We start from the raw sequence: 144,179 nt of genomic DNA, 5'->3' as shown, positions 1-144,179 counted from the left end.
AACAAGACAAACAGGTCATTGCCCTCAAGAGTGTTATAGTCTGGTTCAGTGTTCTCAAATGTTAATGTTCTTGAGAATAACCTGGAGAAGACATTAAAATGCAGGTGTTCAGTTCCTTCTATTGCTTCAGACACTGCAGATCTGGATGCAGATGATTCAGTAGATCTATAGAATCTTTCTCCATTCTAAGCAACTTCCTACAAAATTCTAATGTGGGTGGTCCAGGAACATCACTTCGAGAAATCCTGGAATGTGACAGAAAGATTATGATTTTGTCAGGCTGCATGTTTTCCAAAGAGTCTGGTCTTATGGAGATTGTTCATCCATCAAAAGTATATTGAGCCAATCAGTTTCTTTGCAGGTACAGGAAGTTCCAGACTTACAAACATTTGTGTTATGAAGTTTCACAGGTGTGCTGTGTAAGATTTACAGATGTACTGTATAAGATTCACTTTGTCGGATTATGAATGAATCTGACTTATAAACATTTTCCCAGAACGGGACTCAATCATAAGTCAGGGACTTACTGTATGCCCAACTTTACCTTATACATTGAGTTATGCTACCCACAGTGTTCAGAGAGATATACAGTTAATTAATCTTACCCTTTTTATTAACTTATTTGACTAAAAGTGAGTACCTAATGTGAAGTCAACCAGGACAGCAAATTTGTCTCTTAATAATCTGAACGAAGAGACATAAACTTGTGGTCACTTGATGGTAGATTGGACTAATGAGTCACGAACAGTTAATATGAGATGTGAAAGAATAATCTAGAAAAAAAGCAGAAACCAGGCCACATATGAAAAAACAACAGTAAAGCCACAACAGAGACACAAATATGAAAGAGAACATGTGATCCCTGAGAAATCAGAAGAATAAACACAGTTCCTAGCTCCTCATATTCCAACTCCATTTCCCTCAGTCCAACTCTTAGACTTCTGATTAGTGTTTAGAGGCTTCATTGTAATCTCAATAGAAACCTCATTTTCCAAGACAGATAGAGTGAATTCTGTCTTTTTAACCAATAAGATAAGTAGAGGCTAGATCCTGAAAGAAAATACACTCACACTTTTATATGTAGGGTTCAGTACAGATTTGACTTGCAAGCCAGTATAACAAACTCAAAGATAATTTAACCACTGGAAGCCTATTTAGATTAAAAGACTGGTTCTGCAGTAGACAATAACCAAACTGACACAAATTGATTTGGAAGCTGAAAGTAAAGTCACTGTCAGAATTAGAATGTGTAGTTTGCTCATGACCTCTGTAAAAATGATGTCCAACTATCACTTCCATTCATACCACATTCTCTCAAAATTAAAAATCTCCATCAAAGTGTGTAACTGGCCAAATTTATAACACATATATATGGTAATGGAAGGGAAGGATTTTTCTCTTTCTAGTGGAAAAGTACCCACACAGATCTTCTCTTCTGAAAGTCATATATAATGGAAAAAATATAATTTCCTATAAGGAAATTCCATATTTTGAGAGAAGGAATAGATACCTTTGAAACAGAGATAAGTATTAGAGGTCAAATGTTTACCCTCAGGCAGAAAAAATTACAGAAAGATGATGTATTCAAGTAAAAACTATTTTCTGATGATAGAAGATGCAGACTAGCCATGTTAGTAAAGAAATTAATGTCATTCTAACTACTCTGAGTAACGAGCAGTGAGTGATATTGAAGGGATTTCTAAATTGGATAAGAAATGGCCTAGACAATTTATCCAGCTATTTACAGTTCTTAATACTATAAAAAGAAAAACACATTTAAAGTTATATAACTGTTTAGTATCTTAGAGTAATGAGAATCATGTATCTACTAATTTTTTTTATTTTAAAGACAAAAAAGAATCAAAATGATGATACAGAATCTCAAAACAAAATAATAAATTGACACTGATCAGTATATTGCCTATTGTTATCTTCAAAGTAGTTGTTCAGATTACAAGATATAGGCATGAAAACTGATCAAACAAACAATGAAAGTACAAACTGTTCTTTTTGATGAACTAACAGATTAGTAGTATAGTTATCTATCTTGCACACATATATATACATTGGTGAATATACATATATATATACACATACATACATATAATCCTTTCTTTTCTCATAAGTTGGATACAAAATGTACAATAGATATTGTGGAAGGTAAAGGGAAAGAGACTGATATACTAGATACTTTATCAAGCAGCTTTGATTATTTGTCTCCAAATAATTTTTTTAAATTTTAAACTGCCTGTCTTGGTTACTTTTCTCTCTCATTGAGACAAAATACCCAATGCCCAAAATTAAGGAAGGGAAGATTTATTTCTTACAGCTTGGAGGTTTCAGGCCATATTCAGCTGGCTCCAAGTGATAGGATAGCATGGTGGTCTGCTGCAAACAGCAAGCATGAACTGGCAAGAGAGAAAGACACGCCTTCTTCCACCCTTACACTGTATATTGGCTCTACTCCTGGGCAGATACAGCACTCACATTGCTAATGCCAGCATTAGAGAATGAACCAATCACAAATGGTAGATTCAGTCACCTCCATGACTGAATGAGGCTTTGGGGGGACATTTAAACAAACCACAACTCTGCCCTTCTTTATTTCCCTCTCTGCATCCCTGTCATTGTTGAGATACCTTCACCTTAAGGGAAAAGTATAAGCTTGCCATGTGCTTTAGGACCCAATTTGTTCTTAGATAAAGGAAACAAGGGTAGCCTCAAGACCCCCAGGGTAGAAGCTTCAGCCTCAAAACACAGGTGTGTTGCAGCTCACCTGTGCTGAAGTTATGTCTTGGTGCCCTGATAACTAGGATATACTGTATTTTCTCATGATGGAGATGCTGGAACACCTATTTTCCCAAAGACTCCATTTCTTGTGCCTAAACTATTTATTGATATCTCTGCTGATTATCGACTATGGGAATCTGTTGAATGATTATCCTAACCATTTGTATTAGTCAGGATTCAATGCTGGAAAGAAATATCATCTCAAGTATTTTAAATATCTGAATTATATTAAGCAACTTTAGTATGCAGGGTAGTCCAGGCCTACAATTTCAGCACTACATGAAGCTAAGACAGGAAGAACAAAGATTTGAGCCCTTGTTGGGCAACTTGACAACTCAACAAGAGCCTATCTCAAAAAAATTAAAATAAGTAAATAATAAAGGGCCAGGACTCTGGTTCATAGAGAAGGCCCTGAGTTCAGTCTTTACCACTGCAAAACAACAATAACAATAATGAAAACAAATTTAATGCAGATAATTGGATCATTATAAAATCATTATAACAGTCAGAAGATTTGAGTATAAACTGCACAGGTTCCAGGGAGAGAGAAGCCACACCTCCTGAGATTTGGCCATGCTAGTGAAAGGGTTTTGGCCCAGGCTGGACACTGTAGCTGGTAAAGCCTCAGCCAGAACCAAGGAGCTCCATCTCCCCCACCCCTAGGAATTTACCTATGGCACCAAACAAAGACCAATGGGCTACCTGTACATCCCTAATGCCCCCTTAGGTTCCATGTTCCATGGAGAGATCTCCGACCCTGGGGTGGAGATGCCACGCCCCGGGGGGTCGGGGGTGTCTCTCACCACATTCTCAAAATAAAGGTCATTTATATTTCACACTTCTTATCTTTTCAGCCACCGTCGGTCCCCCACAGTTCTATCAGCTAGGACTCGGAGGAGCCACCAAGAAATCAATGAGCCAGCCTTTCTGGTAAGCCACACAAGCTGTGTGGATTCTAGGGAGGGAAAAGTCAGATAATGCCTGGGCTCCAGGGAGGGAAAAGTCAAGACAGTGCCTCCCCTGAGTCTACCTGACTGTAGCCTGAAAATCAAACTGTGTCTCCCACCCCACCCCTAAGCAACTGGCTGGTACAGAGGGCAGGATGAGTTGATAGCAACTAAGGTACATAAAGCAACTAAATGCTTGTATTGTTTGGTTGATTCTTTAGGCCTGGGGCTGGAGGTCTCAGCATCTCTTGGGAGGATGACAGCATGCAATATAGCAAATATGGGGGATTTCCTTCTGTCTTCTCTTTTAAGTCCAATATTGTTTTCACTATTTTGCTTTGTCTTAATTGTTTTGCTTTATTAAATATTCTGTTTTGCTTGGTTTTATTCTGTTTTGTTATTGACTTGATTTTGCTATATTTGATGAAACGGACAACTATTGTGAAGATAACAAGATATACTATGGTAGTTATTGTTTTCCTAGTATCCTGCTTTGAAGTTCACTACCAATTTTGCTGCATTGTTCTGACTCGCTTTGTTGTGTTTTGTTTTGTTGGAGTTTACTATCTTTAAAAAAAAAAGAAAGAAAGAAAATGAGATTGAGACTGCAAATGACCCTTAGAACATCATGAATTTGACTTCTTAGGGAATAACCTCCTTTGCCTTGATTAAAAAGGTAGGGAATCAAATATCTGTCACTAGATCTATGAAAGTTGAAATTGAAACAAACAAATAAGCAAGCAAAACATTGTAGCTATCATCCAGAGGACAGGAAGCAGCTGCTGCTGCTATTGCACTTGCCCCTCAGTGACCGTGAAACTGGTAGACTGCAGAAATCTGACTTCTCTATAGTGGTTATTTCCCATCAGCAAACAGCCGCACGAGCTGAGAGTCTCTAGTCTAGCGCCACTTTTCCCAGTGCATGGAGATGCAACTAAATGGTACAATCTAATCTGACATAGGACCCTGGTAGCAAAGAAATCTTGGAAACTAGGTAGTTTTCATCTACTTCAGTACCAAAAGTCACATTAGAGAGAAGTGAAAATTAATACGAAATGTCATGTCTAACAAATCAGATTCTCCATGTGCTGGAAATCCTAGCCAGTATTTTAATAATAGGATAAATAAACACAAGCCATAAAAATCCAAAAGGAAGAACTAAAATGATTTTGTGCATGGCAAATCATTAAGAACGTACAAAAGAGGAAAACTATTGCAAGTATTAAATAAATATAGCAAGGGGCTCTTGATCTGGGGACAGAACTGTCAGTACTGGGGTGTAAAAATGCAGAAAATTCAGAGAAATAGAATCTCTAAGTTGGAGATGAAGAACCACATCACCACCAGCAGCAATAGCAGCAACAGCCACCATCACCAATACCTGCAAATAGGCGACAGGCTAGCAGCCAGAATGAAGATTAGACTACTGACCTGAAGAATTTTAAGAATCCAGGAGAGAAGGCACTTATCCAGCTTAACCATCTTTGTCATCAGTCTTCTTCCAGACATTACTGAGGAAATGAGGAAACTATCTGAGAAATATGGAAAAGCAGTTTTCATTCTTAAAGACTTTAGCTTTAGCTATGGGAAACTTGAACAAACTCTTGCTGAGATTGCCAAAGTAGAGCTGGATCATATACCACTCTGTGAAAAAAAATGGCATGTGCTCTTTGCTTGCCATACTGCACCCCTTACAATCCTAAACCCTCCAACGAACTGCTGAAAGATATCTTTTCTGTGTTTGACGAGATAGAGAGAGCTATAATCACTGTGGATGATCAAGGAAAGCCCTCAGAAAAAGGCCTTGTTGAGTTCTCAGAGAAGACAGCCTTGTAGAAAGCTCTGACAGATGCAGTGAAGGGTCTTCCTTCTATCCATATTTCTTTGGCCTGTGACTGTGGAGTACATGGATTAGGTAGATGATAACGAAGGAATTCCAGAGAAACTGGTTATAGAGAACCAGCACTTTCACAAAGAGCAAGAGCAGCCACCTAGATTTGCACAGCCATACGCTGGAGAGCAAGCACTGAGACAGAAAGTAGCAGAAGGTCAAGTGGAAAACAACATCAAGGAAACTAGTGAGCCCTAGAGACGGACATGAGGCTACTCATCATGAGTATCAGGTCGTGCTGGTGGGGCGGGATTTGATGAGTTGCCAAGAACTTCTATCCCTACTATCGATAATGCATGGGTGCCTAGTTACTTTATTATTCTCAGTCCTGGTTTCTTCTTCAGCAAGGGTTTTTATAAGGATTAAATAAAATATATAGTATTTAATGCATTGTGTACTATATGGTATCTAAATGATAGCTACTAGCGTGAGTAAAAGTGGCAGTCATATTCATGAACTTTTATAAAATTTTCTTGGACTTTAGTCCAGTTCTGCAAGTTTTAAATATCCAAAGAGGGTAACAAACAGATTAATAATTAGAGCTGAGTGTTAGCTCCTAAATCTTTCATCGTTTTATATTAAGAGAGAAATTGGATGTCATTAAAATTAAAAACTTCTACTCTTTGAAAATCACCTTTAGTAAAACAAAAAGGTAACTATATGGGCTGGGAGAAAATATTTATGATATGTATACCTGACAAAGAATCTTAGCCAGGCACAGTGGTACATTCCTGTAATCTCAGCTACTTAGGAGGCTGAGGCAGAAAGATAACAATTTTGAAGTCCATATAGGCTTCTTACAGTTCACTAATTATAAGGCAAACAACTTAATTAAAAAATGAACAGCAAGTGTGACAACACTTCAGCGGAATGAGGCAGGAGGAGTGCCATGATTTCACGGCTGGCTTGAGCTAAATGGTGAATTCAAAGCTAGCCTGAACTGCATAGTGAAATTCTGTCTCAAAAAACAAGTTAATCAGAGGCTGAAGATTAGCTCAGCGGTGTAAGTGCCTGCCTGGCAAGTGCAAGGTTGTGAGTTTGATCCCCACTACCACAAAAAACAAAACAAAACCAAAAAACACAAGCCAATCAAACAAAAAACCCAAAAAGAAAAATGAAGCAAACAAAAAAAAGAGCAAAATTTTTGGACACTGCTCACAAGGTAACAGTCAAATGGTCAATAATTATAGATATGCTCAACATTAATCATAAGAGTAATTTAAGTTAAAACACAATGAAATATCACTACACATCTGCAAAGAGGGCTAAAAATTTTTTAAATTCACCGCATGAAGTGTTAGCAAGCATATGAGACAGTATAAAATGGTACACTCACTTGAGATACATTCTGGAAGTTTTTTTAAAATAAAGTTATCACATAACCTAGCAATTCTGCTCTTGGGTATTTGTTTAAGAGAAATAAAAACATATTCATATGAAGACATAACTGAATGTAAGCAAAATTTTCTTCATGATAGGCAAAACCACACTGGGCAAAACTGTTGCCCAACTCCAAAATATTTTTTAAATTAAAGAAACTAAACACAAAGAAGCACATATTATATGATTCTATGTGGAATTCTTAAACAATAAAAATTAATCTACAGGTACAGAAAGCAGAATTATGCTTGCTTTTGGTGAGAAGGGAGTGGGATTGACAGCAAAGAGACATGCTTGGGGTTGATGAAAATTTTATTCATTTGGGATAGCGGTTACAAGGAAGGTTCATATGACTTTTTGTCAAACTTCAAATAACAGCACTTTAATGAGTGCATCTTATTATATGTAATTTATACACTAATAAAATTGATTTAACAAAAACACCCAAAACTATAAATTATATATGCTCTGGTTAGAAAACTAATTCCCAATTTATGTAATCCCAGGAGCATGTAATCAAATCACTTTCTTCTACACTGACAACATTGGAGATGATCAATCCTTAAAATAGTTATCTTATTTGCTATGCAAGAGAGGTATTTAATAGACTTGTATTGCCCAGATATTAATGAATTATCTGAAAGTACCGACTTTTAGATGGATAAACAAAGGAGAAGAAACTGATATAGAAGACTGAGAACGAAGACAGCCATGGTGGCACATATCTGTAATCCCAGCACTCAGGAGGCTAAGACCTAAAAACCACAGGTTTAAGGCCACCAGGCTGCATAGTGAGTCCAAGGCCAGTCTGAACTACATAGTGAGACCCTGTCTCAAAACAAAACAAAACAAAACAGCAGAAAAATAACTAAACTAAAAACAAAGACTGAGAAGGAGAAATGAGAGTTGTAAGAGGAAAACCTGTTTGCCTAGAAGTAAAGAGAATCATGTTTTAAATTCCTCCCTTTCCCCCCCTCCATAATATTTCCATCCTTCTCCTTACTTTGCCTCAAAACTTTAGCAACTATTGCAGGTTTCTCCTTTACCCAGTCATCATATCATCATAATTATTTACAGGTCAGTTGCAAAGTCCTTCATAATAGTTCTTGCTCCAGCATCATTTCCCTCTTTATTTACTTCTCTCATTCCAGCTCTTTTGACTTTTTTTTACTCTGTTATAAGAAGATCAAATGGGTCCCTGCTTCTGGGTTCTCTTCCAAAGCCATTTCCTGCATGCTATATGCTTAATTTCCCTGAAACACGTCTGTGTTGGTACTTACAGGATCAAAAACAAAGAAGAAATAACAGTGACAAAATTTCTGCTTACTGAATAAAATTCCAAAGTTGAGGATGATGGTGAATGCCTGTAATCCCTGACTTGGGAGTCTGAGGCAGGAAGATTGCTGAGAGTTTGAGGCCAACCTAGGTGACAGAGTGAGCTATGTCAAAAACAACGACAGCAACAATAACACACACACACACACACACACACACACACACACACACACACACTTTTACATAAATAAATGAGATTCCAATGCCAATATTCAATGTATTACAAATTTGGAATGCAATTTGCATTTCTGGACTTACATTCCATTTTTTAAAATTTCTATTGACACTACATGATATAGTGTTTTAAAGCTACTATTAGCTCTGCATTAGCAGAAGCAACACAGAGTCAAGTATTTCTAAAGAACTCTAGGCAATGGGCGACCTCTGGCACTTCATCCAGTACTCAGAAAGACTTGTATTCATATGCAACAGCTGTTTCTGTGGTCTGTTTTCCTTTAAAGTACATGTTTTTCTCAGGCCTACCACCATAAAAATAGTCTATGCCTTCTCTTGTGTTATCCAGGGATATATTTAACTAGTCCGTACTCTTAAGCAGAAGTTCATATATAGAAAACAGCCCTTTTGTACTTCATCAAGCCTTTATTTTATACAGTCTGCTTCAGAAATATTAGTTATGTTTTCAATAGTCATTTTTCAGCTTTACTGAGATATCACCAGCAAGTAAAAATTATATATTTTTAATTGTATGACTTGATGTTTTGTTATATATGTTGTGAAATGATCATTATAATCAAGTAAATTAATACATCCTTTGCCTCCCAGTTATCTGCTTTCTTTTTCTTTGTGCTTGCCTTTCCTGTCTCTCCTTCCCTCCTTCCCCTTCTCCCTCCCTTTTCCCTTCTTCTTTTCCTTCCTTGCTTCCTTCCTTACCTCCCTTTTCTTTTGTGCTGAGAATGCTGACAGTCCACCATCCTAGCAAGTTTCAAGTATACAGTCAATATTATGCTGCTAGCTATAGTTACACTCTTGTGCATTAGATCTCCAGAATTCATTCATCTTGAATAACTTAAACTTTGAAGTTTTTTACCAACCACTCCCCATTTCCTCTACCTGCATCACTGATAATAATCATTTAATTCATTGCTTCTATGATTTTGACGTTTTAGATTCCACATGAGGCAGATCATGCACTATTTATCTTTCTGTGTCTAACTTAGTCTTCTTAGCACATTATCTTCCAGTCTAAAATGGCAGAATAGCTGCCTTTCTTAGGTTGAATAATATTCCTTTAAATATATACAGTATTTTCTTTACCCTTTGATCTATCAATGAACATTTAGGTTATTTTCATATCTTGGCTATAATGAATGATGCTGCAATGAATATGGGAGTGAGTGGATATATTTTTTGAGCTATTAACTTCATTTCCTTTGGACATACACTCCAAAAAATCCAGTGGAATTGATGGATCATATAATAGTTCTATTTTTAATGTTTTAAGGAACTTCTATAATGTTTCCATAGCAGTTACACCATTTTATGTCCCCACCAACAGTATATAAGTGTTGCCTTTTCTCTGTATCTTCCCTAACACTTACTGTCTTTGATCTTTTTATAATAGTAATTCCAGCAGGTATAATCTTATATGTCACTATGGTTTTGATTTGATTTCCCTAATGATTAGATACATTAAAAACCTTTTCAAATATTTATCAGCCATTTGTATGTTTTCTTTTGAAAAATTCCCGTATATATCTTTTGCCTATTTTTAAACTGGATTTAGCTATTGAGTTGAGTTCCTTACATATTTTGGATATTAGCCCTTTATCAGATGGATGGCTATAAAATATTTCACCTATCCCACAGGACTTTTTTTATTCTATTGATTATTTCCTTTGCTATACAGAAGCTTTTTAATTTGATACAATCCTGTTTGTCTACCTTTGCTTTTGATGCCTATGGTTTTCATGCCATATTAAAAAAAATCACCTAGGGCAATGTCCAGAAACTTTTCCTCTATGTTTTACTATAGAGTTCATATGATTTTAATTTAATTTAAATTTTAAATTAAATTTAAATTTTAAAATTAAAATTTAATTTAAAATTTAAATTTTAATTGGGGAAGGAGTTTAAATTTTAGTCCATTTTAGTAGTGCAAGATGTGTCTAATTTCATTCTTATGTGTATGGATATCAATTTTCACAGCACAACTTGTTGAAGAATCATTTTCTGCTGTCTTAAGATACATAGTTTTTATTCTATCTTAAAAACATTTGTTGAGTGCTCATTTTGTGAAATAAGGAAAAGCTGACAAATTAAATGATGATCAGGCCAAAGTCATTTAAATATTTTACAATCTAGTAAAAGAGGAAGATAATAAACCTTGAAAATCTGAAATTTGAAGTAGAATATTTCATCATTGCAAGAGACATACAAAACATTATAGTGGCTTAAAGAAGAGACAAGTCATATGTGGTCTGTGAATCAAGGCTTTATGACAAGAGGGGTTTTATAAAAAGGTCCTGGAATTATAGTAGGAATTTGATAGTCAGAGATGGTTCAAGGAAACTTTCTGCCCAGAAGTGTCAAAGATGAAGCCAGAGTTCAGAGAGTATTCAATTTTTAGGAAGGAATTAGTGTACCAATTTTAGAAAAGCATATCAACCATAAAGGGAATAGCTGGTGGTATAGGCTATATCTATCGCAGTGAAAAGCCTGTAGTGGTAGGCTGAGGCCAAACTAATGCTTCCTAAATAGTATATAACAAATTCATGGCAGGCACTATGTTTTGAGGAGGATTAAACTGCAAGGATCTAGAAGAGAGGAGCCAAAAATAAAGAGGAAAACAAGAGCTCTAATTCAATACTAAATTAAAAAAATAACACAATAGAAGGCAATACTGAGGAGGAAAGGGAATAGAAATGCCATTTTAAAAAGTTTTCACATTTTAGAAGATTTTCCATGTTTTTCAGTTAAAGGAGTAGGGTAGAAGCCAAATAATAATTGGCACCGTTATGATACAGATTCTGATCTCAACTGTCATGCTGAGAGACGCAGGCAATGTAAGAGGAGAAATAATGACACCTCCAAGATTTGTGGATTGAGTATTCCTTATTCTGTTAATAGAGACCGGGAAGTTAGGTAATAGTTTCATTTGGATATGTTGAGCTTGATGCTTTGGTGGAACATTTGGGTGAAGATCTATAATAGAAACTGAAGAGAAAACGAGGAAGATCAGGTTTTCTTGTTGTTCCTCATGATAGCTCACCCTGCTTCCTCCAGGGAGTGCATTTATCTTGATTTTTCCTCATTTACTCAGCCCAACTTCTCTCTGCAGAACCAGTTTGTCTCTCGTTCTTTATTTTTATGTTTTCAAATAAACTTTCTTCTCCCCTCCCCGCCAAAAGGAAAAGCCTAAAGGGCATGTCTGGAAATCATCTAGGTAATAGAGATAGCAAAAGTTGACAATAGATCCCCGAAAGAGTGCTTGTAGAGAAGAAGGGTTTTGTAGAGAATGATGAGAATACTAGTAACCTTTATCATCATCATTCCTAACACTATTCAGTGATTAGTAGGTGCCAGGCTCTATGCCAAATACTTTGCATATATTAAATATCACAGTAAAGGAATATATGAAAGCTTTAGTTATGACTAATTAGTTATTAATACACATGCAAAATTTAATTTTCCAGAAATAAAATCCCAGATGATTTCAAGGTGGAAAATAATAAAGAAGGAGGTCATAGAAAGGACACAGAAAGAACGCTACATTTTAATGTCTTCTTCAGAGAACAATGAGTCACTTCAACTGTTAATCATTAAAATAGAAATTCAATGAATGTGCATTCAAAAGTTTTGAAGGGATGTAGTCCAGTCTTTGATCATTGAAAGGAAAAAATGGAATAAAAAACAAGAAACTACAACTGTATAACAGTTATAAATCTTTATGGTCCAAAAACACCTCTCTAAACATTTTTAAACTGCTAACAACACTGGCTATTTGCAATCTGTAGTCATAGTGAAAACTCTAAAAAAGAGCATATAAATTTATTCATCAATAAAAAATAAGGACTTAAATTACAATTTAAAACTGTGACAATATATTTTACAGATATATAATTGATTATAAATGAGTATCATTTTCAAATGTTTGTGGGACATTCTCAAATAAATTGATTTTGGATCAAGGAATTACTTCAACAAAATTCAACAGAGCACATAGTTTCATATTTTCAAATCAAAACAAATGTAAAAACAAAAGGCAGTAAAAAGATAAGCAAAATTTTAATAACTTGGTTAAAGAAAAAATTTAAACTAAGATTGTAGTGAATATTCTTCAGGTTGGTCTGCAGACAGTAAAATGCCTATCAATATTATAGTAGCTTTTTTTTTTTTTTTGCAAAAAATTCAAGATGAGGACTGGGGATTTAGCTGAGCACCATAAAAACCTGCCTGGCAAGTAGAAAGTCATGAGTTTGATCACTGGTACCAAAAAACAAAATAAAAAACCAAGTTGATCCTAAAGTTCATATGGAAATTTAAGGAAATTAAACTAGGGAAAATAATATTTGAAAAGTAGAATTCAGAGGCTGGCTTCGGGGATCTTGGGTCTGCCTGAGCCCTAAATTCTGGAAACTGGGTGGCTGGCGGTGACTGTTTCACACCATCCTGAGCCCCGGGAGTTTAAGATCCTTGTGCCCACCAGCCAAGGAACTTCACAGCTTCCTGCCACACTCAACTAGCTCCACAGGTCTTGGGCCTGCCTGCCCCACCCCCTGCAACCCTCTCTCAATCCAGGGAACTAGGCAGCCAGAGTCCCAGGAGCTGAGGGCACAGAAGAGGATTTCCAACAGGCCCAGGGAAAGCCTTGTAATAACACTTGAAACATGGAAACCTAGGAAAATGACAAAATGAAAGACCAAAATATAATCTCAAACCTCAAGCCATCCCAAGAAACCTTAGGAGCTATGTACATAGAAAAAAATAAATGCCATACAATTGAAATACCTGAAATAATAGCAACTGAAATAAAGAAGCAACTCCGAGAAGCTTTAAAGGAATTCAAACTAGAAATAATCTCCCAGGTAAAAGATGAAATGATAAAAAAAATGAAATAGATGCTGAACACATCTAAAGAAGACAGTTAAAAAATTAGAGGAACCAAACAAAAAGATAGAATCCCTGGAAGACCAGTAAAAGAAACAAACAGGGTATATGAAGCAGATGCAAAGAAATATACAAGAAATCAAAAATTCCATTGAAAATTGTCAAAACCACCTCAGTGAAAGTGAAGATAGAATTTCAGACCTCAAAGAGAAGATTGCAGCTACTGAACAGGAAAGGAAAGATCTTTTAAAAATAAAAAGGGATCAGGAAATAACAATTCAACAGCTGCAAGATGATGCAAAGAAAAACAACATAAGATTGATAGGGATAAATGAAAAAGAAGGGGACAACATAGAAGATGTCAAGAGGATATTTAGAGAAGTAATAGCTGAAATTTTTCCAAACATGAGAATGGAAACTGACATCAGGATCAGTGAAGCATATAGAACTCCAAATAGCCATAACCAAACTAAAACTACACCCATCCCAGAAATCACCATCCCAGAAATCCAACATAAGAATAGAATATTAAAAGCTGTCAGAGAAAAAAAGACAGATCATCTATAAAGGAAAACCTATCAGAATCACAGCAGACTTAGCACAAACAATAAAGAAGAGCATGGAGTGAAGTATTTCAGATCCTAAAGGAAAATGATTTCCAACCTAGACTGATGTACCCTGAAAAACTGTCCTTCAAAATGGATGGAGAAATAAGATTCTTCCATGACAAAGAACAGCTGAAGAACTTTATAATTACTAAGCAAACCCTGCAAAGAATACTGGAAGACAGTTTAGATAGGAAAAAACCACTTAGGAAAAAACCACTAAGCAAAGCAGACAATTAAACAGAATGGAAAGATAAAGATGCAACAGTAGAAAGGTAACATGTCAACAATAAAGCAATATATAAGAGTATTAACCATTAATGTAAATGATCTCAATTCACCAATTAAAAGAAGCAGACTGGCAGAATGGATCAAGAAACAACATCCAACCACATGCTGCCTACAGGAAACCCATCTAACCCAAAAGGATACTCACAGACTGAAAGTCAAAGAATGGAAAACAATACTTCATGCAACAGGAACCCCCCCCCCAAAAAAAAAGTGTGGGTAGCTATTCTGTTTGCAGACAATGTGAACTTGAATGATCAGAAGAGATAAAGAAGGTCATAATATACTGGTTAGGAGAAAACTTCAAGAGGAAGAGATAACAGTCTTAAATATATACGCACCAAATTCTAGAGCACCCAGTTATATAAAGCAAGTATTAATAGAAATGAAAAACCAAATTAGCAATAACACAATCATAACAGGAGACCTTAACACACCATTGACACAAAGGGACAAATCAACCAGACAGAAAATCAGCAAAGAAATAACAGAACTGAATCACACCTGTGAACAAATGGACTTGATAGACATATACAGAGTGTTCCATCCAACAACATCAGAGTACACATTCTTCTTAGCAGTACATGGGACATTCTCTAAAACAGACCATATACTAGCCCACAGAACATATTTAAATAAACACAAAAGAGTTGAAATTATCCCATGCATGTTATCAGGTCATAGCACCATGAAACTAGAAATTAATGATAAAAGAAACTATAAAAATCCCACAAACACATGGAAATTGCATAATACACTCTTGAGCAATCAGTGGGTCACAGGGGAAATTAAAGAAATTAAACAATACCTATAAGCAAATGAAAATACAAATATAACTTACTGGAATCTGTGGGATGCTATGAAAGCTATCCTCAGAGGAAACTTTATTGCATTGAGTTCCCACATCAGGAAAACAGAACAAATACAAATAATTAGCCTAATGCAACACCTCAAACATCTAGAAAAAGAAGAACAAGTTAAATCCAAAGCCAAAAGAAGAGAGTAAATTATAAAAGTCAGAGCAGAAATTAATGCAATAGAGACTAAGAAAACAATAATCCAAAGAATCAATGAATCAAAGAGTAGGTTCTTTGAAAGAATAAATAAAATTGATAAGCCCCTAGCCAACTTTATTTTAAAAAGGGAAGAAAAAGCTCAAATTCATGCAATAAGGAATAAAAGGTGAAATCACTACAGACTCTGTGGAAATACAGAAGATCATCAACACCTATTTCAAAAACCTCTACTCTCATAGGTTTGATAACACAGAAGAAATAGACAGATTCCTAGAAACATATGAAGTACCAGAGCTAGGACAAGAAGATGCAAAACTGCTGAATAACCCAATTCCTATTAATTAAATTTAAAATGTAATTAAGTCCTTACCTACACAGAAGAGCCCAGGCCCAGACGGATTCACTGCAGAATTCTATAAGAAATACAAAGAAGACAACGCTGACATTCCTCAAAGAGTTCAGTTGAAATCAAAAGTGAAGCAATCCTTCCTAAGTCATTCCTGGAAGCAAATATTACTCTAGTACCAAAACCTGAGAAAGACCCAACTAAAAAAGAGAACTCCAGGCCAATCTCTCTAATGAACACAGATGCACAAATTCTCAATAAAATATTGGCAAACAGGATGCAGCAAATCATCAAGAAGATTATACACCATGACCAAGTGGGATTCATCCCAGGCATGCAGGGATAGTTCAACATACATAAATCAATAAATGTAATTCACCATATCAATAAAGCCAAAAGTCAGAATCACATGATCATTTCTATAGATGCAGAAAAAGCTTTTAATAAGGTTCAACATTCATTTATCATAAGAACCTTACAGAATATTGGAATATATGGTCTTTACCTCAATATAATAAAAGCCATCTATGACAAACCAACAGCCAGTATCATACTAAATGGCCAAAAACTGAAGGCCTTTATTTTAAAATCAGGCACAAGACAAGGATGTTCCTTATCACCACTCCTATTCAATATAGTACTAGAAATACTAGCCAGAGCAATTAGACAAGAAAGAGAAATAAAAGGGGTAAAGATAGGAAAAGAGGAAGTTAAATTATCATTATTTGCAGATGACATGATACTCTGCATAGAAGACCCCCCAAACTCCATTGAAAGACTTCTAGATATAATAAATAAATTTAGCAATGTAGCTGGATACAAAACCAATACTCAAAAATCAATAGCATTCCTATACACTAACAACAAAATCACTGACAGAGAAATAAGAGAAGCCACACCCTTCACACTAGCAACCAAAAAAAAAGAAATATTTAGTAATTATTCTCATGAAAGAAGTGTAAGATCTATATAGGGAAAATTATAATACACTGAAAAAAGTAATTGAACAGGATCTCAGAAATTGGAAAGACATCCCTTGCTCATTGATAGGAAGAATAAATATTGTGAAAATGGCCATTCTCCTGAAACTGTTATACAGATTCAATGCAATCCCCATAAAAATACCATCAACAGACCTCATTGATTTAGAGAAATCACTCCTAAAATTCATCTGGAACCAGAAGAGACCTAGAATAGCAAAGACAGTTGTAAGCAGCAAAGGCAAGGCAGGAAGCATCACAATCCCTAACTTGAAGTTATACTACAAAGCAACTGTAGTAAAATCAACATGGTACTGGAATCAAAACAGAGCTGAAGATCAATGGAATAGATTAGAAGATATAATCACAACTACAAACACACTCAACCACCTTATTTTTGATAAAGGGGCCAAACATATTCACTGGAAGAACGACAGTCTCTTTAATAAATGGTGTTGGAAAAACTGGCTCTCCATATGCCGAAAACTTAAACTAGATCCATGCCTATCACCATGTACTAAATTAAAATCTAAATGGATCAAAGATCTGATTATTAAAACAGAAACACTAAATCTATTGAAAGACAAATTGGGTAAAAACCTTGAAGACACAGGGGTAGGTAGAGAATTCGTACAGGACTCAAACTGCACGGGAAATACTTCCCAGAATCAATAACTGGGATCACCTCTTATTAAAAAGTTTCTGCAGGTCAAAAGTAATCTCCACCATAGTGAAAAGAAAACCCACAAACTGGGAAAAAATCTTAGTGAACTATCCCTCAGACAAAGGACTTCTGTCTGAAACATAAAGAATTAAAAAAAATCAGACACCCAAAATTCAAAGATCCAATCCAAAAATGGGCATCTGAGATGAATACACAATTCTCAGATGAAGAGAATGGCAAATAAATACATGAAAAAATGTTCATCATCATTACTCATTAGAGAAATGCAAATTAAAACCACACTGACATTCCATTTCACTCCTGAAAGAATGGCCAGGATCAAGAAAACTACCAACAACAAATGCTGGAGAGGCTGTGGGGTAAAAAGGAGCTCTCCTGCACTGTTGGTGGGAATGTAGACTGGTGCAATCATTGTGGAGGTCAGTTTGGAGATTTCTCAAAAGTCTGGGATTGGAAGTCCCATTTGTACCACTATTCCACTTCTAGACATATTCCTAGAAGAACTGAAAACAACTTACCACAGTGATATATGTGTACCCATGTTTATAGCAGCACAATTTGTAATAGCCAGATCTTGGAAACAACCTAAGTGTCCATCAACTGAAGAATGGATAAAAAAGATGTGGTATTTTCATACAATGGAGCTATAAAGAACTCAGCTATAAAGAATGATCACATTGAGATATTTAATAAATAAGTGGACACAGCTTGGACCATACTCACAAGTGAAATAAGTCAAACTCAGATGTAGAAATACTGAATAGTTTCCCTAGTGTAAGAAATGGTACGAATACATAGAAGTATGTGGTAATCATGATTCCCCATTATATTGCTTTGAAACCTTTTAATGTTCTCATTCATTAGTTGGAATGGTTTTATCTGGTTTGTTTGATTTTATTGTCTGTGATGGTATGAACAGCTATTTTGAAGAAAACAAGACATTATAATAGCTAGTTCTGACTTAATATCATCTTGTTTTGAAGTCCCACCAAGCTTTTGTTTACATATCAACTAGTTCAACTAGATATGAGTGTGTGGAGCACCTTTTAATCAAAGAGACATAAAATAGTAGTTTCTCAGTGGTTCCTAGAACATGTTGCTTTTTTTTTTTTTTTTAAATTTTAGGAGACATACCTTTTGCTTTGTTTTTCTTTTCTTTTTTCCTGCTTGGCATGCAAAAGTGATATGTAAAGCTGAAGCATCTATCTCGTTACCAGAAGAGTAAGAGAAAAATGAAATAAAATATATAGGTTCTTTGAAGATATTTTTGAGCAGCTCCATCAGTCCTGTGTCTTCTATAGATCATGCTATTTACACAACAACATTTCCATTTAATGCTTTCAGCTTTGAATTATATTGCCTTAAATAATACAAACGTCTGTGTGGTTTGTATTTCAAAATTATTTTGTGTTTAACTTTTTGTAATCCCCAATTTCAGATTTCTTTCTTTTAATGTAGCAGATTTTATTTTCCATGTGAATCTTTGACTTTCTACTAAGAGAATGAAGCCTATTTACCATGTATTTATAATTACATTGCTTGCACTTTTGTATTTGGTTGTAAGATATAGACATTTATCATGAACAACTTTAGACAAAATGAAAGGGTAATGGCTGTCCCAGGAGTGTAGCAGGAAATCTAGTGAATCAGAGAAACTCCACCAGGATTCTTTTGTTCCAGCTCCCTTCTTTGCACTTCTCTGATTATAGTTTTCTCCACCTCCACACACCCCTCATATATCCCAGATTTACCTCCAAAGATAGGAAAAAAAAAAAAACACCTTTCTCCACAGGTCTTGTTAAACAAACCCTGGAGAATATTATGGTGAATGTCTGTGTGCCTACAAACTGGATCAATTTATAGAACTGGGTGAGTTAGTGAGATTCTAAGACTGACCTAGTTTAAGTCAGTTGTCACTTCTTCCAGGTAAGTAAGTGCATCTATCAACAATATCTCCATTTGGAACCCACGTTTAGAAGTGGATTGAGGGCATGGGTACTTTTCTAAAAAACAAACAGACAAACCCAAAGAAACGCAGAGAAGCTAAACAGAAAAAACAGAGAATGAGTATTTTGATTGTTACAAAAATCTTACTTTAAATTTCCTTACTTTAGTTTTCATCTTTGTTCTCTCTTTAGTTATGGATTATTGGTTTGCTCTTTTTCTCTGTACTAACTGAGAAGACAAGTATCCTGTTTCAATTAAATATTCCAGACCTTTCCCATCTAATTGTTAAAATCAAGAGTAATGGAAGAACTTATGAAAGATGAATGACTCAGGAATTTGGTTTCATTTGGAAAATTTTCCCTTTCTTTCCTAATTTTTTTCTTTTTCATTTAGATTCTAGTCATAAACTCCATCATTGCTTTAAATAATATAAGCTATTTAAGTAACTTTATTTCAAATTTACAGACCACTTGTATAAATTCAATTTACCTGTGTATTAAGCTTTTTAAATAACCTTGCTATCCTGTTAGTCACTAGTTTCTTTCCTTGAAGTCAAAGTTTTATCAGTACCTTAGATTTTTTAAAGCGGGACTTCAGGACATTTATTTGGGAAGATAATCTGGTTTCTATATCCTTGGATACCTGAAAAGGTCATTTTATCTTTTTATTTTTCCCTAAATGATAATAAAGGACCAAGATAACTAAGGATAGATATGACTTTAGTTTTCATTTTTCTTGTTGCTACCAAGAATAGAACATAGGACCTCATGCTTGCCAGACAGGTGCTGTGCTGCTGAGCTATATATCTGGCCCTGACTTTAGTTATTGTGTCAATAAATATAATGATTAAGTTACAAAGTCATTCAGGGACTATTTCCGTTTCTTTAAGGAATCTAATGATATCTTTTATTTTACCGTATACTCACAGAAGATTTTCCTTATTCCTGATTAACTTGTAGGGAATGAAGAAGATAATTTGCTATATATGCTGTATCATCATTTTAGGTAAAAATTGAGATTAGTTCTATAATTCTGTAGTTGAGTATGGCAGCTTTAAAAATATGAACAAAGAAAATATTAGAGATTTCCTGTACTTGAAGTCTGGCAAACATGCTGTGACACTAGGTTATGTACTGAGGAAAGAATCTCATCTAATGCTCAAACAATTTCAGTCCTGACATGGCCAGCCATACAGGCATACTGCATAGGAGGGTAAATGAGTTTGCAGCAAGTAGCTTTACTGAGACAGCAAGCAAAATCAAATAATCAACTATTGTTATTTGCACAAAGGGTATGTCCACTAGAGATGAAAATGTATTATTAGAATATTCTATGTTCAGATTTTATTGGAATCCTTTAGTCTTTCCATTGTATAATTGTGCTTTTTACTATATAATTTTCCTTTATCATATTATCTCCAGCTCAAATCTGTTATTGCACTTTCCATTACCTAGATTCCTAAGCAAGTTTTCCAGCTTTCTTCATAGAGACCCACCCTAATTAAGAATTAAGCATACACACTCATTTTTCCCTCTAAATATAATTCCACCTCTGTTTAAACCATCAGCCCTCATTTTTCTGCATTTATTCTCCATGTAACTAATATGACAAAACTTTTGTAATTATGCAGATGCAGTGAAAACCATATATAAGTCTTTTCTGAATCAGAGAATTGAAAGGATAGACTAATGTTAACACTGATTTGGTAAATACATAGTGACTATTATGCATGTCACAGAGTATTTAGCCTCTGATGAAAAAGCTTTTCAAGATTCCCTGATTGCATAATTGAACTTTATAATTTACGTCCTATTACATCCCCTGCAAAAGATTTCACGGTCTGCTTAATTGCGGTTACGACGTAGCCCAGACTCAAATTCTGCTGTTGTAATTCTAAATTGTGTTCTTTCTACTAGTCTGCATTGCATCTTACATGCCCTGCTAGCCTATAAATTCCTTGAGGGTAGACCGTAAATATTTGTGGAGTTTATATATTTAAAAGTAGTTGTATAAGGAAGTGTTAGATGTGAATAATTAATGTAATAGTTAGAATATAATTCTGATTTTTCTGTATTTAAATATATTTATATTTACTACTAAGTGCTGGCACTAATATTGAAATGAACTAGAAATAAGTAAAGAAAAGAATCTAAATTGAAATTACACGTGTGCTTCAAAACATTAAATCAGAAAAATGCAAATTTATGCACAAATCAACTCCTCCTCCATTGAACTGTGCATGTGGCTATTTTCTCTTAAAATACTGTCTCCCATTTCATCTCAGTTTAAACCTTAACAAGTCCATCCATTTAACTACAAAATTGGTAATATTCTCTAAGGTGCGTTTACACTGTAATCTCATTTAACATTGCTTCATAACTTAACATTTCCTGAAAGAGCTAGAAAAAATAAGTGATTATTTGCACAAAATGTAGGTTCGGTAGGGGTGAAAGAATGGACTTCTATGTTCAGATTTTATTGAAATCTGTTAGTCTTTCTGTTGTACAGTTGTGCTTCTTGAGCATTCCCAGGTTAGTCAACATCCTTGTACAGTTAGGTGTCTAAATTAGGAATCCATAATTGTCAGTATGTCACCTTTCCCCATTGGGAAACATGTATCTTTCCTCTAACATTCTTGCTGTTGTAAATTATGCTACAAAGAACATCCTAGTACATAACCCCGTGTGCATCTTTGATTATTTACTTAGGCTAAAACCCTGTATTGGCCAGGATCTTAGCAGAATATTGATGACATAAAGTGTTTAATTCAGCAGATTTCAATGATGACACTGATTGCAAGAGTGGCAGGCCTAAGGAATGTTGAGTAACTTAGAGTTTATCAAAGAAGCCCTTTCACCTCTACCTGAAGGAGAAACAGAAGGCTCCAGTGTTGTGAAACACAGAGAGAGCCTCAGCTGAGGAACTATTACCTAAAGCTCTGCTTTTCTGGATGTAGTCCTGGAACAGCAGCATCAACACCTGTGACCGCTTGGGAATGGAGCTTCTTGAGGCCTACTTCATCCCTACTGAACTGGAAATAAGGCTCCCTGATAATTTGGATGCATGAAGTTTGAAAAACTTCAAAGCCACTCAAAAAACTGTGGTTCGGGTATTCAGAGGAGGGAAACATACATTCAATCAGAAAAATACAAACTGAACCCCCTCCTAGAAATTCCTAAATGTTCCTTTATTCACTAACCCCATCTAGAAGCTGCAAAGCAGGGTAGCCATGAATCTCATCACAAAAAATATAGATGAGGACAGAGAGGAGTGAAATGTAATGTGGAGAGGCAAAAGAGGAACCAGTCCAATCCCTTTGTGGAGAGTCTCTGAATCAAACAATGCAACATTTTAAAATCTCTTAATGCACATTAATAAGTGCATTAACATTTTAAACATTTTAAAATCTCTTAATGCACATTAATAAGTTGTTCATGAAGAACTTATGAGTAAACACCAGCAGTGGCTAAGACTGACAGTCTGATAGGATTCTTGCTAACTTTTGAGAATGATTTTTTTAAAAAGTCTGTTCTGGTTTCATAAGTTAAAAATGGTATTTCAGTCTTGATAATTTTCACTGCTTTATTTAAAACACAGTTTTTTCATTACTGGTGCTTGAACTCAGGGAGCACTGAACTACATCCACAATAATTTTTTTTTAATCTTAAACTGTCTTGTGGACTTTGACAATGCACATTATATTTAAACCATAAAAAGCCTCATTTTTAGAGGAAGCCTTTATAGTCTAAAATTCACGATTCAAGAATAAATCTTTATGGGAATGAATATTGGCTCTTTTACTCACCAGCACTGTGCTTAATGTTGCAAATATGAAGGAAACTGGACACCATCTTTCTCTCAAAGTCAAAAATAAATGCAGTTCCAGTCATCCTTGTCAAATTTTAAAATATAAATAATATTAAAAATTCATATGCTTTCCTTTCTTATATATGAACTCACCAAGAATTTGGATTTCATGTGTTACACATGTATAGGTATGTATATATTCGTTAATATACTATATATTCTGAAAAGAGAATATGTGATAAGCAAAATGCAAGTTCAAATATTAGCTCTATCATTTCCTTATTCCATCATTTATATATAAAATGTAATAACTATGAGTCTTAGTGTTCGTATTTGTAAAATGTGGGTGATAGTATAAGTGAAACACATATGTGGTATGGCCTGAATGACCCCTAAAATTAATATATTAAAATTTAATTACCATGTGATCTCCTTAAAACTTTAGATGTTAATAAGGACTTGAGATATCTTCCCTCATGAATGGATTAGTACCATTAGTAAAGGGCTTAATGGAACTAGTGATCACCCTTGTACCCTTTTTATCTTCTCCCAAATACGGCATTCAAGATAGCACAACATTCAAGGTGACATCTTAGAAAAAGACAGAAGAGTTCACTAGATACCAGATCTGCTTGTGCTTTAACTTGGACTTCCCAGCCTCCAGAACTGTGAGAAATAAGGTTCTATTCTTTATTATACCCAGTGTCATTTTGTTACAGCAGCTGGAACAAACTAATGCAACATATCAAACACTTAGAATTATTTGTTACATAGAAAATCCTTAAATGTGTGGTCAAAATTTAAAACAGAGTTGGATTCTTTATATTATAGAGGGCTTAAGAGCACATTCTGTAAGGTGGGGGATGTAGCTCTGTAGCACCTGCCTAGCATGCATGAGGCTCTGGGTTCAATTCTCAGTACAACAGAAAACAGTGACAACAATAATAAACCATGCACCCTGTATCTAGCCTATTACTTAGTCTAAAATTCTAGCTCTGACATTTGCTAGCTATCTGACCTCTGTAGTAAAATGGAGATAATAATTCCACTTCATAGAGTTGTCACAAACATTATGTGAATTTTATACTCTAACACAGCTAGAAAGCTTAGAAGACTAAGAATCCCAACTATGCATTTCAATTGCATGCATACTTCTAGCTTGATGTAGCCAGCCCTGATGTAATGGGGCTGGAATAGGAATGTAGCATGGATAGGTTTCAAAAGAGCCTCAGGTCATTGTAATACAGAACCAGGACAGTGTCATGGCTTCTGTTTAGATGTACCCCCAAAGACTCATGCAGTCATAGGGGAGCTTTACGGAGGTGGCTGGATCTGAGTGTGTGATGTGGGATTAAATCTGTGATCCTAAGAGTGATTCATAGTGGGATGCTAGTATTAAGGCTGCTTCTTTCTAGATGTGAGTGCTGTCTGGCCTAAGATGGGTAGCCTCGATAAAAGATAAGGAATAGAAAAAAGGTCACTGCTTGCCCTTTGATGCTTTTTTGCTGTCTCACTGATTTGCTGTCTTCTGTCTGTCATGAACTGTTTCTCCTCTGCAATGCCTCTTTGCCATGCCACCTGTAAACTATAACCTCTACACAGTAAGAGCTAAAATAAATGTTTTCTGTTTCAAGTGTTTGTTATTATGTCTCAGCAATGAGAAAAAGTAACTAAAACAGAATTAGAACAACTAATGCAAACAACTAGAAAGGTTTTTCCTGAGAAGAAACAACTCAGGAAGGTTTTGAGCAAAGGAGTGAGTGTCTTCCAATTTAGACTCTTTAGACTTGGGTATCCAACCTTTCGGCTGGCTGGTCTGCACTGAGTGAAAAGGAATTGTCTTGGGTCACATGTGAAACATGTAATACAGTTAATATATAATTAACAAAAATTCCTTTTAATTTTTTAAAATTTATAACATTAGAAAAAAGAGGGTAACATAAAACTAGAGAGCCATTTGGCCTTGTTTTTGTGAAACTAAAATATCAGTGTCTGATTCAGTGGAAGTGATTGCAGTTCTTACTGAACTCTGTAGGTGCTCTTTAGGAATCATTCATCTAATTTTACTCTTTGTGCACTTGGTCCTCAAAAATAGTGTTTATAATGTACATACTGCAAAAAAGTTATGACAGGCATGATTGTGAAGCAACGAATATATTTTTCTCTGGAAAGGTATGTTTTATAAAAAGCTAGTAAAGAGACATAATCAAAGTTTTCTTTAGTTTGAATATATACATGCAGCTCTATACATTACAAAAGTTATTTAATAGTAACAATTTATTGTTTCTAGTATTAATAGTGCTATATGTGTAATTTTAATAATCTTGTAAGCAAAAAACCTATTTGAAGCCAGGGATGGTGGCTCACGCCTGTAATCCCAGCACTCAGGAGGCTGAGGCAGGAGGACTGCTGCAAGTTCAAGGCCAGCCTGAGCTACAAAGTGAGTTCAAGTTCAGCCTGAACTGCATAGTGAACCTCGTTTCAAAAAAACAAAATAAAACAACAACAAAAAAAACCCCCAAAAAACAAAAAACAAAAATCAAAAAAACAAACCCAACTTATTTGATACATTTTTGTACTAACTAAACCAATGTTACTAAAGTAATATTTTAAGTTATTTTACAAATTAATTAAAATACAAGTTTACTAATTAAATAAGAAGACTTATATACCTGGTTAAAAAATAAGTCTTTGTTTTCACAGACACATAGACACATAAGGGAGTTTGAAATACGACTGCTGGAAATTGCTGAAGCCCATCTGATGTACAGGTTTCTACTTGACTGTGATTGTGTATGCCTGAGTGGACTGTAACCTCCCCTGTGGTGTTCCATTGTTGCTTACCCAGTGAGTACTCAAGTGTCACACTTTTTTTGAGACTGGGTCTCACTAAGTAGTTCAGGCTGGCCTGGACTCACTATGTAGCTCAGGCTGACCTCAAACTTGTGGCAGTCTTCCTGCCTCAACCTCTTGAGTACTGGGATTATAGGTGTATGCCACCATGCCTGGCTGTCATCACACTTTTGAGTCCTGAAAAATATTGCTACAGATAAAATAATGTTAAAACTTTACAGTCTCCTGGGGCTGTAGCATGGACTGTCCAGGGCCACATATAGTCCACTTATTGGATGTATCTGTTCTGAGAGGATCTCTGGCCTGAAACTATAGCAGACTAGTAGGGGAACACCTTAATCCTAGCACTTCAGATGCTGAGGAAAGAGGGTCAAAAGTTCAAGTCCAGCCTGCACTACATATTGAGACCATGATTTTTTTTTTTTTTAAGTAAGAAAGAAAAGATAAATTCTGTTTCTGACTTCTGCATAGGAGGAAAATAGCTTAGCAATAATCTATAAAACCTTGTCTGAGATTAGAAATATCTAATTATGATAACTCCATGAAATCTTTGCAGATTTCAAAGATGATAAATAACAACAGAGAGAATGAAAGTTTAATAATGAAAATCTTTTTGACTATGTATCATTTACAGCAATTCTTCTGTAGATTGTTTTATCATGTAAATTATATGCCTTTTATTCAAATTGCTTCTCTGGTTTAGCAAAAAGAAAAAAGAAACACTGTGTTAATAATGGAAAACATAGGTTCTTGTTCTGATGTGTTTTTTTAAAAATTATAAAATATGAGTTGCAAAAAAGTGCTTCAATATGTAGTCACTCTGGGAATGCTATAAAACTGAAATCCTCTGTGGCTTTCCAGAGCCTAATATCCATATTCACCAGGAGAATTATAACCCTTCCCTAAATCCCCTAGGTATTATTATTTAAAAAATGTGTATATTACAATCATTGTAAGAGAAATTAGAATAGCAAAGAAGGAAAGAGTAAAGCTTTCTATAATTTGAAGCTACCCACACACCCCATACACAAATTTTGTTTGAACTCATTATTTCTCTCCTTTCAACTTTTAAAGCCTTTTAAGAAAAATGCCAAGCATATGCAAGGAGAGAGCATAGCGTAACAAATTGCCACATACTCATTGTTAGATTACCTCTGCCAATATTTCTTGTTCTGAGCTTGATTTTGTCTGACATCAATAATTTCACTCCAACTTTTTAATAAATATTGTAGTGTTTACTTCTTACTGCTTTTTCTTTTTTTGTACCAGAGATCAAACTCACAACCTCATGCTTGCCAGACAGACACTTATGCCACTGAGCTAAATCCCCAGCTCATCCTTTTATCTTTAACTTACATGACTCCTAATTTAAAATAACTCCTAATTTAAAATACATCTTTTTTGTAGACAGCATCATTGAGTCTTCTTTTTTACAATTGCATTCTAACAACCTCTGATTTTTAAATGAAATCTGCAGCTATTTGTAGTTCCTGCAATTAACAATTTAATCTCTCTTAGTAGCTTGTTCTATTTTTGTTTCTACCCTTGAATTTACAGGATTAATTTTAAACTAACACATTCTATCTTCAAATAATATTGTTTTATTTCATGTATAATAAAGAACCTTATAAACCAAGCATGTGGTGCACACTATCATCCCAGCCAGCATTCTGAGAGGTTGATGTAGGAAGAACCCAAATTTGAGCTCAGCCCAGGCAACTTAAACCCTCAGTGAGACCTTCTCTCAGAATGAAAGATGAAAAAAGTACTAAGAATATAGCTCAATGTGAATGTCCTGGACTTGATCACTAGTATAGAACAAGACAAAACAAAAGCGAGACAAGACAAGCCTTGCCTTTATAAAAATATACAGTCTATTATCTACTATACCTCCCTTATTCTTATGTTAATGCTGCCATAGCTTTTACTTATAGACATCAAAATACATTATTATTTAACTTTGCTTTAAAGAGTCAATTATTTTTAAAGGCAAATTTAAAATGAGAAGAGATTATTTTGTATTTATCCACATACTTACCATTTCTGGTTTTTCCCCCAATCAGATTTATTGGTACATTTTAGATATACACAATGATCACATTCATCATAGACAATTTGAATCCGTACATGATATAACTTGTTTCTTTTTATTTCCCCATTCTCCTACCCTTCCTTCCACCCCTTATCCCCCTTCCCATTTTCGAAAAACATTTCAGATCTTCATCTGTTATTATTTTCCTCAGTCTGTACAACTTCCTTTCCTATTTTTTTTTAAATAATGAAGTTCTTCTGGTAACAATTTTTTTAGACTGCTGTTTGGAAAAAGTTTCTATTTTGAGTTAATTTATTGGACAACATTTTCACTCAACGCAAAATTCTAGGTGGGCTTTTTAAAAATGTATTTGACACTGTAAAATCTTCTCTAGTAGATGTTCTTAAGGTTTGCTCCCCTATAAAGGGTTTTTATTTTTCTTTTATCTCTGCCTGCTTTTAATGTTCTTTTAAAAATTGTTTTCAGCAATTTGACTAAGATGTTGTTTGGTGTAGCTTTCTTTGTGTCTGTCTTGCTTGGGTTTCTTGAGTTTCTTGGTTCTATGAGTTTGTAATTTTCATTTAATTAAGAAATGGGGAATTTCAGCCATTCTTTTTTCAAATAAAAATTTCTGCTTTCTGGCCAGCCTTTTTCGTGCGGTTCCAATTACATATGTAAAAAAGTTATTGTCTTTTAGAGGATCTATTTTTATTAAGGTCCTTACTTATTCTCTATGTTTCAGTTTGGATAATTTCTAGTGCTGCATCTTCAAGTTAATTGATCCCCTATTTAATCTTTCTTTCCTTTTCTTTTTTATTCTCTCCCTTCCTTCCTTTCTTTCCCTTTTTTTTGTTTCTTTCTCTTTCTGCCCCTTACTTTTTTTTAAAACTGCCATTCAGATTTTATTATAGAAAAGATAATGAGAGAACCAGAAATATATGTTTTACGTATGAACCAAAAAATTTTGCTAAAAGTAGCTGAGCACAGTTGTTCTCAAATGTTAGAACTCATTGGAATTACTTAAAAGCCTGGGTCCCACTGATGAGCTTCAGATTCATCAGGTTTGTAGTGAGACCCAAGAATTTGTATTTTCTACAACAGCTAACGTTGTTGGCTCAGAGCCTATAATTTGGATGTATATCACAAGAAATGAACGTGCATACATTCATACTGCAAATTATGACAATTTATTTATTATTTTCATAATGAGTTCTCCATCAATTGATCAGCCACAAATATAACTACATCAGAAAGGGCCAGGGATGTAGCTCAGTAGCACAGTGCCTGCCCCCTATTTTTTTTGCATAGCTCTTTCCTCTAAGCTTTTGGCTCTATACATTTCAGCTATCATGGTCTCCCCAGTCCTGTACTCCTTAGCAACAACTTTGCTTTTCTTGACTCTAGCTCCCAACTTTATAATCAGAAAAATCCCTTCAGGAAAAAAAAAATCAAGGTGATCACTGAATTTACATAACGTATTTCCTTTTCCTTCAAGGCCAACAACCTTACATTACCTATTGTTTAATGTCTTAAATAGATGTTTCTTACATTTTGTCCCATTTTCTAGGTGCTCCCAAAGGGAAGACAAGTCCAATACCAGCTCCATCTATTCAGCAGAGGATGTTTCAGCTTCAATAATTAATAAATATTCATAGTCTTATTTCATCAATGCCCACACTCCTATTCTCATTGCTCTTAGGTATATCATAGAACTACCCATTTTAAATTAAATTTTAAATTGGTGCTTAAAGGATGATTACACACTTAGTTATAAGTGGCTGAAATAGGAACACACTTGAAGCTTGGTTGTGTACTAGAACAGAAGCTAGAATGTTCACTGTGTTCCTGAGAAATTTTCATCCTGATTTGAAATACATGGTTCAGTTTATAATAGATTAAGGCCAAAAAAATTTTTAAGTGCTAGGAACTGAACCCAGGTTCTTGTATGTACCAGACAAGCGGTCTACCACTATACTACAATCTTAGTCATTTTTATTTTTTATTTTGAGACAAAGTTTCACTAGGTTGTCCAATTTGGCCTGGAACTTGAGACCTGCCTAAATCCTCTACCTAGATGGGATTCTAGGTGTAAGACATTATTGCAAGCTTTATGTTCTATTTTTAAGTTATTTTAATTTGTGTCCAGTTCATGTCAACTACTGTAAGCAAACCTACTAAACCAACATTTATTTGATTCTTCTTTTAGAAAATTGAAATAACAGATTTCTAACATGGGTATCAGTCAATGATTATTTAAGTGTTAGATTATTGTCGTTTAGTTGTGCAGTTTAATTTATAGAATAGCTGGCAAGAAGAGTCAAAGAGCCATTAATTCATTATTTTGGCACCTATTATTTGGATATTATCTGAATTAAAGCATTTTATTATTTAACGTTATCCCTTAGCTATTTTAATTGCCTTCCATAAGTGAATTAAACATTCTACATCTTAAACATTCCCGAAGCACTTTCAGAAGCTTACAGAATATACTGTAAATGGCAAAAGTCTTTAACACCCTGGCCAAAACATTGACTTGTTGTAAACACCTTATTAAAACACTAGAGGGTTGTACTCTCTGTCAATAAAAGTGACATTATAGGATACTTTCTTTCTGGGAATGTGAGTAGTGATGTTATTAAGAAAATCAGGGTGTTTTTTTCTTTTGCTTTCTCAGTAAACTCAAGTGGTACTATAATATAAGTACTGGCATTTTATTTTATTTTACTTTAGAAGTCATTGAGGAAAAAAAAAACCAGAAAAAACAAACCTTAAGAATTCACAGTATCTTCATTCTACTTCAGTACAAAACTTGTAAGACAACTTAATATACTCAAAAGTTCACTAGAATTAAGCAACCTAGGTTTTAGCCCTAATTGCCAATAACTTGCTGGCTTTTGGTTGAAGGGTAGTTCTCTCATCATCATGAATTCAATATAAAGACATTTCTTCTCTGCACATCTGACATTATTCACAGGAAAACAACACTGTATCTGGGATGAGTGACCCGTCAAGTCATAGGAGATACAAATCATTTCCTGGGGCAAAAACATCATCAGGAGAGCTATGCCTCCTTGGTTGGTTCTTAACACTGAGATCCAATGTTGTCATGTTAGCTGTTTTACTTTCTGAGTTTTATTTATGTTTGTGCTCCAGTTTTTAAAAATTATTTAAATATTTTAAAATTCACATGCAATGAAATTAACTTTTTAATTGGTTTTGTAAGTGCTTTGCAAGTGTGTAATTGTTAACACAGTTCAGATTCAGAATGTTAACACTGCTGCCCTCTCATTCCCTCCAATGCACCTTTGTAACCAACCTCTTCCCCAGATAGGTCCCTGGTAGCCACCAATGTGTCCTCTGTTCTCTAGTGACTTTCTGGAGTGTCACATAAATGATATTATAGAATATGTTGCCTTTACAGACAACCCAAAGTTGCCTTTTTATAACAGATACTCAGATTATTCCCCTTTACAATCCTTAGATAGAATCCATAAATAATCGCCTCTATTCTGACACATACAATTTCAAAATATCTCATACATAAGAAAAGTAAGCAATCCATTTAAAGTAAAATAATATGTATTTGAAATGAAGATAGTTAAGCACAGTTACTTTGGAGCCAATGAAATAATCAGATGCTTGCTTTTATACTAATGAAAGTTTAGTTTCAAGGTAAGAACATCAGAAGCCATTCTATATAAAAAGTACAGATACTTGGAAAAAAGGGGGATAGGTAGGATGATCTGATTTTTCTAAAATGTAAGCAATCCCTGTTAAAGTCTGAACAAAACCAACTATAATTTTGTTTACTGATATTTCACAGAATTTCACTATTCATAGTAGTATTTCTGGAAAATTCAATATGTACTGAAAACTACTTTTTACAGCTTTTCCATCTATATGAATTCCCAGTGAGATAATGAAAAAAGATGGCAGGGGTATTGTAGCCCACCCTGGTAATTGTAGGAGTCTGGGAATCCGAGGCAGAGGATCACAAGTTTGAGCCTAGCTTAGTGACTTAGTGAGACCTTGTCTCAAAGTTCGAAATTTAAAAAGGGGCTCAGGAATGTAGCTCAGTGTGAAGGCCCTTCATTCAGTTACTTGTATCCCTCTGCCCACCCCTCCCATGTTGAGATTTAGGGGGCTGGGATTTTAGCTCAGTGGACCTTCATGCAACCTTCAGACACTGCAAAACCAAAATATTCTCAGCAGTTTCTATAACGTCTCTGAGTGGACTGCAAATGAGATTCACTGACCAAGACAGAGTGTCTCCAGGCCATCCAGTAATCTCATCCAGATAACTGTTCACTCATCTTCTACTTACTGGTTGAATTTCTCAGATAACTTCACATTAGAAAAATAACATCTTGAAGTACTATTTTTGTATCATAGTCTCTGGAAATATGTTATTTCCCACATGAGAGATTGTATTATTTATATTATGTTTTATTTTCTATAAATTAGGATGTTTTGACATTTTAAAAATCTTTCTGGCTAGAGACTCTTCTGAAGCCATACTTAGAAATGGCAGTAGTCTTTGATATGTAAACTAACCAGTCCAGAGCTGTGCTTTCTTCCCATCAAGGGCCTTGATCCTTCAAGGTCAAGTGTCAGGCAACTTTACAGCCCACTGAAATTACCCAAACTAGCCAGTCCAAAACTCTCCTGGTTGAGGCTCTCCTTCACACCTGCCTGATCGGCCTCCTTATCATTCTTGGGCATAAGTGACCCTGTGGGCAGAGGGATGCCTCTTATTTCTAGGACTCTGAATATGATAATAATACTCAGGTTTTCCTGAACTTTTCCTGTGCCTCCTCAGTTGTACCTGGTTGGTCATCACATGTAAGACACTGAACAGAATTGAGAAACTGTTACTTTTGCTTATTCTAGTTCTTTCTTTAGTTTGTGTAATCTGAAATAGTCTCTGAGATCCAGACCCAGTTGGAAGAGACAACATTGAGATTAATTTGTACAAAACAACTTATTTTGTGTTAACTCTGCTAAGGTACTGTCTCCTCAATAGCTGATTCCTTCAAAATTATCTGATCTCAAGGTTTTGAAGGTATTCTTTAAAAACTTATGACTGCATGTTTTAAGAGTATGTTTACAACGGGTGTGAGTGAAGTTATCTGAATGAAGCCAGTAAAATAAAATAGGATTGTTTGATTTCAATTATTCCCCTGGGTGGAGACAGAAATGTATCCTGCTCTCAAACAAGATGCTTCAGGAAACTTGCTCAATCTCAAGAGTGTGTGCAAGTTACAAGAAGTCATGTCTAATGAAAAATAAAAATACAGGTCAACATCCTTAAAGAATTTAGATAAAAACCCTCAACAAAGTACCAGCAACCGGATGTTGACAGTGCATTAGAAAGATCACGTATTCTGATCCTGTGGGATTACCAGCTATCAATAAAGCAGCTTTCATGATATATGAAGTCTTTGGTTAAATTTTAAAATTATATGTGTGTGTGTGTGTGTGTGTGCGTGTATTTAATTTTTTTAGTATATAGAAAAAGTCTTTAGAGTTATATTGCATTTTTTGAGATCTTGGTTGGGACTGCTCAGGTTGTAAGGTTGAAACCAAACTGTTCTCCTATTGTTCATTAATGACAGACTTCCTATTGCAATATCTAAAAGGCAGAGCAAAAATCTCCTGGGGGTAAGTTATGTGGGTCCATGTAATCCATTGACTAAATTTTTAGAGGCTGCTTGTAGAATTTTGGAAGACACTAGTAGCTTATAAGAGAGAGAGCCAACTATAATCATTGGGGTCTAAATATTACAATAATTCTTTAAATATATATTCAGACACTTGGGAAGTATCTATTATATGTAAGTCACTTTGAAGTGAGAAACATTATTTAAATGAATTCTGAGCTGAAGTAACTAATCAAGAAAAGTTCTCAAATTTAAAAAAATCATGCTTATGAAGGCATTCTGATTTGTTTTTACACTCCTCTAATGTTGGGCAATGAAATTGCTTTCCTTGTTTTTCTGTCATAGAAAGTAGTTTTGTTAAATGTCAGTTGAAGAAGCGTGAATGAACAGAAAATAATGGATATGATTTGTAAAAGACAAGATATGCTAGGTTGCTTGGCAATGCCATCATGTGAGGAAGGCAGAGGCAGAGTGTTCCCTGGGATGATGGGGACTACTGAGCTGTGCCGTGCTGCAGTAATGAGCTGTCATGTGTTGTGATGGACAGTTCTTAAGAGATAAAGTATATAAGCAGCATAGCAAGAGTTACTGGCTCGGGAGGTGACAGCTGCCTACGTTAGGAGAAACCGACTACAGCACAAAAGAAATAACCTTTTTCTATTCTTAAATTTTTTGATTATAACAGCATGTCTTCTTACCTTATTAAAATCAAATCAGGAAATGTTAGTGCACCGTATTCAGCATTCCTTACTTCTGTTCTCACGTCTCCACAGATGATCGCTGTGTAATCATAGTATGTAAAATTTCAGATATTATATACAAATAGACACCATAATAGTTAATTATGGTCTATGCATTGTTATGCACATGCGCTTGTTATGTATTATTTCTTAAGGCTGCATTAAACATAATGGTTGGCATATTGCTCTTCTTGTTATCTAATGGCTCGCTTTCCATAGTGGTGTGCTACGGAGAGGGTCTACTTCCTTCCTTCTCCAAACACAGCTCAGAGTAAAGCTGGTAAGTCCAGTCTCAGTCCCAACACCTGTAGTCACCAAACTAGTTCTTCCAAAGATTGCAAGACACAGGGACAAGCAAAAAGGCAGCTTGCCTGGGAGTGGATGGCTAGGCACTGGCATCCACTATATAATAGTCTTTTTTCCTGTCCCTCAGAATGACAGTTTCAGCTCCCTCAGACACCCACTCCCTCTCTGTCCTTCTGTTTCTTCTCCATGTCATGGGTCACAAACTCAAGAGCCTGCAAAAACAGCAGGTCTAAGCAAAAGTGAAGCTGGGGTTGGAGAGCTGAGCAATTCTACAGACAGCAAGAGCCTTGTTTGAAGTGCAAATACTGTTCACACCACCTGATCATTCCTTTAAAGAAAGAAAAAGGCTCCATCTCTCAATTTTTAAGAAAAGGCAGAAACCTAACATTTTACAAGAAATTTTCTGGTTTCCAAATACTTCCAGCTAAATTTTAATGTAGCCTGGTATTGTGTTTCTCCTTTATTTTATTCTTAAAATAAACTTCATATTTTAGAATAGTTTTTAGTTTTACTGCAAAAATGGCAAAGATACTATGAGTTCCCATATATTCTCCCCATTAATTTTCCCTGTTATGGACATCTGTATTAGTTACGGTTCTCTAGAGGAAAACAGAGAACTTAGGGTTCCCTAGAGGAAAAAATATATGTGCAAGGCAATTTATTGGCTGTCGGTATGTTACAGTTCGAGGATCCAGTAGCTGCTGATTCCAAGATGGAAACTACAGAACAAAGGGGATCAAAGTTGCAGCAGTAGCCTAAGGTCCAAGGCCTGGAAGAGTCACCCGTGCAAGTCTATGTTGGAAGGCTGAAGAAACTGGAGACCAACGTTCAAAGACAGTGATGAACACTGAAGCTTTTCCAAAATGAGTACACTTCCTCCTCCATTTTCTTTTTTATTCCATGAAGATTAAAAGTCTATTGCTTGGTACCACCATATCCAGAGTTGGTCTTCCTCCTCAGTTTGCTGGTCTACATGTCAGTTACCCACAGAAACATCCACAACTGACTGTACCAATCCCGTTAGGTGTTCTTGCTTCATTCAAGCTGGCATATCATGATTAACAGTCATAATGTAATATATATTGCACTATATATTAGTACAGTATGGTTGTCACAGTAAGCTTTTAAATTTAAATTTTTATTAGTACATATTTGCAGTTCATAATGGTCATATTCATTGCAGGAAATTGATATATTTACATCTGAATAAGTTGTCACAATTTGTGAACCCATATTGGTCCATTATTATTAATAAACTTAATTATTGATGATTATTTATATTTGCTTAGTTTTAACCTAATGTTCATTTTCTTTTCTACCTCTTACCCAGGATATCCTACTATACTTTTTGAATTTTTATTTTTTATTGGTACCTGTATGCAGTACACAAGATAACAGTCCTCATGGGGAGTTAGTACATAGACATAACATATCTTAATTCTTCAAATATCCCCTCCCCTTCCTTCTCCCTGCTCCTTCCATTCCTTGGTCCCTTTTCCTTTTGCAAAAGGTCACTTTTAGTTAGTATGTGCTCTTTGATTCCTCTTGGTTACAGTAGTTTCTCAAACTTTGTTTTTGATAATCTTGACAATTTTAGGGAGTACTGGTCAAGTACTTTGTGAAGAGTCCCTCAGTTGGGTTTTCTGGTTATTTTTCTCATGATTAAACTATGGTTATGGGTTTTTCAGAAGGAAAAACACAAAACCAGAATGCCATCCTCATTATATCGTATGAAGGGTAAATCCTATGATATCACTGTTGATGTCAACCTTGATTACCTTGATGAGGTCCTATTTGTCAGGCAAGTCTGCTCTGTAAGTGTACTTTTACCATTTTCCACACTATTCTCTATGGACGAAAGTCACTATGCACAACTTGCATTTAAGGAGTGGAAAGCTATGTTAGGGCAATGTTTCCATAAAAGTTCCACAAAAGTTCCAGTAGCCTCTTGCTTCTTCTTTGCAGCTTTGCTTTCTGTATTTCTAGTTACCATAGTTAACATCAGTCTAAAAATATAAAATGAAAATTTCTAGAAACAATTGACAAAGTCCTGGATAGTATGGCTTTCTGAGTAATGTGATAGAATTTCATGCTCTCCCACTTCATCCAGCCCAGAACATAGATTAGCATATCCAAGCTGTATAATATGCTGCCTACTTGTTAGCTGGCTTAGTGGTTCTTTCAGTTATAGATTACTCTGTACCATGTCACATTGTCTGCAGCCTTCACTTCACTTCATCTCATCTTGTAGACTTTGTATTGGGTCCCATCATCACAAAAAAGAAGGATGAATAAAGTATAGTAAGACATTTTGAGAGAGAGAGGCTACATTCACATAACTTTTTTTCCAGGGTATTTATGAACAGTGCAATGATTCCATTTTACTATTAGCTATTATCAATTTCTTACAGGGCCAGCTGTAATTTAAGCTAGCCCAGAAATAAATTCTAAGACTCCTGATGGGTGTCTAAAACTGCAGATAGTAGTACCAAGTCCTAGATATTCTGTTTTTCCTGTTTTACCATATATTTCAATAAAATTTAAGAAATTGGAGCCAGCTGTCCATGGATCGAAATCTTTGAAATCATGAACCAAAATAAGTCTGTACTATTCAAGTTGTGTGTGCCAGGTATTTTGTCCTAACAAAATGAAAGTTGAGCAATGGATGAGGAAAAGGGGCTGAATCATCCATCGTCAGTTCTCACCTCTCTTTGTGGCTTCATCTTCTCTCTCCTCCTCCCTCGTTAATGAGTAGAAGAGCTCCTGCGTAATGCCACTCTTCGTCTCCTTTGCTCCCACTATTGCTATTTTCTGTGCATGCGTGACCCTTATCTCTTTACCTTACATGCTTAATTTTCCTTTGACATGCAAGATTGTGTAAATATCCATTATTCTAGGAGCTCTTCCTATAACCAGTTCTGCATAGGAGACTTTCCTATGGGTCCTCATACAAACAGTGTGTGTCTTCACCATGATATTCATATTTTGTTTTCCGGTAGGTTTAGATCAGTGTCTTGTATATAGCAGATATTTAATAAATTGTTATGGATTAAAAACTGGTGGTCAACTTAATGCCAACTGAATTAAATCAGCATGGTGCTGAGCATAGATGTCCCACCTGAGAAAAGTTGCCAGCATAAATAGAGACGTAGAGAAGAAGAAGTGGGGCATTGTGGGTGCTCCTGTTGGTTCTTCTAGAGGAGCTCATCATGACTAGCTTCTCCAGTATGAGTTTGACCATTGTCATTGCAGGAGCTCAGGATCTTGTTGGTGAGAGTGACTGTGGTTCACTTTAGGGGATCTCTGGTTATTACATTGAGCATTGCTTCCTGGCTCCAGAGGGGAAGATGTGTACCATTTAATCTCCAGGACAAACTCATGCTGGGTTTCTGGCATATACTCAACTGTTCTTATTGTCAGAAGCGCTCAGCACTTCCATGTTGCTGAGGATGGCTGTGGTGCTTTTCAGGACAGTTCTGGTTTTTATTATGAGCATGACTTCTCAGCTCCAGTGTAGAAGCCTCAACCTACCAGCACAGCTCCTTCACCTCGCTGGCATGGACTTTCTAGCTTCCACCGCTGACCTTTGGGTCTTCCCAGCACAGATCCATCAAAGAGATTGGTGTGAGTCCTTCTCGTGGGCTCTACACCTCCAGTTGAACTTGTGGGAGGCATTGTCATAGGCTCTAGGTCTTTATCTGGACTCAAGCAGGACATTGTTGTGAGGTCCAGGCCCTTTGCTGAAAATTCTATGTCTTTAGTGTTGTGGACAAATTTCCTGCACTTTCTTGTGTTAACACTAGGTGAGCATCATAAAATAATATTATAAATTCTGTGTCCTGATTCTAATTGTTCTCTGCACAACACCTGGCTACAGCAGAAATCTTTGTGGAATACGTGAAATAATTAATGAATAAATAAGTGAAGCTACAAACATAGTTGATGGGAGTGAAAAAGGAAAAGAAACAATGGTCTGGAAATCAGGTGGGAGAATTTTCAAACTAGAATAAGTTGACTTGCAGTTCCTCCTACTGCATTATGTCCAAAATGCTATCACATGCAAATAACTATTGTCACATTTTTATTTGAGTACAGAAAATTTAAAACATAACTCTATTTTAAATAAAAAAAGCTACTTTGATGTCTCCTTAACAACGGAAAGGAGAAACAAGTCTGGTTCAGATAGATGAATGTTCCCACTAAAAGATGTACCCTACTACTCTCAAAAAAAGCTGACTGTTATATAACACAAAGTATGTTCCTTATTCCTTTTTAAAAAACAAAAGATCTGAAGTCTGAGATTTTTAAAATATCATTTTTATCTAAAAAAAACAATTGTTTCTAAGTGTTCTATACTGAGAAGTGAACACAGCACATTCTGAAAGGGAAAAAATGTCCTCACAGAAAGGCAAATTACCATTACTAACAACATCAAAACAACTGCTACTGATGAGCTTTCACTCAGAGAAAGTTGAGTTAGGAGGAATTCTCTCAACAAAAACTAAATTGTATGGATAGTTCTCAGTTAGCACTGTATTGCATTTGATAACAACTATCTGTAGAGGGCGCCCTTGCACCAAGAGCCATAGAGGTTTGAGTAACACTCAGGAGAAAAATCTTTAATTAAAACCAATCTCCCAGTCAAAGAGAATGTGTGTTGTGAAGTTATCTTTAACTGAGTGATACTGGAGTTACAACGTTAAAGTGTTTTAAAAGTAAGGCATTAATACATTAAATAAATGAATACTCATTGAAATAAAAAGTAGCAACATGTTGAAAAAGGTAAATATTTTAATATATGTGCTGGCAAAGATAGCACAAAGAGGTAAATATTTTAAAGGAAAAATGGCTTTGAAGCTTTGGATGCAAACAGTTGTGATTTACTTATCAGAATGAAGTAGTGGCTAGAGGAATGAGCTTAAAAATGAGAATGCCAGCAGGTATGGTGGTGCACACCTACAATCCCAGCCCTCTAAGAAGCCGCAGCAAGAGGATTTTCAAAGCTGAGCCTCGCTTGGGGAATTTAGTTGCTTAGTGAGACACGGTCCCAAAATAATAAAAAAGGATTGGGAATGTAGCTCGCTGTGAAGGTCTTGGGTTCAATCCTCTGTGTGGAGAGGAGGTAGGACATGGCAAATGCCTGGGATTTGAATACCTTATCAATTAGATGTCTGTAGTCAGTTTATTAGACTTTTTAAGCTTTGTTTCTCCAGCAGTAAAATAGAAAAATAATAGTATCCACTTTGAAGAGTTGTGAAGACTAAGCACTAGAAAATACTTTATAAGGGACACCCTAAGTTCAAACGCCTTAATTAGAGCTCTTCTCCAGTTCTGTCCCCCATGTCTATCAGTTGGACAGGCAGGCATATTTCATCGTTGGAAACGTATGCTCTGGTTCCCCCACCCCACCCCCACAGTCACTTTTTAGGACTTAACGTTTGTTTAACTTTAGGCACGCACATGTCCAGCTTCTCTTGGGTGGTTTGTTTGCTTTTCCCTTTTGGAGCGTCCACTACTCTACAAAGGGCTGAGCGACACACCACGCCCAGTCTCAGACACTTAATCCTTGAGGCATTTGTCGCGGGGCAGCATCTGGGTGCTAAGGAACAAAGAGAAGTAAACAAAGATTTTCTGAGTCTGAAAACAGAATTTCTACATTCTGGAAAAACCTTTTGCTTTCATTTTCTTTGCACGTCCCAGCCATTAGGCAGGAGGTATAAATCCTTTGCTCTGGTGTTCTGGTGGATGTAGAGTCGCTACAGACAGCCCATAACGGCCTGCGAAGCACACTTCGCGCAGGCTGGGCTAGAACCTTAGTCTTGCTCCCAAGCGCCTGTTATTTCAGCAACAGTGCACGCGCTTCAAATGTTTTATACAATACCAACAAACGTAAAGATATTTACGACCTCCCGGGACCTCTGCCTTCAAGGGGTCAAGTATCAGTAGGTACCGGTATCACCAAGACCTTCTAGGAGCTGGCTTACCAGTAAGAGAAACTTTGGTCACCTGTTGGGTGTCTGGCAAGTGCAGAACGAATGCGCTGCGCCATTCCAGCCTCCTGGACAGTAGCGTCCGCTTAGCCCCGGGATAGAAAAGGGCATCATCATCATCACCTTCGTTAGAGCACAACCCACGCAGAGCGCCCCCACCCCCGCCACCTCCCCACGCCACTCCTGGCCGGAGGAGGAGGAAGGGATGGCCCTGGGGTCTTACTGAGGGCTCTCCTAGGGCATCCGGACCGCAGGTGCCCGGGCGTGCGGTGCACCTGGCTCTCCCCCTGGGCAGAGCCTCTGGGGTCCTCGCGGCCCCGCCCCTGCGCGCCCCTTGCGCGCCCCCGCACCCCTCCGGCGGCCTCTGGGGGGCCGGCTGCTGACTAGCACCTCTCTTGCGCCAGCCCTTTCCGCCCTTTCTCTCTCTCTGTATTTGACCTCCTGACGTTGGCGCTGCCAAGCGTTTTGGCAGCTGCAGAGCGGTCAGCTCTGCCTCCGCCCGCGCAGCGCCTCCTCGCTACTCCCCGCCCTGCAGCACCCGAGCTCCGCGGTTGCATGCCCGGCCGTCGAGGTGGAAACCGCTCTGGCTGAGGGCGCGGAAGCCCGGCCGGGAACTTGAGCACTAAGACCGGTTGTCGGAGTGCGGCGGGAGTCGCCCCAGCACCGAGGAGGAGGCCCGCAGCATGGCCCGGAGAAGCTGCTTCCCGTGCGCGGCGCTGCGGCTCCTCGGCGTCCTCCCGTGCCTGCTCGGCGCGCTGCGGGCGGAGGCCGGGCAGCCGCCGGAGGAGAGCCTGTACCTGTGGATCGACGCCCACCAGGCCCGAGTGCTCATAGGTAAGGCCCCGGCCGGACCTGCCCTGCAGGCGTCTCCCTCTGCTAAACTAGGCTATGCGCAGCTAGTGTGCTGCACAACTTCACTTCCACAGGCAATTGCGCCCCTCTGTGAATTGGAGATTTTCCACCTGAAACCTTATAAACTTCTCTCGAGAAGACAAACCCCATCGTACTTGCTGTTGTTAGCACCCTACGTTTTAGGTGTGTTCAGCATTTTTGGATCAGTTAGTCCGTGCCGTGCTTTTCCCTGAAAGCATGTGCCTGTTAGCATCTTTCTTAGTACATCAGGAGGAAAAGTAATCTCGACAGTGCTGTTGGTACCAAGACAGGTGCTTTGTGGAAAGAAGTGACCCGTACTAACTGTTTTTCTTTTTGCATGATACTTCTGATTTGGATTGTTTACACTCCACCTAGCTTGATAGTTGTATCTGTTATTTTTAAACACAGGATTTGAAGAAGATATCCTGATTGTTTCAGAGGGGAAGATGGCCCCTTTCACACATGATTTCAGAAAAGCACAGCAGAGAATGCCAGCCATTCCTGTCAACATTCATTCCATGAACTTTACCTGGCAAGCTGCAGGGCAGGTAAGTTCTGATAACCAGAAAGGGTGGAGAAAATTGCCCTTTGATATTTTACTGCCTGATGGCAAATAGAAATAAATAGTAGTGGGTAGTGTAGTATGTTTTATAGTTTTAACGAGTAATTTCTTATAAAGTCATGAAAGCAAATAAAAGATGAATTTCCATTTATTTAGAATTGTCACATAAATTAAAGATTTTTTTTTAAAAGAAAAGGTAAGTGATGTGCCTAAACTCACTTTTTAAATAAGATTTGGTGTCTTGAGGAGGCTTGAAATAGGAAGACTTCAAATACCAATATCACCATGCTTCTGTGATCATTGACATAGTAAAATGCAACACAGTATTTAATATTTTCCATAGTGTGTACTAATCACTTATGACATTGTTTATACTTTACAACCAAATTTTATGTCTATTTAAGTACTTTGACAATATACATTTTTAAAAAGTTGGTATGGCAAATGTTATTCACTACAGTATGAACCTATATATTTTTTGTTAGAACTTTATAAAATCAAAAGGTGTTATTTAAGAACGTTGTAATAGTTCAGCTTATTGATTTTCAAAGTTACTATTTAAAATACTTTCTTACAGAAAAATAAAATTGCAATCTATTTTTATGAAGCACTTCTTTTATTCCTTAGCACCTGAGCATATTTGTGTTACCTTTTATACACTGTCAGTGCAATATAAACTGAGAAAGTAAAATGCTTATATACATTTGATTTCTGTGGTACAATTGGAGAATATATTCCAGAGGATAGTGGTAAGTAATATGTTCTTCTGCTCGTTAGTTGGTAAAATGCATCTACTGTGAGAATCATTGCAATTACAATTAAAAATCACATTTTTGGATCTTTTTTCTTAAACCTCCTACATGGCTATTTTCAAGAAAAACATGATTAAAAACACTTTATAAAAGTAACTTTTAAATTGAGAGAAACTACTTTGGTCTCCTCTAATTTTCTATTATACTAGGGGCACACTCATTCAGTTCTCCTCCCCCACCCAAATTTTGTTCTTTGTTTCTTTTTTAAAAATTCTACTTCTAAAATAGGTCAAGTCCAGACTCTTGAACACTTCCATTGCTATGTGGCTAAAAAATGACTTTTTGGATCCACTGAAATTCATGACAGGAAGCTCATGTATTCTGATAGCCCATTTGGCAGACAAGTTCACCGAGGCTCCTGTTGTTCTACAGGAAAATTTTTTCTTTCTCCCTGCAATTCACTCTTCGTAGATACTTTATGGACAATTATATTTAGAACGCTGTGGAATAAGTCATAAGTCAATGAATGGCCTTTTATTATTATCTTCTTTTCTTTTCTTTCAAATCTGTTTATTTGTAGTTGACCACTTGCCACATGGACTCAATATTAATTCAATATTTTTAAAAAGGAATTTTTGACTCATCCTTGTTTAAACTCATCATAACTGTTAGCAAGTAGTACCCTACTAGCTAAAAAAAAATGGTAACTATAAGAGAGGCAGAAAACATTAAGAGCTCTTTTCTTTTTTCTGCATATGAATTTGTATGGTGAAGAATGAAATTTGAAAGGTAGGCTTCTTATTGCTTTGTAACAGTACAGGTTTTCAAACATTGCAAATATGTTTGTTGAATACAAAATGGATTAGACACATGCAATCTGAGCAACATGTCTTGTCAAGGCTAGGGAGCATAGTAGAGCTGGCATAAAGATGAAACAACTAACATTTGTTTTTCCCTCATACTCAATATTTTCTGGATACTTTCCCCAGATTACTAAAGGAAATCTCGTGTCTTTTTCTTATGGGTGCGGCTTGCAAGGGAAAAGAGTCTGCACAGTGCCAAACTGTAACACGTTTTAAAATATCATTTAAATATGATTAATTTTACCAAAAGTTATATGGATTTTCATTCCATAAATTATCATTTAAATATGATTAATTTTACCAAAGTTATATGGATTTTCATTCCATAAGTTTGAAATACATGAAAATTTTGAAGATGGGAAAAATGACTTCAATACCAATTAAGTATTTTGAAACACATCTGAGGCTAAAGCCAAACCACATCAAAACATTTATTTGGAAAATGAAAAATTCATTCTACTACCCAAGTATTTCATCTAAACTGTATCAAGCACTTAGGTGCTTCTATGATACATAAATAAAATACATACTTGATTAACAAAATTTAAAATTTTGATATTTGTTTTAGCAACATGTAGATGAACTAAATTAGCTTTAGGATTGAGAACTAGTAGAGGCAATGATGTGTCATCTACTTCCAGTAAATTATTAGTCCAGTAATCAAAGTGTTCATCCTATGTTTTTGTTCAGAAAAATGCAAATAAAATTTACAGTGAGGTTTACTTCTCCATGTTGAGTTGGTCTGATCTTTAAAAGTGCGTCGGTATATGTGGGAAATTGTACATAGTCATATGTTGCTGGTGTTTGTATTAGTCATTTTTCAGGGCAGTTTGACCTGGGTGGTAAAAGGGTTGATACAAAGTCTTTGAATGAAAGATTTTACTTCTACAACCTCATCCTCAGGAAATAATCATAAATGTGACTAAAAATTAGGTCAAAGAATGTTCTGCATCATGTTGTTGATACATGTAAAAACATGATGACAATGTAAATGTCTAGCAACTGTAGCATAAAAATAAAATGAAGCATTAGTAAGGATATTCTAAATGTCTATGTGAGGCCATGGAAAGATGTTCAAGACAAATTAAGTAGTGTATTCTGTTTGATTCAATTAGGGAATAGGTTGGCAGAAACAGGATAAAAAAACCATCCAATCAATCTTCCAACCAACCATCCAATCTGATCTTCCCAGGGGTAAATGTTGGTTACATTTTTATCTATTATGTTTTACTTTTTTCCACAGTGAATATATATTGATATGCAATGTTAAAAAATCATTTTCAACTAAATATGCATAAAAATGTTTAAAGTTGTATGATGTTCTGCATTATATTTTATCTTATTATCTGGTATCATTTTTATACTATGCATTACTCAACAAAATGTTACAACTAATGGCTTTCATGGGTGATTGTATCTATGGAGTCTGATGTTTATCTGATTCTCACTTTTGTACTATCCAAAATATCTGCTTAAGAAGACATTTTCCTGCCCCAGATCTCTCTTTCTCTCTCTCTCTCTCTCTCTCTCTCTCTCTCTCTCTCTCTCTCTCTTCTCTCTGAAATTCTAGTTTTCCATGGACAACTTTGCCCCATTTTATCTCTCATATACATAGGTGACTGAAAACTATCATGAATCCTGAAGGTAAAAAAGTATTACAGTTAATGATATTTTGCCATTAATTCTTCCACAAAATACTCTCCTTTCTTTCAGACACACTTATTTATTCTTGCCACTTTCTGAAGCAGTTCTGCAAGTTCTCTTTCATTACTTTCTTCAGTTGTATTGTCACGATTGCCCGGATGTCCTGAACTTACTCATTTTACCTCTCATGCCCTAAATTTGAGTGGTCATTTTGACGTTAGAGAAGAGCTAGAAGTCTCAAAATGTCAGATACAGTGGGTAAGGTGGATGAGCACACAAAGTAATTTTTTACAGTCCTGTCTTTTTATTGGATGGCGCTCAGCAGAAGCATTCACCATGTTTTTTTAAAATTAAATTGTAAAGACACAACAGAGGACTCTCAGTGCTACTTTAGAAAGTGGCAAGAATGATGGATGAGTGTGTTTGACGTAAGCAAGGTATTTTGATGAGAATTAGTGACAATGTCAACTTAAAAAAATGTAAACAGTGAATTGTATATTTTGATTACTCCTTCATAAAATACTCATTTTCTGGCCCACCTCTTAGATGCAGAGATTTTTGATGAGAGGAGAGTTTCCACTGAAGAGTCTTAGGCTCTAATCTTTAGACATTAAGATGAAAAAAATATTTTATTATTGTATATAACTTTTTAATAGTTAATATTCATCGTTAAAGAATGTCTAAATGTGAGACAGGCAGAGTCTGTCGGATTCTAAATTGGGCACCAACTAATTAAATGTTTTATTTGGAAAAGAACAATTCCTAAACCCAATGGCTCTCAAGTAAAAATTTAATGTGAAAGGTTTTTTTGTTTTGTTTTGATTTTTGGTACTGGGACGGAATTCATGACCTAGCACTTGCCAGGCAGGCGCTTATGCCACTGGGCTAAATCCCTGGCCCCTTTAATGTGAAACTTTGTTAGACAAATCTGAATGCTAACATTAGGATACCACTGCTGATTTCCATATGAACAGGTTTGGTGTGAGGCCAAAATAAATACTGCTCTTATAAATAGACCTTCATTTATAATGCTCATATAGATCTGATAACCATAATATGTTCTATCATCTGCATAAACATGCTAAGATACTTGTAATTCAGTACTTAGTTAATGAGGAATCTTTTTTTTTGATGTTGCCCTTTTTAACAGTGGTGATGGACTTATGCTGAACTATCTGAACTAGTTTTCCATCTTCTTGTGACTAAATGCCTGGATTTCTAAGATGGATGGCAGGGTTGGGTCAAAATTGGTATCTATGGAATAGAAATTCTGAGTAAGGATAACCAACCAATATTAACTTCAAGTCTACAGTTGGATTACAAACCAAGCTCTAGATATCTATACTAACTGGTCCAGATCTTGGAGTAAGCTTTTCATCATGTGTCATATTCAGAATTCTTACAACCAATAGAAGTCAGTGATGTAACTTCATTTTTCTCAATTTCAAGATGTTTAAAAACAACTGTTCAGTGTTGCTCTGGGCACAGGAAAGGAAGAAGAGAATTTTTTTCTACAGCCCTGAGGATATGCATATTGCAGAAGAATTGGGTATATTGGATTAAACTGCAGAAACACATCCCTTGTGTATGACCAACAAAAATAGAAAATATTAAAAATGTTTAAGACAGTGTATCAAATGAAACATTTCCCAACATGTAGGTTTAATTTTAAATGAATTCATAGCCCTTTCAGAAATATTAACAATGACAATAGCAATAAAGAAATATGTATAAAGAAAACTTGAGTACTTTGCCTGGATAGTGCTGCCTTTGTGAATGGCTCCAATCAGTGCAACTCAAATTCAGCTTTAATGTGAGGAAAGACTCACTGGAAAAAATAGGAACAGAAAGGGAGCCATTTCTTTGACAGCTGACTCACATATATGCTAATTTTTAAAAAGCCAGAACCATTCTACTGACATGTTTCTTTAATATCAACTAGATCACAGTCTTATTACTAAGTACTACCCCTAAAGCCCTAGATAGCTTAGTTTTTCAATGCAGTGTTTGATATGACATAACATTGGTTCCATTAAATTTTTGCTGCAATTTGTAGTCTCAATTTTCACATTGGACTTATTGAACAAAAAGATATGAACTATTATTATTATTATTATTGCCTTTCTCTCTTACAAAAATCAAAAAATAATAGTTGAGGTGAATGTTAATTCCTCTCTAGCTACAAAAGAACTGCCAAACACCTCTTTCCAACCCTGAAGTACTAGTAGTACCTTTCATTGTTTAAACCTGTAAATGAGTACTGTTCACACTTTTTCCCAATGGATTTATGCTTGTTAGGGTACTATAATTATTGCTTACGTGCTTTTGTACCTTCTTAGTCTTGGGATTTGCTATCATACCTTGGTGTGGGATAATGTCACCAAATGAAGAAAATGTCTCATCTGAAACCTCTGTTTCATGATTTCAAAGTGGGAATGTGAATATGTTTACATACCATGGGCATGGCTTTTTAAAGGAGGTACTCATATCAAAAAGACAGCTTTAAACCTTCAATGTTTAGATCTGCTGCACTGTGGTATTTTGCATTGTGGTGTTGTAGGCATGTCACTAGGGATCAAAGAATAATTCTGCAGAGAACCCATTTCATTTAGCAAAGCAGGCATGTGCCAGCCATCTGTTGTATCTGCTGATAGAAAACAGCAGTTTCTTAAGCTTTTGCCAGAAAAAAGGCTTTATCATTTAGTGGAGATGAGTTAGAAGGTAACTTGCAAGGCACATCTGGTTCTATAGAGGCTTACATGGCATAAATGTAAACTTCACTATGTCTTCCTTCCACGGTGGTGTAAAAGTACATAAACAAACCCTTCATCAGTATTCTTTCATTTTTCATTCCCTGATTTTAAATTACTTGCACAAATATAAGTCTTTGAAATTTTTGGAGTGAAGAAGAAAGGTGTGCAATACTTTATAAAGCCCTTATTTTGGATTAAATTGTAACTTAATTGTCCCTAACAAATAAAATAAGTATTCTAAGGGAACAATTTTGGAAATTAAGAGTGAAAATATTCTTCCTTCTCTAGAGCTGGATCTTGGGGAAGAGGCCTGATCAGATCAGATACATGATCAGATAACTGTAGCAATTTAGCCATCTTACTAAAGTTACATGAGAGTAACTTGGTTACATTCCCATGAACCCGAGGTGAATGGGAGATGTCCCATGTAGCCTTTCTTTCCAATTCAATCACCTAGTTAGTTTATCAAACTTCCTACACCACTATCTGGTCTCAGGAAGCTCAGAATACAGGAAATATCCATCACCCAAGTAAAGATAGTATAGGATTGGTTAGGAGTGCAAAAACCAAAACCAAAATCAAAACAAAACATTGGTTTTCCTCATGCAGGAGGAAGGGAGTCCAGAGTGTTTCACTGGGCATATGGAATTGGTAGTATTTGAATTAATTCCCAAAAAATGAGTCAGATCAGCCAGGGGTGAAAAAAATTGTCATATGGAAGGACCAGCAGGGTGTTTAAATGCATGAAGGTCTTAAAGGGGAAGGAAGGTTCTAGGTGATTATGAGAATCTTTGAATCCAATCTTAGAAGTACTGGAAACCCAATAAAGCAGTGCGTGCGTGCGTGCGTGCGTGCGTGCGTGCGTGCGTGTGTGTCTGTGTCTGTGTCTGGGTGGACAATGCAACAAACCAGGCAGGTTTATGCCCTGTGTAAAGTGAATGAACTCATGATCTTGCATGTTTATCCCAGGAACGGAATGAGTAAATTCTGCTTGCCCACTGAATAGACAGTGGCTTCTCCATGTCCTCATTCATCTCATCTTTCTTACTAATCTTTTGGAAGGGTTTTGTGATAACTTTTCTCTTACCTTTTTTTCTTCCGGTGATTAGGATACAAAACTGCTCATTTGGCTTTTTTTAAATTTATTTTTTTATTGGTACCGGGCATCGAACTCACGATCGCCTGCTTGCAAGGCAGGTTCTTATGCCGCTGAGCTAAATCCCCAGCCCCTTAGGATACAAAACTAACAAGTTACTTTTGTTAGTGCATACAATTGCAAAATAACCATTTTTCTACTGAACTCTAGAACTTTGAGCATAATATAAAAGGGAGCTACCAAGGGAAACAATATGTTACTTTTACAAAGAATTGCTTTAGAATCTCTTTTAATTTCTATACCACCTTTTAGCTATTATGGAAAGTACAACAAAAAAGTAGAAATTAAACTTGCCAGAAGAAGCAGAGATTAAACACTGTATGTGGAATAATTTAGAATAAACTCACTTCTGCAAGTATTTTATTTTCTTTGAAAATTGGTCACTACTTAACGCTCCAGAGTCACAGAATAATTACTATTCTTCCGTGTTTTCCTCTGATAGGCATGTGAATATTATCCTTTATATGATGTCTTTCACATCTTTCTAAGTTGAACATTTACATTTGAATTTTACAGATGAATGTGATGAAAAGAATCTTGAAAATTGTCAGGCGTCTTTTGGAATACATTCACCTGAATAACGTCTCACAAGAAAGCTGTGTGCTGTGGGCTTGAGACATCAAGACAGTTTAGGGAGGAAGGGCATGCAGTGCAATATGAGGAAGGAGAGGAATGTAGCCTGTATCGCCGCTTTTGGCCAGAACTTCACATGCTTTGGGAATAACACATAGTTAAGAACGATTCATTGGCCTTAAAAAAATTAGCAGCTGATTGAAAAGACAGCAACATATTCAGATTATCTTAATAATTCCTGGATTATGACATTGTGGAAATACTGGAGTATTCCCAACCTATGAAGAAAGTGTAAGGAAGTGACTTCTGAGATGAGTCTAACTGTTGAATTAGTCAGGTAAAAATGGGACAGAAGGGATGGTTTTAAAGGAAAGAAAAGGGCTTGGGACAAGGCTTAGAGACTAGAAGTATAATATGTCACGGGCACTATGCTTTAGTGTGTCCAGAATCCATAGTACAAAAAAAAAAAAAAAAAAAAAGAAGTGGAGGAGTAGACAGGAGCTTCTTCCTAGAAGGCTCTACCCATCATGCATCAGCATCTGGAACTTTCCACATAGATAAAGCAGGCTACTCATGGAAAAAGTCTGAAGCAGAGGACAGGAATGTCAGAGTTACATTCTCAGACCTTTCTATTAGGAGACAGAGCAAAATTTTGAGGGGACATCAGCTACAAGGAGAGAAATCTGGGAAAGTTTTAGAAGAGAGAAGAGATAAAGAAGAGGAAAAATAGGTTGGAAAAATATTTAGGAGACAAATATCTCCTTCCCCAAACTCACTTTTTCTGATTCAGGGCCTTTGCATAGGAAGTTTCTTCTGTCTTGAATTCATTCCTTGTAGATTTTTTTAGTTAATTGTTTGTTGGTACTACATATACATATATATATATATATATATATATGTCACATTAATATAGGGAATTTGTATCTGTATACAAGAACTTATTCGTTTTTTCCCCATTCCTCCATTCCCCTACCCTCCCTTCAACCTCTCTTCCTCTCCTTATTTACAAAAGCTTTGATTCCATTTTTTCCTTCTTTTCTCTTCTTTACTTTCTCTACCCACTCTTGGAAGTTCCCCTCCCCATTTGAATATTTTCTTCCTATTTCACAATAAATATTAACATTATGGTCTTTATATTTTTAGTTTCTTACATCAGGGAAACAATGAGATATTTATACATACATGCCCAATTTATTTCATTTACAATTATGGCCTAAAGGTAAATCCATTTAGCTAGAAATATCTGTAGTTAATCCTTCTTTATGGCAGAATAATACTCCATTATATATTTTTAAAAACCTACATCTTCTTCATCCACTTATTAGTTGATGGGCATTTAGGTTGTTTCCAAGATTCAGCCATTACAAACTGTGCCTCTGTAAACATAGGTGTGTGTGTGTATTTCTGTGATATGATGATTTTAATTCTTTTGGAAAGGTACCAAGAAGAGGACTAGCTGGGTATAATAGAACCAACCTCTAGTCCTAATTTTCTGAGGAATTTCCACAGTGTTTGTACCAATCTGTAGTTCCACCAATAGTAGAAAAGGGTTCCCACAACCCCACTAGCATTTGTTATTGGTAGATTTCTTGATAATAACCATTTGTTTTGGAGATGAGATGGAATCTCAGTATTGTTTTAATTTGCATCTCTGGAATGTCCAGTGATATTGAATTTTTTTTGTACATTTATTTGCTTTTCTACTTGTTCATCTGCGAAGTGTATATTCATCTAAGATGCCCATTTTTGATTTGGGTCTTTAAATTTGGGAAGTCTGATTTTTTTTGAGTTCTTTATATTTTCTAGATAGTAGTCCTTTGTCTTAAGAATAGCTGACAACATTTTTTCCCACACGATAGGCTGCCTTTTCACTCTGTTGGTGGGTTTTCTTGCTGCACAAAAGCTTTTCAACAAGATATGATCCCAGTTGTTAATTTTTGGTAATATTCACCTTGTGGTCTAGGTTTTGTTCATAAAATCTTTGCCTACACCAATGTCTTCAAGAGTTCTACCTATTCTGTCTTCCAGTAGATTTCTATTTAATATTTAGATTTTTATTCTTTTTAAAAATCCATTTTGATTTTAATTTAGTGCTTGGTAAGAGATGGGTCTAGTTTTAATCTTCAGCACGTACAAAGACAGTTTCTCCAGCACCATTTATTAAAGAGGCTATCTTTCTTCCAGGGAACGTCTTTGGCACCTTTGTCAAAGACAAAGAAGCTAAATATGTCTAGGGTTGCTTCTGCATCTTCTAGTCTGTTGCATTGATCCTGGGTTCTGTGTGTGTGTGTGTGTGTGTGTGTGTGTGTGTGTGTGTGTGTGTTTCCCCAGTACCATGCTGTTTTTAATCACAGCAGCTTTATAATATAATTTCAAGTCAGAGATTGTGATGCTCTCTGCCTGCCTTGGTTGCCCAGAATCACCTTTACTATTTCAGGTCTCTTCTGGTTCAACATAAATTTTAGGATTGTTTTCTCTAATTCTGTGAGATATATTATTGGAATTTTAATAATATTGCATTAAATCTGTATAATAATTTTGGAAATATGGCCATTTTCACTATATTCATTCTTCCTACCTTTGAGAAAGTGATATCATTGCATTTTCTGATGTCCTCTTTAATTTCTTTTTCCAGAGAACAGTAGTTTTCAATATAGAATTCTTTCACTTCCTTTGTTACTATCATTCTTAGGTATTTCATTTTTTTGGATGTTATTGAAAGGTGTTTGCCTAATTTCTGTCTCCGTGAGTTTGTTACTCCTGTATAGGAATGCTATTGATTTTTGAGTGATTTTGTATCCAGCTACACTACTGAATTTGGTTATTAAATTTAGTAGTCTTCTGGTGGAGTTTTTGGGATCTTTTATGTAGGATGTCATGTCATCCATAAATAATGGTAGTTTAACTTCTTTGCCTATCTTTATTCCTTTTCTTTCTCTTGTCTCATTGCTCTGGCTAATGTTTCCAGAACTATAGGAGTGGTGATTGTGGACATCCTTGTCTTGTTCCTGATTTTACAGTGAAAACTTTTTTTTCCATTTAGTATGATGTTGGCTGTCAGTTTGTCATAGATGGTTTTTATCAAATTTTTTTTGGCTTTTATCAGATTGAGATAAGACCTTCTATTACAATTTTTTTCATCATTTTTATCATGAATGGGTGTTGGACTTCAACAAATGTTTTTTCTGCATCTGTTGAGATGATCATGTGATTTTATCCTTGCCTCTATTCATATGGTTATATTACATTTATTGATTTGTGTATATATGTTGAACCTTTCCTGCATCATTAAATGAATCCTGCGTTGTCATGGTGTATAATCTTGGTGATTTTCTGCATTCTATTTGTCAGTATCTTATTGAGGATTTTTGTATCTATGTTCATTAGGGAGATTGGCCTGTACACTTTCTTGTTTGGGTCTTTTTCTGATTTTGGTATCTGGGTAATGCTTGGTTCCCGGAATGAATTTAGGAATATTACTTCCCTTTAAATTTCAGTAAAGAGTTTAAAAGTAGAAGTACTAGGTCTTCTCGAATTTTTTGTAGAATTTCAGTAAAGAATACATCAGAACCTGGGCTTTTCTTTGTTGTAGGTTTTTAATTACATCTTCAGTTTCATTGAGTGATAATAAGTTATTTAGAATTTTTATATCTTCATGATTCAGCTTTGGTAATTGATATGTATTTAGGAATCTGTTCATTTCTTCTGTGTTTTTTATTTTATTAGAATGCAAGTTCTCAAAGCAGGAATAGATGATCTTCTAAATTTCTGCAAGATGTTTTGATTTCAACCTTTTTATGCCTAATTGAATGTACTTGAGTCTTTTCTTTCCTTTTATTTGATAAAGTTGCTAAGAGTTTGTCAATTTTATTTAATTCAGAAAACCAACTCTTTGATTCACTGATTATTTGTATTATCTTCTTAGTCTCCAAAGCATTAATTTCTGCTCTGATCTGTATCATTTTCTCCCTCATTGAAGCTTTGGGCTTGACTTGCTCTTCTTTTTCTAGAAACTTGAGATACATTACATTATGGGTATTCCTGATATGGGTATTCACTGCTGTAAATTTTCCTAATAGGACTGCTTTCATTGTGTTCCATAAGTTTCAGTATGTTGTATTGGCATTAATGTTTATTGTAGAAACTGTCTGATTTGTTCTTTAATTTCATCTGCAACCCATTGGCTGTTCAGGAATGTGTTATTTAATTTCCATGTTTTTTTGAAGTTTCTGAGGTTTATTTTGCCATTGATTTCCAAATTCCATTGCACTGTTTTCTGATAATATACATGGTATAATTTCAATTCCTTTGCATTTACTTAGACATGTTCTATGAGCTAGTGTGTGGTCTGTTTTGGAAAGCATCCCATGTACAGCTGGGAAGTATTCTGATGTGGTGTGGAACACTCTGTAGGCATCTACTAAGTCCATTTGGTTAAACATTTGATTCAGTTCTAATATTTCACCATTGATTTTTCTCTATTTATTCTATTTGTGACAGTGGGGCATTAAGATTCCCCATTACAAATGTACTAATGCTTCTTGATTTTTCATGTCCATTAATATTTGTTTTATATAATTTGGTGCACTGGTGTTTGGTGCATATATATTTATGATTATCTTTTCCTCTTGGATTGCTCCTTTCACAGGGATTCCTTCTTTCTCTATCTTAATCAGTCTTAGCTTGAAATTCACTTTGCAAATAGAATAGCCACTTATACATTTTTTCAAGTTCTTGTTGCATGGAGTATTGCCTTTCATCCTTTGACTTTCAGTCTATAAATTTCTTTTGTAATAAAATGTGTTTTTTGTGTGCAGCATATTGTTAGAGCTTGCTGCTTGATCATTCTGCCAGTCTGCTTCTTTTGACTGGAGAATTGAAACCATTAATGCTATGGTTAAAACTGAAGTATATTGACTTATCCTTGTCATGTTAATTTCCTGTTGTTAGCTTGCTTTTTTCCTCTTTTTTAAATTGACTTGTCTGATGGGTTCATTTTTTTAAGGTTCATGGAGTTGTAATCGTTCGGTCTTTCTAGAATGTCCTTCAGAACATTTCAGAGTGATGTTTTTGTATTCATGAATTTTCTCAGGTACTCTTTGTCATGGAAGTATTTAATTTCTCCAACTTTGAAACACTTTTGTGAGACCTATTGATCTGGGTTGTTTATTTTCATTTAGGGCTTGAAATACTTCACTTCAGTCTGTCTGTGACTTAAGGGTGTTGAAAAGTCTGCTGTAATTCTGATAGGTTTCCTTTATAGATGATTTCTTTTCTGTAACAGCTTTTATTTTTTCTAAGATTTTAATATTCTATTCTTATGTTGAATTTTTGGAGTCTTGACTATAATATGCCTTGATGTAGATTTTTTGATCCTGGACAACTGGAGTTCTATGTACCTCACTTATCTGATGTCAAATTCTTTTTCCCTGATAGGGACTGTGAACAGGTTTTTCCCTGATGACTTCTGTGAACAGGTTTTTGTTGTTGTTGTTATTGTTTTGTTTTTAATGTCAATTGAACTATCTTTTTAATGATTCCAATTAATCTTATGTTATTCTTCTTTGCATTGTTTAGTAGATGCCTGATTGATTCTTCACGGTCCCTTGCTATTTTTAAGAAATCCTTCTTTTCCCGATCATTAACTGCAATCCTGTCTTCTATACCTGAGAATCTGTCTTCACATTGGTTCATACTGTTATGTATACTTTCAGTGAAAATTTTAGTCTGCTAGATATCTGTTTGAATCTGTTTTATGGATTCAACTTCTTCCTTATGTTGGCCAGTCATGGTTTCCTTAGCTCCTCTATTTTTTTTTTTTAAGAGTATCTGTTCTAGAGTCACTAAGCATGCCTTTCACTATGGTTACTGTCTGTGTAGTTGTCTTAGTTACTTTTTACTTGTTGTTGAGACAAAATACCTGACACCCAAAGTTTGGGAAGGAAAGGTTTATTTCTTACAGTTCTTGGAGGTTTCAGTCCATATTCAGTTGGCTCCAAGGCAGCATGGCATGGCAGGGCAGCCCTTCCTGGTGACTGCAAACAGCAAGGCAACAACCAGCAAGAGAGACAGACACACCTTCTTCGCACCATCATATCATATCCTGACTCCATACCTAGGTAGGTGTAGCACTCATACCACCAATCTGAGTGCTAGACAATGAACCAATCGCGAACACATAATTGCATGAAGCTTGGGGGCCACTGACATAAATGATGACAATAGTTATCTTAGGAATTATTTCTGATTTGATTTTTTTCTAGACCTTTGTTCATTTGCTTTGTTGTTACCATTTCAGAGAGGCCAGGTGGGTGAGTTTCAGATTGTTCCTCCTCATTGCCCCCTGGGATTGCATTTGGTGAGCTGTAAGTTGGGGTTTGCATCTAGTTTGTCTTCTTAGTTTTTTTTTTTTAGTTTAATTCCTGGGTTGAATCTTGCAAATTTCCTATGGTGAGTAGCTTTATTGCTAGTATGTAGAACCATTAGGAAATGACTACTTTTCAGAGACGTCTTCCAGGTGCACCTGAATTTTGGGTTTTGAGTCTGTTGCAAGATCCTGCCTGTTCAGTGTATTGGGGATGAGAAGCTGCTGCCTACTTGGCCCAGGCCAGCCTTTACTCCAAGATGGCTCCCATGGTATTTTTGGCTCCATAGTATTTTTTATGACCCCTAGGCAGTCTCAGCCTTGGTAGATCAGGAAAAACAGCTGGTTTGAACAATTATGTCACTGTAGGTAAGGTGGCATGATAAGTAATAAGAATAGCATTAAACATGACCTAGAAAATGACAAATTGAGGTAACTACTAATTTGCCATTTTTAACTGTATTAACTAGATTTGTGGCTATATCTAATCTAAACAAACAACATGGTATGCAGTAAATAGGCATTCACTATTGCAATTTTAATCTCAGGGAGAAAATTTAAAAGGGGCTGCAGGAAAAATAGAGAAACAGAACAAAAAGAAGAGGTCAGAAGGAAGACTGGAGAACAAAGAAAGATCTTGCAAACTTTGGGAAACTGATGTAGAAGGTGGGGGAAGGGAGAAGGCAGAAATAAAAACAAGAATAGAATAGAACAACAACAGAAAAGCTCAAAACCATGTTCAAATTCATATAAAAATAAGAACAAAATTGGGGAATAACCAACAAAAATAAAAACCAGTACCAGCCATATATATATATATATATATATACACAGGGAGAGAGAGGGAAGGAAAGAGGCAGGGAGGGAGGGAGGGAGAGAGAGAGAGGTGAAAACAAAAGAAAAAATATTTCACTTCTGCTGCCACTGGTAGACAAAATCACAGACAGAGTCCAGATCTGAGTTCATTAATAACACCGAGCCAGCCATGGCTTTAAGGCAGGGGAGAGGGTAATCCCATCGAACCTGCCCCTATAGTTCTGTTGAAGTTCAGGCTGGTTTCTGACTGTGAGGCTGAAACCAAATTTGCTCATCCTGCAGTAGTCCATGTGTCTCCTGCTGGCTTGAGTTTGGCTCCTTGCCTGTATGAACTGGACTTCCTGATCTCCTGCTGACCTGAACGTGGCAGTCTGACCCTGCCTCTGGGAGCCACTAGGTGGAGCCAGCAGCCACTCAGGGTCCTGAGCTCTGTTGATTTCTACTCCAAGATGGCTCCCATTTACTTGCCCTATTTTGTGGAATTTCTGTCTGGGACAACTCACCAGACAGAGTCCACTACATCATCCACACTGCTTCACTTGTTTGCTTCTCCATGGAGTCCTCTGGGATTGCCAGCCTCTGGTGTCACTAGCAGTTGCTGTGGGCCTGCAGTTTTGAACTGTCCCTGCCGCATAATGAGTCTGGGCTCAAGAAGAAAGCACCACCTGCGTCCTCCTTCTTTGCTGAAATTTCACTCTTTGCTCTGCTCATGAGTTTCAGTTCTCACTTCAGATCTTAGGGACCTACTTCCCTCCTTCTTCTCTTCTTTGCATTGTTTTATTCAGTGTTTGAACACCAAATCTCAGAGAGGCTGCTTCTCTGGTGCTTACCACTCTGCCTGGAAGTCTCGCCATTTCTACCTCATCTGTGAAGTGTCTTTATTTCAGATACTCATTTTTGGATTGGGTCTTTAATTTTGTGGGGTCTGAGTTTTTTGAGTTCTGTGTATATTCTGGATACATTCTAGACAGCAGTTCTTTGTCTGAAGAACAGATTTCTTTTAGGTTTCTGCATAGCCTCCTCCCTCACTTCCCTTAGAAGGGAAGATTCTATAACTCATGCAGGTTATTCGGCCTACATTTCTTCAATGTATGCATGAATTGTGGTCTCTCTGAGCAGACGTCACTTCCTCTGACATACTTTGGCTGATGCCCCTCTTTTTAAAAAAGCCACCAGCTCTTTTACCACTCTGTCTTTCTCTGCTCTACTTAGAATAATAATATGTGATTATATTTGGTTTTAACTGCTTGATTCTCCCATTCCATGCAGACTTGTGAGAGTAAGAACATTGTTCTCTTCACTATGTATCTCCAGGTGCTATAAGAGCTTCTGGTAGACAGTTAAAAACTCTTTGTCAAATGTTTGAATAAATGAGCCAGAGCTCATTGTTAGTCCCTTCTGACAGAGCAAGAACTACATTACTAGTAAGTGGCATAGTTGGGATTAAAACTAGGTAACTAGAATTCATAGCCTTTGCTTTTGTAAGTGTAAAGATAGCTCTGGAAACCCAGAGGAAGTGGCTAATTTTGGCTGGGGTGGGTAGGAAAAGGCTTTACTAGGGAAGAGCTATGGCAGTAGACCTGGACCTCGAAGGACACTTGTAAAGCTGTTTAATCAGTTTGACACAGAAATAAGGCACACAAAGCAAGGCTGTCACAGGTAAAGTCAAAAGAGCTGTAAAAGTGCATTCTGGGAGAGAGTAATCGTACCTGAGGCAGGGCGTGCTGTGTGGAAGGGAGAATGGGGCAGGAGCTGGGGGAAGAGGAGACTATGAAGCTGGACATTTGATTAAAGCCAGATGGAGAAATAGCAGATTCAGTGGAAAGATCACTGAATGTGTTTAGGGTCTGGTTCCTTGAACTATATGAAACACAAGTTGGATCTTCCAGATGCTAAAATATTACTGTTCTACCACTGAAGTAATATACTTTTAATCACTGAACATTAATAGTGATAGTTTATACGAAATGGCCTTACTTGTCAAATTTCAAAAGCATTCACTTCAGAATACCCTTTTGTTTTCCTATGTTGATAATATTAGTCAATACTAGCATCATGCATACTCCAGACCAGACTTTCTTCTAGCACTTTGCAGATCATTACTCACTAAATCCTCTCAACAGCCAAGAGGCAGACACCATTATTACCCTGAGGGACATAAGAAAGTTAAGTTTTTCATTCAAGAATACCTTTGAACATGTTTTGATACTTAAGAGATCTTTCTCAGATCTGTACTGATAACTTTCAGAATATCTTCTCATTCCAAAACATAATTTCAAAAAATATTTATTGATGTTTGCTGTTTCATGGGTCCTGAAAATGTATATTTTAACTTATTTAACTACCTTCAGGAAGTCAGCAGGGAGAGAAGACTGTGGCATCAATAAAGCGATTGTAATAATGGTGATCAATGCTCAGGGCCAACATAGATTAGATCTTTCTTTTAGAAGTCAAGTTCATATAGGGCACCTCATACTTAATGTGTAACTGAATGGATTCTCAGGACCCTTGTACAGCTATTCTGATACTGGCTTATGAGTTCTTAGTGAATCTATTTGATTCCTACATTCTTCCAGTTAGAACTTGATTAGGATTTGAGCTTGTACTAATGTTGCTGTCACTTATAACAGTAGCCAGCAGGTGGCAATGTAAAAATTACTTCTTGGGGAATTTTCTACCTTAACAGTTTTTTGAGGCTTCAGGGGTCATTTATCCAGCAGATCCATGTGGAATAATGTGATCTTTATTAAACATTTCAGTTGTCCACTAAATATTTAGGGGGCTGGAAGGTGAGCCTTCTCTTGTATGTTCACTGTCTGTAAAAATGTGATTTTATTCTGATTATACTGATTATATGTTTTGTTCTTTTAAACAATTGCTCAAGTTTATATAGGAGTTATGTTTTTGGTTGCCTTTCCATGTTAAAACAATTTAGCCTTGGATTCCCCTGGCTGTACATTTACAAGACAAAGAACAGTCTAGTTGGAAAAGATTCTATAACTCATGCAGGTCATTCGGCCTACATTTCTTCAATGTATGCATGAATTGTGGTCTCTCAGTCTCTGATTGAGGTATGCTCAGTGACAGGGTTTTAACAATTTTTTTATTGTGTTAATTCTAGAAAGTTGTTTTAAAATAATGAGCTACAATCTGTTGTCTCAGTGCAAATTGAATATCCCTAGGCTCCATCAATTTGCCTATGGAGAGTCCTACTTCCATTTATAAGATTAAATTTGCTTATTTGTTTCCCTTTTGCTTGTATAGGATTATTGATGCATTTACAGTTACTCATTCCCTAGCAAAAATTAGCTAACTCTGATCTCTTACAAAGGCTCCACTCCACATATGCCATCTTGGATGGAAATATCCTCACCTCCGCTGTGCCATGATGACACTAGTGAGCAGGCAGCTTTTCAGGTCTAGGCAATTTATCTGTGCTCTGTATATCGCTATAATCGCTAAGGAGTCAAGGGTGGGCTGTATTCTCCACAGGATGTAGGGCCTCAGTGCAGTTTGGTGTCCTGTGCAAAAACAGGGTGTCTATCCTTTATACTTTTTAGCATTGAGCTTTGTTAGTTGGTGCCTTAAGGTCCTGTTTCTACAGCTCCCATAGATATCCCCATAGATATAAGCCTCCATCTAAAGGATCAAACCTTAGAATCTTTCAGTATAAATGTCCAATTTTACCTCCTTCTCCTTCATTTGCCAAGCAGCTGCATAACAATTCCTCTTAGTAGGTGCCCTAGATGCTGTGCATGCAGGAGAGTAACAAATATAACCAGAGACACAGCTAACCCCTCAACTCCACATGAAGTTTCACTGGGATGCGTGCTCCGTTGTGTAAGTCCTGGCCGTGGTCCTCTCCCTCTTGGTTAGAGTCAGTGGGAACATTTTTTAACACTCCTTTTCATTGAAAATCAGGCCAGCTCTCATGCTCTTCAATTCATCTTTTCTCTGTGCCAGATATCTTGTGTCTTAGCTATTTCATGTAATCAGCTTTGCGCTTCTTCAAACTTGACTCTTACATGGTTATCAAAAATATAAAATTTTCTCATATGAATTTATTGGTACTTCATAGTATTCTGTTAAGAGTTCTTGCTAAAGTTGGAGATTAATTTATATAATTTTGAAATAATCTTTGACCTGAAAATCTAGCATGATAAATTAGAGGACTGGGTAGGCAGAGAAGAAAATAGAGGGAAATACTAACAAGTGTTTTTTTATCTTCCAGTCATAATCACTTTTCATCATTACCTAATTCTGACGAGAATCTTTATGAGATAATACTACTAATATTCCCATTTTACAAAAATGACAACTGAGCTCTCTTTTTAGCACGATCACTGCTCCAGCCTGCTCAGGATCCTGGTAACAACAGAGATATTGAATACTGGCAAAAAACTCTATGAGGGTAAAGTGAAAGAAGTCTATGAATTGTTAGATAATCCACAAAAAGTCCTTCTGCAGTCGAAGGATCAGCTGACAACAGGAAATGCTGCCAGAATGAACGCCCAGAAGAAAAGCTGCAGTCTCCAACTACCAGTTGTATGTTTCACTTGTTAGAGGAAACGTATCAAAACTAATTTCTCCAGAAAATGTGGAGAGGTGAGTTTCATTTCACCCCAGTGTGAAATGATTCCAGTTGAATGGGTTTGCAGAATAACATCAACAGGTTCGTTTCTCAAAAGGAATCCTAGTGTGAAGGAAAGATTTAAGTTTTACCCACCTAAAGTGGAGCTATTTTTGAAGCATGATGCTAGTAATGATTTGCAGTGGTCTGAGGAACAGCTAATTACTGCAAAACTTTTCTTTGCTAAATTTGTTATGAGCCAAACTGACATGCAAATCATAAGTCATGCTACACAAGCTATTTTCAGAACACTGGAGAAATCCTGGTTGCCCTGGAACTGTATGCTGGTTGATATGAAGACTGAATTTGGTGTTCTCGCTGATGTTACTGATAATGATCCCTGAAGACTCTGGCCATCAGAAGATCGAAGCCAGCACAAACATAAACAGTCTTGTCTTGACCTCAAGGAAGTAACTCCTGAAGGGCTCCAGATGGTAAGGAAAATACTTTAGAGAGTTGCAGAGAGAGTGGAGTTGTTTTTGAAATCAGGAAGCCAGTGCAGGGTTGTAGTATTGACATGCTGAATTTCTGATCTTGATCACTGTGAAAAAAATCCAGAAGGTTTAGGAGATTACGGAATTCTCTGTGGACTTTGAGTAACATCTGCTCAAAAAGGCCCAGATGAAACTCTGAGAATTAAAGCTGAGTGTGAAGAGGATGGCATTCTGACTGTGTTCATGGTAGTAGTGGGCAGAAGCAATGGTTTAAGCCTGGCGAGATCTGGTAATGCTGCATATGTAGTCATTAGCTGTCATCTCCTCACATGGTGACCTCATGATGTGCGGTTCTCTCTTCCGTTACCTGTTGGTCTCAGCTGTTTGACCATACATTGTTTGGAAGGATCAGCTCAGTTTGCTCCTCAGCTATCTGGATTAAACAACCACTTGATTGTTTAATCAAGGCCAAGTGGTTGAGAGGCCAAATGGGGAGAAAAGAACCAGTTGATGTAAAATGCAAGCAAGCATATGGAACACATAGATTTCCTTAAAGTAGGTGAACAAGAAAATTAGTGAATATAATCTCTAAGATCGTCATTTCATGGTGGAGAGCTCTACACGTATATACTTTAGCTGCAGAAAAATAAGCAAAATAGAAAAAAATGACTTAATCAGAGAAAACAAATTAAATTAATACATGAATAAATGTTTCTCTATATACAAAAAAAGACAACTGAGTCACAAAAATTTTAATTTCCTGAGATTATACAGCTAGTAGGCAGTATAGCTGGAATTTACACTTATTATCAAGAACTGACATTTATTGGGCAGGTATTGTGAGTCAGCTCTGCTTAGTAATTTACATGGATTTGATTGTTTTATTCACTATTTAGGCCGATTCTTTGTTCTGAAGGCTGAAACTTTTTTATTTTTTCAGTACCGAGATTGAACCCAGAGCCTTCACACTGAGCTATATTAACACGATGGAGGAAATTTGTTTTAACCTATTCTTCACAATCTGCCCCCTCCTCTACTTTTAAAAATTTTTATTTTAAGGATAAAAAAACACAGAATTTCAAAACAAAATAATAGGAGAGTAACAATGGTTAATATATTGTGCACTGTTATCTTTAAATTAATTACTCAAAGTTCAAGATATAGGCATTTAATTATCCAAGCAATATTAGCACAAACCTTTCTTTTCAATGAACTAAGAGAAAGTAGTAGTATAACTATCATAACTATTAGAGTATTACTACCTTAATTATATTTTGCTTTTCCTTCCTTGTTTTCTCCTTCCACTCCTCCTAGTTTTTCATTCCTTTTGAACAGTTTCTTTCTTTTTTACAGTATCTATTTTACATTTTGGATCTTATTTACTCTTTCACCTTCTTACACTAGGGAGACAATACAATGTTTACACGTGTGTCTGATTTATATCACTTGTGTGTATGGTCTTGAGATGCATCCATTTACCCACAAAAGTCTCTAGTTTATCCTTTATGGCTGAGTACTACTCCATTGTATAAAGACCATATCGTTTTTGCTTTTGGTACCAGGAATCAAACTCAGGACCTTACACTTGCCAGGCAGGTCGCTTGTACTGCCAAGCTACATTCCCAGCCTAACTGTATCCTTTTTATCCATTCATTGATTGATGGGCATTTGGGTATGTCTGCAAGGGTGTTTCTGGGTGAGATTAACATTTAATCAACAGACTGAGCAAAGTAGATTGATATTCCTAATGTTGGTGGGCTGCATTTAGTTGACTGATCCCTGAAGTAGCAAGAACTCTCCTCGACAGCCTTCAAACTGAAATATTACTCCTTCCTGTATCTCCAAGTAGCCAGCATTCAGATGGAACCTACACAGTGGCCTGTCTGGTGCTCCTGCTTGCTAGCTATAGCTTTTAAGATTTGTCAGCCTCCATAGCCATGTGAGCCAATTACTTATCATGTCTCTGTATTTATCTATATCTACATTTATCAATGTTGGTTAAAATACACGTTGAATGTTTAAATTTAAAAATTCTATCACAGTAAAACACACATTGCCACAGACCCCTCAAAATACCCTTCATCCTGTCTGGCAAGTGCAAGGTCATGAATGCAATTCCTGGTTATAAAAAAAAAAGCCCTCTTCACTTCAAACACACCTACCTTGTAATTTTTGCCACATTCAGAAGCAGTTCTGGAAGTCCTATTCTGTGAAAGTCTTTACAAGATATGATGAAAAAATGTGATGAATGCTGCTTCCAAGTGCCATCCAACTGAAAGGCAGGCTCATAAAAATATATTATGGTATGCCCTTGCCCACTTCATTTATGGTTCTGGCACAGGAAATTTCTGGCTATTCCCAAAAGTCAAAATAACTATGAAAGGTAAGTGTTGGAGTTGATTCACTACCTCAAGGCAGCATGACAGCACAACTAATGATAATGCAAAAGAGAAAGTGCAGAATGGCTTCAGAAAGTGCCAAAATTAGTGGGACGGTTGTCTTCAGAGGGAGGGGGAATGTTTTGAGAGTGATTAATGGCAACACATCTTCCACTGTACTCAGTGTTTAAATGCTTAATATTCACTATAATTTGTATACCATACCCCATATCTATCTATCTATCTATCTATCTATCTATCTATCTATCTATCTATCTATCTTATCTGTCAAGAGATGTATCTCCTATCAGTTCAGTTTTTCTGAAGAATCCTGACCAATACACCATTTAAAGATCACAGCACAAGCTAAATCTTGATCAATTTAAAGTCTTGGGGTCTTAGTTTTTTCAAGTACTAAAAGGAAATCATTAATTTACTTTTTACAGTGGCAACAAAATGCAGTTGCATTCTGTCATTCTGTGTACAAAGTACCTGACACAGAGTCGACACCAAAAAAGTAGTCTTTTCTTCTCTTTGTATTAATGAGCTGTTGGTGCTAGGTGGGAGTCATGAGACCAAAGAAAGACTGTCTGCCAGATTGCAGGCTGTGAGAAGGCTGGCAGGACGCCCGAACTCCACTGTAAGTGAATGGCACCCTGCTCTCTGAACTCAGAGCATCACACTGAGCTGGCCTCGGGCTTCCACACCAGCTATCTGGGCCCTCAGACAAGTATTTCACTTTATTTCTCATCTGTGAAACAAAGGGGTTTCTTTCAGTTCTAAAATATCTGTGACTTACTGTTTGTCATTTTCATTAATGGATTATTCTTAGTTTTGCATTTGATTTCAAATCACAGTAAGAAAATAGTTCAAACTGTATAATTACTTATAACAAAAATAAACTGAGCATAATTAGCTTTTTAAAGTACTGTTTGCCTGGATGATGTTAATAAAATCTACTAAACTCTATTTTAGGCAATTTTGATATTAGGTTGCTTCTGTCCATTCAATTTTGATAATAAACTGACTTGAGGAGTTGAATTTTGAAGCAGGTAGACAGGACAACTATACTAATAATTATATTTACCCTTTTAGACTTCCCAAGTGGTATTTCCTTTCTAGATATTCTTAATGTTTATTTCTGTTTTGACCCTGTACGAAGAACTGATAAATCCACTCTGGTCTTTGTCCTTTTGCAGTTTTTATGTTGCTAGCTGACTTGGTAGTAATTATAACTTACAAAACCCATTACTCACTCAGGAACATAAATTGGATTTCATTAGAATGTGCCATATTTAATTTGAAGGTAGAACTATCATTTTATGAATTTTACACTCATTACTTTTTCCTCACACAAATTAGCACACTCTCTGAAAACTTTTGGAAAGTACAGAAAAGGAAAGAGAAGCATGGGCGTGGGGACCTCATAGATAGTTAGCTCACCTAAGAAAAGGTGAACATGTTGGTATTTTGCAGGCAGTGTTTTTCTGTAGTTTATTCTGCTGTTTGCTTAAGGACAGTAGGACAATTTGCCATGTTATTACATAGTCTGTGAGCTTGATTTTTAAATGGTTATGCAATATTCTGTGGTATATTTAAACATTTACCTACTTGGATTATATGTAACTTTTCGCCATTTAAATAACATCGTGAAGAGCAACTTTATGTAAGAAAATTTTTCCATGTTAGGATTACTTCTCTAGCACTGAGTTTCAGAAGTGGAATTTCTGACTCAAAACATGGGAGCATTGTATATGCTCTTAGCACATGTTTTTCCTGAATAGACTGTAATGACTGCTCCATAATTCCAGAAGAATTATGCAAGAATGCCTTTTTCACTATTCTGTTGTGGCTTTAAAAAATCCTCCAAATGAAGCTTTGGGTGGTACAGATGGTTGTTGATCTGTGTTTTTATTTTTTACTTATAGCAAGCTTAACTCAGTAGAAAAGTCGTACTATAGGGGGCGGTAAGGGATCAGTACCTGGCAAGTGAGTAATTCTCCCTTTCATAGGAGGCTGTGAAGGTCCCTTAAGGTAAGAAGCTTTGCATCGGGATGGTTATTAATTGTGGACACAGGACTCACTAGATAAATACCATGTTATATACTGTACCTGTAGACTGTAAATATAAAACTAGAAAGTGACTTCCACAGAATAAAACCAGTTACTCTTTTTTAAAATGTTTGATTTTTATTGGTGCATCTCTGCAGTACATAATAAGTACATTCATGTAGGGAATTGGCACATGTGCATAAAACATCTTAATTCTTTTTTCATCCCTTCCCACCCCTCCCCTCCATCTCTTGGTCCTGTTCTCTTTTGTAAAAATCTGCCTCTTTATTTCCTATTATCTGGCTTTTATTTTGCTCTTAATACTTTGGATTTTTCATATAAGAGAAACTAAGTGATATTTCAATTTATGTGGCAGATTTATTTCGTTTAGCATTATGGTCTCAAGGTGCAGCACAGGTCATTCCTTTTGAACACAAGAATAAAGCATATCTGCTAATTTTAAATGAATTTAAGTAAATATTTGAATGTGTTTCCCAACATGTTCTATACACATATGTAGATAGTTTTTGTTGTTGTTTTGCAGTATTGGGGCTTGAATCTAGAGTCTTGCGTATGCTAGGCAAGCACTCTACCACTGAGCTATATTTTTGTCTCTGTAGGTACATTTATCCATAAATACTTTGAAAAAATAGTGATTGAGGTATGTCTTTTTATACATTTATGCTTTAAAATTTTTATATATTAAATAATTTATTCTGCCATCATGCAAGGGTGTTGTTTTTCTCAGTTTTCATAGGTACAAAGCGATGTGGGATTACCAAGTATGTCATCTTCAAAGTTCAGAAATTCATTGCCATCAGTTACAAGAATATAGCTTTCTTAAAGATAAATATATCATTTATCTGCTACAATTTATTAAAATGAGGGAAATCTAAGCAAATAATCATACTTTTCCCCCCAGGGGTTTAGCACTGAGCTATATCTGTAGTCTTTATTTTTTTCTTCAAAAAGAATTTTACTAAATCACTAAATTGCCCAGGATGGGTTTGAACTTGCAATTCTCCTGCCTCAGCCTTTCAAACTCCTAGATAACAAACATAAACTACAATGCTTGGCACAAATAAGCATACTCTTTTTTGGTGTCTGTTAAAGAAAAGACAGGATTGGGATGTAGCACAGTGGTAGGGGCTGTGCATCCACAAGACTCTAGGTTCAGTCCTCAGTACCACTCTCCCCTGAAAAAGACAAATTAGTTTGCCAACTAGAGCCCCAGAGGCATATACCCAAGTAGAAGAAGGAAAAATAGAGCTATGAGAATCTTTAAAGAAATACACAGCACCATGAACCGCCAGTCTTGCGAGGTGAGCGAATACTATATATTTTATCCCTTAATGTAGCTCACTTGTCTTGAATTTACTCTTGTGGAATAAAATGATTCCGGGAAGAAAAAAAAAAACAGTAGATAGACATAACTTATTGTTTGTAAACTATTGGCCTGTCTGGGACAGAACATCCCCTGTAGGCACCTCAAAGGCAGGAGTCATCACACAGCTTCTCTGCGGAGAATCTACAGTGAGCACGTGACAAGCACAAGTACGACAGGTTGGTCTGATGGGGGGAAAACCATTTGCACCCGTCTCACTGGTTCTGATAAGTTGCCTATCAAAACATCTCTCTGCATTTTGAAAATATCAGGAATTGATAAAGTCAAAAGTATGTCTCCATGGATATTGCTGCACTGAATATCCAGATTTGCATTTATTTCTGAGATTACTCATTAGATCTTAGGTCTTTAAGCACATAGAGCTAATATGCTGAGACTTTAGGAACTACTGAATTTATCAGTTCTCTACATAGATATGCAGAATGAACTATTCCCAAATGCTTAGGATTCTAAGTTGGAAAAAACTGGCAAAGGTTACCTTAGAATTGGAGAGTATTGCTATTCTCAGTAGAGAATGAGTAATAACAATTAGTTCAGCCTCCTTGTTTTTTGAATGAGGAAACTGAAGGTAAGACATGATGATGGGTTTTGAGAAACCCAGAGAGCTCTAGCAACAGAGCTGGTGAAACAGCACGTGTTTTGTGATAAGCAGAGCACAGCTTTCCTCGTCATTTCCGTCTTAAACTTTAGGCTGTTACGGTAAGTTACAACATCACCACATTATAATTTCCCAATTGCATAAAAAGAAAAAGCATTGCCTTCAGTTTCTTGTTATGAAGAATAGGAAAGTCCACTGACATGTTTCGATATTATTCAGTTCAAAGCGCACGTGCACACACACACACACACACACACACACACACACACACCACACATTAGTGTTCAATTTTAAAGCAGCAGCTGGGTAGGCTGATTATAGACACTCCTGTCTTCTGACTATGAAACATTTCAGCTAGTCCAGAGATGAAACCATGGTAGATATTTAACATGAACATATGTTTGGATTGGTAGGAAGGAAGGAAATATGATATTACGGAAGATGTCCCAGTCCTGACTGTGGAAATACAATTTAACTTCCTTTCTTCTCAGCTTCCCCACATGATCTCCTGGCTTCCTCCAGCTTTAAAGTGTCATGATCTGCCATTTTATCTTAAAAAGCCTTTATGAAGCTTAATCTGTTTATAAAAGTCTCTGAGACCCTTTATTATTAGAATTGCAGCAGTGTCAAAGGGAACCATAGATATTTTTCAGAGTTGAAAAACTGTTTAATAGATAATAGGTATCTTTTAAAAATCATTGTTTTTGTATGACTTTGAAGTTGGCCTGATGCTGTGTAAACTCCTATCTCAATACCTGTATTCACAGATTGATTTTGGCTTTTATCTACGCGTGAGGAGGAAGAAAGACATTATGTTAGCATAATGTGTACTAATCCTTATGCTCTGTTGTGTTTCTCTGAATTTATTTTGGAATTTTGCAACTGTTTGGAGATGAATTCTGTCTTCCACAACCCACCAGTCCTAATTTTCGTCCTTCTTTCACTTAGCAAACACATTTTTCTCTTTGGTCCTAGAAATTTTCAACTTCAATTTCATCTACTAATCACCCAAAGTGATATGATGCAATCAGAGAAAACTGAGGAAAGATACTAAAGACAGTAAAACACTCAAAGAAAGGCAGATAGAAAGAGCCCTGAACTATTGAGAGGGAGATAATTCAGAAATAAATTTGGAAAAAAGGTTTGATTCTTTTTTTTTTTTTTTTTTTTTTTTTGGTACTGGGGATTGAACTCACATCTTGTACTCGCCGGGCAGGTGCTTATACAGCTGAGCTAAATCCCCGGCAAGGGTTTGATTCCTGAAATAAACTGATGTTAGAGGGATCTATATACAGGAGCATGAGTAAATGGTAAGGAGTTGGAAAAGTACAAACAGGAATAGACAGTATGCCATCCAGGCAGGAGGAGTGAGGAGGAAAGGTTGACAAGAAAGTTGCTCATAATTCAAGAGCCCTGTAGGGTCTACCACAGATTAGTGGAGCAGGAGCTGATCTCATTTCTGACTAGCAGTATCCAGGGAAGATCTTTACTTCCTATAAGAATTCAGTCACCATCGTGGGCTCTCAAGAGTATTGTGTGGGCCCACACAACCTCTGTGCTACAGAAAAATCTGGATTAAGAATAGCCTTATCACAAACATTTGCTTATATCAAAGGGGGACTGATTTTCAAGAATATAAAGAACTCATCAAGAACTATAACTGCTAACTTAAAAAAATCCATCTGAATATTTAATTTTTCAGTGTACTCTGTAAGACTTTCATGGTTTTAATAAATTTCGATAGGCCTCTCTGAATCCTCCTGATTTGTTTGTACCATTTAAAACAGATAATAGTACTAATGGGTACTATGAAGGAAGAATTTTATACCACACTAAGTTGCATAATCACATTGACTTTTTCCCGCAGTGTACAGTTACTAACTAGTATTTAGTTCACCCCATTTCATTTCCCCATTATGCATTAGTGGGTGGCTTTTTGTTTCTATGTATCACTCAGTTTTCTTATCCCTATAAATTTATTCTAGCTTTAATGTTATCATACTTTAATTGGTCAAAAACATTTGACTAGGGCCAGAAATCTAGTCCAGTGGCATAAGCATCTGCCTGGTAAGCGCAAGGTCATATTCCACCCTGGCACCAAAGCAAAACAAAACAAAACAAAACAAAAAATCCTACTTAATTTAAGAAAGATTTACAGATTTTGTGAGTATTGTCTCATTTTATCAGTCATTAGTAATCACATGTAGTGATTGGTTTCCAAGACTTAGCTAAATGAAATACAACCCAGATCATAATGCAGATTTATGCCTTGAGAAGGTTGCTTACATTAACAGATTAGTCTTACCATAGGATGAGAAACACTTGACACCCCACTTTCTCAGTGTGTGCCATGTGGGAAGGAATAACCACCAATTTTGAAACAAAGGTAGGCTCTTTCTGTTGCTTCTTGTACTCTCTTTAGAGGATGGGCATCAATTTAGTCCAATACTTTTGGCTTCTTATGACCTTTGTGTAATTTCATGGATTGTTCTAGGTATTTAGAAGTCATGAATAGAGATGTTGAAATTGATCACTCTATAATTTCCAGTCATCCTTAAAAATAATTTAAGAAGGTGAAGCTGTGCAAGATAGTGGCAAGCCTGTAATTCCAACAATTTGAAATGCCGAGGTAGGAGGAACCGTAAATTCAAACCCAGTCTGGGCAACTTAGAGATTTAATGAAAATCTGTCCCAAAAATAAATAAAGAAAGAAATAATAAAAGGGATCATGTGGAGATAGCTCAGTGTGAGCGCTCTGGGGTCAATCTCCAGTACGGGCAGAAAAATGAAAGTGAGAGAGTAAGAGAGAGAGGGAAGGAGGAAGGAAAGGAGAGAGAGAGAGAGAGACAGACAGACAGAGAGACAGAGACAGAGACAGAGAGATAGAGAGAGACAGAGAGACAGACAGAGAGAGACAGAGACAGAGAGACAGACAGAGAGACAGAGAGAGAAACAGAGACAGACAGAGACAGAGAGACAGAGACAGAGAGAGAGACAGAGAGAGAGACAGACACAGAGACAAAGAGACAGAGAGACAGAGAGAGATAGACAGAGACACAGAGAGACAGAGACAGAGAGACAGAGACAGAGACACAGAGAGAGACAGAGAGACAGAGAGAGAGATAGAGACAGAGAGAGAGAGAAAATAAAAGAGATCCAGTTCTCTGAGACTCAGTTGTCAGAGTCTTGCTTTCCACACATTGACTAAACCGTGATTCAGATCACATCAGCCTTGCTGATTTGTGTACATCAGTTTTCTCTATTTATCTGGTTTTTTCTTATGTAGCCTATTATTTTCTCTCACAACTGGGGACCCTCATAAACTCACTGATTTTTTTCTTTAGAAACAGTGGGACTAAAGATATTTAAAAGCCTGGTCCTTGTCCCCTTTGGTATTACTCTAATCATTTTTTTTGTGTGTGTATGACATTTACTTTTATCAAATAAACTAGAGCATTGAAATGGACTGAACAGATACGCCTTTAAGTATAGAGGAGATATGGGGCCTAATATCATGTTTTTTTAATGCAGATAAATCCAATAAATGCATCATGAGTTAGTAATTTAAATCTCAACTTGAAAGCTACTAACATTTACAAGCAGAGAGGTACTATCCATTGGCAGTAGAGCCCCCAAAATCCCATAAAGCAATGCTGTTTTGAATTAAAGAATCTACAGGTATATAAATTGGCTGGAAATTATTTTTGGAAACTTCCAAATATGTTCCAGAAGAAAGAAAAATCTCTCATAACAAGTAACAAAATTCTCTCAGGTGATACTGCAGGTGGGGCGGAGCAGTAGTTATAGTTATAAGGGAAGGAGACAAATGCAAAACTCCATCATATTTGTTGCTGTTGGCTTTATGTATTTGCCTCTTTTTAAGGAGATGAAGTTTAATCCAAAAAGAAGAGATGCATCTTTTCTTAGATACCTTTTATTCTGTTATTAATTTTTCCCTCAATTCAGACTTTTTTTCTTGTTCCCCTAAAAATCTTTAAGAGGGAGGCCTCTGGCAACTTGGCAACTCCTGAGATTGTCTCTCAACATGAAAAATAAGAAGGATCTAGGGATATAGCTCAGTGCAAAGGTCATGGGTGCAATTGCCAGTACCACACCTACCCACTCTCATATACACAGGACAAACCTCCATGGGTTTTGTTTGTTCAGTGCTGTGTAAAGTACTTTTTTTTTGCAAATCTTTTCTTTCATGCTTTCTGTCCTTCCCAAAATGAAGTTAGTTAAGGTACATTAAACATTCTCATTTCTAATTTGCCAGTATAATATAATTTAGTTGAGAATGAAAAGGAGAGAGAGACAGAGAAATATAAATCTTAAGATAATATAGATAATGACTTCCTAGCCAGGTTCCAGAAATTTGATAATTTTACGTAAACACATGCCTTTGTTAAATGAATATACCTTCATTTATATTTTAAGTAATGATTTATTAGAAAAATCTCCTTTTCCCCCAGTTGTATTTTTTAAATCAAACAAGTCATGTGAATAAGTAAAATATTACTGGCTTCGATTAAACTGTCTTATGCAAACAAGTGTTTATTGGATATGGGAGAAATATTTATTTTTCCTCGGAAAGTATCCAAAAATCCTGGTCTAGGTACCTGTACCCTCACTTAAGGATTTGAAGATTTTGAGACTGACAGTAGCTATGAAAAGTTTCATAGCCTTTTAAGAAAGTTCAGGGGCTATGTTTGGGGGAAGAGCTGTGTGTATTGTGCAGGGCTGCTAGCTAATGCAAAGATTGTAACATATGGAATTCATAAAGGTCCAATTACAGGACCGTCACTGTTTGCCACGGTTTTAACTTATGTAAGTTATGGATTATACTTTCATGAGATCATAATCAAAAGGTTATTCTTTGGTAATGGTGTGTTAGAAGAGCTTTATCCTGAACTTCAAAGCCATCCTCTGAGCCCAGAGAACAAAGGCTTAGAAGTTTGAACCGAGGCCAGAATCAGTCTGTATGAGTTAACGATGCCCCAGACCATCCGGGAGCCGGATCAGCCTATCCAGTGCGTGAACTTTCTCTCATCACATCAGATCAACAGTCATCACTAAAAGATGACAGTTGATTCAGCTTTAATGTGTCCTTCTTTTCTTTAATGAATCAGCTTGACTAACTATGTGTCTGCTCACATTTGCTGCAGAACGGTTTGTGTTGACTGTAAAGCACTGTCATTCACTGTGCCTCCAGAAAGACAGTGATTATCATTAATTGGGGACACACCTAGGAAAAAGAATTGGAAACACTAAGGAGCTTACCAACAATAATTCTTAGAAATGAGGAAACTAATATGTGACTTAACAAGTAAAAAGTAATAAAGAGGCCTTGTGGTTTATCCTAATATCCTGGCATGTTTTAAGTGGAAAACAAAGAAAAACTGGGGGACTGTCTAATGTTACAAATGGAAAATCTGCTGCCTTCTCTTGGGCTCTTAAACTCCTTAAGGATCTAAGGCTTAAAACTATTATACCGAATAAGCAAATGCTACCATGTGCAATCATGTGAGTGGCCTTCCCTCCCCTCACAGCTGCCCCGTGAGCCTACTGAGGAGGCTCCTTTCTCCCAGTCTTTGAATGCATCCTGCAATTTCTCTACTCAGCCTGAGATAATAAAAAGTTCTCTGATTACTTTAGTGCTACAATTATGCTCATTTCAGTAATTTTTAAAAATCCACTTCTGTGGAGTACTTAAAATTTGGATCTTCTTTCAGATTTAAGACTTGTTCCTTCCCTGGACCACAACCTTGAGGGTAGCATGGTTGACCCTTCTTAGGAAGCCACTCCTGGCTGGCCAGCTGAGATGCCAGCCAGGGGCGTGAGGAAGAGAAATAAGAAGTAAGAGGCAGGATGTTGTCCACAGGCTCCCAAGCTGGTTAGAACTGCTCTTGTTATTATGGGTGCCTATGCACTGCTCTTTTGGGACCCTTCTGCCTGTGATAAGGCCATACTTCTTCCCCTCTGACTGGGTGCTTATAATTGCGGCACCTCACTCTGATGTAATTGCATGGCCTCCTCACTGTTTCCTGAGCACACCAGAGACACGCCCTTCTGAGGAAGCAGGCATTCACTGTTCTTCCTCGGCGGTGCTTTCTTGTGGATATCTGTACAGCTTTATTCCAGGCCCTAGGAATATATTATCTATGCAAACAACCTGGCCTGGTCACGTCTCTGAGGTAGCATCCCTCTACCGTGTGTGTTCTCATTTTGTATTTTCTTTCTCTGCTTTACTTTTCCACATGTCACTTGTCAATACTTGATATATGGCCAGATAAACATTTTGTTAAAAATTAGATGTCTCCTCCTCCTTGCTGTACAGAAAGTAAACACCAAGAAAACCAAGACTTTTACCTCTTTCTTTCACTGCTGCATCCCAGATTGAGGGGTACTCCCTGGCATGTTGGAAGCACTAAATAAATAGTTCCTGAATGATGGAAAGAAGGAATGAATGGGAAAAGATCAACGCAATAGAATGACTTGCTCTTCTGTTGGTGTCTCAAACTTTTACTTCGTTTTTATTTGCTTTAAAAGCTTTGTCATGACCAGCAGTATTGGCTGAAGTTGATTCCGAGGAAAAAAGACAAGACCTACGAAATTCAAACACATTTTTTGGAAGTACAAGCACAGTAAAATTTAACTACAAGCACATTTGACCTAGCATATGATTTCTGTCTATTCAGATTGTAATATAAGAAATTTGTTGCATAGGATAAATTATTGAATTCAATTTAAACATAAAAGATATTTTTATTTTCATAAGTAAGTCAGGCAAATATTATTATCAAAATTTCTTAAAGGTAAGGCTGACCCGTCTTCTGAAGCTTTCACCTTACCTTATGCTGTACTAGATAATATAGGCAATGAATACTGCCAACTTAGACCTGTACATTTTATTTTAAAATATTTATTGTTGCATTTATCCTTAGAAAGTTTCTCTTGCAGTACAGTAAAAGCATGCATTAGAAAACTTTAGATACTTGGATAAATATAAAATAATATACTATTCTCTGTGAATGAAGATTATTCATTTAACAGAGATGTCAATATGAGATTTTTTTCCTTCTTTAAGAAACTTTTTGTTATGGAAACTTTCAAATACAAACTAGAAAAACAAATTCCTATTTACTTATCATCCAGACTCAAGAGTTACTGACTCAATGACCAGGCTTGTTTCACCTATACTAACCTCTCACTTCCCCCTCTCACAGTATTTTGAAACACTCTCATGTATGGTATTGTTTCATTCATAAATATTTCAATGTATATCTTTAGAAATAAGAAATTTTTGAAAAACTCAAAAGCTATTGAAAATAATTCCCTAATATAATAAAATATCCAATTAGTATTTAAATTTCCAACTATCTGTTGTATATGCCATACATCCTTAAAAGGTGTGTTGTTAGAATAAGAAGCCAAAGGGGCTGGGGATTTAGCTCAGCGGCATAAGCACCTGCCTTGCAAGCAGGCAGTCGTGAGTTCGATCCCCGGTACCGATAAAAACGAAAAAAAAACCAAAAAACAAAAAGAATAAGAAGCCAAACAAGGTCTACTTACTATGGTTGAAAAATAAGCCTTCTAGGTCTTTTTTAATCTAAAGGTTTTCAGCCCTTTCTTTTTATTCATTTGAATTTTTGTTAAAAGAACTGAATCTTTGTCCTACAAAATTTCCCACTCTTAGGATTTTGACAACCACCTCTTTGTGGTGTATTTTTTAACTTTTTCTTCTAGCTTCTTATGTAAATTAGTAGTTTGATAAGACATTCCTAATTTGTTTTAAAGCAGAAGAAATAAGAAAATTCCAATAATCTTCGAATTTATGTCTAACTTGAATTATAACTCTGTATCTTTGAGAAGGAGAAAAAGAACAGCTTTCCAGTTTGTTCTCTATCCTTCTGATCCTACCACCTATCCACAGAACACAGGGCCGATGTTCTTCAGAACTGTAGATTCCCCCCACCCTATGATCCTACTCTCCAGCCTCTACACTCAGAAATTCCCTGTCTGTTCCTTTCCATCCATGGGCCCTTCCACCGGGTAGGAACTCCTGTTTCCACACATCAGCAATAAGGAACTTTGTATTATTGGTCCTATTAAAAATGACTAGCATTTTTTGAATGCTAGTAATATGCCAACATGTGCTGTAATATGTCTTACTTGTGTTATTCATTATAATGCTTACAACAACACTGTAAAGTAAATGATGGCCTCTCTTGTGTTCCTCAAGCTTGCTGAGGCCCTGTTAAAGTTAATGCACCATCTTCCCTCTGCCAAAGAAGTTGGCCCACTTTCACCTCTGCTCATTAAGACCCTCTCAATTCTGTCATCCTTTCTCAGGCACACCTTTTCTGACTCCCAAAGTACATATAAGTGCACATTCTCTAAGCACTATTGTCTAAGGTCTTTGATCACAGTCTTAATTTTCTTAATTATTTGATTAATGGCCAATCCTTTTTAGTCAGCAAGTTCCTTTTTTTCAAAAACTAAATACCATTTTATTCATAAGGCATTTTATGTATACAGAGTGCGAGTGCCTCGCACACTCAGTGTGTATGAATAGGAGCTCCAGGTCTGCTAGTAACTAGCAGAATTAGAATTCAAGCCAGGTTGATCTGACTGTAGCTGAGATGTAATCCAAATACTTTTCAGTATTGTGAGTATGGTTGTTTGGACTATTAGGTACCTCCTTTGGAAAACCAGTCAGGACAAGCCTAGTCCCATAGGCACCATATTTTATATTTCCTGCAGGTTTGTGATTGGGATCTCATTATCTATCTCTCAGTCAGATTTTACAAGAATACTTGAGTTTGTGAGTGATTTTTTCTGTACCAGAGATTGAATCCAGGGCCTCTGTATTGAACTATATCTCCAGAACCTTTTAAAAATATTTTTATTTTGTGACAGGGTCTCACTAAGTTGCCTAAGCTGGATCAAACTTGGAATGCTCCTGTCTCAGGCTCCCACACTGCTGAGATTCAGGAATGTGCCACCAAGCTTGGCTATTTTGTTTTTTAATCCACACTTGCCTCTAACTCACAACATTTCTCTTACCTCAGCCTCTGCAGTGCTGTGCCATCATGCTAAACTGAGTTATTTATTTTTTATTTTAAACAGAATAAAATCAAACATAATAAAACAGATTAAAGCCAATGAGAATAGAACAATGAAAGTAATACAGGACTTCAAAACAAGATAATAGAAAATCAACAATGGCTACCATAATGTCTCTTGTTTTTTTCAAAAAAGTTGTCCATGCCATCCAACATAATAAAACCAAATAAAACAAAGTATAACAACCAATCAAAATAATGAAAGTGTTACAAGACTTCAAAACCAGATAACAGGAAATCAGCAATGGCTACCATACTATATCTTGTTACCATCAAAATAGCTGCCAATACCATCGGACAATGAAATCAAACAAAATAAGACAGAATAAAACCAACCCCTCCCCCCAAAAAAACAAAACAATGAAAATGATACAAGAGTTCAAAACAAGATAATAGGAAATTAACAATGCTTATCACCTTCCCTTCTTAGGTTTTTCCTTCCCTTTCACTTTCACAATATCTATTGTATATTTTGGTTCCACTAACTCCTTCAGTTTTTTATGCTAGGGAGACAATATGATGTTCACCCATGGGAATTTGAACCATTTCAGTCATGATCGTGATCTCAAGTTCCATCCATTTACCCACGAGAGCCTTGGGATTATCCTTCTTTATAGTTGAGTAGCTTTCCATTGTATAAAAATACCATATCTTGATTATCCATTCTGCAGTTGATGGGCAAGCTACCACTGCTTTTTTCTGGTTCCTGTTGCATGGAACATTGTTTTCTTTCCTTTGACTTTCAGTCTGAATTCCCTTTCAAGTTAAATGTGTTTCTCGTATACTGTATATTGATGGGTCTTATTTCTTGATCCATTCTTCCTCTGTTTCTTTTTATTGGTGAATTGAAGCCACCTACATTAATGATTACAACTGGCATGCATTGATTCATCTCTGTCATACCATCCTCCTGCTGTTGGCCCTCTACTTTTCCTGTTCATTAAATTGCCTGTTTTGTTTGGTGATCTTCTTCTTCTGCTGATCCTGGAACCATGATCATCTTTATTTTCTCTAGAATATCTTTCAGCACTCTCTGAAGGTTTGTTTTGGTGGCCATGAATTCCTTTAGTTGTTCTTTATCATGGAAGTATCTTATTTTTTCATCAGTTTTGAAAGATAATTTTTCAGGATACATCAATCTGGGTTTGAAGTTGTTTTCTTTCAGGACTTGAAACACTTCACTTCAAGCTCTTGTTGACTTGATGGTTTGTGTTAAGAAGTCTGCTGTCATTCTGATGGGTTTTCCTTTATAAGCGATCTGTTTCTTTTCTCTAACAACTTTTAATATTCTGTTCTTGTGCTGAGTTTCTGATATCTTAAACTATCATATGTCTAGGTTTAGACTTATTTTCATTATGGCTAGTTGGAGTTCTGTATGCCTTATACTTAATTGTAAATATTTGAGAAATTTTCTGCTATTACTTTTGTAATAGTCTTTTCATGTCATTTGTGTTGATCCTTGCTTTTTCACTGACATCTGTCAGTCTTAATTTTTTTGCATTGTCTAGCAGCTGTTGAATTGTTATTTCCTGGCTCCATGTTATTTTTAAGAAATCTTTCTTTTCATAATCCTGTCTTGTACTCACTTTGTAACCCAGACTGACCTTGAACTGAAAATGAGTCTCCTGCTTCCACCTCCCAAGTGTTGGGATTACAGGTGTATGCCACCACTCCTGGTTTACATTTTTAAAAAAGATATTAACTACTTTGATTCAAAGTTTGTGTTCACTTTTCACAATTTTTGAGCCACAAAAACTATGTTAGCTTCTGACAATTTAGATAACAGTGGGCAGAGTCCCTTCTACGGAGGAGAGTTTATTGGGGGGAGACAAGTAAATAGTATTTTCTGTAGGTACAGTAGTAGAGATAAAGGAAAGAACATAAACAGAAGAGAAGATTCTGGAAAAGGGAACATCTTATCAAAGAGGTGACCTTCCACCCAAACTTTGAGGACTAAGTCAAAGTTTGATTGGTGGTCAAGGACAGGAGTGAGTATTCCAGGTATAGAGTAGCAATCATACAGAACATAGCAGTTCAGAGACTTAAAGATTGCTATAGGTAGGTCAAACTCTCAAGACATGGGCAAAGAGGCCAGTGGGCAGAGCTACAGCAGACGCAACCTGTAACCAAACTCTTCCTTGCAATTAGAAACCGTAGGGCTTTAAGTGGAGGATGATATAGTCCAATTGGCATTTAGGGAAAAAATGGATGATGGGATGGATTGGAGATGATAAATCTGGGGGACATGAGTCACTAAAAAGACAGGTCAAAGTACTACTGTAGGAGCATGAATGAAAAATGTCTGAAGTTTGCTAGTAACAGAAGAAAGAAAAAAGAAGGGAAAAGATCTGAGAAAACAGTAAGAATTCACAGAGGTAGTAGAAGAAAAATTAAGAGTCTAGAAAGATCACCAAGTCTGTATTTTGGGTAATCATGTATATATTGTCATCTTAAGAATTACAGGTAAATGCATTCCTTAATCCCAGAAACCAGGAGGCTAATGAGTTCAGTGCCAGTCTGATATGTAGTGAGACACTACCCCCCAAAACAAAAACAAAAAATGATAAAGAAATATAGGTTCATTGGGAAGATAATGAGTTTGGTTCAAATGTAGTAGATTCAAGGCACAATGTCTGGGAGATAGTTGTTTATGTTGACTCGAATCTCAGAAGAAGGGTGAAAACCAGAGATAACAATCTGGAGGCCACTGAAATACAAATGTAAACTGAAGTCATGAAGTGGCTAATTATATCAAAAAAGAGAAAATTCAAAGCATGCAGACCAATAGGTGCTTTAAGAATAGACTCCTTTAAGAATATGCTAAATACTAATGGTTTACTCTCTCCAGAAAAACATTCATACACATATGGACAAAAGAGCTATGGATTCTATAAGAACGCAGGGGCCTACCTTCGGAATTATTTTTTAAGGTACAGTTGTAGAGAAAAAAAACGTGATGGGGACTAGTGAAAGATTGAAAAAGGAGAAAGAAAATTCAAAGAGATGGCTGCTAAATGTAAGTCTAAAAAGAAACAACAAAGAAATTGATCATAATAAAAAAATTCAGAGTATATGAGAAAGTTAAAAATGGAAAAGTACTCTTTGGAATTAGTAACATGGAGGTTTTCATTGTCCTTTTTATTTTATTATTACATGTTTGCATGTAAAATGATTATATTCTTTATGGTGAAACGTGTTTTATTTTATTTCTCTTGTTTCACCTGCTTCCCTCCTCTCTCTTTTCTCCAACTCTTGGTTTCCTTCCCTTTTACAAAAGACTTATCTCCTTGCTTCCTATTATCTTTTATTTTGCTCTGTAATTTATTTATATTTTGGGTTTCTCACATAAGAAAAGCAGCTCTATATTTAAACTCGTGTGTCTGGTTTATTTCACTTAATCTTAAGGATTTAAAAGTGATGACAGCAAAAGTCATACTATAGTAAATATCTATGGAAAAAAACCCAGAGGCCATGAGTATAAACTCTACCACAAAGCCCAGTTCTTCTAGCACCAATTATTAAAGAGGCTAGGTTGGAGATTTAGTTCAGTGGTATAAGCGCCTGCCTGGCAAGTGTAAGGTTGTGAGTTTGATCCCCAATACAAAAAAAAAAAAAAAAGAAAAGTATGGTCTCAAAGAGGCTATTTTTCTTCCTGTGATGTTTGGTTACTTTGTCAAAGATAAAGTGGCTAAAGTATGCCTGCAGTTTATGCATCTCTTAATCTGTTCCATTGATCTTTGGGTCTGTTTTTGTCAGTATCATGCTGTTTTTATCACAGTAGCTTTGTAATATAATTTCAAGTTAAGGATTGTAATGCTCCCTGCTTGGCCTTTGTTGCCCAGAATTGCTTTTACTATTCTAGATCTCTTCAGGTTCCAAATGAATTTTAGTATTGTTTTCTCTAATTATATGAGATATGCTACTGGAATTTTGATTGGATTGCATTAAATCTGTATAACTATTTTTAAATTATGGCCATTTTCATTACATTGGTTCTTACTACCCACAAGCAAGGGATATCTTTCCATTTTCTGATATCCTCTTCAACTTCCTTTTCAACATACCGTAGTCTTCAATGTAGGGGTCTTTTGCTTCTTTTGTTGGATTGATTCCTAAGTATTTCATTTTTTTTTTTACATGCTCTTATGAAAGGCACTGTTTGCCTAATTTCCCTCTTAGCAAGTTTACCACTTTGATTCTCTAATAAATGGTTATGGAAGAACTGGCTTTCCACATGCTGAAGATTAAAACTAGACCTATGTCTTTCACCATGCACTAAACTAAAATCAAAATGTATGAAACATCTAAATAGTAAAATAGAAATAAAGAGACCCCATGCTGCTAGTCTCATTGAAATCCAGAGTTCATATTTGTAATCCCAGAAGAAGTTACTAGAATTCCAATAAGTAAATTCCAATCTACCACTTCCAATGCAACCCATGGTACAAAAAAGAGACAAAGACGTATCTGTAGTTGTGGGGAGCCAAGAAATTCCTAAATCCAGTTGAAATAGTGATTAACTGGAACCAAGGCCAGGAACCAGGGCCAAACCTGGATTTTATTAATTTGTTAAGAAGGAAGTGGCTAAATTTGAGTGACCGAGAATGGTCAGAAGTATGTGAGTACTGTGAGGTGGGCTGGGTAGAAAGCACGATAACACTTCTGCAAAATGCAGAGAGAGGTATATAAAAAGAGTACCAGATCCAGTAGCAGGTAGACCATAAGTTTGGAGGAATCTGCATAGCAGTTTGAGAAAGTATCTTGTAATCTGAGTTGCTTCCACCTTGACATCTGGCCTTCATACCCAGAAATGGCACAAGTTCTTTCTCCAGCCTCAGTCTCAGCCTGGCGTCACACACATACTGATTGGAAGCCATAGGATGGACATCACTGATGTTGGTTCAAAGGCTACACATCAGCACCTAGGCTAGGCCTATTTGATTGCTTAAAGCCAGTTGAGGGGAAAAGTATTATCTAGCCAGCTCTATACATGTCAATACACAGAAATAGGGCCAGGTTTAGCCAAAATGCAGACAAATACTCTTCTTTCAAGGAGAACAGTTCCACTCATCCTCCAAACAGAAACCTTAAATCTGCCGGGAGATAGAATAGATAGAAATCTTGAGGACACTGGTGTAGGCAAAGATTTTATGAACAAAACCCAGACCACAAGGGAAAATATTACAAAGAATCAACTTGAATCTCATCTTATTAAAAAGCTTTTGCACAGCAAGAAAAACCACCAACAGAGAAAAGAAACAACCCACAGTGTGGGAAAAAATGTTAGCCAGCTCTTCCTCCGACAAAAGACTATTATCTAGAATGTATAAAGAGCTCAAAAACATCAGAGCCCCCCCCCCCCAAATTTAAACACCCAATCCAAAAAAATGGGTATCTAAGATGAATAGACACTTTTCAGATAAAGTAGAAGTGACAAATATGTGAAAAAATACTCAACATCACTGGTCATTTGAGAGATGCAAATTAAAATAACACTGAGATTCCATTTCACTCCAGAAAGAATGGTTGTTATCAAGAAATCAACCAATAACAAATGCTGATAGGGCTGTGGGAAAAATGGAACCCTTCTCTACTGCTGGTGGGAGTATAGACTGGTGCAACTATTGTGGAAATCAGTGTGGAGATTCCTGAAGAAACTAAAACTAGAAGCTGGGCATGGTGGTGATGACTGTAATGCCATCACTCAGGAGGCTGAGGCAGGAGGATCATTGTGAGTTCAAGACCAGCCTGGGCTACAAAGTGAGCCCAAAGCCAGCCTGAACTGCATAGTGAGACCCTGTCTCAAAAAGCCAAAACAAAATGAACCTAAAATTAGAGGTTCCATTCAACCCCGCTATTCTTCTTGGTATCTTCCCAAAAGAATCACACAACAATTTTTGTACATCCATGTTTAGAGTGGCAGTTTCTAATAAGTAAATTTTTGGAAACAGCCCAACTGCCTATTAACTGATGAAGGATAAGGATTATAGACTGGAGAACTACTGTGTCATAAAGAAAGATAAGCTTGAGACATTTCTAGCTAAATAGATATACCATGAGACCATACTTTTAAGTGAAATAAGTCAAACATGCTTGGATATTCCACAATGTTTCCCTAAACCAAAACTGTAAATAAGTATATATAATAGATATTGTTAAATTAGAAGATAATGTTCAAATGAGGAGGGGGAAAGCAGGAATAGGGAGAGGTAAAAAGGACAAGGAAAGAAGAACAGAAGGAAAAAATGGAAACAAAAACTTTTATAAAGGGAGAAGGACTAAAGGAAGGGAAAGGGAAGAGAATGGGAAACAAGGAACAAGATGTACCGTGTTCAGGTCAGATGCTCTTCGATGGTGACTCTTATCACTGTGCATATCTGAAATGTACCAGGAAAATGAAGGTGTTTTTTTTTTTAGAAAATAAATTCTCCTGGAAGCATTGTAATGATGGTAAAGAAAACATTGAGTCTTTGACTGTCACTACATTTGTATCATGAGGGAAGGTGACCTAATCGATGGGGTCAGTTTTACAGAATGTGGGAAGGAAAGGAAGCAGAGTTGGGTGTGGATGGATTGCTTTATAGGAGTGGGGGGAAGCTGAGCGAGCTGCTTTCTGATAGTCTCTGTTTCCTTTGTGAATAAAATATTGCCATCGACAGAAAGAAGATAGGAGGACTGGGCAGAGAACTTTCGGGAAATTATGGAATTGTTGTGCACAGGAGAAGGGAGAGACCAGGGATGTTGAAAAGAATTTTCAAGGGACATTTGATGGGCAATTGGGGAGGTTTGTTTTCTTCTGTTTTTTATCAAATAAGTAAGTACAACTGTCCATGTGTAGTCAATAAAATATATTAAATAATATTTTAAAAACCTGGAGATAAAACTAAGAGAAACCTGACCTAATTTACATATTTTGAAAGTCGTTGTTGAGAAAATTTCCTGATACTTCTAAGTCACTTTCTAATCAATAGTATGAGGCACAGAAAATACTATATCTATAGAGACAACCATGTATCTTAACTATAAAAGTAATGGAACATTAATTTTGCCTTTTTTGAGCTACTTATACATGCTATCCAAGTTTATGTGGGCATTTTAACAAGTATTCTGTCTTTCAAAGTGATGTGCTAAAATATGCCACCATGTAAAATGCATGAAAGAACAAGGGAATGAGATGCTCATGATGAACGAATGAACTTCATGAGTTTAAGAGTAATTGTTCAGTTAACTCTTTGTTATTAAAGACATTGTTCTTAATAGTTTTCTTCCCTACCACCATGTAAATGAGTACTTAAGTCTTTTCTTTTTTCAGAATTTAAATCTGCCCCTCTCATCTCCAACATCTGCCTTAGACAAGTGCTCTGCTAGTCCTCCCACATTCTTAAATAACCATCGTATCTCGGGGAAACTCATAGCCCTACGCCCACGCTGTCACTTTGTTTCTTCTTCCACACCTCCTGTTTGAAATGTTCTTGTCCCAAAGTGCCAGCCATCCCCTCGTTTTCTTTCTTTAGTTCCTTACCTTGCCCTGCCATAGTTGTCCAACTGTCTTTCCTCTCAGTGTCCGATTTTTTGGTAGGCATTGACTCATGATTTTGCAACTGTTTAAACTGGAGCAGGCGCCCTGTGAGGGAGCACTTGTCACAGGATCTGATTTAGCCCTATTAATCACTTTTATAAATGACTACTAGAACAGAAGAATTTGACTGATTGATATTCTTTGTAAGCAGTGTTCCTCTAAATGCCAATTGAAGCTAAGCCCAATTGAAGCTAACTAATTAAGTAATTAAATAAGTACTCTGAGTGAGAAGGTGCTTTCTAAAATGCAAACAAAACAACAACAACAACAACAAAAACTGTTCACAAAGTTAGTTGGGAAATAAACCATTGTTATCTCAGAGTTTCTCAGTGATAATGCAGTTGGATTCTATAATTTATAGAAAATGACTGGATGCCAAGTAGGAAATATGAAGCAAAAACATTGGACAATGTTATGTTTGAGAACTGGACCTTGTTTACATTATCTGCACACATTCTGTCTGGCAGCCTGAGTGCCAAGGTTTTGTCCCAGAACAAGCATAAAACGGTTACAAACTACACACAGATTGGCTGGATATCAAATGTCAATGTTCTTTTGATTGCTGTTTTTCTCAGAAATATTTTGTGTTTTCCATGTGCACTGCAAAGGCTGCCCACACAGCACAGGAAGAATGAATCTTTTAACTCATAAAAATAAGTTAGCAATGGCCCCAAACAGAGAAGCCATTGCTTGTCAGTAGCATCGGAAGGTCACAGTACCTCACCTCTATAGTATGTTCTGAAATGCACTGCGTATGGACTTGCAGATGTGTCTCCATGGGTCATTCATTTCTTCAGCAAATATTTTTCAAATACCTTGCTTGTATTCCCCTTCTAGGTACCTTCCCAAAAGGTAAAGACATCATGAATACCCATGTTTATAGCAGAACAATTCATAATAGCTAAATTTCAGAAAAACCAATTTGCACATTAACAGAAGGATAAAGAATATGTGGATTAAAGGATAAAGAAAATGTGGTATTTATACACCATGGAGTACTATTCGACCACACACACACACACACACACACACACACACACACAAAGGATAAACTTGTCATTGTAGGTAAAAGGATGCATCTGAAGTCCATAAAATTAAATGGACCAATCTGGCACACAAGCTTAAATATCACATGGTTTCTCTTATAGGAGAAATACAAAATATAAGTAAAGAGCAAGATAAAATATAGATAATAGGAAGTAGGGAGATCTTTTTCAAATTGGAAGGAAATCAAGAGTTGGAGGCAAGAGGGAGAAAAAAGGGGAAAAGGAATGAAAAAAGAGTTTAGATCTGTTATGTACATGCTCCCCACAATGAATGTAATCGTTATATAACATAAACATATACTAATAAAACAATAAAAACTGGCTGGGTGTGATGCTGCCTACCTGTAATCCCACCACTCAGGAGGCTGAGGCAGAAGGATAGCTGTGAGTTTGAGGCCAACCTAGTCTGCATAGTGAGACCTTCTCAAAAAAGCCAAAAATAAAATAAATTTTAAAAAATAAAATGAGAAAAAAATAATACTTGTGCATAATACTGCATAAATCTCCAGTTATAGGCAGGAAAAAATATATGATCCCATTCTTAGCCATAAAGAATTCAAAAGTTAGATGACAATATATTCTGTTCACATATAAACAATGGGTAATAATGCACAGAGCTCTATGTTCCAGAGCCAAGCCGGTTTAAGTCCAGTGAAGATTAGTAGGAGTGCAAGCACTGGAATATAGGCCTAGCTCTGGTATCACAGATGACCAATTGAGCTCCAAAGATGACACCTCTTTGGGAGCCTTAAGAGAGAAATGAAACTTAGAGCCTGACTCTGATAATATCTATCAAGCTGAAACCTTTATCTAGGAGATGAAAAGAGATAGGAAAGGATTATAATTAGGGCAAAATGATGTTTTAATTAAATTTATTGGTTTATATTTATGGCAAGTATTTTAAAAACAAAGTCTGGAAAGATATTTTAAAGAATTTTACAATAACATCAGTATGAAGAAGTAAAGATTGGTTTAGATTGGAGCAGTGGGAATGAAAGGTAGGTACAGAAACAAAAGATATCATAAAAGGAGAAAGGATAAGGTTTTGGTATGTGGCTGTGATAAGGTGCAAGCAAGAAACACTGAAGTTTAGTACCTCTGTTATAAGAAAAGTGGAAATACTGTTGACATATATAAAGAAATCAGCTGACCTTGGCAGATAATGAATTAGACTTCATAAAATAAACAGAGTATGAAGAGTCAGCACTTTGGACTAAGAGTGTAAATAGTTTATATTGAGCATTGTATTAGGCAGCTTCACATTGCTACAATGAAATACCTGAGGCAATTAACTTATAAGACAGAAAGGTTTTTCTTTCTTCTTCTTTTTTTTTTAAGCTAACAGTTAGATTGGGTCTCTGTAGAGGGCAGCACAACATGGCAGGAGAATGTGTCAGGTTTACTGCTCAGATGCTGAGCCAGGAAACAGACACAGTGAGGCAGAAAGAGACATTAGGATACCACTATCGCCTCTGAGACTCTAAGGACTTCCTACAGGGCCCAAACTCCCTCAGGCTCTGTCACTCACAATAGCACCACCCTGCCTTGCCCCACGCCTTCAGTACATGACCTTTTTGGGGCACTCGTTACACCATAGCAAGCAGCATCGTCTCAAAGGCTAATCTGTAAGACTGTGAGAGTTTTACAATCGAATGTAAAGGGAGAAGCACCAACGACTGAGAAGTCCATGGAGGTCAGGAGAATGAAATCACTGGATTACAGGTGTGACTGTATCTCACTGATGACTACATTTCAGTGATTTGCTGTGATTCTGAGCTGAAAGAAGGAGAGTTAATGAGGAAATACAGAAACCACAAGTAGAATGAAAATTAGCAGAATTCCATGCAATCAAAATTTAACAAGTTTTGAGTTTGAAGGATGAAATTGCGTGGTGAGAATGCTGAGGCAGAACGTGGGTGCTGTCAGTGTTGGGCCTAGACATTCAGGTGGCAGGCTATTTTAAGCACTGGGAAAGTTTATTCATTTTGTTGGGGCTTTAACGTTGCACTAGTTTCTTATCTTGTTTATTTTAGATTTCTTCTTGCCCTTCACATACAGTGTAAGAGCTGTTTTATATCCCTTTGCTAATTTTCACAGCCAGTGCCCTGAATCTACTTGTATGATAGAATGTTGTGAGAATTAAATGAACAGTGATTGGGGTATAATACACACTAAACAAAGAGCACTTAAATTTTCAAATCTTCTGCCTTTCGTGTGTTTTGTATCTACAAATGCCTGAAATTTTCTTTGGAACAAAGGTGATGCATTTACTGTTTTAGTGTTCTCCTATGAAAGCTTGGGTAAATATCATGACATATGAAGTTGAGAGGTTTGAGAGCCACAGTTTTATGAAAGACTGATTCTTAGCTCAGAGTTTCCTGCAATTATTGGGCTTATTCGATTAAGTATACACTATAAGTGCAGGACTTCAAAGGTTGAAAAGAAATACTGGATTCCCTCCATTCTTCCATTCCTTCTGATGGTTCATGCAATTCTCTTCCTTTCTTTCTCTGTGTCTACACCCAAAAGAATGCCAGAGCAAAATCCTTGTGACTTGTCCCATTTTGCTGTTCACATGATATCTTCATCTATTCTGGAAGGAACAACCCTAATTTCAGCCAAGTCAATTGGAAGCAAGATAAATGACCTCTAGCATTCTTTTCTTGATAAAATTTGGGTGTCTTTTATACTTCTCAGTGAAAAGAAAATTTACTGCATGGCAATCCAGGCCAACAACATTTTTCAGCAACTTAATTTAGAAGTGAATTATTCTCCTGAATGGACCCATACTTTCCTTGAATACAAAGCAGTCTTTTCATGCAGTTCCCAAATAATCACCCTACTTGCATTTACCTGGGTTTCCGCTAATGTCACTTAATAAAACAAAATGTACTTTTTCCTAATAGAGGCTTCAGACTCTCCAATATTACATCTCTATTATGGTTCATGCTCTGAGTTCCTTTTATCTAAGTAATAAATCTGCAATTTGTGAAACTTGTTCCCAAACTTTAAAGCTACTTCTCTGTTCTCTTTGGCATAGAATTTAAGTTTTATTTGCTTCCAATAAAATTTTCCAGTGTAGAGAATAAGGTCTAGGAATAGGGTCTAGTTATTATTTTATAAATAAAAATGGAAAGTTCTGTCTAGAAATTAGAATATTGCATAAATCTGTCATTCATTTCATCAGTCACTTTTATGACTTTTAAACTTAAGCCCTGAAGTTAAATGAAGGCTACATTTACTCTGTATGTTATGGTAATGATAATACATTTGTAGAAATATTTGTGTCATATTGGTCATTTTTGGTAGATCTCTTTGCAATGACAAGTGAAACTTGGAAAGAAATGAATGTCGAGTTCAGACAAACGATTGCTCAATTTAAAGTGACTTTCAAGGTAGAATCTTTTAAAAGCAACAAAAATAGTACAAGAACAAAACCTCTCTTACCAAATATACCAAGAATAAAGAAAATCACATATTTCAGAGATTCAGGCTCCACCATCACCTCCTTAAGAAGGATAAACAAAATAGGTCTGTTCCAAAAACTGCCTTTTGATGGTGAGATCCAAGAAGGAAAGTGTTCTGACCAGTTCTTGATTAGAACAGTCTCAAATACAGTCTCAAAATTACAGTAGATAAAGAGTGATGTGTACTGTTTCTCAAAGAAAGGAAAACTAAAATCTATAGTGTGAAATTTGCTACTGATAAAATCAAAGTATCATGTGTCCAGAGGAGTCATTAAACCTAGGGCCAGGGATTTAGCTCAGTGGCTCAAGCGCTTGCCTAGTAAGTGCAAGGTCTTGAGTTTGAACCTTGGTACCAAAAAAGAAAGAAAAAGAAATCCATTAAACCTAAGAGCAGCTTGTTTAAGAATCAATCAGCTGATTATATACTTTCTGATACTGAATCTAACATACTGCTTGCCTTCCTAGACTACTTCATATAACCATACAGAGATCTGAAGCTTTCTTGAAGTTATGTTTCTGGGCTCTCAATGAAATTCTTTCAGTTCCATAGTTTTTGAACATTATTAAAACTTTCTAAAAGAGACATTCACAAGCTACTTTAATACTGGTTGTTGTTTTTCACTTTCAAGAAGGCATACAAGAAATTTAAATAAAATTGTTGCATTAGCATGATTAGAAGTGCAAGGAAAACATCTCTTCTACAGTCAGAACTGTGCAAATAGAGTCAAAGATTGTCATTAGCCACACAGAACTAAAAGCAGGGCATGTGATTAATGTCTGGTTTGAGTAAATGTATTAGTTTCATTATAAACGTCATAGAATTGCATACAGAAAAGTTGAAATTCTATACAGCTACAATCATTGTTTTGCTATTTTACTTTTTCTTAATAAAATTATTTATGAAACTAAAAATCAAATTTATTATTAATTTTATCTTAACTTTTGCAAATGTCATTTTAAAATGTATCACCTATAGAAAGATTTATTTTAATTTACTTTACTTTTATTTTTTTGAGACAGGGTCTCACTTTGTAATTCAGGCTGGCCTTGAACTTGCTTAGGTAGCCCAGGCTGGCTTAGAACTCACATTAATCCTCTTGCCTCAGCCTCCTATGTGCTGGGATTACAGGCTACCATGTCTGATTCAGAAAGATTTATTTTATGATTTTTAAACTTAAGCCCTGAAGTCATATTTATGGAGTAACAAATGGTAACTTACTGTATGGTATTGAAGTTTTTGTGTTCTGCTTTTTCAATTCTTCACTATTATTATATGAATTGTTAATAAAATGTTTAGAATAAATTTGGCACATAGTAGGTATTTCACTGGTGTTTGTTAGGTTATTGTTGCTTGTTGTTATTATTATACTTTATAAGTAATCAAATGTAATTAATTAAAATGGCATCCAGCACTAAGTGCTTTCATAGTCCCAACTAAAATATTTTTAGAATAAAACATTTAATAATAGATATCTAATAAAGTGTAGAAGGAAATGTAGCCAGTAGATGTCATTTGAAACACATGGATTCATGAAAACCAGTCTACTTCTAATACACCTATTAGCTTCCTACAGAGACAGAAATACTATTCATTCTCTTTTTCAAAGGAATTCACTCCAAATTGAATTACCTTTCCTGACAGCATTCCTTTCATCAGGCATCTTTCAGATCTCTGCCTGCTCTTCAGTATGGTAGAATCATCTGTCTTATGTTCCTTTATTCTCAGAGAACTTTTACTGGCTGAATTTAAAAAATCAGTTCATGAGACTCTGTTATTCACCTAGGGAATGATTCGCAGTGGTCTTTTCAAACCATTGCCATATCTCAGGAGGGGGCACCGTGAGGACTGGGGTCAATAAACATGATCTTTTTGTCTTAGTGAGACCAGGAAATGTGTTTCCACTCATGCGAAGTGTAGGCAACATCCCTGTAGCTGAGATTCTACCTTTGCATTGTTGTCTTCCTATGATGTCCTTAATGCCTAATACTTTTGATGCTGTGATATAAAGCAAAGTTGCTTAAATGTCTACCATTTCCCATGTTGGAAAATAAATTTTGTTCTTCTTTTTTGGAAAAGTTCTGTTCTTTTTAGCTTCCTTCTAGCTTATCCTTATGTAATTAATTTTTTGAACCTACCTAAAATCTGGGTATCTCTATAGGTAACTATACAGACCCACTTAACTCGCCCAGCTCTCATACTAGCATTTGTGTCCTTATGTCTTTTATTACTAAGCAAGAACATATTATTCCTAGAACAAACACTCAGTAAAAAGGTTGAAAGTCAGTTAAGCATCAAAACTCTGTAGTGAGACTATACATCACTACTTTCCATATTCATGACCATTTGAGTAACAAAAATCTTTTTTAATCTAGCTACTTACTGGGAAAATAAAAATATTTACATTATAAAGTTTAAGATTTGTCATACTATGGTGGTGCTTTTTTGCATTTTAGCCTTTTCTCTCTACAATTAAATTGAGACCTTAAATATAACACTTTCAAAGGGAATGAGACTGAATAAATAAATGTTGACAGCAAGATCATTAAATTTTATCCTTTAATGTTTTCTTTTGCCAACAGATTGCTATTTTCATCATCCCTTATTAATTACAGCTCTAAAAATTCTGGCCAAAAGACTCTTCTTCGATTTGAAAAGAATTAAAAAATGATCCAAGAAACTGAAATGGATTTTCTAAAGGGTAGTCAATAATTGTTTTGACATCATTTATTTCTCTAAGAGCATTTTTTCATAATCCTTTCAACGATAGTTAAATAATATTAAGTTAAAAGATCACCACTTGTGGATATTATGGATAAATGTTTTTAATGTTATAAATGAATAATTTCTCTCCAAAGGAGGGCATAATTCTATAGCTATAAAACATAGAGAGTTAAATCTTTGTGATATCTTACATGTCAGGGGCTGAAGAGTTCCTGTAGGGAAAATCATCACTTTTCTATCCAAAGATGTGTTGAAAAGTGCCTGCTCAGTCCTTGTGGTTTCCATGGTGCTAATGTCAATGCCTTTTGTTGTAGGCAGAATACTTCTATGAATTCCTGACCTTGCGCTCCTTGGATAAAGGCATTATGGCAGATCCAACCGTCAATGTCCCTCTGCTGGGAACAGTGCCTCACAAGGCATCAGGTGGGTGACCTTTGCCTTGGAGAAAAGTTTACACTTAAAATGTAACGGTGAGGAATAAAATATTTAGAACCAAATGTCATCCATCAGAGCAATTATGGAGTGTTTGTCTAAAGAGGTCTCTTCGGTTTAGTGGAACTCAGTTGTGTTATCCTTCAGGCAAAGAATTAAGATGCAAGTGAAGAAATGATAGTTTTTATAATTTTCTAAAAACTCACAATAGCCCCACCCATATCCACTTCATAAATGATTTCAGATTACAAAAGAAGAAAGAACCAAAGATAAAAATGTTTGGTCAGGTATATCCAGCCAATAATTGTGAATTCATATAGTGCGCTTAACTGTGGAAACAGAAGTAAACGATTAGTGGGCAAAGCCCTGGATTCAATCTGTAGTACTGCGAAAACAACAGAAATAAAAACAAAGCTAAAATAATTGGGAGCAAGTGGGACAAATCTAGAAAAAACTCACCCAAACTAGGATAGTGTTAGTAGGAATTTGAGGGAAAGAAGAGACATAAAAATGTGGGAGAAAAGGATCCAACCTTTCGGACCTAAGCATCTTTTTCTGCTAAGAAAATAATAGTGATACTTATTTTCAGCTTTCCTTTTCCATTCATGTTATCTAATTTGAGTACAGTACTTTGAGACCAAAAATACAGCACATTTTACAAATTAAAAAATGAAGACTTATGAGGTTTAACTGACTTTTCTAGTCAAATGTTAGTAATAAGCAGTATTAGAGTTCAGGATTTCTAATTTTTGAAAGTTACAGAGATCCTTGTATGAACATGCTCATATATTTGCTTCTGGTCTTCTTTAATATATATTTCTACATCATTATAGCAATGTTAAATGTACGGCTTTGCATCATAGTTTTTTTCTTTTTAACATTTTACCATAAGCATTTGTTTGTATCATTCATAGGTTTTTCCAAAAATTATTTTTAAATGGCTTTGTGGAGCACTAACATGCCTATTGTAATGAACATATTTTATGGATGTACCATAATTTGTTTATACATTCACTTATTATTTGCTCATGAGATTGTTTTTAGCGTTTGCATGCTACCGTTATCACAATAAAAATCCTCTTAAGACTGATAGGTGGCAGATTCCACATGGGCAGAGGCCCTGCTTGGCAAAGGGTAGGTACTCAGAATAATTGTTAGATTAATGTGTATATAAAATTTTGGTGCTTATCTCATTTTTTAAATTAGAGGTAGAATTATTGCTTAAGAGATTATGAATGATTAACTTTTTAAAAGTCTCTTAAACAGATTGCCAAAATATCATTGTTATTTTTCCATAAAATTTGTACTCACTTGTACCCTGGCTTGCCGTGTGAGACAGTGTCTGGCTTATTGCAATCTCATGTAAATAGGTTATTAATCATACAACTACTTTGCTGATTTAAAAAGTAAAAAGTGATTTTTAGTGTTCTTTTAATTTGATTTTTTTCAACTTTATTATTTTTAGAAACTTCTTGAATATATAAGACAATGTAAAATATCTGTTTACCATGCTTATTTTTACATTAGAATAATAGTGTTTTTATTGGCTTGCAAACTTTGCTATATGTAAAGTACTACACTTAAAAAATTCCTTTGTATTTTATCTTATGTTTTGGAGGTGGGATAAAATTCTATGTTGTCAAGCCTGTCTTTTGCTTTGCAATTTCCTCCTGTTCCTTTTATGTGTAGAAATTAATTACTATTCCAGAGAAACAGTTAACTGATAACTTACATATGCTTTTAGTATTCTGTAAAAATTTATTTTGGCAATAGTATAAAGCAGGGCTGTTAACCAAGTTATTTTTCTGGGTCATCAGCTTTTCCAGTGTAAAAGATTATGTGAATCCATGGTTTATTTCACTGTAGGTTCTTCTACATGTAGTTGTTTACAGCTTAATGTTTGTTCTAATATTATAATAGTGATAGGTTTTAGTGTTTTAAAATAATTAATAGCAAAACCATCTGTTTTAAAAATTTTAATCTTACTTTTCTACAGAAACATTGGAATAATTCTGTCAGATGTGAAATGAAAATCCATTTAGGAGCTAATTTAAATCTATAAAAGATTTTCAGGTTGCAGTAATTTGCCACTTACAGTGAATGTACATTGCTGTATTTCAGACTTGCAAAACTAAATGAGCAGTTTCCTATCATTAGTGGCATCATGAGAGTAGACAGGAGGAGTATAATCTTGGTTCTCTTTCATCATCACAGTGCTGTCGTAACTAGTAGCCCTCCCAAGGGCATTTGCTACCTATCTAGAGGGACAAAATCTGAGTTAAAGAAACAAAGGTCTGAGTTTTGAATATTCATTTGCTTAATATTTGTAACCCCAAGCACACGAACATCTTATCCAGATACATGATTATCCTGGTATCAGTCAGACGATGACTGAGTTTTACCATATCAGTGAGATAAGACTTTCCAATTCCCAAGTTCCTGGAATAATGGCCAGTACTCCTGCCATGTTACATGGTATTCCTTGATAGCCAAATAATTTTGTATACATTTTAATCATATTTTTGCATATATTTGTTTTAGAAGTATTCAGAAAAATATAGGACTCTTGGTTTCTAATTTATATTTTATATTAAAATATTGTATACATTTTAATCATATTTTTGCATATATTTGTTTTAGAAGTATTCAGAAAAATACAGGACTCTTGGTTTCTAATTTATATTTTTAAAATTTTCTTTGGTCTTTTTCTGATTATTAAAGAAATAGAAGTTAACTGCATCCTATTAAAATGTATTAACTAAGCTAATTACACAGTTAAAACTGTTAGGTTTCCATTTAGTATGCATCTTTGGAGTACTAATTTAATACTTATATCCTGCAACACCCCAGCTTTATTCAACTTTTTGCCTAGGTAAAAAAATCTTATTGAAGTTCTACCTCTCAGGATAGTAGCACATAAAGTATTAAGCATGATGTGAGAATATCCTAATGGATCATGTTTGTATAAAACATCAACTTTTAATAATGTAGAATTTTAAAAAATAATAGAGTTTAGAGTAAAATGTGGATGGCACTTGGAGCAAATTGAGATAAAAAGGACAAGTTTTTAACTGTGATGTGGTAATATGCCTACACACATGCACGCATGTACTGTTTTGAAAACAGATGTTGAATTTGTTTGCAAAAATGCAGGTGCAAGAAGTTTATGGGAATTTTAGGGCATTGCAAAGCAGTTGTTCATTAGCCTCATTAGCTTAGTCACAACAGTAGGAGAAGTGAAGTTACCTTGAATTATTAAAAAGTAACCAAATCAGTGTGTCTTTGCTTTTAAGCATCCAGGTAGCATTCATTATTCTTCTGGGCTATTTTATACCCCCAAGCTGCTAAGCTGTTCTTTTATCTCACAGACTTCTATATGCCTGAACGGTAAATGAAAAAAGAACACTCTTGATCTTTAACAATTACGAAGTGCCTGCCTTCTGGCATCTGAAAAGAACAAAAACAGGAAATACAAACTGCAGGGTGGTTCAGTAAAATTACTGAGTTGTATAACAAAAAACAGTTTCCATAAAGCCAAGGGTTGGCCTCTTTGAACACTCTGTCTCTTTCAGAGCATGAAACCCCCAGCACAGAGGTGTTTCTCAACTAAGGCTTTCAGGAATTCAATGTCTAGAAATTTTTAAATAGGTGATAATGTTAGTGGCCCCATGTCCAGCAGAATATGAAAGTCAGAGTAGATAATCAGTGTTTGCTGAGAGAATGAATGACTGTCGTGGAAGCTTGAAACACTGACGAACATTTGAGTTGCATAATTTCTAACCATCCAATGGTGTATAATCCTGTGTGTTGAGGTTGAGCCCTTTCTTTCTAATCTCTGCCTTTGCTGCAAGGCAGTGGTTCAAATAATGGAGGCTGGGGCAACGAGAGCTCCATGCCAGTCTTGGAGTAGAAGAGGTATTCATTGAAGTAGAGTAAGTTGACCTTACTTCTACATGAGAATTATTTTATGTGCAAACAGCTGCACATTGTGTGTGCTTGAATGCTGTGTGAGTTAAGTTGCATCTGCTTTAGTTTTCCTATATTGTTTTAACTCATTTCAGTTTAGAATATTCAACCTAACCTGCATTGAAATTTACTAGTGGCCTAGCTTGGTTTAGCTTTAGTAAAAGTGGCCCTCTACTCATGTGCTTTTGCACAATGTGAATTTGCATTGTATTATTCCTTAGTGGTAAATCATCTATGTTTATTCTGCCTTTGATGTCTTTTTTCCTTTGTGTATCTTTCCAGATACATACTGTTAATATTTATTCTATCTACCATTGTTTATTGTGAATTTAGTTTCTATGTATGTGCACATGTGTATACATTCAAGACTGTATCTGAGAATGTAAAGGCATGTCAGTGTGTCTCCATGAAATCTATCATGTCTCTCAGTGCCTAGTTTCTGGCAAATAATATGGTAGATGCTGAGATTATTTTAAAAAACAGAAATAAGATATGGTCATTTTGCCTATACAATCTCATCCTTAGAGCATGATGAAATCAGAGTACTACAATGAAGTAATATGTAGAGATGCCTGTAGGATGTACGGGTGAAATGATTTAGGCAGAAGGAGTTCAGACAGGACGCAGAGAGTGAGTGCTATTTAATTTTGGCCTTGAAGGTAGAGAGAGACGACACAGGACAGAAAAGAGGAGGAAGTAAATTTCAGGCAGCGGGGTCCACAGTCAAGGCACAGTTAGGAAACTGAGAAACACAGATTGGGCAGGCATAATGTTCATAAAAGGCAGTAAATGGAGTCAAGACTAACTAATGGCAGGTTTTGTTTTGCTTTAAAGAAGAATTTTTTTTAAATCTTTTTAAAAGACATTTAGATTTTTATTACCTAACCATCTTACAAATAAGATTTATGTGAGCAAAAGTACAAGAGTAAAGAGTTTCTATTTTATGTTTTAAAAGTGAAAGATGGGCAGTTTTAATTACTGTGATTGTACAGTTCATTGCTTTCTGCATTGAAACTCAAGCTAGATATGTCCTAACTTTTGAACTTCATTGCATTGTTCTTTTCAAATTATTATGTATTACTGTTGAGATCATAACTATGCTTATATGCTCCTATTATAAAAGAGATACATAAACATAGGTGGAACTTTTCTTCATGGATGGACATGATTTTTAATGTGTTGGTTTGTAATTATTTTAGGTAAGTAAGCAAAGTTCTTGTTTATTTTGTTGTGTGTGTGTGTGTTACTGGGGATTGAAGGCAAGGCCTTCACATGGAGCTACTGAGTCCTCAGTCCTTCCTTCATTTTTATTTTGAGACAGGATTTTGCTAAGTTTCCCAATTGCCCAGGGTGGTATCAAACTTGTTATCCTGCCTCAGCTTCTCAGAGTGCATCTCCAGCTTCTCAGGTGTTCATCACCATGTCTGGCTCAAGGAAAGCAAAATTTTAAACCTGGAATGTGCTAGAACTTTAAAAAATGAAAAAATAGAGCTGTGGCACATGCATGTAATCCCAGTGCTCTGGGAGACTGAGACAGGAGAATGGTGAATCTGAGCCTAACCTGGACAATTTAGTGATTTAGCGAGAACCTGTCTCAAAAATAAAGAGTCAAGGATGTAGCTCAGTGTGAAAGCCCTGGATTCAATCACCAGTAGCATAAAAAAATATAAAGAAAGATAACTTATATTGTTAAAAAATGGATGGAGTTTTAGACTATTAAATTAATTCTTAGTCATATCATCTCTATTGATTTATTAAGAAGAAGGAACGTCATCTTCAATTATCTTCCCAAATTGCTTGCAACTGTTTTACTCTTTTGCAGTTGGCAAAACTTGTTGTAATCATAGTACTTCAACATGCAAATGTTTTTCAAATGTAAAACATTTTTGTCTTTCTTTCTTTTTTCTTTTTTTTTTAATTTTATTTAAGGAGAAAAAAAAAGCAGAGAAAGGGTACAAGTTATACAGATTTACAGAAAAAAATAAACAGTAGGAAATCACTAGTTAATGGATTACATATTGTCATCTTAGAAATAATTGTTCAAGTCACAAAATTAAAGCTTGTAAAGTGGACATTCCAACAATGATACTGCAAACAGTTCTGTTCAATGATCCAATAAAACTCAGTGATATCATTTTCTATCTTATACACTTAAATATACATGCAGTTACATCATTTAGAGCACTTTCTTTTCCTCTCTTTTGTACAATGACTATTACACATTTTGGATTTCATTGCTCCCACGGTTCTTATTACTTTTTTGGAAGAGAGTAAAACCAAATGTGACATAACAGAACGGAGTCGGTCAAATCAAAAGGGTGGACATAATAGATAATGTAAAAACATAATGCAAGGTGATCAACAATGGTTACCATAATGCCTCCCGCTATTTCTAATAGAATTGCCTATATCATCAGTATAATAAAATTGAACAAAACAGTAAAGAACAAAACCGACAAAACCAAAACATTGGAGACATTGTAGGTCTTCAAAAGTAGATAAAAGTCAACGAGAATGGGCGTCATAATGAATCTCACTATCTTCACAGCTGTTGCCTAAACTTTCGAACCTGGTACTATCCAGCAAAACAGAATAGGGGAACATCAGTCAAAAACAAGATGGTGAGAGTAATACAGGGCTTTAAATCAAGATAATGGAAAGTCAAAGTGGGTTACTATAATATATCCTGCTATTTTTATTTATTTTTCCCTTAATTAAAAGGATAAAAATAAAAAAGTAAATAATGGAGTGGAGATTGAAATAAAAGAGGGCATAACAGCAAAACAGCACAGATCAAAACATAACCATTTAAGCAGAATAGTGTTTCACCACAAGATAATCCTGACATAAAAGTAGTTACCATATTGTCTCTTTCCTTGAAATCCTTGAGTACAACTTCGTATACTGTAGCATTAAATATATCAAAACGATGTAAAACCATTTAAGAGAATGACAGCATTACAGGGTATTTAGAATCGACTAACAGAAAATGAACATTAGTTTCTGTATAATCTCCTTGTCTTTAAAAGTTTTTGCTTATACTATCGTACATAATAAAATCCAATAAGATACAACCTGTTTAGACCAATGGAGACAGAAGAACAAGAGACTTGATGAGACTTCAAAACAAGATGATACTAAATCAGTATTACCTATTAAGACGTCATTTTCTCCAAAATAGCTGTTCCTATCATCCAGTCTTCTCTGCCTCATTTCTGTTGAGCTCTTTTTCTGTCATTAGCTGTCAGTTTGTCTTCTTCATTTTGTTCTCTGCTCCATTCGTTGTGGCCTCCCCGCCACTATTTCTGGATTCTTTGTATTTTTCTTTTTTTTACAATATCCTGCAGTATTCTCTGTAGAGTTGAATTGGTGGTTGCAAATTCCCCTAGTTCCTCTTTATCCGGGAAGCACCTTGTTTTTCCATCAATTTCAAGGGACAGTTGTGCAGGATATCTCAATCTTGGCTGGAGCTTATTATCTTTCAAAGCTTGAATTATTTCCCCCCACGCTCTTCGTGATTTGATGGTTTGTGCAGAGAAATCTGCTGTAATTCTGATGGGTTCAACAATGGATGTCTAGTTGGAGTTGTAAAATTTTTCCAAGACAATATTTTGTTACTTTCAAATAGAGTAAAATGGAGTATTTCTCAGAGGACTTTCTAAATGTATTATGAAATATTGATTTTTTTTGCTCTTTTGGGATAATGAAGGTGTCCACAAAATTCTTTCTCCTCACTAATAAATTTGGGGTTGGTTTTGCAACCTTAAATTCCAGAGTTTTTTATTACAGGATAATACAAACCAGGCTATCAAAAACATTGTTTATATAAGGCAGATTAATAAAAAAAATGTCCATTCTCTGTGCCTAGCATTGTGCACAAGTTCTGTAGAGAATACCCAGATGATCAAAATATAGTGTCTGCTCCAGTGGAGATACAAGTCACCCATGTGTGGATATTTTTGCTTTGTTCTTTGTCTTTCTTCCCAAGATTTCTGTAAAACTGTGATCAGTTAGATAAACTGTTCGCCCCTACTTTCTCTTGTTTCCAGAGTCTTAGTCCAGAGGCTTCACTGAGGGAGGAGAGGACCAAACAGACCAGGTTCTGGTATCTGCTGCCTCACAGGTCCGAGAGACATGAGTGGAGATGAAGCAGGAGAGGAACTGACTGGTTCAGTGTAGCTGCACTGGGAAGTGGGTACTAGCACCAGAATCCCTGACGTGAGCCCCAGAATTATACAGGGATGAAATGAAAGTGTGTGTGTGTGTGTGTGTGTGGTGCACAGTCAAGCAATCATGGTCAGACTGTGGTGTGTGGTTTATTATTATATCAGATCTGATATTGCAGGGGATCTGATACCCAGCATGATGTGACTGCTTCCCAACTCATTCCCTGGAATCTTACAAATATCTTAGTTACTTTTGGTATCTTTAGTTTTGAAGGAAGAGGAGGGGGTGATTAGGTAAATTTAGGACTAATAAATCTTATATTAGGTTTTTATACAGACCTTTTTAAATGAGTAACATGCAGAATTGAGTAGGAGTCTAAGCAAAAGTGTGAGGAAGCAAATGAGACAAATACAAAATAAAGAAAAATACCAACTTTTAACATGATTTTAGTTGCCCATCAATCATCTGAAGCTCCAAGTGAAGAATCAGTGCTTTTTAGCAAAAGTAGCTTCTCAGTCCCTGTTACTCTCTTTTTCTTTTAGTTGTTCAAGTTGGTTTCCCATGTCTTGGAAAACAAGATGGGGTGGCAGCATTTGAGGTGAATATTATTGTAATGAATTCTGAAGGCAACACCATCCTGCAGACACCCCAAAATGCTATTTTCTTCAAAACATGTCAACAAGGTAAGCATTGATAGTGACTCAAGAGGTCAGTAAGGCTTCTAGGCATGATCTAGGCAAAAAAAAATTTTAGCTTTTGATAATTGTACTAATAGGAAGAGGAACAATAACCCTAGGATACAGTTAAAACACTAAAATTGACTTTCCGTGGCATTGACACTATATACAATTTTAGAAACTCTTATCACCCCTTCAAAGCACCTATTCTCTCCCTTTCTTACACAGCATTTTGGAATCCTCTGAGATATCTCATCTATGCTCATGAATTTCCCTTCTTGTTTTAGTTGCTTCATTGCAAATGCCAGTCATTATCAGCACTTTGCACTTGTCAAAGGCTATGCTACTGTAATCCTGTCAAAAGCTTGGTGCTGGTCACACCCAGAGAGGACAGGATGCCACTGCCACACTAGTGTTCTCTGCCAGGTCAAGGCCCTACTCGGTACCTTACTATCATACCCAGCTGCCCAATGAGCATGAAGGCTGCTTTCCCATCCCCATGCAAGCTTTTCCAGCACAGAATAGAAGCTCTGGCACCTGAGTGCTCTCAAGATGCAACAAAACATCACCTCACTCTCCAAAGGTAAAAGCTGAAGACAATACCATTCATTCTTCTATAGTATGAATTTAAGGTAGTTCAATAGAATGATAGGGAGGGATGAAAGCAAAATAAAATTTGCTATATCTTCTCCCATGAGCCCCTATTATTTGGACTAAGATTGCAAGACACAGAAGTCTTAAGTGAAGGTTATGGAAATCTAAGCAGTGTCAAGGGAATGAGGTAAGAGTATATGAGTACACAAGCAATTAAAAGAATTGGATTATTAGAATAAAAATGACCACTGACATCTCTCACTCAATATGGTCTTAAGGGCCTGCAGATAAACTTTGTTTTTCTTTGGTGTAGCTGAGTGTCCAGGAGGCTGCCGAAACGGAGGCTTCTGCAACGAAAGAAGAGTCTGTGAGTGTCCAGATGGATTCTATGGGCCTCACTGTGAGAAAGGTAAGAAGAGGAGGGAGAGCCAGTGCTCCCTGTTTGCTTCCTAATGAACATGATGTCACCCAGGAGCTCTAATGGGTCTTTAACACACCTCCTGAAATTATTTTCCTGGTCACGTTATAAAGACTAGTGAAACTTTAAAAAGCCATAGAAGAGCTATTGGTAACTATTTTTTCTAGGAGTGGTTTTCTCTTATATCCAGGATGTGGTGAAAAGGGCAGAGAGCTTTGACACAGTGCTAACACGCTTTGTGGTCACCACACATGTACACACATATACTATTTATTATGTACACTATAATTTGGCATAATCTCTTGGAAGTTTTCACATTTTATTTCCTCCATTGAAGATGATTTTTTAAAGATAGTCACCAGTGATTTGAAATTATTCCAGGTAAAAGTAGCTTGATTCACAAGCAAGTCCATACTTGAATTTTGAAGTTATTAGCAGAGTAAAAAGATGAAAAATGTGTATTGTAAATACATCCACTTTATGGAAATTATTATCAAGAAAATTATATGAAAAAAGAGATAAGAAAGAAAATGAGTACTATTAGTTATAAGATACATAAATACCAAAAACTTATTTGACAAAAGAAAGCAAACTATTATTCATGCTTGTAAAATAAGAATTTTTCTTATTTGCATTTGCCTTGGAAGTGTAAGATCAAGGAAATAGGGCAGAGCAAAAATATTTATAGTTTTAAAAAGACCACATCTTAGACAAGATGATTTTGGAAAATTTTTAATTAGGCATTCAAAGTGGAACAAATTCAAAATGCTTTTCTAAGAAATCAACTGAGGAGTTGAAAAATAGCTTGATTAATACCACAGAAACAATTTTTTAATATAGCAGGTTTATCAAGAGTGAGCATTTTAGAGTCAATTACAAAACTTGACATTGGTGTATTATTGACATTTCAAAATGACCTTGGTCCAAAATTCCGCGTGGTCTTAATCAGGGTTGTCTCTCCTTTAAGCCCTTTGCACACCACGATGTATGAATGGTGGACTTTGTGTTACTCCTGGTTTCTGCATTTGCCCGCCTGGATTCTATGGAGTCAATTGTGATAAAGGTAACAGTTTCTTTTTATGAACACACTTCTTTTAAAATGTTTGGTTAAAGTAAGTATAGAGTAGTTCACAAGTCATACTTTGTAAGAAGTGACTGCAACCATAACTCAACCCCGATATAAGATTGCAATTCAGACTTTTTTTTTTAAAAGAAGAAAACCTAAAGGAAAGAACTCAGCGTGAGTCAGAATAATGATTTATGATTGTCTGCTATTGTATGATATTTAGAGTAATTTCATAGAATTGCTTATTTTACTTTTTTTTTAATTTAAGGAGAAAAAGAAAAAAACAGAAAAAGGGTACAAGTTATACAGAATTTCAGAAAAAATAAACAATAGGGAATCACTAATTAATACATTACATATTATTATCTTAGAAATAGTTGTTCAAGTTACAAAATTAAAGCATACAAAGTGGACTTTCAAACAATGAGACTGGAAACAGTTCTGTTCAATGATCCAACAAAATTCAGTAATATGGTTATCTATCTTATACACTTACTATGCAGTTTTATTCTTTAGAGCACTTTCTTTTCCTTTCTTTTGTATAATGACAATTACACATTTTGGGTTTTATTACTCCCACAGTTCTTAGTACTTTTTTTGAAGAGAGTAAAACCAAATGTGACATAACAGAGTCAGTCAAATCAAAAGGATGGACATAATAGATAATGTAAAAACAAAATACTAGGTGATCAACAATGGTTACCGTACTGCCTCTTGCTATTTTAAAAAGAATTGCCTATATCATCAGTTATAATAAAATTGAATAAAACAGTAAAGAATAAAACCAACACATTGGAGACATCACAGGACTTTAAAAGAAGATAATAGTCAACCGGAATGGGCGTCATAATGAATCTTACTGTCTTTACAGTTGTTGCCTATACTTTCGAACTTGATACTATCAAGCAAAGCAGAATAGAGGAAAATCAGTCAAAGAAAGATGGTGAGGGCTATACAGGGTTTCAAATCAAGTTAATAGGGGTTACTAGTGGGTTACTATAATGTATCCTCCTATTTTTTTTATTTTTCCCTTAACTAAAAAGATAAAAATAAAAAAGTAAATAATTTTTAAAAAAAGGAGACTGAGATAAAAGAGGGCAAAACAACAAAACACTGCAGGTCAAAGCATAATCATTTAAGGAAAATAGTGTTTCACCACAAGATATCCTGACATAAAAGTAGTTACCATAGTGTCTCTTTCCTTGAAATCTTTTGAGTATAACTTCGTATACTGTAGCACCAAACATATCAAGACAATGTGAAACCATTCAAAGGAATGACAGTATTACAGGATATTTAGAACCAACTATCAGAGAATGAACAGTGGTTTCTGTATAATCTCCTTGTCTATAAAAGTTTTTGCTTATATTATCACATATAAAAAATACAATAAGATACAACCTATTGAGACTGATGGAGACAGAAGAATAAAAGCTTGATGGGACTTCAAAGCAAGATGATACTAAATCAGCACTAGCTATTATGATGTCTTGTTTTCTCCAAAATAGCTGTTCCTACCATCTAATCTTTTCTGCCTCATTTCTGTTGAGCTCTTTTTCTGTCATTTGTTGTCAGTTTGTCTTCTTCATTTCACTTTCTGCTCCATTCATTGTGGCCTCTCTGCCACTGTTTCTGAAGTTTTGGTATTTTCCTTTTTTAGAATATCTTACAGTATTCTCTGTAGAGTTGAATTGGTGGTTGCAAATTCCCCTAGTTCCTCTTTATCCTGGAAGCACCTTGTTTTTCCATCAATTTCCAGGGACAGTTGTGCAGCATATATCAATCTTGGCTGGAGGTTGTTATCTTTCAAAGCTTGAATTATTTCCTCCCATACTCTCTGTGATTTGATGGTTTGTGTCGAGAAGTCTGCTGTAATTCTGATGGGTGTTCCCTTGTAAGTGATCTGTTTCTTGTCTCTGATGGCTTTTACTATTCTGTTCTTATATTGGATTTCTGGAATTTTGATTATTATATGCCTGGGTGTAGCTCTGTTTGGGTTGTAGGTGGCTGGGGTCCTGTATGCCTCGTACATCTGAGTATCTTTACCTTTTGCTAAATTAGGAAAATTCTCTTGGATTATTTCTGTGAGTAGCTTTTGTAGTCCATTTGTTTGTGTCCCTACTTCTTCTTTTATGTTCTTAATTCTTAAGTTATAGATCCTCTTATCATCTTCTACCCTTTGTATTATTGCTGTTTGTTTTCTTATTTTTAAGAAGTTTTTCATTTCATGCTCCCATATTACAAATCTGTCCTCCAGTTCAGATAATCTATCCTTAGTTTCTTTCAAGCTGTTATGCCAGCTTTCAATGGAGTTTTTAGTTTACTGGTAATTTCTTTGAACCTGCTTCATGTATTCTATGTTTTCTGTATTTTCTCCATCAAATAATTCTCCCCTTTTTTTCTGTTCTTTCATTCCACCATCTGTTTTTTCTTGGGCGGTGCTTAGCATTTCTCTAACTATTCTACTTACATCTTGCTTTATTTCATTAAATGCTTCATTTTTAAACTCATCTATGAGGCTCTGGAGATATCGCTTTATGTCTGTTGGTGCCATGTCTGATATTGCATGTTTTCTGTCTCCCTTTGTGTTTCTCTTTCATGGATCAGTGTTCTCAGGACTGGGGACTGAGGAACCTTTCTTGTTGCTTCCTCTTCCCATACTTTTTGTTCCTTCCATACAAGCGAATGGAGGAGGCCCAATTTTTTTCTCTTTGTCGGTTACAGTTTGTTTGAATTGTGCCAGCTAGGTGTTCCGCCCACTGCAGTGTACTAGGGAGACACAGACCTGGGCAGCCTCTGCTGGGCCTGCCCCTCCAGATCAACCTACCAAAGGCTTCACCGCTAGGGTGCACCTCCAGGCGCTGGGACCTGGTTTGGGCTAGCCTACTGGGTCTTTGTCAGCGGCGTCATGCAGGCCAGGCACTCCCCACCAATCCCGCTTGGGGGGGGGCGGTATGCGACCAATGTCACTGCAGTGCCCTGTTCCGGCAAGTCTGCCCAATAGCAGTATGTCCTTTGCTGGAGCCTCCTACTCTATGAAAGGGTCCCTGTTCCACTCACTCACCGCAAGTCGATGTAGGGCTCCCTGCTAGTCCAGCTCTCAACTCCGTTCGCAGATTCCCGCTCTCAGAGCTTTTGCATGTCTCTCTCCCTGCCCTGCAGATTTGGACACAGCAGCAGCAGCAGGAAATTCTAATTGTGGCTTCCAGTGGCGCGGGTTCTAGCTTCAGCGCTGAGATTTTATCTGTTCCTGTTATAGCACCAGAATTGGATTTCCAGTTGGTTTCTCTTAGCTTAGTTCATTCCTGGGTTAGAAGGGTGTATCTCCCCTTCCTTAGGACTCCTCTTAACACACCATTCCTGGATTTCAAGCGGGTATCTCAGAGAGCCTCCGTAGCTGCTGCTATCTATCCGCCATGTTCTTCTGGAAGTCATTTATTTTACTTTTAAGAATCTTTTCAGATATGAAAAGTACTACACATTTCATTTCCAGAGAATTGGAATGAGGTTTATTGTTTGAGTAACTTGACCCAAATTCACTCTTTCTGTATCATGTTGCACCCCCCCCCCAATCCTGTGTCCTCAACAAGTGATTCTGGACTTTGGCAGATAATTAGCTCTGTCTTTGGATCATGTTTTTCACCTCCTGTAAATTAGGAATTAATCCACTGATCTGTCTGTTTGCTACTCCTAGGCTACCGAGACCGTCATATCCAAAAGCCTTTCTACCTTTTAAAAAAATAGTCTGTTAAAACTATAGCATTGGATTAAAAATTTTAAAATATGCATTCATAGAGCTTAACAGTCCTAATGACACAGGCAATAATTAACAGTGAATAAAAATATTTATTGTGAATCTTCTATCTAAAGTTAGCATGTGGCATCTCTGCTATTTCAAAATTGGGTATTTCTTAAAGCAAAATTTAACTCACATTATGTTAAATCTATAAGACAAAAAAGAAACTCCCTGAGAAATTTGGATGAATAACTCATATGTTTATAGACTTAAATAAAGTGTAAGTACTGTTTATGTAGCTGTGGTCATTGTTGGTGTGGTTTGCACAATAGAATATCATTGCAATGTTTTTCTAATGCTATGGTGTCACCAATTTCATGGTCATCAATGAATGAATATATTTATCTATGTTCTAGCATTTTTACATATTATAATATTTTATCATTCAGATGAAAGATTTACCTACTTATTAGACTCTAGGAACTTTTGTTTAATTCTTTTGGAAAGTGTGTTGAGATTCTACTTGATCTCATTAGAGATTTGAAAACATTAAAAAATACTTTTTAGTACCTCAACAAAAAACATGCTTTTATTATCCCTGAGGGAGAATTGAACTTCTGAAATATGGTTTAATTACAAGCACAGAGCTAGATCTTAGCACAATATGCTGCAACAAATATTAAAGAAAGATCTTTATTGTTCCTGGATACAACAGCATTGAACTTTGGGAAATGAGCAGTTAAGCATTAGCCAATATACCGTCAAATCCAGTTCAAGTTACTTAGTGTCTCTGGCTCATTGCACAATAGAAATTCTTTTAGTATTTTTTGCGTTGCTATAATAAAATACCTGAGGGTGAGGACTTTATAAGAAAGGGTTAATTAAACTCATATATCTGGAGATTCAAGAGCATGATACCAGCACTTTGTTTGTTCTAGTGAGGGCCTTCACAACTTTGGGTGTGGCAACATGGTAGGAGTGCCCAGAAGAGGGAAAAATTGCATGGCAAGACAAGAAGCAGAAAGAAACAAGGGCTAAGCATGCTCATTTTATAAAAACTTGCTCTCATGAGAAGTAGCTGAGGTCCCATAGAACTACATTAATCCTTTCTGAGGTCAGTAGTTCCATTCTAATGGCATGCTTTCCAGTAAGTCCTATTTAAAACTTTCATCATTTCTGCATACTGCTACATTGAGGATTAAGCTTGGACCACAAGGCTATTGGGAATGTACTCACACCATATCCAAACCAATACAAGAAATGTGGAGAAGTTTGGTCAGGATGCTAAACTGTGATACAAGTACTAAATATTTGACCAAACTATACAATCAGATTTATCAAATTCTATTATTTTGGTTAGACTACCAGGCTCATTGTATTTTGCTTATTAATAAGGGGCCGTGCCCACAGCGATACTGGTCAAGTGGACACTAATCCCTGTATTTCCTATCTCCTCTTATCCTCAGGAGAAATAGAACAAGGAAGGAAACAGGACATACAAAACATGTGTCCAGCCTGAGCGGTACCAGCAGAAAGTAGCAAAGAGGAAGCTCAAAGAGCTGGGTCTCCTGAAACCCACCTAGATCCTGTACCACAATGCTACTGTTCCTTTCTATCTATATTAAGACACTTTGTTTTGCCAAAATGAGTATAGCTTTGCCTTAAGCTGTGAGACACTTGTGATTTTAAATACTCAGTTTATCATTTAAGAGGCATAATATTCGTGGAACATTTTGGTTAGACTTCTTTTCCAAAGAGAGAGAGAGAGAGAGAGAGAGAGAGAGAGAGAGAGAGAGAGAGAGAGAGAACATAACTTTTGGCTTTCCTTTCGGATTTTCCTATTGGAAGCTTACTTTAGCTTTTGTTCATCTGAAGGCAGCTTTGGCACATTTTATATGGGACAAGAACAAACAGATAAAGTAAAATTACTAAAAATCCAAGCTCCACGTTTAATCCTTTTTACAGAATGAACCAATTTGTCTACTTTTAAATGCTTCATCTCTCTGTTTCCATTTCTCTATTGTCCCTCTCTTTAAGGTGCCAGCAAGCCATGAAATTCCAGAAACTGACACAGAGAGAGGGTTTAGAACAGCAGCGGTGGCAAATCTGTGGCATGTGTGTTATCTGTTTATCTTTTAAGACAAAAGATATTAACATATGAGTCACTTTTTCTAAACTAAAACCTCAGTATTCAGGTTTAATTGTAGTGTTGGCACTTTGGGATAAATAGATGGCTTTCGGGTTGCAGTTTGGGCACTCATCTCTAAAATGTTCACCACCACCGACTGGCGGAATCACAGTGTGACTACTGGTACATAGACAGTGTAGTTAATTGGACTCCCACTATAGTAAAACCTCATTCCTACAGCTCAGGTTCTGCCAAATCCGACCTGTGGGGTCTCAAGAGGGTTCATGTCTGTTTTGTTTTGTTGATTTCTGAATCCAGCCACTCCTTTCCCCAAATATAAACATACATATTTAAAAATCCTACTAGGTAAAATAAATCTTTGTTCATATGATTCTGAAAGACAACTGCTTCCTCTTTTGTTGAATTCTGATATTTATTTTCCTATTATCTATTTTGAAGAAAGTTTTCTTCTTTTTTTTTTTTGGATATATGTACTTTTTTTCAGTACTAGAGATCAAACCCAAGATCTCAAACATTCTAGGCAAGTGCTCTATCATTGAGCTATACCCTATCCCAAATTTTCTCCTTTTTATTCTTCATTTCTAATCTGATATTTTAAAAAAGCATTTCTTTGGATTTATAGTATTCTTCTCAAGGGACATAGAATTTATTTAAAAGAACTTTTTAAAAACACACAGTGCCTTTTTTAAACTAAGATATTAAACTCCTAGAAGTAGGAGAGGCAATATACAGTGACATCCTAGTGTGTCCTACTGTATTCTGAAATTAAGTAATTGTAATTTTATTTTGAACCAGTTATTTTCAATAACTGAATCAATTGGTTACAATTTTTATATTTGTAAAGTGGCTTTATTAAGTAAAGGGCAAGTACGAGAACCTAAGAAGTATCATTCATTTTAAGTGAAGTTTTAAGTTAGGTTTAACCTACTGTCTAATGCAACACCCTGTTCTTCATTTTAACAGCAAACTGCTCAACCACTTGCTTTAATGGAGGGACCTGTTTCTATCCGGGAAAATGCATTTGCCCCCCAGGGCTAGAAGGAGAACAGTGTGAAATAAGTGAGTATTATAATGTCTTTTCTTCTTTGGAACCACAAAAACGTCATCTAACTTCTTTATTTTCCCAGTGAGGAATCTGAAGCCCAGAAAGAGTGAAGAGCTTAAATAAAGTCTACACACTTACACGTGTGGGCCAGAGCTTCAAGACAAATGAGATTCGTTCACTGCCCACAGCCACAGAAGGGTGTGCCCTACCTCTCACTGCCAGATATCCTGGAACAGAGTGAGCCTAATAACCCACCTAAAAGGATAGACCCAAGAAAATGGAGATGAAAGGTGCCCAGCAATAAAAATAAGCACAAACTAACATCAATCAGTGAAACTCACAGATACCCTAAGTGAAAGGAGCCAGATGCAAAAATAGGCTGCCTGATTCCATACTTTTGAAGTACAAGAATAGTCAAAACTAATAGATCACAATGGAAATGCAAGTCAGAGTTGGGGCCCCAAGGGAACTTCATGGAGTGCTGAAAGTGTTCTATGTCTTGATTGGTGATGTGCCACAAGGGAGTTTGTTTACGTAAAAAAAGTAGTTGAGCTGTAAACTTAAGTGCACCTTCACTATACGTTTCTCAGACAGTCATTCAGGGAAGCAGTGTGACCAAACTGTTTGTTCTAACTCTGCCACCTACCAACAAGTCACTTAATCTCCCTGTCAAACTCAGAAACGAAACAATCTGTCCTATTACACTGCTTTATGATCCAGAAGACAGCAGCAAAACACATGCCCAGGAAGGAGTTAAAGGAAAAGGAGTTTGTCCCTGAAGGGTCCATGGCTCTGCCTTTTTGCGATGTACTGACAGAACCTGGCCAGCATTCCCACGGCCGCCATCTTGGATCTCTAGAGCAGCACTGTGTTTGGTACAGCTGTAGTGCTTCAGGTTTCAGTAGCTGCAGAATTGCATAAGACCAAGTCCTTATTTTAATTTTCAACCTCTAATTTATTTGTGGGCTTTTATACTTTAATGAATACTAGTAGATGAAATAACCATTTTTTCCCAGAGTTCAAATGAAATACTGCTGAAATTTCCATACAGCATGTAATTAATTGCCAGGATGTGGTTTGTGTTCTTATTAATTACCCCTCCTGATAAAGATATCTCTGAACTGACTCCCTTCAATTTTCTCTTCACCTTTACCCCTAGATATTGCACTTTTAGTTGGTTTGTGTTTACAAGTCTTTGGCCCTGGGCTCATTTCACGTATGGATGCCTCTTCATGCCTGGGTTTATGAACTTTCTGTTGACAGAGGCAATGTTTTTTTATTCTCGTTTTTTGTTTTTGCTGTTGTTGTTTTGAGTTTTTTCTAGCTGTGCCAAAATGTGGGTCTTGAAAAACTCCTGAATGTTTAACCACAAGTTTTGTTCAAATTCTTTTAGGAAATTTCCTGTTTCAGTGACAGGAACCACATTAGCAATAAGAGTAGACATGGACCTTGAGTTGCAAAATGCTTCTAAAACTATACCGATGATAAAGTACAGTTGAATTGTGCATTCTTATTTTTAAATTAAGATATAATCCAAACATATCTTAAAATTCACCATTTAAATATATTGTCCAGTACATTCACAACATTGTGCAGTCTTCACATTGCCTCTGTCAAATTTCAGAATATTTTGTCACTCCAAGAAAAGCCCATGCCTATAATTGTGTCTTCCAACATCCTTGCAGCCATAAATCTACTTTGGGCTTGTCTATTCTTGAACATTTCATGTGAATGGAAGCATACACTATATAGCATTTTGTGTCTGGCTTCATTCACTTAGATTCATTCTGTTTTTAGGTTCACACATGATGTAGTAGACATCAATATGTCTTTTCCTTTTTATTGCTGTATATAGATATACCATATTTTGTTTATTCATTCATCAGTTGATGGACAGTTGGGCTGATGAACACTGTCTGAATGTTTATGTACACATTGTGTGTGTGTGAGTGTGTGTGTGTGTGTGTGTGTGTGTGTATAGATACACCAATAATCAGAATTTCTGGATTATATAATAACTTTTTGAGGAATTGGACTATTTTCAAAAGTGGCTCACCATTTTACATGCCCATCAGCAGTGTGCAACAGTTTCAATTTCTCTACATCCTCATAATATTCTTTATTTTAAAATGTATTCTCATGTCATTTTATTTTCATTTCTTCTGACTCTGTCAGGCATGATACCTCCTCGAACATTTTTCTAACTTGGTTGTGAGATATGCTTACAGTTAACAAATAAACCATGGTTGGAGCTATCTAGAGGGCTGGGTGTGCATTTATCTCATCATTTAGGGCTCATAGATTTCCCAAAAATCTTTAGAAGTTTCTCATTTTAAAAGACCACATAAATTATTTATGTTGTATTATAAGTAAAAGTTTAAAATGAAATGTGCTTTATAAAATATTTAGAATATTGGAGAAAATGATTAAAAATTACCTAAGACCCAGTGATGATGGTTGTGGGCACTTGTAAACCTGTTGATCTGTTTTTGTCTATACACCACAAGTTTAAGTTAAGCAGAGGAAGTTTAATGTCTCTTTCTCTCTGTCTCTGTCTCTTTTACATCAAGTGTACTTTATTTCCTCCACAGGTATTCTGTTAAATAAAGCACTATTTATATACCACCAGGTCACCACTAAAGAGGATTCTTTATAGAATCAGATCTTTTGTGGTTGTTCCATATACAAGTAAACTTAATTTTGATAATAAGAAACCACAGCTATTTGAGGCAATCTGACTCTAAAGGTAGGAAACTGGCACAGACAACACCATATTTATTATATATAGTAAAAACCTGTATGTTTAAACTACATAGTACAGGGCTAGGAAACTCTGCTTCTCCTACATCCATATTAAATTAAAGCCACTACAGTGAACTCTTTTTTAATTACATAAAACATATCCATTATCTGATTGGCCTTTAGAAAGTATACTGAAGATGCAAGTTTTTTCATCTGGAATTCTGCCTGACCAAGAATTAACTTATAGATCTAACTTGCCATTCAAGCACTGGAGAAACTGACGCACAAAAACAAATAAGCAAAACTTATACAAACAGCCTGGGGAAGCCATGACTCAAAAATAGACATGCTACATCTAAAATCAAGCAGCAGGTTGGTTTCCTTTGCCAGCTATCCTATGATCACATGGATTGTAGATCCAGTGGTCCTACATACAGTAATTAATATGCCATGTTGCTGCATGTGATAAAGTCCTCTGGAATGGCCACAGTCCAGTGCTAGAGCAACCTCAGGATTATGAGAAGGTGAAACTTGGCCTCTCAAGTCATCTGAGTCACAAAACTTCAGAGGCACAAGTAAAAGGGAGCTTGGATTCTTCCTCAGCCAGGGTGGAATCCTTGGAACAGTGGAGATCTTTAAATTCTTTGAAGTTTTCTAATCTGCCATTATTAGACTGTTCCTTTGTGTGCCATGACCTGATATTTGACATATCTTCTGAACACGAATATGGAACTTCCATTCTGTACTCTTTCGCAGAGCTGTTTTTAAGAGAAGGAAGATCTCGCTCAGTTCCTGGGTGGATGATTAAGGAGTCTCTTCTCTCATTGACTGATGTGCTGGTTGGGGTCAGGACTTCCCTGGTTTGTTCTCACATCACTGATGCAACTATCTACAGTGTGCTTCCCATCACTGCTGACCCACCTTCTTTTAACAGGAGTTGCCCTAACATCTTTATTTTTAAATACTTACGACATCACTCTCTCACGGATGTATCTATCAGTTGTATTAAAAATGCTGTATAAACTTATCAAATGTGGGTATCTTTTTAGGTAATGCTTAGTCTTTCTGGGTAAAAATACCTAATCTCCCAGATTGGCTTATTTTTCCATTGTTCAATAGATAGAATTTTGGCAAAATATTTTCAGGAAAAGAAAGTCATTATTAAAGACACTTAGAGGATCCTGAATTTTAAACCAGCAAAACTGTAAAATTTGGCTGACGCCTTCTAATGGTTTTCTGCAGCCATTGTAATGACCAGGAAAGAACACCCTTCTTCCTGGATGAATGAACCTGAGGGTCCTCATTTCTCACTTGCTAAGACACAAAAAGACCCATAGAATCAAAACAATTCTCCCCACTGATTATTCTCTGCAATACTCCCACTTACCAAGTTCAGCCCACACATGCATGGGAAATGTGAGCTCACCAAGTGCTGTACATAAAAGTGCTCTGTCTTCCCTGCCATGTAATTATCAACCCACATCTTGTTTGTCTGAAAAAACCCAATGCATTACAAAACACTGTGATATGATCCAATTTTGTGTCTCTGTGTGTCTAGGGTCAGATGTTTCTTTAATGCAGTTAGAAATTTGGAGATACATATTCCTTTCTCTTAGGTAAGAGTTGAAATCTAACTGAAGAGTAAATGACATTCTTGTAAAGTCTAAACCTAGCAAAAAGGACTTTTTTGAACTTTTATTGGTCAGCAAAGAGTTATTATAAAGTTTGTTTTAATTACTTTTCTGAAATACATTTGCTTCAGAAAAAATACCTGAAGTCTAATGGTATTCTGGGTTTGGAGAAATTCTAACCTTCCAATATTGTTTTGCCTGTAATGACTAAATGCTGCTTTGCTTAGCTTATATTCAAATAAAGTCCTATTGGGTAAGTAAGAAGAAAAATGTTTTTTGTAAAGTGGTTTTCACTGCTTGTTTGGAAAATGCATTCCAGTAAGATTATTTACAAAAATAGTAATGGAAATATAGCATATGGGTAAAAAAAATTATTATGGAAAAAACAATCTACACACAAAATCATACGTAAAGATATTAGTCTATCTGTTCCAAAAGTAAAACTCATATAAGTCAGAGTAGACCTGAGATAAGTTGAATAGACTGCCATTTAAAAGCATTTATCCTGTCAAAGCCTTGTTACTCCATCAAAAGATGCAATTACCAGGCCGAGGATTTAGCTCAGCGGTGTAACATGCCTGCTTGGCAAACACGAGGTCGTGAGTTCAATCCCTGGTACCAAAAAAAAAAAAAAAAAAAAAGAAAGAAAAAGATGTAATTACCACTCAGAGAAGCACTGAGTCCTTGCTTATGTGCATTCTTCATTTCAGGCAAATGCTCACAACCCTGTCGAAATGGAGGTAAATGCATTGGTAAAAGTAAATGTAAGTGCTCCAAAGGTTACCAAGGAGACCTGTGCTCTAAGCGTAAGTACATGGACATGTCAGCCTGGGTACTGTATAACTAAGGGAACAGCCTTCCTTACCATGTAACTTCAACACCTGTCGCATGTGTCTAGGTATCACGGTTAACCTTTCTTCATGGACATATATGTCTCCTTAAAGCAGACCAGTGGCATTGTAGGGGACCCATGAATGTAAAAATATACACACTTGTCTTTTCTTTAAAAGTCTTTTAGGGATCTTCTTAAAGAAAATAAATTTCCACAGTCCAGTAGTTGCAGAATTCTACTGAGAGTCTTTTGTGAAAGAGAAACATGATCTTATAAGGTTTAAAGTCAGGCGTAGGAATTTTTTAAAAGTTCTAAACTGATTTTTACCTGGAGATTGACTCAGGAAAAAAAATAAAGAATGAAGCCAAATTTAACTCATGCTAAAGAGCTGAAGAAAAAGCTATGCACTTCTGCTGAGATGAAAAAGCTCAAAAAACCTTCTTTCCTTTGATTCTAGCTGTCTGTGAGCCTGGCTGCGGTGCACATGGAACCTGCCATGAACCCAACAAATGCCAGTGTCGGGAAGGGTGGCATGGAAGGCACTGCAATAAAAGTGAGTGAGAGACCATTCAGAGCATCAGCCTCTCTCAGTTCTGTTTCTCAGCTCTGCAGGCCAACAGACAGCCCACACCTCAGCCCTGCCTAGCTAGTCCTGAGCAGTGACCCTACTCCCACCTGTCCTCTTCTCTGAGTCTAAGATTAGGATATGATAAGGCATCTTTGTAAAATATCTGTGAAATACAACCACAATTTTTTCTCAGTTAAATTAGTAAGATTAATTTGGCAATACAGTATCTTACTAGGAAAGAAGTGATCATCTAAATTAAGATTTTAAATCAAATGTAGAATCAGTATCTACTTGGTTTTGATGGTAAAATTCAAGATTTATCAGCACATAAAATGTGAAGTGGACACAAATTTAGCTCAGTGGCACAGTGCCTGCCTGACAAGCATGAGGTCCTGAGTTCAGCTCCTGGTATATCACATACACACCATGCATGTGCGTGCACACATACATACACACACACACACACACACACACACACATGAGTTTTCCTATTAAAAATCTTCAAATTATATTAGATACAATGTTTTAAATAAGAGAAAGGAAAGGTATATGAAGCTCTCCGTGGTAGAGATGCCACAATGGAATTGCGTTTTCTGAAATTTACTGACTACCAATTATGAAACAATAATGTAGATAAATTACTATTGTATTTATTTATTTAGTACCAGGGATTGAACTCATGACCTCACACCTGTCAGGCAGGCATTTATGCCGTTGAGCTAATCCCCTACCCCCAGCTGCTCTAGACTATTTTTAACATGAAATGGAGCTTGATAAGTCCAGCCATTCAGTATCAATTGGTGTCTCCTTCATGCTAAGCAGGAATCTAGGCACTGAGTACACATCAGGGATCAAAAAGAGAAGACCACAGTTCACAGAGTTCAAGGTACTAGGAGGGAAATTCAGTCAGAATGTGAACAAAATAACAGTTTAGTACTTCTGGCCCCTGGAATTTGGTGTCCTAAGCATGGCCCACTGTCCACCTTGCTCTGAGGAAACTAAGATTTCACCCGTATAACATTCTTCAGTAACCAAAGTCCAGTTCTGCCTTTCATAGGATGTCCCCAAAATAATGGGTACAGACTGAGCAAATTACACATCAGATATTTTTCTAAATCAATGATCTACAAAACTTGGTGAAATGCAATCCAACAAGAATGGAAATTATTAGTTTGCCTCATGAGGGAAGTTGTAGTATTCATATATTTTCAATATTTTGTATTATATATATTTACTTACAGATATATTTAGTATATAAATATTTGCATTTATTGCAACCTTTCTAATTTTTTAAATTTTGTGCATATTTTATAATGTTTATATTGTATTATTCTGATGTATACATAATGAATTTACATGTGAGCATACATGTTTGTTTAAGGTAGCTTGGTGTCGGGTCTAGGTGAACTAAGCCATTGACATGATTGTTTTACAGTCACTGCACTTATGGGGTGGTTGAGTGAATGAGTTGCAAGGTGGGCACAGTGCAGCTTCTCTGGAAAAAACTCTCTACCTAGGGGTTCATGGGTGAATGGTATCCCCACTAAAATATCCTTTTGGGAAAACTTGTGGACAAAAACACCTATTGGAGACTAATCATTTCTAGAGCCATTTTGGAAAAGAGTAAGCCACTTTTTATGCTACCCTCAATTGGTTACAAAGCCCAAGGCCTGTCCCAGAATCAAAGTAATTTTCAGAAGTCTTTGCAGTTAGGGATCCTTGAGTCCTTAAACCTGAGATCAGACCATACTCCCCAGAACTCCACTGCAAAGGTCTCTGGGTATCACACTTCAGCTTGGTGATCATCAAGAATGTTGAGATGCAGGCATGGACCACTGTTTCCATTAGCACTCCCAGTCACTCTTCCTATAATTAAGCAAGTTCAGGTCTTTCTATAGTAGAGCAATAGGTAAATGACTGATAAATCTGCATACCTCCATGTAAGCCCCAACTGTAGACCAAAGTGCTTAATCTGCCACCATTGTACCTCTTTCAGAGCAAGGCATTGTACCCAGGTACTTCGGTGCTTGATCCTAATGCATACGTGCCTTCCAGGAAAGATCATCCTGCCATTTAAAACATTAAGGAAAATCAAGCTCAAGAATGGGGTTTATTTTTACTAGAGGGAGGTGACAAGGAAGCTCTGAGTCACAAAGTTCTGCTAAGAATAAATTCCTAGTGGGTTTACATGTTGGGAGGTCCTAGGCACCCAGACATTCCAGCAGGGAGGAGGATCTTGGAGACAGTTGTCCCTGCTTAGGCTCACCCTTACCAGCAGGGAGGTTTGGGCTTCATGGGTGGCAAGTCAAGCAGCCTGGTAGGGATTTACTCCAGAGCATTTTTGGCTCATGCATTGACCATCCCATGAGCTACTAGCCTACATGCTGACAATTCAAAGAAACACGATCAGAAGCAAATATTCTGTGCTCAGTGGTTGTCTAACAGAAGGCTTGCATTTAAAAACCGCAAGGAACAAATGAAATACCAAGCTTGACACAGGAAAATGGAGGTAAATTTTTAATACATAATTGCTGTCTTGGATCAGTTTTAGGAAACCAGAAATGAGTCAGTGCCCCAAGTACCTCAAAAAGCTCCCACGTGGAAGTCTCAAGTTGTGAACTCAGTATTACATTTCACTTAAAGTTGAGCTAGCAATGGACCGATGCTGCCTTCACCAAAATTCACACATCCTCATAAGGAATCAGTTCAAATCATATTTTAAAAATATATATAATGAAATCCTTAATTATTGTAAAATTCCTGTTTTGTATGAGTACAGTAACCACACTTCACAGGATCTATGTGAAGAATTTAGGTTGTTAAATTGTATTGGATAAATATAAGCTAAGATGCTTTTGAAACCTTTGAGTGAATGACAAAATCCTCTGCAGAAGCATCAGAGTGCTAGATCCTTACCAGCTCTCAGGTGGAGAATGCCTTTCCACTTAACCACACTGACCAAAAAGAGAGTGAGAAATCCAACCAAAAGCATATTTGATGGAGTTTGTAAAATGGGTTTCTTTAAGGAATCTTCAAATCTATAACTTCTCTTCATTTAAGTAGTGTTTTGTGTTCATAGTGTTCTTTCACTCTCGGTTGAAAGGGGAAAATGGATTTCATTTGAATGGCTAATGATGAATCCAAAGAGCCTGTTTTTGTAGTTTCTTTTCTTTTAAGCTGTGAATAATTTTGCAGGGTACGGAGCCAGCCTCCTGCATGCCCTGAGGCCAGCAGGCGCCCGGCTCCGGCAGCAGCACACGCCTTCACTTAAAAAGGCTGAGGAGCCGCAGGATCCACCTGAATCCAATTACATCTGGTGAACTACGACATCTGAAACGTTTTAAATTACACCAAGTTCATAGCCTTTGTTAACCTTTCATGTGTTCAATGTTCAAATAATGTTCATTACACTTAAGAATACTGGCCTGAATTTTATTAGCTTCATTATAAATCACTGAGCTGATATTTACTCTTCCTTTTAAGTTGCCTAAGTATGTCTGTAGCATGATGGTATAGATTTTCTTCTTTCAGTCCTTTGGGACAGATTTTATATTATGTCAGTTGATCAGGTTAAAATTTTGTCTTTGCAGTGCGTAGTTGGCAGGTATTTGCAAAATTACAACACAGTCATGGTGTTGAGGGGCTGGGGAACATTAGAGAGGTTAAATTGGGCAAAAATGTATAAATCATAAGGGTTTGGATGAAGCAGTTAATAGGGTTGAGGTTACAACATTTCAAGTTTTATCGTCATATATTTGGATGTTTGTCACATTTTTATTGACCGTATTATTAAGCTCTCCTACAATGTTATTTGACCTTAATATTATTCCATTGACTTCAGTATTAAATACAAAAAGCATTCCCCTCCAAAAAATTTACACTGTGGTAGTATCATTTAAACAATATAATATATTGTAAACATGATTAAATAGGGAATATAATGTATGAAGTTTTTGCATTGGCTTGAAGCAATATAATATATTGTAAGCAAAACACAGCTCTTACATAATAAACATTTTATACTGTTTGTATGTATAAAATAAAGGTGCTGCTTTAGTTTTCTGAGTTGTATGGAGTGATCTTTGCATGTACTATCTGGTGGAAAAAAGTTGGTTGCAATTTAGTTGTAACCTTAAAAAACAAAAGATCAGGTATTCCATTCTCAGACCCTGCTAGTGGCTCTCAGACTATACTCCAGCCAATTTGTACTACAATATTGTCACTGTCCACAACTCTCCTATTTAGGTCTCGTTAGCTCTCATTAGCTCTCGTTAGCTGACACTTGTTTCAAGAAATCTTCTCTTTCAAGAATGTGTTAAGTAACTGTCTGAGTCCATTTTCTGCTGCTATATGAAGAATACTGGGATATTTATATAGAAAAAAATCTGTTTAACTCACAGTTCAAGAAGCTTGGAAGATCAGGAGTATGGTGCCACGTGGAGCAAGGCCATATATGGCCCATCACTCCAAGCCAAGCATAGAAGGCAGGAGAGTGCAGGAGCAAGAGGGAGCTGAACTTGGCTTGATAACAGCCCACTCTTGTCATAATTAAACCATTCCTGTAATCACAGCGTTAATCCATGAGTCCACTTGTGATCTGTCTTAACCCATCTCCCAACACTGAGGCATTGGAGATGAACTTTCTAACACATGAACTTGGTGGGGCACATTCAAACCATAGCAATGTCCCATTGGTAGCCTTTCTAAGACTTCCTAAAGATGTCAAAATGTCATAAATAAAAAGTGCTACCACTTATGAAAAACCCACTGATCCAAGTACATTGCATGTATTATTATGTAATCATAGGATGAAAATATTATAATGTATTTTTACACACTGGGAAGCAGAGGCTTAAAGATAGTAGTAATTTCTTTACCCAAGGCTACATGTGATGTTGGTAAGGTTTTAATCTGCCATTTACTTGAAAGCATTAACACTACGCTGCTCTTCCTCCTTCCTTTTGCTTAGAAGATACAGAGAAACAGAAAGTTCCCGACACCCTACAGTTCCAAACCTATATATACAGTAAGCTGTTCTCCCTCATTCTCCCGGAAGTGTGGATTTTATTTTATAAAGAATGTAGTTCTACAGGTTTGCTTCCAGTAGGCTGTGACAGGTTCAGTTGTATGATGTAAAGAGGTGACACTGATGAGCAGTGATCAAGGGAGCAGAGCAGTATCTTTTGTGGTGCTAGAGCACAGTGACCTTTCTGCTCTATCTGGATGGAACAGAGTGTCAGCCTGTGGTCACACAGGGCCCAGGGAACCAACTTTGGGATCCCAATAGAAGAGCCAACCCATTTATTCAAATATTTTAAATTATTTGAAAAAATAATACCTGACACATATATAATGTTTACTTTATTCTGGGTGCTTTAGTTGTATTAACTAATGATGCATGATAGCACAGTGGGGAAGTTAAACTGAAAGCAGAATAACAAATCACAATAATTTAGAGTGACCATCCTGAAGTCATTTTATTTACACACTCCACTCAAAACTCATGAGCACAGTCCTATCTATAAATAATATTTACTCAAATGGATATCTGTACTAATATGTACATTATAAAGCCTGAAATGTTAAAAGACATAAGAAATTAAAAATATGGTTTTAAGTACACCCTGAAGTGTGCATATATCCCACTGGATACCTCAGGTAAACAGGAGAGGTGTTAAGATCTGCAACGGCTTTAAGGTCAGAAAGCTGAGTTGGGCCTTGAAAGATTTTGGATCTAAGCAGGGGGCTTCATGACCAGATGAACACAGGGTTCTGAATAGGTCTCTGAGGCAGTGATGCTGATGAATAAGGTAGAGAAAGCAGGCAGAGCAAATGTGGAACAGGAGCAAGGATCTCCAGAGACGCTGAATTTGGATTGAAGGTGTTGAATTTTAGATGCCATTGGAAATTCTAGTTGGAAATGTATTTTAGACACTTGGACATACAGTTAGGAGCTCAAGGCCAGCAATTTGTTCATTATTACCCACAATATAAACAAGTAATACCAATTTTATATTGAATTATTTTAATAAAAATATACATAGGCACTTTATTTGACTAAGCATAGTATAATTCACTTGTACTTTTGTTTTTAATTTTTATACACAGTTAACATCCTTTGCTACTTACCTATGTTTATTTCTGTAATACGATGGCTGTTATTATTTGGCAAATTGATTAAGCACTGATCATCCCTGGCCGCCAGATGTATTATGAATCTTCATCCAAAATATTTTGTTAATTTATGTAGGACCACAGCAATAGAAACCAGCTCTTATAACGAAGTCCAATAATCGTTACTTTACGGGGCATGAAATCACTGATGTTATCATATGAGAGAAACTGCAGTGGAAGGGACAAAGGAGGAGGAGGTAAAGAAAGAGGAAGGTATTTGTGCAAAATACCTTTAAACAAGAATTAAAAGTTAAAAGTAAGAAGGAGTCAAGGCAGTCTGCAAAAATGTACACCATTTTCTAAGATGAAATAAAAAAAAGGAAATAAAGTTTAAATCAGGCACATTGGTTCACACCTTTAATCCCAGTATTCCAGGAGGCTGAGTCAGGAGCACAAGTTGCAGCCAGTCTGGAAGAGGAAACTGTGACTAGGTATGAGTCCCCAAAGCCAGACCACAAATAAACTAGTTTCTCAGGAGGACTTCAAACATATAAAGGCATTCCTTCAGGGCTGGATCAACGGGTGTAAATCTGTGGGGAGAATTACTCTTTACGCATCGCTTCAAGATGCTGATCTTTCAAATATCTCTAGTACGTTTATCTGTAGAGGAACTGCATGAAGAAGTGATGAAAAAGGAGGATTACTGCCAGGATACACCTTCTCATCCCCACTGTCCCAGAACATTTGTTTCTGGCCCTAAAACTATGTGTCTCTCATCCTGCAAACAGAACGTTTCTGGTTAAGTCCAGCCACAGTACTCAGAGGGAAGTTTATTGAATATCTTTTTACTTAAACACATTCTTGAAATTCTTACCACACCCCGACCTGCTTCTCAAAATATTCCCTTCTGCACATGTAGTATTTTTCTGGAAAGTCACATTGGTAACTGGATATTTCTCCATTTTAATTTATGTTCAATGATGCTTAAGACATATTTTTTATCTTGCTATGCTAAGCATAGGCCAAAATGAGCTTAGTCCTTAACCTAGCTCTTATTGAGAACTGCAAAAAAATGTCTTCATGTTTTTATAAAAAGGTCAGTATCATGTAAGACACAACGTTCTTAATAATAGGGACAGAGAAATAACAGGACTGTTTCTTTTCATGTTCTTCAGGAAAGCACAACTCTTTTCAATAAAGTACAGTTTAATAAAAGCATTCCTACAAAGGTAGTAGAGGGAAAAAGGATATAGGAAGGTGAGCAATTTTTAAATTGAGTAAAGAAGAATTGTTACCATTTCTAAAGAATTTCCAAAAGCCATAAAAAAGAAAGTAAGAAAAGAAAACAAATGACTACCCAGACAGGAGTTTCATTGCAATAATTCTTAGGCAGTTTATGCAAGTGGTGCAAATATAAAAATTTAATAAGCACATTGAATAAATATCCTCCATATGGCTCAACATAAAAAAACAGAAACCATATAACAGAAAACTGACGTCATAAAACAAATATTCAGGTGTTTGGTAAGATTTTTAAAAATCCTAATGTAAACTCCAAATGTAAATTGATTTTGCACCTGTTCAAGATTTATTGCTGATAAGTATATAAAAATTACAAATGAAAAATAATTTTTATTAAACCTCAATATTGCCAAATCTGTCCTGGGCAACAGATTTGCCTCCTAATTATGTTCAGCTGTTGAAATTACTTGACATTTCTTGGAAGTGAAATTAGAGGTCCATAGGTGGCAAGAAAAGTCACTTAACTAACAAATGATCCATAAAACCCACAGGGATCACTGAAGACTGACTCAGCGCAGGGTGAATACTTAGCTTCCTGCTCCAGTGAATATGAATATAGCTAGTCCAGCACTGAACATGGTGCTGAGGCTGTATCTGGTACTACACCTGACAGAAAAGAACAGGAAAGCAGACAGCCAGAGTAAGGAGGACTGGCTATGAAAGAATCTAGAGCAAAATGAGAATATGTGACCATTTGTTCAAAGTGTCAAGAGTTTCCAGATGCTGACAATCAGGCATTCTACCTGGAATGGGGCCTTCTTAATGCATCACCCTGTGCAACTGCACAGTTCATATCTCTGAAACTGGTTTCATCCAGGAACAAGTTCTTAGGTACGTGTACAAGTGAACCTAAGAATCCCCAAATTCCAAATCAGAAATGCTTCAAAATAGCAAAGTTTTTGAGCACCAATAGTATACAATAAGTGGAAAATTTCACACCTGCCCTTCTGTGACCAGAGCAGTTAATCCCAACCCCAGCGTGCATATTCCAAAATAAAAATAAATAAATAAAAAATATGAAATACTTCTGTTCCCAAGCATTATACATAAGGGATATTCAACTCCTATGAAGAGATTCAGAGATAATGTAAAGCACACGCTTTACTTAGGGACTGGCCAAATAATCTATTCTCTCATTTCATGGCTGACTGTACAAACCCAGGACTTGAAAATGGAAAGACCTTTAGCCTTAAAATCAGGTAGGTCAGTGATCACTTGTCAAGTTTCTTCTGTACTGATATCAAAAACAGAAATGGGAAGGAGCACAGAGAGCAAAGTAAGGGAACAAAAATTTATTTGCTTTGTATTTCATGCCAGTCAAATTCTTTGAACTTTAGTTCCTACTTTAAAAAGGAAGAATTTATAACTTTATGTTTATAACCCACAAGGGAAACATTTTTTCAAAATTCTGTGAACAATCCATCATAAAAAAAAAGATTATTTGGGGTTATTACAACTTACGGCTGCTGTTCTTTATTAGAAAACAGAAACCTGTCTGAACTGGGATCTTATGTTTATAATACAAATAAGTTTGTCCCCACCCATGGAGGTTTAATTCAATGAAGAGCCATATGACACTCTCCAGAAACCCAAAACAAATGTCCCCAAAACCTGAATTAGTCTTGCTCAAGTTAAGGAAACGCCCCAAACTAAAAGCTCTGGGAATGTTTTGTACTCTGTAAAGATAATTATTAGTCAAGTGTTTGCATTTGAGGCTAAAACGTAACACACTTGGGTAAGGAGCACATGCCGCATCTCCAGAGGCAAATCTGGCTGTGGGCATCTCACCGACTGTGCATCTCACTTGTTGAATAATGGGTGCTCAGCTTGGGTCACACGAGCTGAACCCCAAAGATTCTACAAGAGTTTCAAAGCTGCTTTGCTTTCAGTCACTAGGCTATTCTGTCTGGTTTGTTTATTTGGATTATGTACTGCCTTGCTACTAAACCAAAACCAGACTGGGGAAGCAGCTTCAGAGCATCACGCCAAGGTGAACCTTAGGCTGCAGCCATCCTGGCTCCACTTGGGAGCCACCCTCGAAACAGTGATGGGAACAGGTTATTCCATGACAGTATGACTCCATGTGAGTGACTGAAAATGCCCTGAAGGAAACAACTTGGCAGCTGCGCCTTTACAGGAAAAAAGCAACCTTTCAAACAGACCAATCAGATGAAAAAAAAAGCACGTTGGCACATCACTTACTTTGCAAGGTGTCCACCAATGCTTTTACAAAGGTGTCAACCCATGGCTGGCATCCTGCCTAGGTGCGTGATTGAGATTCTTGGCAGAAAGAAGACGAGAAGTAATAAGGTGGCTTTCTGCTCGTGTTCCTATAGCACAAAAGTAGCAAGCATTTCAAATTATTAAGAGAAACTTTCTGTGGAAGTTTTGATTCACAGCATTTCTGTGAGTGGGTTAAGTAATTCTTGGGAGAAACTGAGGGATAGGGTTTGCTGAAGTTCACAAAACAGTGTAGGAGTGATAACAATTCTACTGTGGGAATTTTAAAATTGTACCCTAAAAAGCACCAGTTGCTCAGAATGTTAACAGGAGTTAGGTGAAAATGGGTCACATATGACTGAAGAGTTTTGTGCAGTAGTGCCCCCTTTAGAGCCTTTGTTACACAACTGTGAGCCACAGGCTCCACAAGGGAGCTGGTATGCAGCATTCACCAATCTGTTTGATCAATCAAACCTTTCCCCTAAAGCACTTCCCAGGAATAAAATTCCACATAGCTCTTCAGGAGTACAATCTAGTAAAGCAATTTGAAATCCCTGAATGTGGGTCTTTTGTAGACTTTTTTCTCTCCAAAACTTTTTATCGTTTTTTTTGGGGGGGATACCAGGGATTGAACTCACACTTGCACTTGCCAAGCGGGCACTTGTGCCACTGAGCTAAATCCCAGAGCCTAAGAACTTTTTATCTTATACTATCTGTTTGAAGCTAATTCAAGGATAAGTAAAAGTTGTAACTTACAGCACAAAGAACTTCTGGCTTGAAATGTGAATCAGTTGAGTTTAGCTAATTTGCTTATTCTGCCCCCCATCACATGTAGTCCAAACCAGTGTGTTTCACCCTACTTTAGTCACATATAAGAGCATTAGAAACAATATTTTTTGTATGTATTTTTAACCTTAGGTATAACCTCACAGTTTATAGAATTAATCAGTCAAAGGATAACTGAATCCTCATAACGAATTCATTTTCAGGATACTTAGGCAATGTGCAGTACTTAGCCATGTAAATTACCTTGCTAGAGCACTTCTTTGAGTCTGCCTTTGGAATGTGTTTATGACTATTTCACATCATAATGTGAGGCCTGTATTGCTACTTAAATATTACTCAACTTTAAACTGAGGATGGAAATGGTAGATAGAGAACAAAAGATCACCATCCAACAGCGAAGAACATTGGATAGCAGAGAGAATGATGAAATGTATTGAGAAGACTCAGCTTTCGGTTCTTCCATTAACTAGCTGGTGATTCTTCTCTAAAATGGCACAGCTTAAGCTAGACATAGGCCCTCCCTGGGTCGCTTTTCTATTCCTAACAGTTGGCTTCTGAATCCAAAATTATTTAAATGCATCAAGCATTCTGATCAAGATAGAGAAGCTACCATTTTCTTTATTTGCTTATCAATTCTGAGCTGCTCTTGGATATCCACCTACTGTTAGAATGAGTCCATTCTAACAGTAATTACTCTCCCCTGGAGACAGTATGGAATGGTTCTAGCTTGATGCTGCAGCCTTTCCAGGACAATAAGGAAATGTATTTACTTTTAGCCTTGAAAAGGCTGAGTAGTCAGAACGGTAGCACTAATAATTAGTAAATGCCATGTGCTGATTTCAAGGCTCTGTTCAAAGTTCTTTGTATTCACTAATTGGACTAAGTGTTTTGGAATAAGTTTATATCAGCTCATGAAACAGTTAATTGTCAAAATTTTTAGGAAACTAATGAGCCAGTTAAGCCCAAAAATTATTTCAAAACATGTGAATTCAATGTTATTTTAATGGGACTAACAAACACTCAAAGTTATTTTACTATATTTCTATACTATATACTATTATGTACAAAACTGAAATTATTTATATCTTCTGTGTCTCTATAGAGGAAATGTTACATCTGGATGTGCTCTTCTGTGTCTCTTCCCGGCTCCTCAAGCAGTGATGTTACACTGATAGCTTATCGTTGCCCACAGAGGAAGTATATTTACCAATAAGAATGCCAAAAGCTAAAATCAAAACTATGTTTTTTCCAGAAAGCTAATTTTTAATCATTTACTATTCAATTCTGATGAAGTGCATGCTACCATGTCACTATTCACACAAGGGACCCAATGTACAATAAGGTATAGTCACATGTGCAGAGATAAACAGCTAGCTAATGACAAAGCCACTATCTGGAGACAGGTAGAGTCAAAATGAAATTCATTCCATTCATAAAAAAGCCTTATCTCAAAATTATTGTAAATTTCTTCATTTCTTATGTTCCAGTATGTTTATCATTTGTAGATGTGCTACATTTTAGCTGTTATACTTGCTTTATCCAGCTACCATTTTTAGCCACTGTATTAATTTCCTGTGGCTACAATAACAAATAACCACAAATTTAAAGGATTATAATACCAGAAACTACAGCACTGGCTGCCAGAACTCCAAAGCCTGATTTATTGGGCTGAAATCAAGGTGTTATCAGGATAACACTGCCCCTGGAGGATCTAGGTGAAAATCTGTTCTTTGCATGTTCCAGCTACTGGTAGGTATCAGCAGTCCTTGGCTTACGGACACTTCTTTCCTGTGCTCACATAGCCTTCTCCTCTAGATACCTGTGTTCAGTCTCTGTCTATCTCTTATGATGATAGTTGTGATTGCATTTAAGGCCTGCCCCCAAATTCCATCACTCAAGATCCTTAACTACTTCTTTTTCCACATGAGGTAATATTCTCAGGTTCTAGGAATTCTGACATGAACAGAGCTTGGAGCCTCTACTGAGCTCATTATAGTCATCATCATCAATTACCACAAATTTACCCTGTGATGGTAGTTAGGATTTCAGGTATTCTTACTGTTCTCAAGAATCCTATAGATGAAGCTATAAATGCTAAATAAAAGAAGCCAGAAATAAAACAGCACATTTTATAGGATTTTATTTAAACAAAATGTGTAGAAAAGGGAAATCTATAGAAATAACAGATTAGTGGTTACATGGTACTACAAAAAGACATGGGGGAGTAGGACTTAACTACAAATTGGCATGAGGGACCTATTGCTTCACAACTAGATTTGGTGATGATTGCACGATTCAGTGAACCTATTAAAAATTATTAAATTGGATGACTTCCATGGTCTACAAATTACAGATTATAGTCTTTTTAAAGTATATTATAACTCAAGGACACATATGCATATGTACAAACTCCCCTTGATACTGTATTCATTCTGCATTGTAGCACATACTGATAAATTTTTAAAAAAGAAAAAATTAGTGTATAATGGGAAGGTATCTAAGGTTTTATTATAGTTTAAATTCTCCTAAAAAAAGGAAATCATCAGACAGCAAGAACCTGAGCTGAGCACAAATGAAAAAAGACCTTCCGAGGGATACCATGAAAAGCAGGCTTCAGCACCAGTCTCCGTGGTCCATTCCCTCCTTTAACCTGAAGTTTGCCCTCCCTTGACCGGCAGCCTAGCAAACCAAAGGTCCTGTGGCCTCATAGACTCTGAGCCTAATGTGGCCCAAAGACGAATGGCAACAGAACACATCACCCCTCTCTACTCGCTCCTAAATAACTGAGTCAGGCTTGCCATAGGAGGCTGTGGGAGGCAGCATGCCTCAGAATGACAGTGAGTTTCCATGTCCATTTGGATCTGTTTCACAGTATTTCCCATGGGTGATTATTCTCTCAGGAAGGTCAACAGGAAGGCTTGGAATATTTATTTAGCTCTCACATTGTAACCATTAATATTGTTGAAAACATTTCTTAACTGATGACTTTCTGTGCATTTAAGAATCAATAAGGTGCCCTAACCTAAACTCATCGTAACATCCACATACTGGGGTTACACGTAAGTGACAGAACATTTTACAACCACCACCACCAATGGCTTTTCCCACTGTGAGTTTTTGAAAAATTCTAACTAAATAGGAAACAGAGTGAAGATGGACATGCCATCCTCCTGTCATCTCTCAGTGTCTTGGGATCTTACATAAAACAGGCTTAAACTAAATGTGTATTGGATTGATTCACTAAAAAAAAAAAACTACATTTCCTTTCACTAAAATTTCAGACTCATATGATCACCAACAGAGCCTTCCTTCTTTTTTCCTATTGTTTCTTTCTTTTTTCTTGCTTTTTTGTAAGTCAAACAGAAAAGATCATTTGCTGAACAAAGTTGGGTTCCTTCAAAAGATCTTTCTGAGAGGAGGCCTGTACTTTCCCCGGTTGGTGCTTTCATGTGTGAGTTGTTTGTTCCGTCTATAGACACAATACAAATGCCAGTCTCTTGGTCTTTTATAATAAGATAGCAAGGTAACGCCTCTAAAAACAAACTCCAAAAGTTTTTCTGTCATATAAGGATTAGTGATTCTTTTAAAAAAATCTCTGAAAGGCTCAGGATAGACATTACAAATTAGACATCTCTGTCAAATTGCAGTCTAAAAGAATTACAGGTCAGTGTTGGGTCTCCAAACTTACATTATAAAACTGTAAAAGCCATTATTTAGGGAAATATGCTTTGTAACACACACTCTAGCTTCTCTAGTTCCCCAAAATATGATGGCAATTACCTCATTTGGTTGATGAGGGGATCACATTTAGAGCACAAGGACTGGCATACAGAAAGTAGTTATAGTAATTATCTTAGTCACTTTCTTGTCATTGGGACAAAATACCACACACCCACAACTTAAAGGAGGAGAGGTTTGTGTGGGCTCACATATCAGTCCACAGTCTGCTGGCTCCAAGATAGAAATAGCGTAGCTGAACAGCATGGAGGAAGAAAGCTGTTCATTGTCTGACAGCCTAGAAGTGGAGAATGAAGGGAGGAACTCGCAGTGGAGAGACAGACCCTGACAGGTCATGTTCGCGGTAGCCCACCTCCAACCGGAGCCCGCCTCCTGCTTGCAAGCCAGCTAAGGGGCCCATGACATTATCACTTTCCACATACTTGAGAACTTGAGGATATTTAAGATCTAATCATAACAGCAATGATGCTTATTATCTTTTAAATAAGAGAAAAAGATGTGGAAAGGTAAATAGCCAATAATCAAGTGAAAGGATATTATATCTCATTAGTGGTAATGAGACAAATGCAAAATTCAAGCCACAAGAGGATACTTTTATTTTTTTTAGCAGCTCCAGTATGTGAAGTAACAAAAACACACATTCACTGCTAGTGGGAATATAAACTGATGCAACTATATTTTATAATCTGAGCAGCTACTTTAAAGATAAAGATACGCAATATATTAACCATTATTAATCTCCTAATATTTTGTTTTGAAATTCTGTATCATTGGGTTTATTCTTTTATTGTCTTAAAACAAAAAAATTTTCAGAACAAAAGGACAAAATGAATTATGATACAACCTAGAAATCTAACTTCAAAAAATATGCAGTGTTCATCATGTGTATTAAGTGGAAAACAACTCTGACTAAACGAATTAAATGTAATTAATACTCTCAATTTTGAATAGATACCTAAATATAGATAGATGATAGGCCAACAGAAAATAAAAAGTATATAAAAACTATAAGAAAATATAATCAAATACAAAATGGTTTTAAGTTAGTAAATTATAGATTTTTCTGTAGTTTTGTATATCTGAATTTCTATACAAATAATGCATTACTTTTATAATCAGAACAAAACAATACATGTGATTTTGAAAAACGACCACAACCACATGTGTTCTTTATGATTTCTATGGTGAACATCAGAAAATATGTCCATTGATGAAGATTGTCAGCTTGTTTCTGGATTCCAGGGAAAATGGAAGATGTGTGATATTCATTGACTGACTTGAGTAGCAAGCAGCCTGCAGTTCATCCATGTGATCGTCACCAGTAGTTCAATAAATCCACTGGAATCACTACAGAAGAATTTCTAATGGGGTCATGGAATCAGTTTGGCTGGGAGAAAACAAATGATTAAAAAATCATTACATTATCCACACAGGCAGGAGAATTGCCTAATTTAACCATGAAAGTCTCTATAAAAGATCAAAATAATTACAATGTAAATGAGTACTCAAAATAAGAGGATCATTTGATTTTAACGATAACTTGAGGGAAAATTAGGAGTACGGCTTAAGTTTGCCAGAATCGGTTTAAACAGCTCATTAGCACCCTCACAGGATCCAACTGACTCTATGTGCAGATCCACGGTGCCCAGTCCCCCTCCTCTCCATAATCCTCCTCTTGTTAATTTTTGCTTTGGTTTTGAGATTGATGTCTTCAAGTGCCTGAGGCTAGAGGACAGGTTTCCTATGAGACACATCTCCCTTTACGAAACTCAGTCTCCAGCAGAAGTTTAGCCCTCTGTAACCAAGAACATGTTGAACCACCTGAAAACATGGCAAGTTAGTCCATGAGGCATTTGGAGTGATTCAAAAAAAAGAGAGAGCCAGAGAGTGAGTGAGTCCTGTAAGGAAATCAGAAGTGGGGTTCCCACAGAACGTTGGCCAAGCTCCCAGGAAAATGCTTTCTCACTGTAAAGGAGATCACACTTGCCTGAGGGGCGGGAGGGTGCCCTAACACAATTGTATCTTCAAAACCAAAGTGTCTTACTTAGTAAAAGGGGCTGTAGAATCAAACTGTTGTTCACTTATTTAAACATGTAACAGCTGTTTATTGAGTTCTTATTATGTGCCAATTTTCAGAAGAGTAAGACCCTGCAGTAAAACTGTTTAGGAAGGAAAGCAGATAATTTCTAGCATTCCGTGGGATATGCGCAGTCAGAGGGTACAGATGAAGCACCACAAAGAGGCCCCGATTCTCTCCTGGTGCAGGGTGGGGAGAGGTGGTTAAGTCTCTGTTTTCTAGAGGAAATACCTCAACTTAATTCCTACACAAATTAGATAAGTGGAGTAAAGAGCAATGGAAGTGCTTTTTTACAGGGTCCCACCAAACAGTCCAAAAATAAATCTAATACTGCTGGTGTTTATTGTTATTGTGTGTTTTTGTTTTTATGAGAACAACTTTTTTCTCTACGATGACTGTTAGCCATGAAATCTTTGCATTATATTGCTTTGAGTTAAGAAGTCTGATACTGCAAAAATCTCAATCTGAGTGTTAGTCACAAGTAGAACCATTTCATAACTTTTCAAACACCCAAGGTTCTTACAGGTGGTTAACCAAAACAGAAAACAACAAGTTTTATGTTCAACTACCAAAACATAGTAGTCTCTTTTCACAAAATGTAATGGTGAAATTTTCAGTGCTCTTCAGATTTGTCCCTGGCTGTCAGATAATTTCTAAGAAAACTAAAGTCATCATAAATAATAGATAAACTAAAACCAAAATCCCATTTTATTAACATTGACGCAGGTCCCTGAAACTCAAGTACAGAGTTGGTTTGGACTTGAAAATTTAAACAGGATGTCCTGTTTTATTTCTCTGGTCTCTCTAAACTTTTAAAATTGCTCAAGTGTGATTTTCTGAAGTAAGAAGATCAAAGATAGAAACGTAGAAAAACAAAAGAGATACAGAGACAGAAATTATAAATTCCACAAAGTACTTGTTCTATAGTTCACTTGCCCAGATCTTAGTTTAAAAAGGTGTGTTGGATTATTACTAGTTGCTTTACTGTTAGAGATACACTGTTAGAGACATAATTTAATACGTCAGCTTCTCACAATACTGAAGTCCAGTGCGGATGTCCCAAGGGAGAAAGCATCCTTCCCCCAAATGGTTGTTCAGAGACTGAAGCTCCTTCCATCTTTTTAAATATTAAAACAGAAACAATCTGCTCTGCTTCTGGACTTCAGGTTTTTGAAATCATAATTCACTGGCTGGAGATTTAGCTCAGCGGCACAAGCACTTGCTTTGCAAGTGCACAGTTGTGAGTTTGATCCCCAGTACCAAAAAAAAAAAAAAAAAAAAAAAAAAAAAAATCATAGTTCACAGAGGTATATGCTAACGCTTTCTTTGGATGTTGAATGTCTCCAAAAAGCCCACGTGTTAAAGGCTAGGTTCCAAGGTATTTTGTTGGGAAGTGGTGGAACCTTTGGGAGATGGAGCCTAAGTAAGATCTTAGGTCATTTGAGGTGTGCCTTGTAACACAGCTCTTATGAGACTCCCTGGCATTCTCTGGAAAATGTTGTCATGAAAGCCCGAGTTCGGCCCCACCCACTCTGCCTCTGCTCTGGTTTAAGAAGTGCCTGTTCACCCGCACACATACTCCTACCAGGATGTGTTCCCCGCCCCCTACACTGGTCAGACCAAGGAGATAACTTGATCCTGAACTTTGAACCTCCAGTCTGTGAGTTAAATACATTTTCTCTCTTCATAAATTAGCTTCCTCATGTATTGTATTAATGCAAAGCTGGCTAATTAAATGCATTAATTTTGGTTGATCTCTTAACTGAGAGGGGAGGTTAAGACAATGAGAAGCTCTGTTGATTAATGAGGTGACAGCATGATAGAATGGAAAGGACACAAATGAGGGATACAGAAGATACAAACATTTTATGTCTGGTAATTGAAGATCCTCTACTCTGTTCTACATACTTTGCCTGTATTACTAATTCATTCAGTTCTTGACACATCGTATTAAACTTCCAAATTAGGACAGCCTGTCTTTAAAACCTATGCTCTTAAACATTATGGGTCATTCTTTTGCTAAATGAATTTTAATTTCTCCTGTGCCATTTAAAAGCTGTGCACCTATACAACTTCGTTGATATCTCAGAAACTATCTCATCTCAGAAATCAGTTGTTATCAAGAATAAATCATTTAAAACAGACCTGGTGGTGCATGCCTGTAATCCCAGCTCTTGAAAGGCTAAGGCAGGAGCGTTGTTGCAAGTTTGAGACCAGCCTGGGCTACCAAGTGAGCTCAAGGTCAGGCTGAACTGCATAGTGAGACCTTGTTTTCAAAAAGACAAAAACAAATAAATAAATAAATAATGTATACAAACATGTACTGTTATAAATATTAAAACAGAAACAATCTGCTGGAAGATCAAATAGGTAAATCTCTTGAAGTCATCAGCATAGGTATGACACAACAGAACACCAATTGCACAAGAATAGTACCAAGAATTAACAAATGGGATTATTTCAAGTTAAAATGCTTCTACATAGTGAAGAAAAAAAATTAACAGAGGGAAAAGACAAATTACAGAATGGGAAAAAATCTTTGCCAGTTATTCCTCAGACAGAGATTAATATCTAGACTATGAAAAAGGCTCCAAAAATAGAGAGACTCCCAAAACAAATTTTAAAAAAGAGCAAGTGAAAGAAATACTTCTTAGAAAAAGTACAAATGACCAATCAGTACATGAAGAAATGTTCAACATGCTGGAAATGTTGAACATGGATTAAAACACTGAGATTCTATCTTACCCCATAAAGAATGGCTATCATCAAGAAATCAAACAATAACAAATGCTGGTGAGGCTATGAGAGAAAAGGAAAACTTTTACATTGTTGATGGGATTGTAGAGTAATATAACCACTACATAAAACAGTATGGAGATTCCTCAAAAAACTAAAAATAGAAATTGCATTTGATCCAGTCATGTCCCTTGGAGATATCTTTCCAAACAAGTTAAAGGCATCATATTATAGTGATATATACATACACATGTTTATAACAGTACAATTCATAAAAGCTAAATCTTGGAAGTAGCTTATGTGTCCATCAATCCATTGATAAAGAAAATATGGTGTTTATACATAACACAGGACTACTCTACCATAAAGAAATATAAACCTGAGTCATTTTTAGAATAATGAGTGCACTTTGAGACCGTAATGTTAAGTTAAATCAGACACACAAATTTAAATATCACCTGGCTTCTCTCATATGAGAAACTCAAATTGTAAATAGTAAGATGAAAGATAGGAGGAAGTAGGAAGATAAATCTTTCTCAACTGGTAAAGGGATCAAGAGATGGAGAAAAGGATAAAAAGATGAAAAAGGAATTAAGATGTGTTACACACATGTATTAACTCCACACAAGGAATGTAAGCATTATGTACAACATACATATACTAATAAATAATAAAAACTTAAAAAAACAGAATAAAAGGAAATTAATAAGACCCATAAAAAGCCCAGGGATATAGCTCAGTGACACAGTGCCTCCCTGGCAAGCATGAGGTGATGAGTTTGATCCCCAGAACAACAACAACAAAAGACCCATAATAGATATTCAGAAACTGTTATTTCAATAAATATTTTTAAAACTCTATGTGTGAGCATATAATGAGGTCCAGGGCTACAGGTGATGAGTAATCTGACATAGCTTACAAACTCAGGGAGCTTAGTACTAAGTGAAGACATTTCATAGAAAGTGGAAGACTAATGAATGAGAACAGATGAAGCTCTGTATGACAAAACCCAGGATAGTGGACCCAGTGTGATCTGAGAATGGGGCCCAGGGGAGAAAGTCCAAACAATATTTAGAAATCCAATTTTTACTAAGTCTTGACTAGAGGGAAAGAAACTAATAGACACAGATGAGGTTACAACTGTTAACTTTTAGGTGCAGGAAAATTACAGAAAACACTCACATTCTTTCAGCCCACCTGGACAAGCCTTGCAGAGACCTTTGGCCATGAATGGGCTCTGGAAAACAGTTGATAATGGAATTGAAACTGCTGCCTTATCTTAGGACCCTGGATTAAGCATCTCAAGTAGGAAGAGAGACCCAAAAGCTAGCCACAAACTCCTAGAGAATGGCCTCCAGGTATGTAGGGTCTTTCTGAGATAAAAAAAGGTCAAAAATAGGAAATGATGATGTGCATTGATGTGTGTGTTGGGTAAGGGGTCCTGAGAGGTTTCCCAGCACAGCACTGGGGGTTACTGGACATAGAACTCCAGCTCCTTCCTCACTCTACCCTTCATTACAGCAGCAGCATGGACAGGCTCAACTGTAATTAGGGGCCCTCAGGTAGAAAGAAGGGTGTCAGTCTCTGTTCCCAGTCATCCTTCTGATCAGGAGCTAAAAACCAAAGCAAAACCTTCTCCTACAATCATTGGAATTGTTACCCAAATTTTGCATTGTCCTCAACCCACATGGTCTGGCCACTTCTACTGGAAATAGAAGTGAGAGCAGACGTGGTGGCACATGTCTGTAATCCCAGCACTGGGAGGCTGAGGCAGGAGGATCACTGAGAGTTTGAGGCCAGCCTGGACTACAAAGTGAATTCGAAGCCAGCCTGAGCTGCAGAGATAGACCCTGTCTTAAAAAAAAAAGAAAGAAAGAAAAATAGAAGTTAGAGTTACATGGTACAAATTTTTCTAGAAACTATGGTAAAGAAGAATCAGATATTTTTCCCTATTGGTTTATAAGGGTGTCAGTTTCAGTTAAAAATGAAAAGATATTTAAAAAAAACATCTAAAATAGAACATAATATGTTCTTAAAATAATTATGTTGAATACATTTTTCTGGATCAAAATTAAGGAAAAACTCTCTTTCCCCTGGTACTCTTTTTTAATTATCATTTCTTCCCCTCCCTTTCTGAAGGTAGGGCAGACTCACATGGATTTCCACAGCAGGGAAAAGGGAAAGGGAGCTTCAGGGTGTCAGAGTCTGAGTGTACCAAGGGCTCCCCTTATGGAGGTGGCTCTAAGATGGTATCACAGCCCATCAGGGCGAGGAGAAGCTGAGAAGAGAGGGTGGTCCAGTGTGGCATGTCAGGCATTCGCACAGGGGTAGCCCAGCTCCATGGTGCCAACACAAGTGGGTGAGGAGAATAGGCTGAGTACCAGAGCTCACATGACGACCGAGCAGCACAGGCAGTCAGAGACACAGCAGGGTGAAGATGCTAAGCATACTAGGGAGGGGATGTAGGGAAAGGGAAATCCAGGGAGACTGATTATACAGGCAAATACATTACAGATAAAGCAAGACAATCTCTCGCTGTTGGAGAATGAAGTCATGAGATGAATATATAGATAACAACTACCTATGATAAATATATATCACAAATATGTATTAATAAAAATGAATATTATGAGTACAATTTTTAAAAATATGAATCCTGGGATATTGATGTCAGACTAGAAGCGGAGGTATGGTTATGAGCTTGAGATTTTTCTCATACGAAGCAAGACACAGGAATAAAGGAGTGTCTGTCTATCTGTCCTTGGAGAAATGAATAATTTGAATATCTTATGTCAAAAAGGAAAGAAGTACTCAAAGAATAGTGAGCATATGTCAAGTGGACACAGAATTCAACCTGAAAGAGATCCACTCACCAACTATAGGACCATTGCATTAAACACAGTGCAAAGTAAAATCCTATGCTACTGAAAGATACAGAGAAGAACGCACTTTATTTCTGTAGTTAATCGCTAAAGACAAATATCCAAAATTTAATTGTGATAAAGCAGCAGAGAAACTCAGTCTGAGGTGTATTTTACTAAATCACATGGCCTATAATCTTTTTTAAAGTATAAAAGACAACAACATGAAGGCAAGACTCAAGTGCTGCTGCCCACTGGCGGAAGCCAGCAAGGCATGACTCTCAGTGCAATGCGTGGCTGTCAGCTGGACCTTTCTGCAGTAAAAGGCACTATTCAGACAGCTTGTGAATCACAGGGGAGCCTGACATTTCAACTACAGTGACGTGTCTCTGCTGATTTCCCGAATTTGATGGTTGTATCATGGCTAAGTGGAAGAATTACTTTGCTATGCACAGTACACATTGAAGTATTCAGGGAAAGGGGGCTTTCCATGAGTAACTTACTCTCAAATGGGACAGGAAGTTTTCTGTAAGTTTGTGATTTTTTTTTAAAAAGTATATTTTTAAGCCAGGACATTTAAATATATATTATGATGACAACAAGTACCTGTGATCCAGGGTGTCTGGCGGCTCTCCCCACTGTGGTAGGAAAGCACCAGTGGACAGTGCTTTATGACCTTCCCAAGAGCAGTTGGGCCTTTTTGAGTTCTGGATGTTCTTCAGCATGGAATGTGGGCACAGATGATTACACTGGCATCAGCAATGGTTTATCAAGGCTTAAAAATTTATCCCATGCTTAAGAGAACTTACAACACAAAAGGACAGACACCTGTCAGCTGAGTTCCCTTGCCAGGGTAATATGTTGAGACATTGTCACAACTCACATCTGTAAATGGTATGTGTTTTGTGATTCCTTGTAAAGAAACCAACGTCTGAAGGACAGTGACAGATGGTAGGAGTTAGGACATCAGACAAAAGCACTCTCTCTTTTTCTTTGTCTGTCTCTGTCTCTGTCTCCTCATTTAAAAAATATTTTAATACTTATTGTGATGGACTGAATGATTAGGTATCCCCAAAATTCATAAGTTCATAGCTTAAAATCCAAACCTCCAATGTGATGTTAGGCAGTGAAGCCTCTGAGAGATGGCAAGTGCCAAAAGTGGGCCGGTTAGTGTTCCTTTACAGAGGCCCAGAGAACCTCTTCCTCTTTCCACCACATGACTAGGAAAAAGATGGCCAGCTATGATCCAGCAGGTCTCTCCTCACCAGCCCTTGATCTTCTAGCACCTTGCTCTAAAACAATTATTATGAGACAAAAACTGCCCTCAAAGCAAGGAATAGAGCAGTGAGTAAAAACAAAATCCCTCTCTTCCAGGAAGGCACTTTTAAAGGAAAACTTCTTTTAAAAATTGAATCACAACGTACTCAATCACAAAAATCATAATCATACTGCTCCAGAGAATGTTTATAAACCAAACACACCTGTAGAAGCAGCTCTCACGCCACAAAGAGCACAATCTGAAATCTTCCTTGTTCTTTCCAACCAGCCAAGGCCAACCACTCCCCTGATTTTTGTCAAAGCTGTGTTTGCCAAAAGTAGTTCACTTTTAAAGGAGATTTAAAGGAGGAAAACTTAAGTGCTGGTTCTTCCAGAACAGTGCTACTTCTTCTGAGAGACCACGATCGCACAGTACCAGCGTGATCTTTCTGTGCATGCAGTTACCTGGTTTGACCGAGTCCCTGATTAACAGGCAGCAGTTGCAGCTTTGCCTGGTTTGAGAGGTCTGAGATTATCTGGACAGCTATTCCATAAGAAAGACTATGAGCAGATCTGCTGAATAAAATTGCCAGCAGGGGGCCCCTGCTGAAGCCCAACCTCAGCCCTCTCATCAAATCAGACGCAGCATGACTGGTTCTGCGTGTGTCGTCTCCCACTGGGACGCAGTGGCGTGGCGGCCCTGAGTGTGAGAGCAGACAGAGCTGGAAACATGAGTGGAGTGGTGGTGTGCTGAACTTCATCCACGGATCCAATGGCAGACAGTTCTTGAGTCTGCACGTGTCTTAGGAGTTCAGTTGATTTGTGATTAGGAAGCATTTGGGAAAGCCACCCCAAATTTCCATGATGCTCCTACTCCCACAGGCTTGCTTATTTACAGCAGTGGATCCCACTTCTGCCTTAGAAACTGTCAGATGCAAGTGTCCTTCACTTTATACAGCATAAAGCTCCAAAGAACTCAAGAAGAAGTAGGTATGCTTTCTCAGCTAGTCCAGTTAAAACATCCCCCATTCGTTTAGAGATTTTAAGCTACCGGAGAGCTATCGAACCCAGAATCATAGACTCTGTCTTATCCTAAGGGCTTCTGAGGGAACTCTATTCATCCCAGAGGTTGTAATTCCTTCCCTCACCAATCCCTATCTCAACAATATCCTTGTGTTCTTCTCACTTGGGCCTGATCTTACCTTTATTTTGTCTTCTCCTTTCCTTCTTTTCTTTTCCCCCTCACTGTGTCATTTTTTTGTAAGTGTTCTCCTTGGGCTGTATTGGTGACCATATGAAGAGCAGAAAGAAAGAAGCCACATGTCCAGAAGAAAGGCAGGAACAAGAGGAGGACACAGAGATGGCAATGCATGCTGCATTCCTTTAGCCAATGAAAACAAGAGACACATGTTGCTATGGGGAAGTTTTCAAGTCATTAACAGAAAACAAAATAATAAAAACAAAACAGTGGAAACAATATAGGATTTCAAAACAAGCTGATAGGAAATTAACACTAGTCACTACATTGCATATTGTTGTCTTCAAAATATTTGCTCAGATTATAAGACACGGACATGCAAAACAGATCAAACAAAATAAGCAATCATATATAAATATAAATATAAATATAAATATAAATATATATTCTTTTCTCTCCCTTTCCCTTTTTTGCCTTCTCTTCCCCATCCCAGTTGTTCTCACCTTTCAAGCAGTTTCATTCTCTTTTACAATATCAGTGGTACCTTTTGGATCTTATTTAATCTTTCAGTTTCTTACACTTATTTAATCTTTCAGTTTCAGTAGACCATATGATGTTTACACATGTGAGTCTCATTTACTTCACTCATGAGATTGGTCTCTAGTTGCATCCATTTACGTATAAAAGCCTCTAGTTTGTCCTTCTTTATAGCTAAATAGTACTCCATTGTACAAAAATACCATATCTTTTTATCCATTTTGCAGGTGCTGGCAATTGGATTGTTGGCATTGGATTGTTTCCAAAATTTAGCTAGTACAAATTGTGCTGCTATAAACATACATACACATATATCACTGTGGTATAATGTTTTTAATTCTTCTGGAAAAATAGTCAGAAGGGGAATAGCTGGGTGGAATGGGACCTATAATCTTCGTTTTGAGGAATCTCCACACTGATTTCCACAGTGGTATCACCAGTCTGCATGCCCACCAACAATGGAACAGGCTCCTTTTTCCCCACAGCCCCCAAAACATTTGTTATTGGTTGGTTTCTTGATGGTAGCCATTCTTTCTGGAGAGAGATGGAATCTTAGCATTCTTTTAATTTGCATTTCTTGAATGACCAATGACACTGAAAATTTTTTCATATATTTATTTGTCATTTTTATTACTTCATATGAGAATTGTGTATTCATCCCAGATGCCCATTTTTTGGATTCATCTTTGAATTTGGGGGCCTGAGGTTTTTAATTCTTTATATGTTCTAGATAGGAATATTTTGTCTAAGGGACAGTTGGCTAAGTTTTTTTCCCAATTCATGGGTTTTCTTTTCACTCTGTTGCAGATTTCTTTTGGCATGCAAAAACTTTTTAATAAGATGAGGACCCAGTTGTTGATTCTTTGAAGTATTTCCCTTGGTTTCTGTTCATGATCTCTCTGCTTACCCCTGTCTCTTCAAGATTTCTACCAACTTTGTCTTCCAGCAGATTTAGTGTTTCTGTTTTAATATTTAGATCTTGGATCCATTTTGACTTTAGTTTAGTACATGGTGATAGACATGGATCTAGTTTTAGGTTTGGCATATGGAAAGCCAGTTTTTCCAGAACCATTTATTAAAGAGGCTATCTTTCTTCCAGTGTACATGTTTGGCCCTTTGTTAAAGATGAGGTGGCTGAGTGTGTTTGTATTTGTGGCTATATCTTCTAATCTATTCCATTGATTTTTAGGTCTATTTTTTTCCAGTACCATGCTGATTTTATCACAGTAGCTTTGTAGTATAATTTCAAGTGAAGGATTGTGATGCCTCCTGCCTTGCCTTTGTTCCCCAGGATCACCTTTGCTATTCTATGTCTCTTCTGTTTTCAGATGAATTTCAGGAATGATTTCTCTGGATCTGTGAGGTATGCTAATAGCATTTTGATTGGAATTGCATTGAATTTATATAAAAATTGGAGGAGTATGATCATTTTCACAATGTTTGTTTTTCCTATCCATGAATAAAGAATGCCTTTCCATTTTCAAGGGAAATTCTCTTCAATTTCTGTTTTCAGAGTACTATAATTTTCATTAGATGGATCTTCTGCTTCCTTTGTTAGAGTGATTCCTAAGTATTTCATTTATCATGAAGGGTGTGGTTTCCCTTATTTCCCTATTGGTGAGTCTGTTGTTGTTTGTTTACATGAATGCTATTGATTTTTGAGTATTGGCCTTGTATTCAGCTCCATTACTGAATTTGGTTATTAGATCTATAAGTCTTTCAGTGCAGTTTTTGGATGCTCTATGTAGAGTATCATTTCATCTGCAAATTATGATAATTTAACTTCTTCTTTTCCTATCCTTGTTCCTTTCATTTCTCATTCTTGTCGAATTGCTCTGGTTTATGTTTCCAGAACTGTACTGAATAGGAGTGGTGATAGTGGACATTTTTGTCTTGTTCCTGGTTGAAAGCTTTCAATTTTTGTCCATTTTGTAAGATACTGGCTGTTGGTTTATCACATGTGGCTTTTATCAGATTGAGATAAAGACCATCTATTCTGATTTTGCACAGGGTTTTTTCATGGATGAATGTTTGAATTTATCAAAAGAAAATTTCCTTTTAAAGGGTTTTGGGGAAGTTATCAGAGGGGATAACCAAGGAAGAATTATGTGGATGGGCAGGAATAAAATGAATAAATTCTAGAATGGGAAATTTGAGAGTCTTGAACTCAGAGGTTTCTGATGGATCAGTTGACCAAATGCTCATTTTATAGACAAAAGCATGTCCAGATATGCTGCTTAATTGTCAAAGCAGTACAAGGAGTCAGTGACAAGAACCTGTACCTTAAGTCTCCCAAATCAATGTTTTTTCACTGACTTATCATTTGGAAAAACCACATACCAATTTCATCCTATGTGTCTTGCATAAGTAGTAAGCTCAAGCAAGTTAAGACAATAAGAATTACTGTATAGTTTGCAAAAGCACCTATCAGAATTTATTCCAGTCATTAGAAAGAACAATACAAAGGAATTCTCCTCTCCACTACCTTAAATTAAGGGTGGCACATTCAGTGAGGTCTCCCTAACTTACTTATTTTGGAAGTGTTGAAACTTCTCTGAGGAATCCAATCTATTTGTCTTCTTGTGGTTTGTTTGATATTCATTACCCTCTTTCATCCCTAATGATCTCTTTCTCTCCTTCCTTCTCCACCCTCCTACCCCACCCTAGTCCCATGTCAAATCTGAAGGATATTAAGAAGAAATATCACAGTCACCAAGGACTTATCATCATCACCAATATTGGTCCCATATGGTGTCTTCAGAGACAAGGGTCAGGCCACCGCTCTTATGAGGATGATGTGGGAATATGACTCCCTTTGCTCCTTATTTCCCATCTCTGAGATGATTTCAGCCTGTTAGACTCAAGGATTTCTA

General features: G+C 36.5%; 1 protein-coding gene and 1 pseudogene across 1 annotated transcript; both read left to right on the top strand.

The window, feature by feature from the left end:
* Positions 1–41,034: 41,034 nt before the first annotated feature.
* On the top strand, positions 41,035–120,545 carry Wif1 (WNT inhibitory factor 1). Its single transcript, XM_003476109.5, has 10 exons — positions 41,035–41,499; positions 41,947–42,086; positions 92,772–92,880; positions 101,565–101,705; positions 102,607–102,702; positions 103,679–103,774; positions 110,626–110,721; positions 115,791–115,886; positions 116,370–116,465; positions 119,676–120,545. The coding sequence occupies exons 1-10, from the start codon at positions 41,349–41,351 to the stop codon at positions 119,798–119,800; spliced, it is 1,146 nt and encodes a 381-aa protein (XP_003476157.1). The 5' UTR covers positions 41,035–41,348; the 3' UTR covers positions 119,801–120,545.
* LOC106028936 (bifunctional phosphoribosylaminoimidazole carboxylase/phosphoribosylaminoimidazole succinocarboxamide synthetase-like) lies at positions 60,410–62,759 on the top strand (annotated as a pseudogene).
* Positions 120,546–144,179: the final 23,634 nt, after the last annotated feature.

Source organism: Cavia porcellus, unplaced genomic scaffold (genome assembly GCF_034190915.1).
Source record: "Cavia porcellus strain 051 isolate PalLab524CR breed Dunkin Hartley unplaced genomic scaffold, mCavPor4.1 scaffold_8, whole genome shotgun sequence".
NCBI classification, from domain to species: Eukaryota; Metazoa; Chordata; class Mammalia; order Rodentia; family Caviidae; genus Cavia; species Cavia porcellus.
Note: the sequence above shows the minus strand (reverse complement) of the source record. Positions and strands in the feature narration are given on the sequence as shown.

Bases quoted from the DNA above. Each gene is read 5' to 3' on its own strand.
- Wif1 (XM_003476109.5), top strand. From the start codon at position 41,349: ATGGCCCGGAGAAGCTGCTTCCCGTGCGCGGCGCTGCGGCTCCTCGGC. The intron at 103,775-110,625 runs GTAACAGTTTCT...TCATTTTAACAG, and splicing joins TGGAGTCAATTGTGATAAAG to CAAACTGCTCAACCACTTGC. The intron at 115,887-116,369 runs GTAAGTACATGG...CTTTGATTCTAG, and splicing joins AGGAGACCTGTGCTCTAAGC to CTGTCTGTGAGCCTGGCTGC.